The following is a 135920-nucleotide window of genomic DNA, read 5'->3' as shown; positions in this document are numbered from 1 at the left end:
ATAAATATATTAATTATGATTTTTAACTCTTTATTTCAAGCCTTTCTCAATTATATAAACTCTAACTACCCCCCTTTTCTCTGCGTCTACCCTCTTCATCTTCCTTTTAGTATTTTCTTTCTAACTTTTGAGCTCTTGTTACTACTTTACTATAGAATATAGATTGTCATCGTCTAGAATACGCGATCACAAGGGAGTTGTAGAGTTATGGAAGTCTTTCAATATTTGAAGCATACCTCCAATTTCTTCCGTAGAAGCAACATAATAAAGAAGAGGGTTACTAACTAACTTTCGCGAAATTAAATTTTTTCAATGAATAATAACATGTGATTTTCAATTAAACAATCTATTCATATTATCTATTAATGAATATCTAATTTATGTAATTACAAAATTTTGATAGATAATTACACAATTCAAAACTAAAAAAAAATAAAAAGTCAATTCACTATATTAAATATGTCAAGTTTTTTTTTTTTTAACTCGTTAGATATGTTAAGCTTAAAATATATTTTGCATGTTAAAATTTCTATACACGACTCTGTGTAAGGCTAAAGTATTTGCATGTTAAAGTGCAACAAACCTCATTTAAAACTCATTAAGTATCTAAAGGAACAAAATGAATCATACACAAAGTTTGAAAAAAGAAACTATGGTCTTTTGACCTTAGCCATTTTAGTTTGGCGCTTCAAATTATTTATTTGACCATTTGTTTGAAGTTTGTGGGAATCTTTAGAAATTAGAAGGTTTCCAACAAGAAAAAAGGGAATCAACAGGCAAACCAAACGCACTAGTCGCGACATCCAAATACTATTTTCAAGATCAACTTTAACCTTTAGCTCAGTGTGTTTTCTCCCTTTAATTTAATGAAGCAAATTATGGTATTTGACCGGTTTAATTTTAATCAAATTTGATTAGATTTTAATTTAATGTAAAAATTGGATTTTCTTTTCTTTAAAGACGCTAAAGAAAATCTAACAAAGATAATAAATATAACAAACATTATTCAAAATAGTATATATTTCATTAGTCATGACATATGTCAATTTCTACAGGTATGAAGGTTGATATAACCTTTCATAACTTTTTTGTTTAAGCCACTCTAATAGCCCCTTTCATTTTTGAATCACTGAAAATAAATTTATATAATGCTATAACTAATATTTTTAAAGGAGAAAAAAAATTATATACTAACAATATAAAATAATTTTACCTACTCATTTAATCACAACATCATCTATGATAAAATTTATAATTTAATATAAAAACTATCTAACATTGTTTTAACTTAAAATTAATTATGGTCCAAAAGTTAATTTTTTTATATGAAATTAAACATGTAAAAATTCACTTAAAAAAATTTAAATGAACTAATATTTTAACATGATTTTCAAGAATCTAACCTGAAACTAAAGACTCAGAAGTATCCAAAATAATTACTACATAAGAACCTGATAAGCTTATTTTCTTTTTAGAAAAAGATAAAAGTGGTCATAACTGTAATGACATTGACACAAAATAAAATTTAGTTGACCATCCTCATGATGTAGATCATCTGTACGATTTCTCTTTTTCAAGGAGAATTTATCAAATATTAATTCTATTAAAATTACTTAACCATATATAATACTGACTAAAATATATATGTTCTTCTCAAAGTATTAAAATATTTGAAATTCTGCAAATTATTTAGTATTTTTGTTCTCATAAAATCAATTTTTTTTTAAGTTTATGTATATGACTTTTTATATTAATTATATATATAATAAATATAAAAAAATATCGTATTTTACATTATAATTGATATAAAAAATTATTATCATAAATTCAAATTTATTTAATTTTATCTTCAAACTTAAAAAAATACATTTCAATTTTGAGAGTAAAAAGTATATTAAATTTTTTGAACGAATTTTAAATATTTTTATATTTATGAGCTATAGTATTATGAAAATGATAAACAATTATATCAACACTCATAAAATGAATAATAATTATCTTGTAAAATATATTCATGTGGATCTTATTTACTTGCCCAATTGAAATTCTTGTGAATTTGCTTAATGCAATAATCTTTGAACAGATTTGAATGCAGCAAAGCAACGCCAACAGGTTTGGAGGCGTAGAGGGAGGAAGGGTTGTATTGTATACTCTCAATCATTACTCTGTGATATTTTCTTTTTCAAAGCTTAACCACTAAGATTTCTCAGTGGCCTCACTTTTCTTTTTCCCTTCTTTTTGTCCCACCTCTTCAGTTTCAAGCGCCCCATGCTTTCGTGCAATACTAGATTATGCATGTTTGGATAAATTTTGTAAGGCTACATGATTATCTTGGTTTCTGAATTAGTAAATTGGTTATAATTTAATAATTTTTTAAAGAATTTGTAAGGGTAGATGATTATGCTTTGGGATGTAATAAAATGTGGATATATAAGTGTATTATGTATCATTGGTTACTTTTGTTTTACTTTTTTTTTAAAATTATTTTGAGATTTGTAATAAATTTAATTTTTTTACCATTGACATAATTTACACAAATTCGATTTAAACCAACCCCAAATTCGATCCAACTTGACTAATGAACATTCTCAATATATATATATATATATATATATATATATATATATATATATATATATATTAATTAAAATATACAACATTATGGCAAAAATTATTCTTCTAATTTATAGTTTATTTAAATAATTTATTGTAATCAATGTTTCAGTTTATTATTATTAAAATCAATAATATATAAATTATCAATATTTTCTTGGTGAGCTTATGAATGAAAATAAAATACATGAAAGGTAATTATATTAAAACAATATATTAAATAATTCATTACAAATTTTATTTTAATGTAAGTTTACATATTTCTCTTCCTGCTCAGTAATTAAAATTTTCAACTCTCCTAATAATATCAACTTTTTTTTAGAGGAAATAGTATCACTCTTGAGAATACAAAATATGTCAAAATACAAGTCATCTTATTAATTTTTTGGTTAATTAATATCATTTGAAAATTTGTATGTTTCATTGATCAATCAATTTTTTCAATATTATAATGACTGATATCATCAACAATATCGTATGTAAAAGTGAGCATTGGTTGATCTTTCTCTTAAAGATATTTTTTTTTATCTCACATTTGTTATTGAAATTTTTTAAGTATTCTATAAACAAACTGTTTAATCAAATTAATTTTTAAATTAAGTAGATATTAAATTATTTTTCTTATTAATGTTGAAATATGTTCTATTTAAATTTATGTAATAAAGTATTTATTTCACTTTATGATGCTATATTGATTTTCATGTGTTACTATTTTCTTATTGATTTATTTTTTTAGACAGTATAACCAATATCTCATAAAAAATACATTATAGCCATTATTGTCATATTATTTTTGGTGAACATCTAACAATTGTCTGAATGGCCTATCAAGAATTTTAAGTTTAAACTTTTTCTCCATTGGTCAAATTGAACCTACATCAGAATTATATGACAATCATGTATTCGTGCATAAACTAAACCACCTAGGAGAGCAATCCAGCCATTGTCACTCACAATGGAACAAAATTTTCAACATATAGCAATCAATTCAAGCAAACAATTTCCAACATATGCCTCTTTTCCCTTTCACAAGTCACAATGAAGAAGTTTCAGTCCTTAGATCATTTTGGGTGATTGATTAAAAAATCCACTTGTTGGGTTGGATTCACAACACATGGCCTCTTTTCTCATTAAAGCCCTGTTAAAGAAAAACGAGAGAAAGTTACTATTGGCACCGCCAAATTACTATTAAAACCCAAAAAGACATTGTTAATATTTATTTTGACAAAAATGTTTTCTTACAACGGAAAGATGCTTTTAGTATGTATCTAGGAGACATACTCAACGGAAACAATGTATTATCATTTTTCACCCGTGCTATATAATTGAAACTTGTTTTCAATATCATACAACACAAAATAAACAAGTTTATGTTGTGTATATAGTGCACATACACAATGAAAAATTGTTTCTGTTGTGTATTAATTAGGGTGGACACACACAACGGAAATAAGTTGTCATTGTGGAATTTGGAAAATATTTAATCGTGTGATTTGGTATTTTATTTTTTAAAAGTAGTTTAATAAAAAATACAATTTCTTAAATTACTTCTAAAAAATAACTTGATAAATATAGGTGATACAAGAATACAGAAGAAACCATACTAAAACTATGCATAGACACATAACGTGGCATTCAATAACAAAATATAGGCTAAATTAAGATTTCAATCCCCTTTTAATTTTTAATATATGATTTTGGTATCTATATTTTTTATGAGATTTTAGTCCTAATATTTTTAAAAAATTGTAATTATGGTCTAATCGCATTAAAGAATACTCAAAACATAAACATACATACTAACAAAAAAACCTTGTATGATGATTGAATAATGAAAGGAAAAATGTTTCCTTAGTGTAAAAACTGGATATGGCCTTAATTAATTATTCGAGGTAAACTAGAAAATAAAACTTTAATTCTCTCTTGCAAACTTAACTTATCAAAGAATTTATACCCATTTTTCTTATAATGAGGAGTATTTAATTAGCATATTATTGAGGACAAGCAAGCTATCATATCCTTGAATTGGGTGTCAAGTTCCTTTATTGCCGCAAGATATTTCGAGCTAAACCAAAGGTGCAAGAACCACTTGAGAATCTTCCATTTTTAATCAAAAGGTACGATTGCATTTGTAGGGGACCATTTTTAAACTCAACAAAGGGATAAGTGTGAATCAAGCTTCCTTCATTTTGGCTAATAAATAAATAAATTTCCAATCCATTGAATTAATATTTACACAGCAAATGGGTCCCCCATTGTCTGTCTAGCCTTTGAGCCAGATCATATTAGAGCCGTTAAGTCCTTTTTCCCCTCACACCGACCAAAACCATGCATGCTACAGCCTACAAACTATTACAATTGCCCCTTTTATTTTCTATTAACCACACCCCACACGGTCACTTTATTACTTAACGCGTTCAAACACTTTCATTTTTATATTATATATAATTATTTTAATTTTAAAAATCTTTTTTTTATATATATGACAAAAATGCATTGATTAATATAAGAAGATTTATGCAGTCAAGTAATACAAAATTATCTTTATGATATTTATGGTGATTATTATAAAAGTAAATAAATTTATTAGTTTCTAATCAGATAAAAATATATTTTAATTAAATTCTAAAACATATTCTCTTAAAATTAAAAAAGGACAGCAAAAGTTGTTCTACTTTTATTGAAAGAAAAAAGCATTTTCCGACACTGAAATAATGCTATCAATTGTTGTTTCAATATTATCTCATTCATTGTTTATTTAAATTACATTTTTGAAACGGATAGTTGCTTTCTGTGTTTTCTTTTCTTAAAAATGTTGTGTGGAAGGAGCGGTTGTTGGGTCCATTTTTTGAAAACGCACTTTTATTCATATGGCTTCTCCATCACTTCATCATGCCCTCTCCAATTCCTATAAAACCCTCATCCCTTTCCTTCCATTTTTTCTCATCAGGTTTTCTTGTTTCTGCGAGGCTTAAGAAACCTCGCAGAACCAAAGAAAACTCACTCTCACACACTTTGGTTCACAAAAACCTTTCACTTCTATTTTCAATCTTTCTAGTTCCTTCTCCCATATTATAGTACCCTTTTATCCCAAGTTACTTAAATTTAAAACCTTTATTACTGCTCATACTTGTTTTTCGCTTTGTTAAGTTTTAAGAAAAATGGAGGCACATTCTCCAGTTATAGCCAAGAAGCTATGGAATGTGTTGAGGATCACCTTCTTCATGATCAGGAAGGGCTTGGTGTCAAAGAGGAAGCTGATTATGGACATGAATTTGATGATGAAGAAAGGGAAATTGCTCAGAAAATCTATGAGCAATTTCATGTCATCTCATCACCATCATCATTATTCAAAGAGTTTGGCACGTGGTTATGGCATGCAGGAATATGAATTCTCATGCAGCAACAGTCCAAATCCTGTTTTTTTCCATGTGCCAAAGAGGAAGCATCATTTCAACTTCCCTTGCATGAACACCCCAGAGGTTGTTGAAGAGCCTAATAATAGGCCTGTGGTTTTGGTGCCTAATAATATGACACCTGAATACACTTTCAACCTTAGGTTTGATAATATTAATGCATCTGATTTTGCCCCTGGGGAGAGGAAGAGCCCCCTCCTCTCATCATCATCACCCTTCTCCGTGAGGATCTCCAACTACTCATCTGAGGATGAAGAAAATGAAGAACAAGAGGGTGGAAATGGAAATGGCCATGTTGATGATCAGGCTGAGGATTTCATCAGAAGGTTCTATGAACAGCTGAGAATGCAAAGCCGCATGCAGTTGCTGGAGTATCAAGAGATGTGATTGTAAAGAAAAAAATGACTTTTGTGCTTGTGCTCCTCAACTTGATGATGATCAACAAGTTTAGCTAGCCATTCCTGGGATTAATATTTAATTTGCTTTTGTTGATCTTTCAAGTTTCAACTTCATTGTTTTTTCCCAGGGAAATTTGGCTGTCCTGTTTGTGGTCCTTGAAATATATTTGATACATGCTGTAAGGATTTTGAGCAATGGATATACTTCCATTGTGATTCTATTGGTTTTCATAATATAAAATTCAATCTTTATGTTTTCCTAGTAACAGGTATGTGGTATAGTATATATAAATTTTTATCGGTAAATGTAAAGTTTTATAAAAATATGAAATCAAATTTGTGATTTTTTTTTCCTCTTAATCATTCAACCCACCTTACATCATCAATATAATATATTCTTGTGTGTGATAATAAAAAAATAGGATAATTAGAACGTTGGCCTGTACCTTTCTCCATTCTGCTTTGGTGTTACATCATTGTAGGTGTGGTGGTGGACCTGGTGATGGACCCTTTGGAATCATAATGCTTTTGCATTTTTGCCTTTTTGAGATATATATTAGTTTAGGTTTTCTGAACTCACCCACCAGCACCCACGTTCTCAACTACCATTAGCACTTTTATTATTTTGGGGTGTGTAAAACACTATTTTGCACTCTTAAACAATTTGACACCATAAGTACGTCCTCATTTATTCACCCCAATATTCAAATTAATATGCAATCCCTCTTCTTTTTAAAATTTTAGTTATATTCAGAGTTCAAAATCGGTTTATTATAGAGGATGATATGTATGTATGAGAAAAATATGCTGAATAATGTGAAAACTAGTTTACAATTTCAGAGTATGCGTTATATTGTCTGCCAGTTTGGCTTTATTTGGACGTCTCAGTAGAGGACAAATAAGTCACAGACTGATCGATAATTTAAAGTTTCAAAGATATTAATGGGCTCTGCATTGATCGATCTCTTGTTAAGCTTAGACCAAACCGTATAGTTTATCAATTCAACTCGAGATTTGAAAAAAACATCCAAATTTCAATGTTTCCCCAATGTTGATACAGAATAACAGCGATACTCATTTTAATATACAGAGAGGGACATGCTATGATACGGCAATGATATAAGAGAATATGGCAAATTGCAACTTATAAATTAATTTAAAATTAAGTTTAATCATCATGCACTCACAAGTTTAATGGTCAATCAATCATAAATCTTTATTAATATATAACTTTTAAGGTATAATCTATTTTCTCTTTAAAATTAATTTATTTCCTTTTTAAAAATAAATTAAAATAAAAGTTCAGATTAAAAGAGAATTCATATTCTAGAAATGAACATAAGTCAATATATACATAAAAATGTTAAAACTTATATAATTAGTATGAGATTCTAATTTATATTGGTATAAAAGTTAAAAAAGTAAAAGTAGAAAATTATGAAAATAACATAAAAGTATCCATACGGCACTTTTTGACAAAGATACATAAAAATATGATTACCACATGATATTTAAAAGTTTTTATCCACTTGATCTCATAGTTTGTTCTCTCTCTTCCTTTAATGTGTGTTTGGTAGTGGATAAATATGAGAAAAAAGAAGAATTTTTTTTAAAAAAATAGTATGAATTCCACATTTCTTTTGTTCTACTTTAATTTAAATATTTGTTTTAATTTTCTTTGGGTGCAACCAAACTCACCCTTAATTTTTTTTCTAATTTTTGTTGTTTGTCATCTACTTGGTTGGTACACGTCAAATTAGACCTAGACACAGTGGTCACTTCTATCAAGATAAGTGGAAAGATGAATTCTTAACTTCTGTGCTTCTACAGTTCTACTTTCAGTTACACACGTACTCTTTTTACATGAAAATCTAGTATGTGAGGACTATAAAAGACAAAACAAACTACCTTGCCTAACCCTTAGCTATGGAAATATGGAAGTGAGTCCTTTCCTTAGGTCAACACATGCACTGGACAGTGTTTTGAATGATTAATATATTAACCTAATTTATCCATGTGGATTCCAGGTAGATTTAAATTGTGGCTGCTACATGTCCACTCCATCCTCACTTTAGATAAGCAATTATGCTTTTCTGAGAATGACATTTTGTTTTTGGAGCTTCACATTTTAGACACATTCCATTCCTTGCATTCGAATGCTTTAATTCCTATTGTAGCAAAGCTAGAGAGCTTTGATCTAGGGAGCTATCTCTTTTATTTTGTTTAGGGAACGGTGAGCATTTTGCCTATGCCAAATACTATGGATAGGACAAACAGAAGAATGCCATTGATTTCTGTGAAGCAGTATCCTAAACATTGGTAAAGCAATTAATAAGCCAAACACATCATTAGACAAAGTGGGGGCAAGAACCATAAATTTGGCACCTAACAAGAGTTTCACAAAAGCATATATAGAGGTTATTCTTTGACAATATATCTTAGGCATACTGAATTACAATTTATTACCTCATCAAGTAGGGTTTAAAGATAAAACTCATGTAGTTCCTTAAATATTTTTCATGTTGTTTTTCAATTAGAATTAGAGTTTTTACATAATATATACTAATCTCTATTACAAACTTGTAGACTAAAGTGTTACTTTGATCTCTTTTTTCATTTGTTAGCTTTAGTTTGGTTTCCTAAATTTAAAAAGTTCTACTTTGATTCCTTTAAGTGTTTCTATTAGATCGAATTAGACAATTCATTAATTTATCACATTTATTTGGTCAATTAGTCACATGATAAATATTGTGAAAGATGATTAATTTTAAAAATATAAGAACTAAATTTAACTTTTTAAAACATTAAAAAATCAAATTAAATATAATAAAAAAAACATAAAACACTAAAAGTAATTTAGTCAATTAAACTAAGTTAAACTTATACTCAATTTGTTTGAGTCATGTTAGTCTGATTTAAAGCTTTAGTTACACTTTAAGGGAGGAGGGAGTGTTTATTTCACAAAATCTTAAACAAATCTTGAAAATATTATGAAAACAGGACTATGTTTTCTCATGTTTGTTATAAGTTTTTAAAAAGTATTTCTAGTTATTATTGATTCTTAGGAATGTTATAATTTCCTTTTATATCATGTTTTCTTATATTTATATTTTCATTAGGATGGATGAAGAAGTAATATTCCCATAGGAATGTGAAATAATACATAAGTAACTTTCTTTTTTATTTACATTATTTTAAATTTTTAAAATTATTTTCAGGAATATTAAAATATAACTAAATATATTTTTTTTAAAAAATACCCAGAATGATATTCTGATATTATATTCCCGAAAATAATATTTCTGAAAAAGTAAAAGATTCCGTAAAACTAGCCTGTCCTAAGTTCCTATGATCCCTTTCCTTCCTCTCAATATAATTCCTTCCATTTTTTTTTATTTATTTTTGGTCTTAGGAATCATTCTAAATTTTCAATGCCTTTCTTTTACTTGAAGTCCAAACTTAATTAGGAATCCCATATACATTAGGATCTTTTAGATTTTTGGTTCAACGTGAGCACCGACAAAAACTCATTTTTTTAGCTCCACTATTAAAACTCGTATGAATTGATCCAAAACCCTTAAAATTACCCCTGGAAATACAAAAGAAAATCATAAAACGCATAAAAAAGAGATAATAAATATTAAATACTAAAAATCCAAATAAAACTTATCCAAATTAAATGTTTCAAATAATTAAAATCTATAATCTGTTCAATTGGGCGACAAGTCATCAAGTGTACTAAAATTCAGAGACAGGTTGTCTTGTGTTTGAAACATTCTCTGAAGGTTCGCTTTCCTTTCCTTTCTTTCTTTTTTTTTTTTTTTTTTTCTAATTTGGAATGTGCTTTCTATTTATGGCGAAGATTGTACCAACTCAGCTCCAACCAAACAATTGTACCTCTGTTTGCTGTGTTTCTAGCCTGTGTAAGGTGATTGCTTTGGTGATCCTGAGTTTTGGATATTGATGCCTCTTTATTTAACCAATAAAATTATGGTAATGTAATATTTTATATTCTAAACACTTCAACAAAAGTGTGATGCCGTATGATATTTCTAAAAATTTAGCAGTACAAATTCTATTTTTCGTTGAACATAAAGTTGGATCAATATCATGTAAAAGAAAGGAAAAAAAATTATGCAAATAAGACAAGATAGGATTTTTTTTTCCTTTCAAATTTCAATTGTGCAAGTAAAAATTTACAATATGTATATACAATATACAACAATTTTTTTATCCTCTTTTTCCCAATAACATGATGCTAACAAAGCAAATAAATTTGAATTGTGGCGGTTTCATATCTCAGCTACTCCAATCATTAAAAAAATGGGAAATCAAGGGGTAAAAAATGATACCGTGGGACATTCCTATGACACTATCAACCACTATTAAGGGCTAGGAGGAACAACCGAACTAGTTTCAAGCAATTTCCCAGCATCTTCATCCATTGGGATCTTTCTCCAACCATTTCTCATGGACAAAATTCTTGCTCTCTCAAGCCCATTACCTCTGAATCCAGTCATTCTCGATGACATCATTGGCATCACAAGAACTGATGATGCATTGATGGTATCCTCCCCAAAACCAAGAGACAATGCACAAGTAGTCTGCAAAGAGATAGAAAGAAGCAAGCTTGAATTGTCAATTTATCATCATAACAAGTGGCACCATTTGCGACGAATGTTAATGCAACTAGTAATAATACCTTTGCCTTTACCAACAAATCTGTAATCTTTATTAGTATTGCTTTAACTAATGATCTCGTATCTTTGTTTTGTGCTTCTTCAGGAGACACTACCAGCCTATACAAGATAAACAGTATAGGCATCAGTGAAAGTCACCAACATTAACATGAGCATGTGTAACACGCATGAAGAAATAAAGGAAACCAAAAACAGGAAAATACAAACCATATATAATTCTGTCAACAAATTTTAAGAGAACTGTGGCTGGTTTAGAAGGTCAATGCAGAAGTTAAAATGTGATGATACAATGAACACAATGAACTAGTACTCATTTCAATTCCCTTCAGTGATGTTTCATATAGTTAACTATAGGGGCTACAAGTTCTTCACTTTATGTAAGTCATACAAAGGGTTCATACTGTACCTGTTAGCTTCTGTAGATATGGCAGAAGACACCATGGAATCCAAAGAACTATCTTTAGTCTCAGGACCTGAAACTTCTCAAAAGCAAAGTTTCGTATTATCCTCTGCAATGCATACCTTGAATTATATAAAACCATAAAATAATTATCAAATTATAGTACCTTTTGATTCATCAGGTGCCAGCAAAGAAATGCCAATAAACACACACATCATTCCAAGCATAAACATTGTTGTCCTTAATGCATCAAATACCTGCTTTCAGGAAGGTAAGTATTACATCACACCTAAACTCATTATCAAAACATATTCAGCATTCATCAATGTAATGATTCAAACATTCACCATACAAAAACAAACAAAACAAAAATACTAGAGATACAAGCATCAAAGCCTGACAAACATTTACTTCTAGATTCTAGAAGATGCTGGATGACTGTCTACTTGCCATAGACCAAAGATCAAATAAATTAGTGAAGGCAAGCAGCAATTATTAGCAGCATATCTCACCATTGGGTAGAAATTTTTGCAAGAAAATAGTCAAATTTATATTTACAATTTTTACCCCTATTCAATTAAAAAAAAGTAAAAATAATAAAAGCACCTGGTTCCAACATATTGAAAAGAAAAAAAAAAAAACTAGAAATGTTCCAATCAAAGTTGAATTTAAGGGAAAGGTAGGCGAGGAAAACCAAGGGAATCATTCAAACCAAATAACACCCTGAATCTGATGATAAAAGAATGAAACAATTTTGGATCCATCAGGCATGGTTCAGCAACAATCCATATTTTGCACTTGCCCAAAATTTTCAAAACTATGATCCTAGTTAATTCAATGATGTCAAGGGGACCAATCAATCTCTATATATGAAAGATAAGACTTTTCTTGAGAGTAGAGTCATTCCTTCCCAGCTATTCTCTTCTATCTAACATGCATCTCCTTCAGTTAGACACTTAGCACATTTTGAATTTTGAAATAAACATTTCTTTTGTCATTCTATGTAGTTCAGTTTCTATGAATTTTGTGATGCTCTGCAATATTTATATTTTCTGTTTGAACATTTTGTATTTTGTTCATATTGAACATTTTAAATCTATTGGATGGAGACAAATGGTCTTACAAGGAATTTCTAAATCTACAATGGCTTTGCTCTTTATATGGTCTATAAATTCCTTCATCTTGGACAAGAGAGTTACACTACTAAATTGACTGAGATCACAGGGCAAGTTCATAGGATTGCTGGGATCTTGTAACCTCAGCACACCTGAAGTCCATTGTTAGGTTTTTGACCAGCAGCCTGTTTTGCAACATGAAATATCCAGGTAGTTCTGAATCCTAAATTTGCAAAATTTACCCCCATTTTCAGCCATTTTAAAGCTGAAAGCACTGCTGCATGCTATCTTCTTCTCCTCCATTGTTCCTGTGATTTGTGGTCTTAACTCCCTTCCCAATCCTTAAGTAAAATCTCGATTTTAACTACCATGCAATATCTTCCTTATTAGTTTCTATTTTATTTAATTTGTTTAGATTTGCTTGCATTCTCTGCAGTAATATCAGAACTTAGAAGTTCATATTGTTCCCCAGCAGTAAGCAATGACCCATGGCTCAAAGCTCCACTGGTAAAAACAGAAGATTAATTTCTTGTTTGAGAAAATTTTATAACCAGAATGGGAAATTTCAGTAGGTCAAGACCTTGCAGAAAAAACAGTTGATAGATGTCACCAGAGAATGAACCTAACAAGCAGTTACACTATAATATACCACATCTTGGTAACTTGGCAAATGTACATAGAAGCAAGATTAAGTCATTTATCTGAGTTTGACTTACATTATCTAGGCTAGGTCTGGTTTTGTATGTTGAACCCATGCCCCATGGTGTTTCTAAATGATGTAACGGATTTGATTTTCTGAAATATATACTCAAGTGACTCCATTCCATCAAAGTAGTTGATATTTAATTAGTTTTCTTCAATAATATGATTAAATCTTCTTAGAGTGCCCATGAAAGGCAAAGGCTACCTGTGTGTATCAAGTTAAAGAGGAAGTACCTGATATTCTTGAAAATATATAAATCCTGTACATATTGAGAACAAAGTCCATGCTATCTGAAACATGGGAACAATAAGAATTGCATCAAACAATGACAGTCCTTCATTCAACCTGGTCATCTGCACAATTGGAAAAGGCTTCGTTAGCATTCACATTTGTCAAAAATTAACTTCAAAAAGTTACCTCATCAAAACATTAGCACAAATTGATAAAGCCCAACAAAGAATCTTTACCCAAGAAAAAGCCTTACCCAAAATCCAGCAGTACTAAGAAATAAAAGAAGCATGGAATACGTGAACCAGCTGTGCAACTGATAACCATTGGACAAAGCCAGTCGTAATAGGTTAGAACTGCCAAAAAGTTGACATTAGGCACAATGGCTATTGTATCATGAAGCATGGCAACATGTTGGAGTAGCTGACTTACAGTGATTTAGCAAACAACACTGAGCATGAACCTACAGCCCCTGAAACTACAGCATATGAGAAGGGCAGTAGCATGCTCCAATAGGGTCTGAGGTCATGTCCTGATACTCCAAGCAGAAGTTCTCCCCTCCTGCATATTCCACATGTTAATCATAAAGAAGAAAAATAGCTTGATTAGACTCAACAAATAATTAAATCCTACTAATTACTTGTAGATGGAGTGATGCAAGGCAACAATTGAGATCAAAGCTAGAAGGTATAGAAGGAATGAAATATTGGTATATTTCTCTGTCAACTGCTCTGGCGTATAAACTGAAACACAAGTAGTTAACCACATATAAGTTTGCATTGGCAACATTGAAATCAATGATTGAACTGTTTAACAGCAATGAATCATAATATTCAGTAAGCATAAAGAATATATTAAACAACAAATCAAATTAAGTTTACAGAAGAGGCAGTACAAAATGCTCCCTCCTATCTCTAACATATAAAAGCCTAGCATACTTAAGTTGTAGTTCACCAAATTAGCAGTTTAGTCATTTGATTGCAGACAATACTTGATACTGTATGCACATCTATCAGATTAATTAACATTGTTTTTGCAAGAAAGACTAGAAGCAAATTTAATTGAACTGGGCAAAATGTTACATACCAGGCGATTGGTGATTGCCAAAAGCAACTAGAAAAACATTCCCAAGAACAATGAAAGCTGTGGCAACCAGTACCCTGATCAAATGCCATCAATTAAGCTACAAGAATTACAGCTAGAACAGAGTTGTGAAAACAAACAAAAATGAAACGGTAATCTCAGTTCAAATTTAGCATACTTGACTGTCACCATTTTGTTCAAGACAAAGTAAGCGAAGGCAATGTTAGATACAAACTGAACAGATCCCAGCGCTGCAAGAAGTGACTGCACAGCACACAGAAGAATAAGTAATCAGAACAAATGAAAATACATCCATTAAATCAATCATAAGAAATCGCATATTTCACCGAATATATGCCAACCAAATAAAAAAATGCAAAACTACTACATACTATCATAATTTACAGTTTACACCATATATTATTGAACAAAAAATCCCAATTAAATAGGGGAAACATACCTGAGCAGCGTACCCAAAGGAAATGAAATTAAGGCAATTTCCAAGAAAGAAAAATACAATGCCTGCATATCAAGAATTATGCAATGAAAGCAAAAAATCAGGAATCATCCACCTAGATAATATGCACAAACCCATATATAAATGCAATTAGATTATACCAATTCTCCAACTCTGGAAATATATAATAGGCTTCAGATTCATCTTTCCATTTACCCCATCACTTCCAAGTAAATGTCTTTCTCTCTGCCAAAAAAAAACTAACTCAGTTTTCCCAAATAATTTGATACTAAAAGTTGCAACTTTCAAGAAATAGTAGCACATTGCAGGTTAATATTGACCCTCAAAGATGTAATATGCCATGAACCTAAATAAATCTGAAACTCAGAGTCAGATGTAATTAAGTGTAAGGAAGTTTCAGCACTTCACTTTAATAGCATAAGTCCCTAATCCAAAGCATCATGTAGACAATGCCTAATGCAATTATGTAAAAAAATACAGTTGTGTACAGAAACAGTACATTGACCCATTGATGAAGTCAAGATTTACCATGTCAGCTGAAATCTGAAAAAAATTATAACAGCAAAGCCAATTTCTGTACCACAACACAAAAAAGAGAGAAACATATATACAAAAATGTACTTTACAAATAGTTCCAACCAGAAAAAAGAATTTGGCCATACCTCATTATGCCCTAGTTTGAGAAGATTGGTCCCAAAGTTTATTGCAATACTACCAAAGAGGTTGATGAAAGCTCCAACAATCCACTCCCCCATTAATGAAATGATGTGGCACCACCAAGGAGACACCACATGCAGCAGAAAAAAAATCCGATGGCTCTGTCTATCAGAAGTTAGTTCTCAAACTCTAGTACACAATGCAAAACACGGATAGAAAGGAAAATAGCCCTTCTTCTGGACACCAAGTGTCAGAACAACAATACTCCTGTGTCACCACCAAACACAAATCAAACCATCAAATCAAAGTTCACAACTTCAACAATGTTATTACCTACTAAAACCTAGGAGATCTATGAGTAAAATAAATGAAGCTGATAAAGGGGGCTATAACAAGAAATAGAAAACATTCAATATGAAAACACAAACCCAATTGGCTCAATTTCGAACCAGAAAAAAGTAAGACTAATCAATTTGTGCACCAAAAATCATTTTTTTTTATAAAAAAAAATTAACAAGGGGACACAAAAAGTCTAATTAATTGATGGAATAAACAACACAATATAACTCTTTCAATCTTCTGATCTTTCAACATTTAATTAAGACAAAACAAAACAAAAAAAGAGGCAGGTTTCTAACCTTGAAGAACCCAGATCTGCTATGTTTGAAAGTAAATTGAACCCGCAAGACCGATCCAACTAAACCATTGCAAAAATAAAAAAATTTAGAAAAAGGAAATTAAAACCCAAAATGCATTGTGGTGAAATGGGAACAACCGTGCAAGCTTGAAAAAGGTACTCGATTACCTGAGAGACAATCAATCAATTCCCCTCTTCTATTGCTACAGAAAAAAAAAATTGAAATTGCGAGGTTGGACGCGTGCGTGGGTTGTATAAAGAAAGAAAGGTGGATTCAGAGGGAAGGGAAATATTATGAAAAAGGGTTTTAAGAAAAAAAAAACTATAAAAACAGAAATTGTGGATAAAAACCAAAAACGGTATAACAAAGTAGTATACATAAATAAATAAATAAATAAGAAAACCAAAAATTCCCCCCTAAAAAACAAGGATAATATGATAATTTTAAACAAAAACAATTAAACTTATATATCTGATTTTTTTTACTGGAATATCTCCGATTTAAATCATGGGGAGTTATCTTATAAATAATAATTTAGGTAACTTTTATCTAATCTAAAAAAAGGTAACTTTTATAAATAATGGCTAATCGACGTGGGTCATTAAATCAGAGATTTGAATATTTTTATTATTATTAAAAAAAAATAAGAAGGAGTGTGGGACTTTTCTTTTCTTGGTCCAAAATGAACGGAGGATTTGTCATAGATTCGAGAAGCAAAGAAAAGAGGAGAGAGAGGAGAAAAAAAAAAAGATTAGTCTTGTGTTTGGATGAAAGATTTGAAAATATTTAAAAAATTTAAATATATAATATTTTAATTGTCTTGATTTAAATTATTTTTATTTTATAAATATTTTGTTTGGATAAAATAATTCAATCTTTTGTATTTTAATTTTTTAGTTTGGATAAAGTAATTCAATTTTATGAAATTCAAAATTTCATTTTAAAATATTTATTTAAAAATTAAAATTTCAATATTAAATAAAAATAAATAATAGTCTTTTAAAATATTTAAATAATTAAAATAATTTTATTGAAAAGGGATGACTTTGCATTGGGGTATGAATTATAGCATTGCTTTTTCTTTTTGTTTCAAAGCAATAGTTGTACGTTGTGAGTTATGACATGTATGTGTTTGGCCGGATAAAGACGACAGTGGAAACATTTAGGTTGAGATGAGAGACCACTGGCCAGAAAAGGACCGGATCATCCTTTTACTCAACGAAAACTTTGAAATTTGATTTGATTTGACTTATATTTAGAGGTGTTGTTTATGGGGAGATATTTCTATGGTTTTCTCTCCTACCTCATCCATTCTCATTCCATCTGTTGTTCCTACGAGAGAGAGAGAGAGAGAGAGAGAGAGAATGTCGAAGGAAATGAGCCAGTAGAGGAAGGATTATGTAGACCCTCCATTAGCGCCCCTCATTGACTTGGCTAAGATTAAGCTCTAGTCCTTCTACAAAGCCCTCATTGTCGAGTTTGTCGTCACACTTCTCTTCCTCTACGGCACCATCGCCATCGTCATTGGTCACAAAAAAAAAACCGGACCATGTGACGGCATTGGCCTTCTCGGCATTGCACAGGCCTTCGATGGCATGATCTTTGTCCTTGTCTACTGCACTGCCAACATTTCTGGTAGCCCTCTGTTGCGACAACAACTAGAAGCGCCCCAACGTCACTGCTATCTTCATCTACGTCATCCTCACGGTCTTCACACCTGTGTCACGAGTTCTCGCCGCCGCAACATTCACTTCACCGCTTTGGATTTGGATCCTCGTTCATGCAATTACCTCCGGTGCGAAAGTGTATCTGATGACATTGCCCATGATTTTCGTGTGGAAGAGAGAGAGAACGAAGGTATGTGCATGAGAGGAGACAATTTGAAATTTTTACCAATTAAGTGAAATTTTAATTCCTACTGTTTTAGTTTATTAAAATTCTTTTAAAAATTGATGTAAATGTAAATTCTTTAAAATTTTGTATCCAAACAACTAAATTATGATAAAAGTATTTCAAATTCACTTAAAAAATGAATTACCTTATTTAAAATCCTTCATTCAAAGGCAAGATAAACAATTTGAAACTTGAGACTTGAAACTTGAGTAGCAACTATTACAGCTAATTTCTATTTTTAGTTTAGATGAGAGGATTAAAAGATTTCACTATACACTTGGCGTTGAAATTAACTTGTAAGTGTTAACATATTATTTTTCATTTGTGAAAAATAATTAATTTAGTTGATAATAATAAATTTATCTTATTTTTATCATTAATATGATTTTTTTTAATTATTTAATTATTGATACATTATTTATTTTTTAATAAAAAATATTTTTAATCTAAAAATAATTAATACAAATAATATTATAAATTATATCTTTTAAAAAACAACCAACACAATTTGAAAGTTGAGTGTTGTGAATAAAAGGGAGTGAATGTGATTTCGACGTTACTCACTAATTTCAACCAATGCTGGTTCATACTAGCTTCATACTATTGTTGCAGCAAACACATGATCTTGCAATTATTGCCTTGCCTGGCACCTTCCCTTCTCAACTGGATCTCTACGCCTTTGCCTAAGCTCATACAAATCCATACATATATACATACTTAATATATACTTTTACTTGGCAAATGGGTAGTGAAATTGATATGGCCGATGTCACAGTTAATGCAATAAGTTTTAGTTTTAGTTGGGCAGTGGACAGTGCCATAAGGAGCGATGAGAGTGAGACTGCATCAAATCTGGGAGCATCCCCTGCCCATAGTTTTGGTTCGGTACTGGACAGTGCAATTAGAAGTAGTAGTGCTAGTGATGAAGATTTGGGAACATCACCTTAGCGGGTTTTTACTTTCCTATCAAAGTCTTTTTTACATGTACAGCCAGCGAATGAAACTTCTGTCAGCATGATTATCAACTGTGCTGAACTTTGTTGGTGATGTAGGAACTGTTGCTGCACAATTATTCTCCCTGACTGAGCTTAAAGCGGCCACCGACAATTTCTCATTTCACAACAGGATTTTAAGGGCTGGAAGCATCGGTGATGTGTCTAGTGGCAAACCCATCGATGGTCGTGAGGTGGCTATCAAGAGGGTTGCATGAACCAACTGGTCAACCAGCGAGTCACATGGGAGAGGAGTTTCAAGAGGAAATTAAGTATTTATTGACCCTCTTGCCCCGCCTACACCACATGCACTTGGTTGGGCTAATTGGGGTATGCAGGAGTCTTGTTTGTATGAGTACATGAAGAATGGGGCGTTGTTTGATCATTTGCATGACAAGAAGAATGTGGACAAGGGTAGCCGTGTGTTGAATTATTGAAAAATTTTACACCATTAATTTGAGTCTAACTCAATCCCAAAAATTAGCTCAAGAAATAAGAATTGTTTCTTATTTTTCACGTCTAATACTTATGGGTTTGATGCATGGATAACATGATGGGTGATACTTTGAATGAATTTTTGATAGACTTTGATATGATCTTAAATTGTAAGTTTGGGTTTAACTTAATTTTAAAAGTAAGGTGAAAGGGTGAAGGTTATTCCTCACTTATATATTATATCTTAATTTTATCTTTGACCGATATTAGACTTGGGTTTTTTCTATAAAAAATGAGGATCAAAATTGCTTTGGATGCTTATCGGGGAATAGAATACCTTCATAATAATTATGTGGTTCCATCTATTATTCATAGAAATATCAAGTCTTCCAATATTCTTCTTGACGCTACTTGGACAGCAAAAGTACCTGATATTGAATCCTCGTCCATTAGTCTAGAAACTGATCGTGTTTACCATGATATGGTACGACTGGGAACCTTGGGATCCTTTGATCCTGGGTACTTGTGTACAAGTTTGTTCAAAGCAAAGAGTGATGTGTATGGTCTTGGAATTGTACTTGAAATTTTAACGGGAAAACCAACTATATTCAAGTATGGGAAACATGGAAGCACCAATATGGTGAACTTTGCACGACGTGCTATTTCGGCTGGAGAAATGTTGAAAATTCTGGATCCAAAGGGTTGGACCACTGGGTGTGAATGAAGCCAAGGCAGTAGAATTAGTGGCCCAAACTGCTATCCATTGTATCGATTTGAAAAGGAATGATAGACCCAACCATGGCTGACATTGTGGTCAATTTGGAGAGGGCTTTGGCTATTTGTGATAGTTAATTAGCCCATATAATAGTATTTTCAGTAAGTTGTTTTGAAAAAATTATTAGATGACACTGAAACACTACTTTTTTATGATCTTGATTAATTTTTATGTAATATATATTTGAGTTATTTAATTTATAAAAAAATTCATTACACAATTAATTACGTATCATGTAGAGATGGATCAAAATCATAATTAAATAATTGTCTCAAACTATCTAATAATTTTTGTATGTTAATTTTGTGTGTATGGTTGAAGTGAAGTCAATTCTAAAGCTTCCTTTCTACCTAACAAATAAAGTTAAAAAAAATAACAATAAATATGTACAAAATGAGATAATTTTATAGTCTTAAATTTTATTGAATAATATTTTTTGTACTTTATTCAATAACAGTGTTGCTTTGAAATATAAAAAAATGATAAAATGCAAAACTAAATACATATATATAAAAATATTCAACAATATCATACCGTGTGTGCGTGCAATTTTAATAGCACTAGCTGTTAGAAAACATTCTTGATGGCCAGTGATGGACACATTTGGCACATAGCTTCTAAATGAATTTTTTTTGACACAGTAATTTCTTCTCCGAGTCATATCAATTTCTTCTTCACTAATCTTTTTCCACTCAAAATATTGAATTAATAAGGCTGGAGTTAAGCCCATTGTGCGTTGTGCCAAGCTTCCTCCAGCGCAAGCCCTTCTCCCTAACCCAAATGAAAGTAGCTTGCTTGATTCACTTTCCTTCTCAAACCTCTCAGGCTTAAACTGTGTAGGGTCTCTCTAAAGTTTAGGATCTCTATGAATAGCACAAACATTCACTAATAAAATTGTATTTTTTGGGACGTTATATTTTCATATGGTGCAATCTTTTGAAGATGAACAAGGTACCAACAATGGAGCAGCAGGATGCAAACAAAGTGTCTCAAAGATACTATTTTGGAGATAATGGATTTTTGGAATGTCATGTTCATCTACTAGGAGATCCTGTCCTATATAAGTGTGTAATTTAACTTTTGCCTTCTTCAACATTTCGGGATGATTTAATAAATTAGGCATTGTCCATTATAAAGTCACTGTTGACGTGTCCGTTCCTGCAAGCAGTATAACCAAGTCTTAATAAATTGGAGGGTGAATAGTATACCAATTAAGTTTGGACAAAAGTTAGGGCAAGGCCCACAAATGCAGCATTGAATGCAATGATGGTCCAAGGGTTGCTGAAATAGGTATGATACCCTAGAGCCAACCAAGTCTTACCCTTATCACTGTAATGCTTCTCAATTTCACTTCTACATCAGCTTATTTTCCCATGTCAGGCACCAAGTCAGTGCTTATGGTATTGAAGAGGTTGGCCACTTTCTCATCACTACCTAACGAATTGAGCAAAATTTGTTCTGACCTCAATGCCTTCACGTCATCTGGGTGGTCAATGAGTGAGTCCAAGAAGGACACATAAGAGCAAATCCCATAGTCGTTCTCAAAATCAGGACACATCTCATATGCTATTAGGTTTAGCACAGTAGCAGCTGTTGTGTCATCCACAACGATCTCAGGAAGCTTCAATTTCGAACGGATTCAACCACAGGAGAATGATACGTCTCTTGGCCTACGTGTCTTGCTTGACTCCAATCCAATTCCTGCTTCTTTTAACTCCTTTAAGTTCCTGTACAATTGAGACATACAAATCATACTATTGATGAAAGATTAAGAATAATAATTTGTCAATGTTTTGTATATATTCATTCATAATAATCATTTTAAAGTATCTAATTTTTTTTTTAATTTGTCAATGCTTTGTATTCATTCATAATAATTATTTGTCAATGTTAGTTGGTAATGTATGAAGAGTAACTCACCTTTAATTAAATGAGAAAGAGTAACTATTTTAAGTTATTCTTGAAATAACTTAACGTTTCGTCTATATATATATATGAAAAATAATAAGTCTTGATAGAGTACTACACAGAAGAAGATCAAAATGTTCTGATATCATACCTGTATGTTGTCATGTCGTGGGATCGGAGTTTTCATTTGAATAATCCTTTCCTTTTAATTTTGATAGGCAAAGCCTACTACTATTAATAACAGTCCAACATTGGGTTTCCCTTCTTAGGTTCATAGAGGATGATAGAGCGTTGGAGATCAAGAAGATGAGTAGGTTCTGGGAACTCCGTTACTACGTTCACGTACCTTGTCTTCTTCTTTGGTGGCCCAATGATGACACCGAAGAAAATTTCTCATTTTTCCCATCAACACGCGTTCGGTGTCTCTCCACAGCAGCTGCAGCAACGGGAACGGAAGCTGGTTCTTCAACAAGAGCACGTCTCCCATCATCCAGCAAATCTTTTCTTCTATGGTTGCAACGCCTTGCTTCTGGTACCTGAAAAGACACCACCGCCCCAAGGGTAAGACAATCAAAGTTCAAATTTTCAACTTACCTTCCATGGCATGATTAGTATATAATCTTGTCGTCTAAACATGTGATTAAAGATTGAATCTTCCCCATGTATGAGAAAATATATGTTAAAATTTTTTAGAAGTTAACCTCTTAAATGAATTTTAAGTATCTAAAAACATTAATTAGTCTGCACTCCTGGCCAAAAGATATCCAAGTTCACCCAAAAACAAAATTAGACCTACTCATAAAAAAACATTTATTTTTTATTTTTATAAATAAAAAGTCATATATATCAAAATATATTAAGAAGTCTTTCGTCCAAGTGATATTAGATTGAGTTCCGTTAAGTAAAATTTAAAGAAAGACTTAATTAAAGATGATGAAATATTTTATACCAATAATATGATAATGAAAAAAAAAAAAACCATATAATCTCACTTACTCTTGGGCAGAGGCTGTTAAAAGGTCATCGTCAAACAAGTTGTTAAGGTTTCCAATATCCTTCAGAACCTTATTGTGTAGGTCTTGTGGGGTTTGTCCAGTGGTGTCGATGTACCTCGCTGCCCACCTTTGCTTGTACTGCTCTCCCAGCTGCAGTTTAGGAGCACCATGATGGATGGGACCCAAAATGATATCAGTTTCGGCTCGTAACGCTTGGTGAAATGCTTTCGGTCTCGGAGATGATGTGCTACACGTTGGATTTTGCATGGCCTTTTTGGGTGGTTGGGGTTGTGCTTCTTCTTTTGCTTTTTGCAGCTGCTCGAGCCTTTGTTCAATGGTGAAGTTTGAAGTCATTGTGAGATAATAATGCTTGAAGGAGGAGGGATTGGTGGGTTGGTGTTTGACTCTTCGGGTGTAGTTGGCAGAGGCCTGGTCAGTAATAAGGCTTTAATTTGCTCAAGTAAATGGATAAGATTTGTGTATTATATTGGCTTAGTTTTTGACTCTGAATAAACTTTACTTCCTCACGTACCATGATTAAATTGCAGGCAAGGAATAAAGATCCCTTCACTTTCACTGTTCTAATATTTTATATAATTAAAAGGTGAAGGCTTACTTAGCATGAACCAGTAACAAAGTAAGTGATTCATGATAGACCACTTTATTATTACAACCGTTTGATATATTAATTATTTAAGGTTAACCATGTAATTTAGTTTATATATATGTTGCAAAAAAATAGTTTTTATAAGTGAAAAATTATTAAATTAGAGTCATATGAAACAATACTATATTTAAGCATTTTTAATTTAGTATTTATACATATAACATATTTTTAATTTAATTCTCATATGTGCTATATATTCTTAATTTAATCTTTATAGGTGTAACACATTCTTAAATTAAATTAAAATATTAAGTATGCAATTATATTAAAAATGAAAAGTTTTATTTCTCATAATAATACTATCAGGACTTGAGCAAAATTATCACTCATAAATAATACATCTAGTTTATACGAAAAAAAAATAAGTAATCCAGATGAAAGATAAATGATCTGTTATAGAGTATTGTCTTCATGGAGACGGGACAAAACTTCACCAAACCCCCTTTCTTTGAATGTATGGACTTTTGAGAATGAAAGTAGCTTCACCTGTCCTACTGTCATATTACCCGTGGCTTCTTCCTAATTAACTCTGAGTCACACATTCAAATGCTTCCACAAAATAAACAACAAAGGCCAAAAGGGTCGTTCAACCAGTTGGCTATAAGTATGATCACCAAACTCTTAATTAACTATCACTTTCAAATCAATTTTTCTCCCTCTCTAGTTAATTGTTGCTCTTCATTCTTATTTCTTCTCATATAAATATTACGCATGCATAATAGCACTAAGGGCATAGATAGACTATAACCATCACCAAGAATGAAAATGGAAACCATGTTGAGGGCACTTTGCTGCATTGCATTCCTTGTCCTATTAGCATGTATCCCAAGAAGAAGTGCTCAAGATAGCTCTTGCTTGAACAAGCTTTCTCCTTGCCTAAACTACCTCAATGGCACTGAAGACCCACCTGATAGTTGCTGTGAACCACTTAAATCTGTTATTGAATCAGATGCAGAATGCCTGTGTAGCTTGGTAAGCAACAGAGGCACAAGGCGCTAAGCAGAACAAGCTGGCATTAATATCAATGAGGCTCAGCAATTTCCTGGTAGATGTGGCCAACATGTTAATCCATTGTCTTGCCTCACAAGTATGTTTCCCTTCTACTACTTTTGCATATTGTGAAAAATACTAATAATACATTTTTTACTATACTCTTTTAAATACACTTGATATTATTTGCCAAAATTCAATAAAAACCTACAAATTTGTATGAGTTCTCACTCAAAATTTCGTAAATTCTAATAAATTTTAACTGAAATTATCTTTTACCTATAATTATTGACATTTAAAATTAATGCATACAGATTAAGGAGTATTTTAAAAATGCTTGTAATCCTCTAGTGATCCTATGTTGTAATCCTCTAGACAAACTGACACTTCCAACATGTTATTAGCGTCCTTCGCGATTGTATTGGGATGTCACCCCATTCTATCACATTTATCAGAAAAACAAAAAAAATATATTCTTAATATATTAAGAAAGGATTTTCTAGTGAAATCAATGATGTCCGTATGTCTTATTTCAGGTTCACCTGGTCCGACGAACTCAGCAACCAAATTGGTGCACGTGTCTAGTGGAATTGACATGATGATCTTAGTTTCCTCAATTTTTGCACATTCGTGGCAGAGATCACCAATGGAGCAGATTGATTTTCTTTTCACCGTTTTTCTTTTTGTTATACCGAGTGTGGATTATAGATTGTTGATTGTTGAAATATACCTCTATTTATTTGTAGTGTTCTGAAATTTGGTACGAGACGAATGATTATGAATTCTTCAAGGATTTGGATTATCACATGTTAGTAACATGAGAGACAGAATGACACATAGTTGATGATGCCTACACAAATGATAAGGATTGGGTTCTTTGGCGTTGAATTTTCAACCGCAAGAAATCTTCACCATCAAAAACAATTTACATGCATTAAATAATGAAACAAAATGTAACTTGAAAATATGCACTTGTTGTTCTTGTTGAACTGTTGGTGATCTTGACTAATTAATTATAAGTCCTACTATGATTACATCCACCAACTACACATAATATATCATTCCAACTTCAATGAGACTGATGTGAGGAATGTTAAGAGCCACAGCTGGACCCCTGCCTCCATAGTTTGAGCTAAATCAAGAAGCTCTTGCTTAACTTCATGATCCAATACAGGATCATTAGGTACCCGAAAACTTATGTGGCGCCTTCTTGAATGTGGGTTTTCTTCGTTATAAGTGGAAAGGGGTCGTCGTACGGAGAAAGATCTACCACTAGCATTGTTCTTGTCCACACCAACATCTTCATTCTCAGACACTTTCCTACTTGAAACTGATTCTAAGCTTCTAACACTTATAATAGCCGTCCCTCCATCGAATGAGGAAGTTTCAGAAAATGAGAGTTGTAATTCCTGTGCCTCCATTTGGATAAACTCAGCTATACATCGTATGATATGGTTGTCAAAATCTCTATCATCCCTTCTAATATGCTTGTATCCATATCTGACAGTGCATCTATACATTTGACATGGTCTCGGACAAACTCGCCAAATTAGGTAACGTTCTTCGTGTGAGACATGTGGAACAGGAACTGTTTTCACACAAACAAAGAACAACACCATGTGAAATGCAGGGAGTTTAGTTACAAAGTGGGAAAATATTGCAGGTATTCCTGTTGCAAGTTCTGTGTAGATGAGGCTATAGGGCCCAAAGCCAGTAACCATTTCAATGAAACTTTGTTGCATAGGTCGTAATTGTACTTGATACAAGTGCCATAATGCCACACATACATTACAAGCATAAAGATGAAAGATAAGACAAGAGGAACCCATCCTCCTTGAAACACTTTTACCAATGCTGCAGATAGATATACACCCTCTATCACCCAAAAGAACAAAAGGAATATTATAGCTATCAGAATGCTTTTCTGCCAGACAAACATTATGACTAGTGCCATCAGAAATGTAGTCACAAACATAACCGTCATATAAGCAAGGCCTGTAAACCAAATATGAAAAAACAAAAACATTAACAAATAAGATAAATAGAACACTGTCGTTCTAATGCAAGTTAGAGAAACCCTCTATTTGTTGTTGCCTTTATTGAAACACAAATATATGTGCCACAGGCAATGTTACCAGCCCAGTACCATAGTTTTAAAAGATTCATATTCGTTCTCTCTAGTCTAAATTGGAAAATTCATAGATAAGAAGTCTGAGCACTTGTAAGTGTGCGCACATACCAATGCAAAACTAACATTCAAACTGCCATTTCTCAAAACCATTAACAGGAAAAGAAAAACATATTTTAAGTTGGATTTACCAAAACAGAAATCTCAGGTGTAATACATACTTGATTAAACGAAGTTTTCTTTTATGAACCATTAGTTTTCTTTATTTTTATCTGCCTACTTTCACACCCTCAAGCTAGTTCATGTACTTGAAAATCATTAAGCGTCTGTTTTGGCATTTGATTGATTTGAACTATTGATCAAATTACACAATTTAAGAGACTCAATGCACTCATTCAAATTAAAGTCCAAATTGTCTCCAAAATAGTACAAACCAATGCTACACACATACACATAAGCACGAACACACAGTTTGTTTCAAAAAATTAATAAATTACCATAAGCATTTCCAATTAAGGTTGTGTCCTGAAATCCAATGGTTACAGCAAGGGTCAAGATCATAAGTATCCAGTTGATTTCAGGGATGTAGGTTTGTCCAAACATATGCTTTGAGGTGTGTACGATTTTGACTAGTGAAAGCAACCAAGTACATGGCACTGCTTGATGATGGAGAAAGTGGCAGTAATAATAGCTTGACTTCCAACGATAGATGTAAGGGTGGCAATAACAAAAACCGGCCAAAGTATAGGTTCTGTTGGACAAGCAAAAACACTAACAAATTAAACCAAATTACTTAAGTTGAAAAACTATGATCAGTATGAAGACGTCAGAGACTCAGAAGAACTAACCAGTAGAGTCATAAAAACTATTATGAACAGAGTTAAGGTTTTTTGACAAAAAAGCTGCTTGGTCCATGTATTGCACTACCAAACAAGGGTATATAACAAAGGAAAATGCAAGCTGTGCATGGAAGAAAAATGTTATGAAATCCCATGTAAACACAATTGCAATAGTAGTACAATAATGATTATTATCTTCCTAGAAAATAATAATAATAGTTACCAAGACTAGGATAAATCTGATGCACAATTTAGTCAAGCTATAAGCTCACCCTTATTGACACTGTAGTAAAATGACCAATATCCGCAAACATAGCTTCAGTTCCTGGTGAGACACAACTGTCAGAATTATTCAACTTTGTATTTTGTAGTTAAAATCTCAACTTTTAGTTAGTCAAAGCTCAATTAAATTTATAAAATAGAAAATGGAGCATCCTAATCAACTTATAAGATAACTTCTGGTAGGTGCAGAGCTGACTTACCAGTAATGCACAGAAGCATCCCTCCAAGAGAAATCCAACCTTCTTTACCGGTCTTGATGAAGAACTTGATTAAGTAGTTCGGGGATATAGCACAGAATTTTTTTGGATTCCAACGTATTATATTGTAAAGTCCGATAGAAAAAATGGATACAAGCCATATGATTACTACAGGTGCAAAGACAAATACAACTTTGTGTGTGCCATAGCGTTGGAGAGCAAATAGGCCAACCAATATGACACATGCTATCAGGACAACTTCACCTGGAAACAACATGAAACTTCTTTGGTAATATAATATTAAGGCCCTTAGGATTGCACAAGCTATGAGTACTAAGAACTGCAGTATTTTTAACAAATGAAAATTGGCTCACCATCAGTGAATTTTGTTTTGGTAGTTCGTAGTCCTGATACTGATGCTAGAACTGCAGGGTAAGTGGCTAGGTAACAATTTCTTATTAGAAGCAAGGGAATTCTCTTTTAAAAAGTTCAAAAATTGATGATATTACTTGAGTTTTAATTTGGTTCAGCCCAGCAACAATAAACAAACCAAAGAAGTTGTGTATTATTCTACTAAAGAATATGGTGAAATATTCCAGCATGAGTGGAAAAATCCTAAATCAATTTACTATATTAGATTTTAGTTCTTTCACAAAATCAAAAGGTTGAGAGGTTAACTTCTTGCATGAATACCCAGGATCCAGACACACTCAAATTTCGAATATAATAATAGCAAACAATGCAAAAAAAAAAGATAATTAAAGGCTCTTCAATGAGATTATAACATGCATGAAAAATTCTAAATTTAATTTTTCTAGCTCAGCTTCTAACTCTTTCAACAAAACATAGAGGAGTATCGGTAAATTGCACAAAGTTATATTTGAATTGAACACTAGGATTACTCTAAAATGGCTTACTAAAAAGATCGACACACTCCTAATTTTCAATTACAAAAGTATGTTACTTGAAATTGCTGGAGAAAACACACCATCACCTATGACCATGCAAGCACCAAGCAACATCATAACAAGCAGGGCTGTTTTTAAACTTCTATGATTCTCCAAAAACCTCTTCAACGAAGATGATGCCGCAGCCTCCTATGAGGGACCATTTTTGTAGCATGACAGTTCCTCATCAGCTGCTTGTTGATTAGGGAGTAAGCTAAAGTTTGCGTGCCTACAGAGCAGCGAATAAAGAGCAAATGTCCCACCTAACAACAGTGTATAGTTTGATAACATTTCACTAGAAATTAAACAAATTAATATGTTGAAAGTTGAAAAATAGATGTTGTTGGAATGAATACCTTCACCATTATCATCAACATTTAATATGATGACTGCATATTTAAGCAACGGTATTAATGTGAGTGTCCAGAAAATCAACGAAAAAATCCCAAAGATAACTTCTTCATGACGGTGATTTTGTAACTTTCCAGATAATGTGCTTGTATAAACATAGAGAGGTGATGTGCTTAGATCTCCATACACTACACCAAAGCTTTGATATGCTAACAGTAAATATTTTGATAAGTTTACCCATGACAACTACAAGCATAAAAAAAATTAATGTAAGTCATTAAATCATCACTAATCAAGTCATTATTGTGGTTGTGTATAGATGAAAGTAAAACATTGAGAGAAAAGTGTAGCAAAAACTAATGTCAGAAAATCATTGACTATATCGCAATTCACAAAAAAGAAAATAGAAAAATGGTTTTAAAATAAAACTAGAAAAAAAAATCATAAACGCAATTGAAAGAACGTCATTTTGACCACCTTAGCGGGATTCTTCTGAGATGTTGAAACTCCAGATTCGAGTTCCATTTGAGACAGAGAGAAAGTGAATGAGAGAAAGCATATGCCTCTCTCTCTCTCTCTCTCATTCCATTCATTACCTTCGATCTCGCTGATCTCGTGCAGGATGCAGCACCACGTGTTGATTTCAGAAGGATGTTTGCGACTTACAATATCTGCATGCATGCATGGGTTGTTTGAGAACCCAAACAAAAGAAACAATATGATATAGGTAAAAGGAATATCGAGTTTTTTTTTTATTAGGTCTGTTGAACTTTTTTTTTTTAAAATAATCAGTCAATTATTTGGAAATTTTTATTTAGGTTTCTAAATTTTAAAAAAATGCAATTGGGTTATTCATATACTAAAATTTTTAATTAAAAAAATTAATCAGTCAATTTTTTTATATTGATAATACATAACTATTTAAAGTTTTTTATTTCTAATCCAAGTGGAGCATGCATTAGTTTGGGTTCTGAACTTGGTACCATATATAAATATTAGAAGAAAAAACACCAATATGATCCTTGAAGTTGACATAACTTATCAATTTAGTGATGTTTAGATTGCATTTAGAAGAGGTAAAACGTATTTTTATTTTGAAAGTAATAGTTTATTTCTTCTTCATTTTTGTGTAGTAAAAGTAAAAAAAAAAATAATTACATTAAAAAGAATTCTAACTTTTATCCAAATATAGCTGTAGTTATTTAAATTATAAAAATAATGGCTACTTTAAGAATTATTTTTCCATGATCTTTACTTCATCGAAATTAATCTTATGATAGTTTTTTCTCTTACATTGACAGTTCTATCTGCCTATCAGTATTTATTATATCACACCTTAATCCAGTCGATTTATACTCTCAATGAAAATACTAATTGTTAGAATTTAAATACAAGAAAAAAAGTTTAAATGTGACATTTTTATGGCCTATGTACTTCTTCTGAACTCAAAAAGAAAAGAAAAAACTCAAGGTGGACTAAAATATAAGAAAAATTATAAATTCAGATCTGATCACCATCACCAATATATATGAATAAGGGGAGTTTAGAAAATATAGTTCTTTTTTGAATGAAATCAATAAAATTAAATTAACTCAACTATTATTGTTAATCAGTATAAAATTTAAATTATCTTTACTTATATGAGTGTATAGAGAGAGTTTCAAGTCCAAAAAAGAGTGTGGCATGATTGGATGTTTGTAAGCAACAAGTGAGGCATGATTGCAAATAATCCGAATGGAGCAAATTGTTACGGAAAAGAAGTCAACATTGCAAAGAAAAAGGCCCGTAAGAGAGGGCCCCATTACAAGCCTCTACTCCCCAAAGCCCAAGAACACCTTCCTCAGAAAACACATAATAAGCACAAAGTCACACTCACAAAACACACAAATTAACCACGAAATTGCAGCATGCGAATTCCAAATCCGCAATGCACGTTCCCTCATTCTTAACTTCAGAAGAAAAAAGAAGAGCTTGCCAAATCAAAACCCTCATGGCCCGTTGAAACATTATCTGACACTGGTGGCATTGCGCTAAAGAGTGGACTATGCACCACGTAATCACCGGATCCAAATCCCGAATATGGGTAACCTGACCCGGTAGCATTAGCGCCGAAACTTGGATCCGAAAACCCGGCATCGTTTCCATAAAACCCATTACCCATTTCATAGCCCATGGAGCTTGTGATATCCGGTGGCAATGGTGGAAGCTCCGTTTCACCATCATCAAAGAGCTTAAAATGTGAACTCTCCATGCTGGTTCCTCCTTCAGTGTATCCATAATTATAGCTATAGCCACCGGATGGGGCAATTTCTTCGGTGGCAGAAAATGTAGGAGTGTTCGTGACACCCGAATACCCGCATAAGGAAAAATGCGGGTTTGGGTCGGGTTGTGCAAACGGGTTCGGATTGAATAGAGAGGAGAGCTCTTCTTGGGCCTGGTGGATTTGGGTTTGGGTTTGCTCGTCCGGAGAAAGGATGGAGGTGACGGAGGAACCCGGAGGAGTGTCCGGATAGACAAAGTTGGTTCGAGCACGTGAGCCCCGCATGGAGCGGGCCGCCCTATCGTATGCTAGGGCGGCCTCTTCTGCGGTATCAAACGTGCCTAACCAATGTCTTTCCTTGGTGGAAGGGTCACGGATTTCAGCTGCATACCTTCCCCATGGCCTCCTCCTCACCCCAAGGTACCTTCCTCCCCATGCTGTTTCATGATCTTGTTGTGTTGTTGTTTGCTTCTTTTTGGACCTGGAGGACGATGGTGATGATGTGTAGGGTTTCATGCTCAAGTTTTGGACGCGAATGAAAGTGAAACAATTTGTTGTGGTAAGTAAGATAGTAAGAAGATAGAGAGGAGTGGATAGAAGGGAAAGAAGTTAACAAAGAATGAAATTAGGACTTGGCATGCAAGGTTGGTTTTCTGTGACTCTCTTGATGTTTCTTTCTCCTATGGTTTCAGTTTTGTTTTGGTGTGAGGAATCAACGAGTGAGTACACGGTTTAAATAAGGTTTGTCTCTCCAAAACCCTCATTGTCCTTCTAACAATATTGTATTTTACATCTATGCCCTCCTTTGTTATGAATAAGTGCCAAGCAGCATGCCAGCACGTGCCCTTTTTTATTTTTTCTTTTTTCTTTTTCTCTTTGAAAGCTTTATCCATACATCTAAAAGCTCTTCTACGGTGGATTTGATGTTATATTATGTCACAATTGAGCAATCTAATCAATGAGAGATAAAAATAAACTAATAATAAGTTGGTAATGATCAAAGGATACCAATTAAGGGCAACAATTTCCATCACTTACTCTCTACGGGTCCTGGCATACTTCAAAACTCTGTTACAAATGAGTTTCAAATGATGGGAGGAAGACCAGAGCATGATTGATGAGAATTATATAATTAGTGGGTGATATAATTAGAAATCTAAATGGTCCATGATGAGCATGTTCTCATAGATACCCCATTTCATGATTATTCCCCAATTAAATTAGTTGTGCTTTTTGATCTGTTTTGAGTTTTGCAAAAGTTGAGTTTAATTTGATATATTGTATCCAATAACTCGAATAGCCTCCCTTGGGATAGTCCAAAGTTGCTGCATGTGACCTTTCTATCAAATCATGAGATTGTACATGAACAAGGAACTAATCATATTAGAGACCGTCCAAAGTCCTCATACAATCTAATATGATATATTTTTAGAGTCGCTATATAATTTTATTTCTAAGTTTCCTCGTTAATGATCGCATCAGCCCAAACTAGGGGAAGAAAAAGAAAGTCATGAGTTGCACAATTGCACATTTCTAATTATCATTGCAGGTGGGAGGAATTCCGTTTCCTTTTTGATGATTTTTAGGTCCCATTAGAAGTGCATCGAAGCTAAGATCGTTTCGAATAAACTACTTGGATTTATCATTAGTAATTATGTGCGGGCTATGATCAATATCTACTCATCCTACATTTGGCTGCATGTTTATAGGCAACATTCTTTGTCCTCCTGCTCAAATGATTTCATTTAATGGAGAGAAAAAAATCTCACCTTTTGTTTTAATGGAAATCATTTTTTGGTCATGCGTGTTTTGTTAATTTTGAATGCAAAATTAAGTTGAGTTAAAATAAATTTTAAAGTGACGTGATATATATATATATATAATGATTATTTTTATCATAAAATCAACTTAAAAGTAAAATTTAATATATTTTTTTTATCTAACCCAAAGTTATTTAAAATTATTTTAACATAGAATTATTTAGAACTCAGAATAAATTATGATTTTTTCTCCAATATAAAGTTAAACATATAAAAAGAAAAAAGTATTATACTTTTTAAGGTGAAATCAAACACGTACTTAAAATAAAACTGAACTTAGTTATTTCACCGGAATTAGATACTAAGTATTCGTGAATATATAATTACTTCTATTTTTCCATAGGTTTTTTTTTCATGAATATATAATAACTTTAACCTAAGAAAATTTAATTAGAATATGGTTATTAACGGTGATCTATAATTGGAATGGTATGTTTTTTTAGAGGAGTTGGAATGGAATGCTGAGGAGGTTAATTAATGAATTTCAAGCGGATTATTATATTATTACCGGATTCTAACTTATATGACGTTTTTATTTATATATAATTATAGGGTGTTTAAGAATATCATTGGTGAACCCATGTGCAACCAATTTGAGTCATAAACTCAATGATAAGTTCCACAGTCTTCCCTTCTTTTTATCTAGCACCAAAGTTAACTTTTCAAGTGTTCATATTTTATTGGTAATATTTTCTATGATAACTTTGTAAAGTTCGGAGATAGCATGCATATCCTATTTTATTCGTTTACGTTAACAAATAGAACGGAAACCAAATCAAAGGAAGTCATGTTGGGGAGCATGTGAGAAAGACACATAGGCATACCTTTTTGAGGAAAACAATGACTAGCCAATTTTTAATTAGCGACAACTAATTGCAAAACATGGTAGTGCAACTTTGACTAAATGTCCATCTCTGGCAATATTGCTCATGGATTAATTGGAACATTTTCTGGAAGTTAAAGAGGAGAAAGAAGAAGCTAATTAAGAGATTGAATTTTACAAATAGAATTTACAAGTTCGGAGATTGAATTTGCGATGAAATATTTTGCGAAAATGTGACTAAAGGATAATGTCAAAAAATTTCACATCACAAATAATGAAAATTAATTTGACAGATCATTTTAGCTTATAGTATAAGTTATTGAAATAGGTTATGAAAAATAATTTAATTTATAAGTTATTGATTTTATTTCTTCTCAATTTTATCTTTTTAACTAATTTATTTAAAAAATTTATCATTTTATTCAATGAAAAAACTCTTTTATCTAAATGTTGTTAATTTATTATGAAAAACTAGACACTAGATATTTATTTTCTTTCTTATTATGAAACTTGAAATTATTTTTTTAATTATTTTGTTTAAAGTCAAACATTTTATTCTAAATAATTTTTACCTTTTTTATTTTTATTTAAAATATTTGGTCACTAAATAAAAGCTGATAAAATAAAATAAAATTATTATTTGTATTTTAAAATAATATTATTAATAAATTACTTTAAAATTAATTTTTTATTATTTAAAAAAATATTATCTTATTAAACAATTTATTTCAAACAATATGAGTAAAATTACCAAATCTTTATCATTCTTTTATAATAAATTTTTTAAAATTATTGTCTTACTTTTTAAGATGATAAGTTATTAAATATAAATTCAAATAATAAAAAATTAAGTATGTCCTTAATCAGTTAACTTATTAGTTCATCTTCTCAAATGATTTCAATTAAATCAACTACATTATAAACTTATTAGTTCATCTTCTCAATAGTTTTTGTAGTCTTTAAATTATAACTTTTAAGTTTTTAACTAACTTATATTGTAAATTAATTTTGTTAAATATAGACTTGAGTAAGAAGGTTCAAGATAACTTTTGGTAGAGTTACTATCTTCAATAACTTTTTTTATAGATTAAATGTTATTAATCTAACTTTTGAATATTTTGATAATAACTTGATATGCATAAATACCAAATATTAGATAAATTGTACAATTATAATTATGTAATCTCACTGTCCATGTGCACTTATATTTATTAGTAAATAAATACATTATACATTAAATATAATTTATTTAGTGAAGTATCAATATTAAACATTTAAAATAATATAATTCAAAATTTAAAATTTTAAAAATAATTTTAAACAATGATTTTATTCAATTAAATTTTACTATTTTTCTTAAAAAAAAAATTTTATTTAAAACAATATAATTTTATTAAAAAAATTAAATTTAAACAATACGAGTAAAAATTATCAAATCTTTATCATTCTTTAATAATATAAAATTAATAAAAAAAAACATTGTCATACTTTTTAAAATGATAAAATTTTGTTGTTGCCATATTATTAATTGAGAGTATCCATCAATTTTATTGATAATTGATGTTTATCAGAAAATTTTATTAATCACTTCAATTATATTTTTTTCTTTCAGTTATATTTTTTTCATCTAACACTGACGCTAACCCTTCTTAATTAATGATTTGAAAAATATTACACCATATTTTTCAATAAAGAAGATTGCTATAAATGTTTAAAAAAAAAGTTTGTATAATTTTACAAAATATTAGAGGAATTTATTCTAAAAACAAAAACAGAAAAACAAAGAAGGTGTAGGAATTAGGATACTGAGGAAGTAAAGGATATCCAAGGTGACTGGCATATGGCTATGAAATTCTGATTTGTCCAAGATACATATAGGTCAAAGAATCTACAGAGCCTGAAGAGGAGACAAGTTAAGATAATCTATTCTACTTTTTGCGTAACCAAGTTGATGAAAAAAAGGGTAAGTGAATAAGTGATACTTACATGGGGATTTGGATTAATTGGGTCTGATTCTGTTCAACTCGCTATTTTAGGTATCCGAATGCAACAAGGTCAACTTTTGTTTTCTTCAATGGCTTGTAGTTTTGCGTGTCCTAAAGCATCTTAGTCACGCATCCACCAAATAAGAACGCCACTCAATCATTTTTAAGATATTAGTTTAAAAATACTTTTTTTTAAAAGCAAAATATTCCTAAAACTACCCTTTCAGGTGAAAAATCACTAAAGTAAGTTTTATTTCTTTCAATAAAATCTTTTTTATTTGCATGATAAAAAAATTGAAATTCTGACCAAATATTTAAAGAATTTAATCATTTATCAACTACATTGGATCTAATTAATAAAATAAATATCTTATTTTAGTTTTTCATAAAAGTTAACTATTGATAGTATTACTTTAGGTCAACATAAAAATATACTAAACCTATATAAGGGGTGTGCTTAAAAAAACATTTCAGAAAACAAGGATATATTACCTTTTTATCCTTAAATTTTTCAGAATTTTTATTTTAGTCTTTAAATTTTATCTATCTATTTTTAATCCTTTAATTTTTTTTTTGTCCTTATATATTTTTAGTTCAAAATTTAAAGACTAAAAACAAAAATTCTAAAAAAAAAAAGTAGAAACTAAAAAAACAATTAATCCATATTAAAATTATTAAGTTGTCACAGCAGTCCCCATGACAATAACAACGACTGCATAGTATTTTGATAATTTGCCTTTCTGTTAATATTTCTTTTCATTACATGCACGTTAGTGTTCTTTTAGCGGGTTCTGATTAATTGGATTGAGTTTAACATTTCTATTGAAAATCATGTTTACTCCGTATTATAATTTTTGTTTCTATTTAACATGTGCTTTATATCTGGTTAAGAGTGGAAGAAAAAGCAGGTCTAAAGTTGCTCTATCTGACAGGACTTACGAAGCCAACGCTAATCTAAAATAGAAAATATAGATTATCAATGATAACTATGCTAATTTATCGGAATGATCGATCATGAGATGAGTGAGCTGAGAATTAATCATGACTAAAACATAAAATTCTTCAAATTGTGAATAAAAAACTCTAACTATTATATCATCAATAGTTTTATATAAGATATGATTTTTTGTTAAACTGTTAACTTATAATTATATATTACCTTTATAATTTATATCAAATTTGAATGACCGTAAAAAAGTTTATCAAATTATTCATATATTTATATATTTTAAAATTACATATTACACCAGTTTTAATGTACATGCATGAATGAGATATTTAATATTTTTGGTCATCATAATTTTGAATTAATACTAGTTTTTAAAGATACAATCTCCTTTTTGGTTTTATATATGTCTTAAAATTCAAGAATGTGGATTAGAATTCCCAAAAAATGTAACTTATGTGCTAGTTTGTTTAAACTTAAAGGAAAGTTATATTTATAAGAGTGCTTGTTTCACGATATAATTTTACATTTTTTACAATCAATTCATACAACTTGTAAGTTATAAATATTTAACAGTTTGTAATAGATAATTATGCAAAAATTCTTTAAATTGTCAAGTCATACACTATTTATTCTCTTTTTTTTTTCAGGCATACACTACTTATTGTTATTTTATATTAATACAATGTGCAAACTAAAAAGGTTTGAGTTATATACTATACTTAGATAACTTTTCTATTATACAATATTAGACTCACTAAGCACTAAATACCGTGGCTAGCTATTTTTTTTTTTCAATTACGAAGGTATAAGAACACATAGTGAGGTAATTGCACAAGAAAAAAAAAACAATATTGTGTTCGATACTTCAATTCATAGATTAATGTAAACAAATTAAAGTGATGAATAGAGCTTAATATATCGAGGTGTAGTCATATATAATATTCTTCCTTGGAACCTAAGTATAACACAATATGGACAATCCTATTCATTCTCTTTTGTCCTTGAGTGGTTACATACTAAGAGGGAATGCTCACGGTTTTGTTTTCTGGGGAGACACACATCTCTTAGAACATGAATCTATGCTCGTGGAGTTGCTTTTTCTTCATGTGCGGCTATAGTGGGTAGTGGTGGGTACCATTTTATTGTTCAACAAAGAAACCCATTTGATTGATACTTGAAATATAAATTATTAATAATTTGCTTCTATCAAATCAGCAACAGTAAAACATGAAATAGAGAGATATTTATTTAAGTGATGATATAATTGATAAAGGTTGAAACAGTTAATTTTGATGTGCTCAACTTAATTAAGTGATCATCTCGAGGGAGGGGACCCTCCTATGTAGTATATAATTAAATTAAATAAATTATTATAACAAAACATGCGACCAAGCATGGCTCTCACTAGTCACTATTCTTCCAGGTGTTTACCGGAATATGTGAATCCTATGGGAATGATATTTCCTCTTATGAACATCATTCTTAACTATATAATATTTATTGCTTTTATGAAAGGTTATCATGCCATATGTCTTATGACATTGACCTCTCTGCTTGCAACTTGTGTATTGATGTATCCAATAAAAATAAATAGACGGTCCTTTTACCAGTTCAGAATGTAAAACGTAATATGTTAGAACTTAGAAACCTCTGATCTGATTCTCTCTTCTTTTTTTCTTCATTTTTAATCACTTTTTATACACAATAAGTTATAAAAAAAATTGTAGTTGATCGTCGTCACATATATTGTTCATTCTAGATTAATTCTGGTTGTCAAAGCTTACAATATATATCTACATATCACACAAATAAGAAAATCTCTTATTAGACTGCGAAATGAACCTAATCTGTTTTAAAAGTGAATAGATGTTTTCTTAGGTTAGTTTACCTTCAAATCTTTCTTTATATTGATGTCTCCCAATTTTGATTCTTGCATTCTTACTCTTTGCTCTTGATTTTTGTTATTCTCTCTCCTGTTATCTAATTAAATTGTGGTCAATTGATAATTACAAAACACGGTCCCTTTAAACATGATACTATTATATTACTTGACAATAATTATATTTTTTATTCACAAATGTTAACAATTAGTATGTTACATGAGATTTAAATTTATGATTTCATTATCAATTCAATCCTTTTGTCTCTTCTCCCATTACCAAATCACCTTATTATGCCCACTTGATAACAATCGTATACTTGCAGTTTTTCCTATCATTTGGTTAAAAACAACCAAAAGTAGTTGTATCCTTAAAAATACCACCGAATAAAAACTAAAAAATTGTAACTTTTGTGCTGGATTAAAAAGTTTATGCCAAAATTTATTACAAGCCTACTTTTAACATAAATCAGTTTACTTCAAGATCAATTTTTAGCCAAAACTCACTTTTACAAAATTAAAATTACCTTAAATTAAGTTTGCAAGTGTTCAAGCAAACTAACGGTGACAGTGTCATTACATTTTTTTTTCCAAAATGGAAGAAGTTACTGTGCCACATAAAGAAGCACACTGCAAGAGTAGTGTCAATAACCAAAATACATAGCTATCTCCTGGGAAGCATGGGCCAGGATATTGGTTCTTGATGGCATACCATGGTGTTTTGTAGTAGAGGTTCTTTTATAGTATTTGGATGACATATTTTGATTTTCTGACCCATCTGGCACTGAAATTGAAGCAGACTCAACATTATTTTCCTCATTCTTTAGTGTTCTGTCCTCTGCCATAACTCTTAAAAACACCTCCAATGCCTTGCACATCCAGTCATATCGGCTTAGTCTGAATGCCTCTTTTATGTTTACCTAAGAAGAAAAAATATCATGTTCATGTAAAATTCCAACATTCAAGTACATGTTGCATTGTACATATTTATATCTTGTACTTGGTACTTCTATAATGTCGTGAATTTGTGATTAATGTAATTCTTCTAAGAATTTATTCAGAACACATACCCATTGGCGATTATGGTCTTTCTGCTCTGGCCAAGTCTCAAGTTCTTCAGTCACCTCCAAGGCAAACATGTACCCTCTACACCATCCTTCCTGGCTACATGAATCATTACTGCTTTTGCTTCTGAACTCCCATCTTCCCAAGGGAATTTCCTGAAAATTAATGTCCACCATTTAGCTAGTGAAGATTTCTCAAATTTGATACCATATAGATCATATGAATAAGAAATAGCATTGTCTTAATCACAACAGGATGGGAAAATGGAAGAATCATCTCCAATTTTTCTCAATTATTTTTTAGTGACATGATAAAATGAGATAGTGGTAATATGTTGTTATCACAAATTTCACTCAGTTATATCAACAGGTAATGTTTTTTGGCATTGCAGCAGGTTTCGCTTTGTTGACTTTACCATATTTTTGCTGAACAGGAAAAAGGGTAGATTTAGCCATTTAGGGGAATAAACTTGGTGTACATTAATTTCTATCATAATGGAGTTTCTATTGAGTCCAATTCAAGACTAAATTCCAACTTTTTTCCCATACACAATGGAATTTCTCATGTCAAACCACTTCAAAGAGTTTGCCACCAGAATGGTATATTTTGAGAATTTGTTAACACTATCAATCGTATATGGTTATCATTTCAAAATTGAAGTTATTCAAATGCATATAGAAAAATTAATAATGGGACCTCACATATAAGGGGAGGTTTATTGACATGTTTTTCCAAAAGTGCTTGAATAATATCATGATTATGGACTATGAAATAATGTACATCAATCTATAACTATGAAATAAGGGGATGATGATTTACAATTGGTTGACAATGTGAACATTGTCAGTTCATGATTATTAAACTCATCGAATTGGTTGAACATTCAATGATGAACATCATAGCCTACCCTTATAATCCCTTTGACTCCAGCTTCCTCTAGAGCTTCACGGCAAGCAGCTTCTGTGACAGTCTCATCATCCTCCCATCCACCCTGGAAAGAGAACAAAATGATGATGCTTTGCAATACAATACAAACTACAAATTCATGCTGATGAAGTGAGTTGGTTCAGACAATACTACATCAAGTACCTTTGGAAACAAAAGGTCATCACGTTTTGGTGAAGAAATCATAAGTACTTCTATTATCTCCTCTGTATCTCCCATTTGATCTGCTTTTCCCTTTTTCCATCTATAGGGAATGCATCTGTTACAATGGATCAATAAGAAATTTTAATTATAATTGTTAACAAGATTCTGTTGCAGGTCTCATCAAATATTAGTCATCACCGCTTTCCTAGCAAATTATATATGCTTGAAAGGGCTTCAATTACTTATGTTAAAAATCTATTTCTATTTGAAAGTTGATACTTCCAAATAGAACTGTTGTGAGCTCTATCTGAATACTCATCTAGTGTCACCAGTATATGATTCATCTTTTCTTTGAACAGAGATTAACCCTGTTTGGGGTCTCTTGTAGCTTAGATTTTTAGTCCTTTAAAAATCACTGTTTTGAGAGCCTTTTCAACAAAAGGTTTCCTTTAGGCTACTCTTGCATAAATCCCTATACTAGAAGGTACTAAAGTTGTGCTCTTATGCTATTTTTCAATCAAATTCGTGACTAAAAAATTAACCAAAAAGAAATATTAAAACAAGCATGGAAAATGTATTTGTGCAATAAGTCAATAACAAATTAAATCTTGCAACACAACTAAATTGTACAGAGAAACTTACCATGACTAAACATCGCTCAATTAAATTATACACATTTTTCTTCTTACATGTTATCTTGAATGAGTAAAATGAGAATCTACAAATAGCAGACATTATTCTAATTTTATCATTTTATATAACTGCCAAAATTGATTTTATATATGTTCGGGTCAAACTGAATGATAAGGCCCACTATAAAATACAGTTAAATATTTTAATGTCGATCCACAAGATAAGAAAATTTATATAATAACACCATTTTTTTAAGTTGCCCTTCTCCTTTCATCATAATTCATTAATATATATATATATATATATATATATATATATATATATATATATATATATATATGTTCTTGATTTCGATTTCATTAACTTGCTCAGAAAAGGGAGGGGAAAATACGAAGTAACAGAGAAGATAAACTGAAACCACATTGAATAATTAAGAACTGAATTTTTTTCTGAATATATGATGATTTTTATTCTAATTTTTATTAAAAATTATTCATTCCTAATATATATTTTGCAATATAATCTAAGGATTTAAAACATGTTTAACCATATTATTTTGATAAATAAATGGCTAAAAAAGTTATAAGAACGAACTAAATTTAAAATGAGTTAATAATTTTTATAAATTGTAAGAGTGTGAAATTTTTACATTGAGAACTTATGGTGGTTATTGATTTTAAGGTAATTATTATAAAAATAAATAAATTTATCATATGTGATAATTAGATAAAAATAAAGTTTGTGTTTGAACAAGTGTGGACAAAATTGATAATATGAAAAAACTTTAGAAGTGTTAGTATAATTTACTTAATTGGTTTTGAAGTAGTATAATTTATGTTTTCATGTTTTTGATATAAAAATAACTTTGTAGTAAAAATTAGTATAATTTTTTTATTTAACACAAGTTAATATTGCTTGGATTCAATCAAGTTTAGACCTATAATTAATTCTTTAACCTAAAATTAAACATATGAAAATTTACTTAAAATCACGTAAACCAATATTTCAACATGATTATGGATTCGATCGATGTGAAATCAAATAGGCACAAACTTGTAAAAAAATCTTTACAATGTTAAAACTCAAAGGGTTTACTTATGAAAAATTGTAATGTCTTTTAGGACATATGATCAAGAGAAATCATGAGACCATGCATCCTATGTCAGTTTCAATCAAGCTCTATATAACACGTAAATGAATTTTATTAATTAAATCTTTTATGTAGTAAATTGAAGAACTTGAGTACTATTAGTAAACATTTGCCGAGACCATAAATAGTTATTTATCATGATCACATACCATAAGTGTCAAAAATTGGACATAGACATGATATTGTGGCAGAGAAACTGAAAACTAAGAACTAAGAAGGCATGGCATCAGACAGAAAGACTTACCCAGAAACGAGTCGCATGTTGTCTTCATAACGCTGTCGTTGTCGCCCAGTACGTGCTGCCACACACGACATGATTCTAGAACAACACAGAAAAGAAGAGTAACAATCAAGACCAAGATATATAGAGGAATGTCACAAAATAAAACATTAATTTTGAAGAGTGCAGTGGATGCATGTATCATATATAATACACAACCATGTGCAAACATACATACCCGAGGTAACGTTTTTCCTTGGTTTTAATGCCACAGCGAGAAACTTTCCTAGGCAAAAGAGCCAAAAAAAAAAAACAGCTTCTGAATATGTGACAAGAGAGAAATTACCACAAGAAGAAATGGTGATGATGTCAAAGATACATATTGCTTTGGGTTAAATAATTGCCTGAACGAAGGTTCTGAGTGTATGTTTTGCATGGAAACTCGATCATGCTAATGGTTTCATTTCATCAAAGATTTGGAATCTTCTATTGTATGTTTAGAAGAAAAAAACGAAGGAAAAAAAAACAGAAAGAAAGACGAAGACAGCTTTTCAGAGAGGGCATAGACTTTCCTGAAGTTGCATTTGTTTATATAGTAACCAAATTTCCAGTCTTCCAAATTCAGAGCGTTACGGTTGATTTTTTTGCGTTGACTTTTGATTAGACTAAATGTTTTCATATTTGTGATATGATATCATTGCTTTCATATCTTTGTTAGAATAAATAATAATAATTGTGTAATTGGATTTCTTTATGGCCAAATCCTTGTCATCAACTTTCTTATTAAGGTTTCTTTTTTTTCAATATTCAATTGCATTGTGTTGTAAAATGTTTAAAATATATATCCATGCTTTATTTTTAAATTTGAAAATTTTATGATAGATATTTAATTTAAGGTGTTTAAAATAACATAATTTATGAATGCCATATATTTTTATGCATAGTTTAAATGGATGTGCACAAATTGAATGGGGTGATCGTGATTAATGTTAGAAACCCTTCTGATTTTCTTCCTTAAATATGGTCCTGCCTACTGTAAAGAAGTTTTTCGTTCCTTCAAAGAAAGGGCAAGTTTTGATAAAACAAGAAATGGTAATTGTGAGATCCACAGGTTTCTATTAGGGCTACTGTAAATTCGGTCAGTTCAGCGTATTTGAACATGTTCATCATGAGCTAGCTAGTATATTTTTTGGTTGAGTCAATTTATGGTTTTACATCCAGAGAGAATGGATCGGTGCGTATCAAGTTGAAGCCATCAAGCAACCCAATGCTGCTTTTGCGTTAATTGCCCTCTTTTGACATGAGGCTAAAGCTTCCTTTACCCCCATAAAAATCAACAATACTTCTTTTATATTTTGGAAAGTCCAACTAGGATGTAATTCTACATTTTAGATTGGACAATTTAGAATATAAAAGATGTATTTAGTGGCTTTTATAGGAGACAAAAGAAATGCCATTGACATGAATTTGAGAGAATTTTTGTTATTCCAATATAATTTTTTATGGATCATAAGTAAAGTTATCAAGTAGGCTTAATGACCTACCAAATCAGGCCGAATTGGATTATAAAATTAATGACCAAAAAAAATGAATAAATTTGATTTAGGTCAAACAATTCAAGCTAAACGTGTAAATTCTTGGCTCAAATACTATTGAACTTATTTGGACTGCCATTTTTCTTTCTTTTAAAAGTAGTATAAATTTAAGAAGAAGAAAAAAAGTAAATGGGTCAATTTGGCAGCCGAAAGCATTAAGGCTTCAAAGACCATTACAACAATTGCGGTACAATAGAGTTGTAATTTACTACTGCTTTCCAAATCTGAAAAAAAAAAAACCCAAAGATTGTGTTGATTTGTAATCCTCAGAACCCTTCCCCTACATCCCATTCAATATTTTTTTGAAAAATCTCCTCTAAATCATTTAAAATAATCTAGGAATCAAACTGATAATTAAACCTAAAAATAATCAATAGAAGATGAGGGAAGGACTGACGTATCTTCTTCCACAGAAAGTGTTACCTAATACATGTGTTTGGGCCGTTTGGCAAATAAAGTTGACATTAAATATAATTATACATGTATTGTAGATTAATATTTTTATTTTATTTTATTTTATTTTCTCTAACGCTAAAACTCTCTTAACCTAATTGTTAAAATTTAGAATTAGTATTTTATCTTCTGAATTTTTATATTTGAATATTCAATTAATTTATAGAAATTTGATTTATTGTTTCGTTTTTTGGGGTTTTATCATATTCTATGATTATGAACTGAACAACAACTACAAGAACAGTGAAGGTTGGGATGAGGCAAATATAATAAACCTCACATAATAAATGTGATAATGACATTATGATTTAACAGCATAGTCGACGTGCATGCCGACATTGTTTATTTTTTAATTTCTTGTTCATGATCAGACTACATTGTTTCTATTTTCTTGTTCATACGTGCATAAATTAATAGCTTTGATAGCATGCTATGGACATACATTACATGTTCTGTATTTAATGTGGTAATAAATTATGGGACTCAAGTGATGAGAATCAAGTAGTTGACTATTTATATGCCTTCAGTGTTTGACCATTATAGGATATGATATGGTCAGATTTGCGAAATTAAGTTGGGGAAGAAACTTGGAAGTTGAGGTTCTGCGTTAACAGTGGTTGTGGTGGTTCAAAACACCCATCCATGCATGTGCTCGCTCTTTGTTTATTTAAATTCAACTGGCATAATTGATTCGCCTATACGAAGATAATGTTTTTGGAAAAAATATTTTTCAAGAAATCATTAGTCTGATTGGAATAGAGTTTGATCTTCTTAAATAAGATTGATTTATCACTTATAGATAGAAAAAATGAAGATAAAAATAGAGATATTATTAAAAGTAATCAGTCACATTCTAAGACATAGATTACTTATCAATAAAATTAATAAATATTTCACAATTATTTGGTTTATGTCTAGCAACCAACAAAGAAAAGTAAAAGAGAACGCGGACACAGTTTCAGCCTTTTTGCAGGCAGGCATGCAAACCACTTCCTGACCATAAGAGTGGGAGTATCTTCATAGATACTTACTCTTACATTTTCCTTTACAACGGAGAAGCTTCTTCACAAGGAACTCCAATCAGCAACTTAAAAGTTCTACTTCCAATCCTACAATAGTTAACTTTTATTTCATATAAAATTGTCTAAGTTATAGAAAGACTACAAAATCTTGGAACATTTTTTCGGGTAAACGTGAAAATTGCTCCATAACAAGGCTTGATAGGTCTAAAAGTTTAAAATTGTGGACTCTTCCAAGTTAAACCCAAATCAACCTAAGTGTTTAGAATTGTATTATGTCTATCAACTCAACTAGATTCCTTAATTTTTAAGCGACTCGTGCATCAAACATTATTTTGAATCCCCAAATAATTTAAACATCTCATTTAACATTTTAATTTGATTTGAGACTAAGTTAGAGAAATGACTTGACAACTTTTTGTTTTTTTTTTTTAAATCACAGGAGAATGATCAAGGAGGTACATGAGACAAGAACCTGACTTAAACTCTTTTAAACATACAATTCCAATCGAAACCTCAAGCTAGAATTTTACTCATGTATCAGATTTTAACTTTTTTAAGACCATGGACTAAAATTTATTTGTAGTGTTTTTTAAAGTGTATAACTTACTATTTAAAAATCGCATTTGGTCTTGAATAATTTAAAATTTTTCAATTGAACAAACATTCCCGTGCAAATTCTTATTTTTTCCACTAGAAAATGTAATCGATACAGTATGTCGGTATATAATTAACTATAAGTTTGAACAAGAAAATGGAAAACCGTAGTGAACTGCGTAATACTCAGAATTGAATAGATTCTCAAGAGTAATAATATACACGAAATTTATTTAAAATAAAAATGGCAGAAAAAATATTCGATAGCTTTCTTCTCCTTGTAAAAACCACAGCTCTGCTCCTCTAATACTGGTTTAGCCTAAATCTTAACACATACTATTTCAGAACCAACTATCGCACTAAATATGACATCCCAGAAGGAATAAAAGGTAAAAACTTTTTCATTTTTCCAAAAGAAAATGTCTTATGATTAATGTGGCAATGTGCATTTAAATGTAACAACAAAAAAAAGTGCATTTAAATGGTCAAATTGACACTGGCTGAGTTTCCGAGTCTCGTATATTTTTTGTCTACACTGGTGAAAGACAATATTTAAAAGATTTCCGTGTCAAAAATTACCACTTAAACAATGAAATGAAAATACTCCTAAAATTTTCGAGTCACAATTCTCAATAGCTTAATTCATCCAAATCTCAAATTTAATGCATTCAATACTATACCACACAATATTAGCTTATATCTTAAGGTTACAATTCTGAAAACCCCATACTCATTAGTAATTCCATTGCGGTATTTTTTAACTAAAACTCGTACAACCAATACAAAAGATAGTATATACTTAAGTAATTTTGGCACATCACTCATTTCCGTTCCAAATTTCTGTTTTACTCCAACCCATATTCTGTGGCAATTACATGAATTCGTAGATAACATGATTTTGAAACATTTTTAATGTTTAGTGGTTGAACCTCACCTAAGACCAAATAGCGAACTACCACCTGCTCTTAGTAAAATGCATTTATTCTAAAATGCAATTGATAAAAACATATTTGGTGTCTTGACTCTTGAGCCATATTCTGATTAGAAAACAAAACACCTAAACAGTTAACAAAAAACAATTTTGAAACAAAACAGAAAAACATAAGATCAAACAATTGGGATCCGTCTATTTCTTTAAAAAGTGATTTAAGTGCATAACCCAAACATTAATGACCTGAATCTGAACAACCCAATCACCCTCACCACCACCTAAGCAACAAGCCTTGTGGACAGAAATTTGCAATGATGTAGGGAAAACCCTCTCGCTTAAACTGCTAAAACTAAAGCAGGAAAGCAGCCAAGGAACCCTTTATTGAATTGATTTGCGCCTACGCACCTTAAAAAGAGTGCGCCACAAAGAATACCCTCTCTCGTGGAATACCACGCCACCCCTCACTAAAGAGAGAAGCGCTCGGCCTAAGGCGCACTAAAAAGCAAAAAAGTTAACAAAAACATGAAAAATCCAAAGGCAATCAATACTAAAGAAATCCAAGGAGTCCAACCAACCAGTAAGGAAATTATATTCCAACTGAATGAAAGGATACCAATAACAGACAGAGACTGAAACAAAGAAAACTAATATTCTGCAACTACTTAAATGTTGCATAGAATCAATAGGCACAGGATCTACACAACAAGCAGAAAGTTTCTTGGGAAAAGAAAGGCATCCTAACACACCAAACAAACAATTCCCAATAACAATTGCTGTTAGCCAAGATGATAGCAAAACTGATAGCGAACAATACCACAAAGCACGTAGAGTTATGGCCTATTTTGTGGAATGTATATTGCTGCTATCACAATTCACGTGTACATTATTAACACTAACACATCATCTGAGCATACAGAAACATGTACTGTAAAAATAACCATCAAACTAAACCATATCGATTTCAGTAAAATTAAATATCCAACAAAACCACATCCACTTCAATAAAGAGAAATTCAACATTGGCTACTATGCCTTGTGGAAGGCTGAGAGATATTGTCTTACAATTTAACAAAATTAATATACCATAACTGAAATTGATTCCATCTCAAAAACCTAACAACCGAAAATGTCAAATCATTGACAAAGAAAAGTCTGGTTAACAAACCATTCAATCTCCCTTCTTCCTAAATGAGCAACCTTCGGTTAACCTCGCCCGTCCCCCTGTTGGTTGGCACAAAACAGTCTGGCAGTTTCCGCACACCACAACAGTTTGAGAGTGGCTAAACACAGTTGTTCTGCATTCAAATTAAAAATTACCCAACCAAATTCACATCACTGATTAAAAAATCATCATAATTATAATCAAATTTTTATAAGAAGGAAATCTACTTACATGTTGAAGCATCCCTGGCACTTAACATCCTGCAACAAATAATCAAAACTTAAGAAAAGCTTCAAATAGGATTTTTATTATAAAAAAAATTGATATCAATAGTAGTGCACTGATATGATTTTCTATTTCAAATAATAAGATTTCATACCATGAAGAAAGAGTTTGGTGACTGAACAAGACGCTTGAGTTTGTGCTTTCTCTTCTCCAACTCAGCTGGAGGATTCAGCAAATCAATATCATTCTGAAGAACCTACACTCCCACAAAAAAAAAAACCGAATTTCATTCAGAAAACCTTAGTCACATAAATGATATCCCATCGTTCAATCTTCTAAACTATAGTAACAGAGAACGGTCGTCTCAAAAACTAAAATTGATATAAAAAAAAACTACGATACTTCTCTCTATCGTATTTTTGGTCATTTATAGGTGGAAAATTGCACACAGGACTAGAAGCATAGAAATAGTGAGTGAAAGATTGGAGAAACAATTTCAGATCTAATACGAGAATTAAGAGAGAGGGAGAGAGAGAGAGAGAGAGAGAGAGAGAGAGAGAGAGAGAGAGAGATGAAAGCCACCATTGTGAGAAAGAAGCGCTGAAAACCTCAAAAAAAGGCCCAACCCTAAGTTTTGCAACAGCAGCACAAAGCGGCGAGGAAGGAGATGAAGACGAGAATTAGTAGGTTTATAAAGCTCTTGTCACAAAAAAAAAGGGGAGGGGGGGTTTAGTAAATTTGTTATCTGGGCCGGCCCAGAGCAGACGACGAGGTTTGGTGGTCTTTTGGGCCAATAAATAGATTTCAACAAAAAATATATAAAGTTACATTGTTTTCATTCTTCAAAAAATGTTTATAATAAAAAATTATTCCAATTTTATAAACTTTGATCATCGTCTTGAATACAAGTTCTTTTAAAAGTTACATTACTTATTTTAATCTTATGCATTAAGTATCTCATTTTTTTTATCGTTTATTCCATTTAAAATAAATATTAATTATTTTTTAAACTTAATTTAATTAAAAATTTATATCCTAATATATTGCATCAAATTGAAGATTTTAAACTATTTCTAACTTGAAAAATGAAGCTACCAGTCTCTCTACTATCTCAATAGATATTTTCCCACGCTTTCTTTATAAATAGCCAAAAAATTCCTTTCTCTTACATCTGAAATTGGTAGAGGTGTTTGCATTGAGTCAATCGAGTATGAACATTTAAATTTATTTTGAGCTGTCTAAAATATTAGCATCAAAACTAAATTTGAAATAAGGATAGAGAAAAAGATCGTAGGAATTATCTTGAATTTGATTACTTTGACGTTGAACGTATGCAGTATTATATTCTCATTATTTATAAAATCACATTTTACTACTTTAGGAGACTCACAAATTGGATTCCATATACTAATAAATAGAGTTTGGCACTCTAGTGATTGTTTAACAATTCTCCTTAGTTTCAATAGAGTTATGTTTGTCTAGTAGGTCTAACACAGTTAAACATGATATACAAGTTTTTGTAAATCCTCTTATACTGTCTTTAATTCTTACATACTAAAAAAAAGTTATGATTTTATAACAGGTTAAAATAAGAAATTTTTCATCTTAAAAATTTTATTCCACCCCTTGCATCCCAAATTGTGGGAGAATAATTGAAGTAAACAATCAAATGGGATATAGTTGGGTCCATCCCCTTCCATTTTGATCTATTCGTATTCTTACAAAATAACCAATGAAACATTAAATATTAATTGGCATTAGTAAAGTAAACTATATGACATGTAGATTTAACAAGGAATTTTAACCGGTGATAGAGAAGATAACTATATCAAAATTACAGTCCAACCCACATTTGGTGGTAATTGCAAGAAATCACAGGCAATGGAATTTAGAAATATTTTATAATTTACATTTCTTTATAATTTATATTGGTTTGTTATAACAAATATACACAAGGAGCTTGGCTTTTGATAATCGCTTAACAAATATTCACGTGTTGTCTTAACCAAAAGCACCTAAACAATTATCAAATACAGACAGTTCAAATTTACAACCATAGCTTACAAGTTTAGAACAACACAATAACCATAAATCAAACTACAGTACCAGGTTTCTGTTTCTTCTAAAACATAACCATTCACCCTCACCATCTCAACTACACTTAAGCCCTCTTGGTTAGAAATTTAGAGCAACTGTGTAATGATGTAGGGAAAATCCCTTGTTTATAAACTGCTAAAACTAAAGCATGAATATGGCCAAGGAAGGAAGAGCCCGGCCTTAGGAGCCTTAAAAAGCAAATCCACTATGGTTACAAAAGCAAGAGAAAACCAATGAAATCATTATTGAAGGAGTCCAAGGAGTTAACCCAACCAATGCTCAAAACTACTCAGGAAATTTCATTCAAACAGAATGAAAAGACACAAAAATAAACTGTCACTGAAACAAAGAAAACTAATACTCAGTAACTGCATGCGTTTAATAATAGGCACATAGGATCTACATAACAAGCAGAAAATTTTCTATCAAAAACCAACACATCCCTAATACACCACAGTTCCCAATTACAATTGCTGCCTGCCAAGACTATGACTAAAAGATTGCAGACACAGAACAGAATTAAGAAGAATGTAGAATGACAACATATTTTGTGGAATGCATTCACACATACATCAACAACAACAAAAGTAGCCCATATCCACTCCAGTGAAGAAAATTGTTGCAAAAATAAATATCCATTATCCAACAAAACCACATCATCATCTTCACTAAAGAGAAACTCAAGATTGGGAGATACAGTCTCACAATTTAACAAAATTTTATATGTCATAACTAAAATTGATTTCATAACTAAAATTGATTCCATATCAAAAACCTAACAACCAAAACTCTTCAATCATGGACAAAGAAAAAGTCTGGTTACTACTATACTACACCATTCAATCTCCCTTCTTCCTAAAAGAGCACCCTTCGGTTAACCTCGCCCGTCCACCCGTTGGTTGGCACAACACAGTCTGGCAGTTACCACATACTACAACTGTCTGGGAGTGGCTAAACACAGTTGTTCTGCATCCAAATTAAAAAAAAAGGCACATAACCAAATTAACGTCACTTACATAAATTATCATTATAATCACATTAAAACAAATAAAAAGAAAGATCCTACTTACATGTTGAAGCAGCCCTGGCACTTGACATCCTACAACAAATAATTAAAACATACGAAATGCTTCAAATAAGAACTTCTATTTCAAATAATAACAATTAGAAGAACGTTTTTATACCATGAAGAACGAATTTGGTGATTGAACAAGACGCTTAAGCTTGTGCTTTCTCTTCTCCAATTCAGCAGGAGGATTCAGCAAATCAATATCGTTTTGAAGCACCTATTTCACACACAAAGCAGAAAAACGATCTTCATTCAGAAAACCATAGGCATGTAAATGGTACTCCATTGATAAATCTTATAAACTATAGTAACACTATAGTAACAGAGAACAATGATCTAAAAATATAAAAATTAAAAAAGAAGATTGAAGAAACGATTTCAGATCTAATGCGAGAAATAAAACTCACCATTGTGACAAAAAGCCGCTGAAAACCTCAGTAAAAAGGCTTAAGCGTAGCTTTTGCAGCAGCACAAGGAAAGAGTTGAGTGGAAGAATGAGCAAGATTATAAATATAAACCTGTTATTATCTGGGCCGGCCCAAGTGGGCCTAATCACGTTTTTTTTCTTCTTTTGACCAAAAAGTGAATTTCAACAAAAAAAAAACAATTAAAACTAAACAAAGTAAAAGAAAAACAATCTCATTATTATTTCATTGTTAAATAAAGAAACATATTTCTAATAAAAAAATATTTTAATTAATTTTCTTAATTCGAAAAACAATAAAGTTAAATCTTTAGGATGGATCTGGCTCTCTTATTTTAAAGGATAAAATAAAATATACAGTTTCAGTTTAATTGATTCTGTTTTTTTTTTTTTTTGAGGGACCGGTATTACTTGTTTTAGAGAAGCCAGATCCTGTCAATTTTAAGGTAACTTTTGACTTCTTTATTATTTTCAACACTTGTTATATTTTTTTTTATTAAACTTTAAAGAACCAACTAGTAACTTGTGCAATGTTAGGGATTCCCGAAGGCTACCATTCATATTTAGAAAATTAGGAATTGAATAACGAAGATTAAGGAAAAAATGATCCTTTAATAAAATATTAAATTAAAAATATAAATATAAAATTTGTTATAAGATTATCAAGTTTAAATGGTCTCTCTAAGCAGTGACTAATCAGGATTTCATATTTAAAGATTAATTAGGACTCAAATCTTAAACCACTTGATTGAACAATACAAGTCACTATCACTTATCTCGATTATTATTAATTATATAATTTGCATAATGTTTTGTGATTGTAATATACATGTATAATACACAACAATGAAATAATAACATTATTTTAATGCTAATTGTTGGAAATAAATTTGTATGTTCATGATTCACATCATCATGTAATCAATTCTAATTTTAATAATAAAATATTATTTTATTTTTATTGTCATATTTCTCTATTTGATTAAATAATTTTGATAATGTTCATGATTAAAATTAAATACTCATTATCATAATGAAGATTATGATAACGAGAAATAAATTCTTTTTTAACTTTAATTTAAATTATTTTTTATCATAAAATTATTATAAATAAGACATCAATAATTCAAATAAATTAATATAAGTGTAATAATATTTATTAGATAAATATTAATAAATCTCATTTATTAATTTATATATATAGATAAATCACATCTGTTATCTGTTTTAATATAATTTAGATGTAAACTAGATTATTTTTTATGCTGATGTTTGTGTTTTAAACACCATTTTTCCTTCAACGAGTGATAACAACTCAAAAAAAAATGTGATGGCATTATTTAATACTGTATAATTATAACCCAGTGATGCTATTATATAGGGTGGATGGATGGACTAGCTAGCAGGAGTGACACTATTGTGGAACAACACATGGTAAGCATTTTATCTTCTTACACAGTGATTCCCAGCGAGGCTACACCAAATTTGTTACCTGAGAGTGAGCAAATCAATGCTCCCACTCATTCACTTACCATCTACGTCTACAAGCCAAATTGTCCCAACAAAATTATCCCCATTCCCAACATGGTTGACACAATGAGAGACTCTCTTGCCAAGATCTTAGTTCACTATTACCCACTAACTGGCCGGCTACGCTTGACAAAAGGTTAAAGGTGACTTGTGATGTATGAATAATATTTAATCTTATGAAATGTAGTTTAGAGTGAGTAATTATTTAAAGTTTTTGAAGATTAGTTTTTTCTTCTTTATTTCTTACAATAAGTTTAATGTTATTAGGTCAATTATCCTTCGACACTTATTGGTATGTGACTTCAATTAACTAATCGACATATGAGTATCTAAAAAAAATTGTTATACGTGAGAAACCATGAATAAAAAAGATATTGTCAGTAATTAATAGAGAGAGATAAAATAAAAGTTGGCCAGAGAGTATAAAACGTGTATTTAAAATTTGGAATCTATTAATACCAACAACAACAACAAAAACATTGGAATCTATTTTAATGAGTATCTTTTACTCTTTATGATTGCCTTTTAGGTTTTATTTTTGAGTAATGATGGATTGGGATGGAAATAAGAAAAAAATAGAAAGAGGAAGTAATAAGATAGAAAAATGATAAAGTGTTTGATGTAAGAGTATGGGAAGTGGAGTGTAATGCAAAGGGCGTGCTATTGTTGGAAGCTGAATCCATAAGAGCACTTGATGACTACGGTGACTTTGAACCCAACGACACCATCAAAGACCTTATTCCCAAAGTTGACTACACCGAACCCATTGAGAATTCGCCATTGCTTCTGGTGCAATTAACAAGATTTTCCAGCAGCGGTGGCTTCTGTGTTGGCATTGCCATTTCCAATGTCATTGTTGATGGAATTTCCGATACTCACTTCATCAACTCATGGGCAACGCTGGCTCGAGGAGGCACCTTAGAGGAACACGACATGCCACTTCTGAGCAAAGTGGTTCTAAGTTCGGACACGAAACCATGTTTTGACCACAAAGAATTCAAGCTATTGCCACTTGTGCTAGGTCACGCTGACACCACTGAGGAGGGTAACAAGGAAACAACACTTGCAATGTTGAAACTAACAAGACAAATGGTCGACAAGCTGAAGAAGAAAGCCAATGAGGGCAACGAAGGTCGAGCTTATAGTATATACGAGACCATTTCAGCTCATATATGGCGATGTGTCGGTCAGTATTACAAAAACTAAACAAAAGTAATTTATTAGTGTTTATTAGTACTTTTGAATTAAAAGTAATTTTGGAAGGAATTCAAACTGCCATATAAACACAGGCTAACTCCTCGGTAACCAACTCCAATTAATTAACTGCGTCAACCTACTTATATCTATAAATAAAGAGTATTATCATTGAGTCATTAATTGGAGCATCTCTGACCCAAAAATTCAATTTGAATTCATAATATTTTTTGCGGATATCTTATTCAAATATTGCTTCTCTAGTTCTTTGGATCCATGCTCAAACAGGAATTAGTGTCTCCCACTACAGAACCTGATCTGTTTCTTCGATCAGCCTTAACTTCAACATCCCTTGCTAGGATCTTTCAAGTCCTGCATTCTTGGAATTCTACTGTAATCATGATCATTTCCTTCTTTTACATTTTATTTGGAAAATGGCAAAAGAAAAGGTGGTGTTGTGTACTTTGTGTCCATTCTTGACTATCTGACAATGAAGATTCCTGAACTGATTGGGAAGGATTAATGCAAGCAAAGATCTAAAGGTGAAGAGAATAACACCGAGGCATTTATATATAGCTGCCTATCAGGGGGAGATAGGAGCTGAACACCGTGATTAAAGGGACTATTGTTAAGGTGATATATCATTCCTCATATTTACAATTCCTTGATCATCAAAACCTTCACAAGGAGTGAGATGTTGCTTCTGATTTCAATGTGGTGGTTTACCAAAATTTTGTTGTATTTTCTCTCTGTGTCTGTGTAGAACCAAGATGCTAGTATTTTTTTATAGAGAAATATTAATTATTAGTTTATTAATTTTATTAATAACAAGATGAAATTTGTGATTTTTTTTTAATCATCCACTCAATCTTATATTTCCATGATAGTATGTAAATATTCTAATTCTAATATGATGCTTTTACTAGCTTAATTGATTTATCGTAGAGTTGTCTCGACGATAAACTTTTAGATAATACTTTTATATATAATTAATGATATTGTTTTTATTGACAATTTGATCCCTACCCATACTGAAGTACAGTCATCGGGGATATCTTAATAAGCAAATTATTAATCCAAATTACTACCTCCTTTAATACTCTTTTGAAAAATCTACTTGTCTCTTTTCATAAGACTATTTATCTTATATTAATTTATTTTTTTTACCAAAATATCTATAATTACTGTGTAACCTTTTGTATTTAATAAACAATAAATATTATAGATTAATAAAAAAAATTATTCTTTTTCTTACAAAGATTAGAAAGATGTTAGCAGTGATTCCCTTAAGTTTGAGATTAAGGGAAGTCTCCAAGAGTAATAAAGGAAATAACAAATTTAAGTCTGAATATTCTATATTTTATTTAGTGTTTCTTGATATTTAAAGGTCTATCAAATATGTATAATAACCGCAATCTCACCGCAATAACCGCTACAATAACCATCACAATAATAACAGATTGTCTAAATATTCTACATTTTATTTAGTGTTTCTTGATATTTAAAGACCTATCAAATATGTATAATAACCGCAATTCAACCGCAATAATCGCTACAATAACCACCACAATAACTTATTCTAGAATGATAACTACTCCTATGACAGATTTTCATGATAGAACATCTTCTTCCTAACAAAAGATGACTGGAACAATTAATTAATTAGGTAATAGATAATTAAATGGTAAGAGATAAATTAATGACAAGAATCTTAAAGAGTGATTTTGAAAAAATAGCACAAATTCTTAAAAAGTTTATAATGCTACTTACTGTATTAACTAATTTTCATAATTGATATAATTAATTCAAAAAGCCTTGTATCGAAGCTTTTAACTTCCAACCCCAAAATTCCCATAGAAGAGATTTGAATTCTCTAAAGTAATTAATTGATTTCTTTAAAAGGATAAAGTAAATATTCTGGTTGATGAAAAAAGAAACTGTCAATGTCATGTATTCATGCATAAGAAATATTCATTTATTTTTACACTGAAATATTCAGCAGTCTCCACAAACACCCTGCTCCAGACAAACAAAAGAGGGAATGGGAAGTCAAACAGATAGAAAAACCAATTGTTAGAGAATATGATTAGCAATCGGAGCCATTACATGTTACAAAATCGGATCCTAACTGTGTTTTTTAGCATACAACAAAATCTGCTCATGGATATGAAGCTTCATACATATTAGTTTAATGAAGCAGCATCCAGGACAAGCCAATTTCGTCCTCCAAGAATTGAGGTGATGTTATTTAACAATGACTGTAAACAATTGTCATAAAATCAATTAGGGACTTTATTCTTGTCATTAATATCTCAATGCAGAAACCATTCCTGTAGTTGCCAATGGTCAGCCATGTCAATTAGAGTAATTATCAAACGAAGCAGCAAAGTTCTTCAATCCAAATCCAAGCCCTTCTTCATATTCTCATAGACCAAATAAGTGATACTAGCAGATGGAACAACTTTTAGCAGGTTAGGAAATAGTCCTTTGTAGAATCCCCTAAACCCTTCATGTTTAAAAGTTATCCTGAATACATCAGCCATCCCCATATAAGCACGTTGAGCCTGCATTCTAAAATCAACAACCATGTCACTCTCTAATTTCTATAGAAATGAAATTAAGTTGTTAGATGTTAAGCTACAACTTAGACATTACACAGCCAAAAGCTTACCTTGTTCTAACAACCTGCAATGGGTAAACACAGGTTGCTCCAAGGGCACCTGATACCGTCCCACATCCTAATTGTACAAGAGGACCAGGTTCTACAGAAAACCTCAGAATTTCAACACACAACTATAGCACATCTGGTACAGAACATGACAAACAAATAAGTCCATTACCTTCATCAAGAAGAATATATTTCTTGGACATGTCTTTCAACGTTTCATATGCAGCTAGGTCTATGCCAGCATATGGGACAATCCCCAGAATAGAAGGAATCAAGCCCTTATAAAATGCGCGGGGTCCTTCCTTAACCCATATATCTTTTGAGAGAGTTCCAAGACTGGGAAGTCTTCCACCTTCACAAGCATAAGTTTGTATTCTAGTTTTAACAAGATCCAGAGGATATATTGCAGTCTGAGCTACAGCACCAGCCATACCACCCGCTAGAAGCCGCCCCATAGTACCAACATCAGCCTTTGCTCCTTCTCCTTTAGCATTCCCTATGAATGCCTTTAGCATCTCATAGGTGTAAAATCTAATAGCACTCTCTGGGGCCACCTTAAGAACATTTAAGCCATTGCCTCGAAAAAAACCTAAGCAACCACCTTCTTTCCATATATCTTTTATTGCAGGCATTACATGAGCTCGTGTTGTTTGGACTTGCAACACAACCTTTAATCGATCAAGGGGTGCGGTTGTTGTACGTGATGCAGCACCTGCTACTCCTCCAGCAATCAGATAGCTACTTGCATGGATGTGCTTGCTAATGCCTGCAGGAATAACAGTTTGTTCCCCAATATCAATCAAGCATACCCGCTCCAAGTAATGGTAAATATTTTCAATGGTTGCCTCATGAGGATACAGCAGCAGAAAATCCCTCCATTCTCCAAATGTTATAACCCCATTATGATCCTTGTCTACACGCTCAACAAATCGGGCAAGTTCCTCATCATCAATCTGAATCCCTACAAAAGAGAAACTAGTGTGGCTTATAGAATGAAATAACCACCAAAGTACATCACAATATCAAGAATTACCTAACTACACAGACAAGAATACACTAAATAAATTACACAATGACTTTTAGCTCTGACATTTGCAATCAGTATAGAAATAAAACTGTTTATAATGTACAATTTGGCAATCAGACAGACACTAGCTATTCTTGGGATTTATGATTTCCAAGCATGGAAAAAATTTACTTCTATCAAAAACCTCCCAAAAGGCATAAAGTCTTTAAATTTGGTTTGGGGCCTAACTTAACCTCAAAAGCTAACTCATTAGATAACATTATCCCCCACTTATACATACTATTTTGGTCATATCATTAGTGTGAGATCTCCACACCCTCTCCTCACACCGAGAATTATCGGGCGCGGAATTTGCAAGGCTGGACATCTATTGAGGGTGGAATAACAGTTGACCTAGTATGCCCAACAAACAACCACTACAATAGACTATGAAATTATCTTAGTTTTTGGGTTTAAGCGTAACTCAACTTCCAAAATCTGCTAATCTAGCTCATGAGGAGGGTTCTCCTCTACTTATATACCATCACTAGGCAATGTGAAATTTCCAACATCCCCTCAAGCTGAATTTTCGGCCGTCCAATAACTATCCATTATCCAATAACTGATGGCTTAATGTGCGTAACAACAATCACTACTAGGATAAGCTTTAATATCATTTTAAAATTTGGGTTTTTGTCATAACTGAACCTCAAACTAATTCATATAGTGAGAATTAACCCTACATATATACTATTTTAGTCATCATGTTACTAGTAAACAACGTGAGATTTCTATCACATAGAGATAAAAGGGTTAATACTGTGAATTTGTCAATTAACGAGTAAGTCACTCGTAAGAATCTTCCTATTAATTCCTGTTTAACATATTCCCATAAGTTTCACAATGAAACTAATCAAAATAAACTATAAGCTCTCATGTCATAAAAAGCGTATTTAATAAATAAATCCTTGTCATTATTCAAGAGGTTACTCATAAACGTTGACTTAAGCGGTTACTAAAAAGAGTCAAAATTATTTTAATAAACAAGCAAACCAGTGAAACGCGGGTCGTTGCTTGAACAGACGCAAAACGACAAGCCAAAAAATCAAGCCATAGCGTTAGCATTCAGCGAGTGTTCACCTGCTCTAACAAGCGCGTGCGAGAGCTCCTCGGGCGAAATACACCCACTGTGCTCAACATCAATCGCCTGAAAAATCCGATACAGCTCGAGCTCCTTATCATCCATGTACCTCTTGAACTCCTCGTAGTCCACGCGCCCGTCTTTGTTTGCATCGCACGCGCCGAACAGGTCCTGCGCGTAGTTGCAGCACTCCGAGTCCGAGGGCATTCGCAGCGCCGAGAGCCCGCTCTCGATCGCGGAGCAGTCCAAGAATCCGCAATTCTCCGCGTCGAAGAAGGCGAAGAGAGCGCGAATCCGCGTTTCCCTCTCTTCCGCGCTTTCTCCCGACGCTAGCAGCGCGTGATCCAGCGTCGTTGCCGGGTGGTCCTCGCTCTTCCTCCGGTTCGACCCCATGCGGTTACGCTACGTGGAGTGGTGGATCGGATTCGGAAAGGGGACAAGGAATGTGGTGGAAAAAGGAATAAGTGCGAGCATCAAATTGGGAAAAGAAAAAAAAAAGGAATGGAAGTGGTGGCGATTATTTTTTGGGGAAGGAATATTCTGACTTCTGAGAGAAAGACGCGAGGGTGGTGGTGGTGGCGGCGGCGATGAGGGGTGTTATGGTTATGGTTATGGTTATGGCCGGCGGGGATGAGGGGTCACCGGCGGCCACGCGAGAGTGGTCATTGGGAAGCAGCTTTTTGGATTGTGGCAAGTGGTGATTGGCTGAGACTTGAGATGAAAAACAGAAAATAGAATAGTAAGAAGAATAAAGGGGGGAAAAAAGAAGAAGGAATGTGATGGACTGGTGGCTGGAGTGTATCGGACACCGCAATCTGCAGCTAAAAAGTTTTAAGTTTAAACTTTTAACTGAATAGAGGGAATGGTCACTGGTCACCCTTTAAGTCAACCTATATAAATTCAATTAAAAAAAACCTTATCATATCGTTGGTATTTATTGATATGTTAATTTTTTTATATAAATTTAAAGTGTCATTAATATGTACCGACTATTCTTAAAATTTTGTGAAATTACATTAACTTTTCTTACTTTTATCTGCTATTACATTAATTTTCTTAATTATTTTTTTAAAAAAAAACATACACAAACCTTATATATTAAATTAATATTCTTTGTTTATGTTTTTCATTCACGCAAATAAAAGATTTAACGGGTGATCTTATATTTAAAAAATAAAATTATTTATTAATTATGTTACATCATAATCATAAAATAAATCAACGAAACAATTAACTAAATAATTTTATTAAAGTTAATTATCACGTTGTTATTATTATTATTATTATTATTATTATTATTATTATTATTATTATTATTATTATTATTATTATTATTATTATTATTATTATTGGAATATGATCTGTTTATATCTATAACATAACATTAAATAAAGGAAATATTTTTTTTTGTGTTCACTTTTACTTAATCGGTTTTCCGCCTAAATTAATCAAGAAATTACCACATTATTAAAGATATGTGGGTAACAACAATATAATCATGTCCTGACTACAATATTTATACCCACACACTTCATTATTTATATTGTTTCTTTTAGGTTAACATTTTGTCTATCTTTTCATCTCTCTCACTCAATCCTTTTCTTCACTTCATTTTTATTTTATTTTATTTCCATAACATCATCTGCAGTCATTCTAATTATTTTTTTTTTCAATTCATAAAGGTTTTTCATGCTAAATTCTAGAATAAAGATCCTATGTAACCATTATTATAGCCATGTCAATATCTCCCTAATTTTGCTACTCCTTTTCTTCCATAGTTCTATTGCATGTTATCAAGGTGCTTAACATTATCAAACTTTATATGAAAAACCCTCATGTTTGAATAAGGCATTCACATGAAGCTTATACCTTGACTTTTATATTCTCCTTTGTGTGTACATGGTATTTAAGTATGAAATCTGCAAACATAAAGCTTATACGTTCTACTATATTACATATTACACATTCATGTTCATCATTTTCAATTGAACTAAAGTTTTAGGGAGGGTTTATTTATTAAATATGATCTTTAGATTCACTGTTTATTTACGTTATTAGGTTTTCTATATCTTATTGCTTACTAATCTTTTATTTTGTTTATGTGAACTATCAAATTTTTCAGTTAAGTGTGTCGTTTCGTTTCCCCTTGACCTGACTCTCTATTTATAGCGGCTGAAGTGGACTTTAGGTTTTCGTAGACACGCTTAGCGCGACCTCCCTCGCTTAACACGTGTAGATCGCGCGCTTAGCGAGCTCCTCTCGCTTAGCGTGTGTTGCACGCTGAGCGCGAGTACCAACTCTCGTGCTTAATGCTTCACTTAGTGCTTGTGTCTCCTGTCTCGCTTAGTGCGAACTGTGCGCTTAGCAAGACACTAGACTAGACCTTGTTGCTGATTCTTCATTTCTGTATTATCAAAGTACAATTATTTAACAGTTATCATGCAATCTCAACATTTGCTCCACAAATGCGAACACCAAAATCATCGCGACACACGCACACTCATGAATAAACGGGCAAAAGAATAAGCTTACGTTAATAAATCATTGGAATGTGAGCACAATGAACATATATACTTAAAAACAGGCAACATAACAACAGTATATTTATCCATAATAGCAAATTTCATACAACAAGACATATGGCATCACATAGACATCATAAAAATTAAGTTGGTTTAGTTTGGGTAGCATTTTAAAAAAAAATCCGAACCAATCCAATCCAACATTAATTAATTGGTTTGAATTTCTAAACACCCAAAACCCTATTAAACTTATCAATTACACCACTATTTTTATTTTTATGTTATCTTAGAAGTTGAAAAAGAAAAAAAAAACAAAATAATACTCTTGTAATGTTATATTTTTTAAATATATTGCAGGAGAATGAAAAATATACTCATTATAAATTATTAATTACATGAATATGTATTTTTTTAAAACAAAATATTATCAATTGTCAATAAACCTTCTTCTAATATTTTTTTTATCATGTGTGAAAGACTACAAGTATTATTTAATCCATTAGTGATTAATTTTACTCGAGATATATCACTATTATTGGTACAAAATAATTTTTCATAATTGTTGTTTCCTATGCAATATGATCTTATACAAGTAAGGCAATCCTATTATTTTCTTTTAATATAGTATGATATAATAAATATAATTTTTTTGTATGATAATTAAAAATTTCATTTTAAAGTCATATCTGTAAAAATTTCATCGTACGATCGTTAATTTCCTCTCTTTCAGCTCACTCTCTCACTCTCAGCCACCGCCGCGACCACCTCGACCACGCCGCCGCCTGCGGCAGCTACTGTGAGCATTTTCCCCCTTTACGTTGTGGATGTGACCAAAATTTCATAAAAAAAGGGAATTTTCGGAGGATTTGATTGAATGGTTTTGCTGTTTCTTTTTTTTTTTTGGCGGGGTTTGATTAAATGGTTTTGCCGATTTCTGAGTTCGTTGGATTTTTGGTGTTGAGTTTCTGGAGGAAAGTTTTGAGTTGCATCACTTTAGTGAAATATATATATGGGTTTCGTAGATTTTTTTATTTTTCCTTTTAATTTTTTTTTCTAAATAGGAGGGTGAGTTTATAATTATGGTCTTGTATTTCTATTGTATTTGGCCAATTTAAGTAATTTTGATACCATTATGAGCTATGAGTAAGCTAATCAAATTTTCTAATACTGATTTCATATCCAATTTTGTATTCTTCTTCACATTTGTCTGTGCAGTTGGATTAAGCATCATTCTCACCCATTTTGTTTTGTGTGAAACTATGAATTGATTACATTCTCAGTGTTTATTTATTTATTAAAATTTAGGTCAGTTTTCACTTGTAATTTGTCAACTCAGCATAAACGGGGTGGGTTAGGATTTGCAACCATTGGAAGTTCCAACAATGGCAGGCATAGCTATACTGTTAGATCTATGGAGGAAAAATCAAAACTTGAGCTCTGGATTGCACTCTTCTCACGCCTTTCAGTCTTCCAGTGCCTTCTGTTCTGCCTCTGCTGCCACTGCCGCTGCAGCGTCTTTAGCTGCGGGAACCGGTTTTGCCTCAAGGGCATTGTTTGGGTATGCTCTGCCTCCATTTTTCTATACATGCATTGTTGTTAGTGTTTTAGGTTGTTGAAGGATTTTAATCTAGGCTAGGATATACAATTTGACAAAATATGATTGGTTTGGTTTGGAATATTTTGGTATGGCTGTGGATTACTATACATTCTACTTTTAAAGTTTATCTGGATGGTGAAAATTTGGGTTCTGTTTTTGGATAAATGGGTTGTTGATAGTTTTATTGTGTGCTGCTTATTAGGATTTAGGACATAATTTGGTTCGTTGGTATAAATTGGAATCCATTCAACACTTACGTTTATTTGTGAAATAGTTAAAAATTCTTTAATGTGGTAAAACAGTTTGTTATTTATTTATTTGTTTTGTGTGTGTGTGTGTGTAAGGGGATTTAGTATCATATTTGAAGGAGTTACCAACTTACCATTGACCACCCAATTGTAGCAATTTGGAGGAATGACAGAAGGAAAACCTATGAACATTTGTGATGTTTGTAGACGTGTTCTGAGTTGTAGTATATTGTCCTACTTTGGTTTAACCATGTGCAATGAGCATATATTTACTTTTTTTTGAAAGGCAGCATATATTTACTTTTAACTCTCACACTACTTTAATTTCAGGTCATCAGTTGCATATTGTGATGCTGGTGCAGTATTACCAGAAGACTACATTTCTAATATACAAAGTTCTTTTGAAAGGAATTATAAATATGATGCTGTAAGATATAGTACCAAGCAGTATAATGTGGAACTTAAGCCTCTCTTCTCTGCTTTTGAATTAAGGGCATTTGCGTTGACTTCCTTAAGGTCATTCTTGATGTTCTATTTGCCACTTTTGGAGCCCCGTGTGGAAATGGAAGATGATGAGAATTTCCAGGAGGAGGATCAAGAGCACCATGTTGATCTGGTTGTTCCCTTTAAAAAATCAGTCAAGCAAATCATGCGTGAGGTTAGATTTTATCTTATTCTATTCTTGGTTGAGTAAAATTTATATCCTGCAATATATTGACCATTTATGAAATTGCTTTGAGTGATTTGTTATTTAGTATCAGTGACAGTGCTGTTATGCTGCTATATGTATCTTGTATTTCAGGAAACCCTGTGTCTAATTCATAAATAGCTCCTCTTCATTTCAGACGCAGATAGATAGACATGTCAATTGAGGAGGACAGCTATTTCTATTTATTAAACCAAGCTTTTGTTTTGACATGTGGAATTTAATGAACCTACAACCTACTCTGCACTCAACAATAACAACTGTCATATTATTAGGTCATACTTAATGTAGGGTGATGGCCAATTGGCCATAGAAACAAAATTGTTTCTTTCAAGAAAAAATAGGGAGAGAAAATATTGGGCACGGTGATCTATGCATAAAGATGTCATGCCTTCTGGTTAACAGCCTGGTACCATTGAAGAATTGGTATATATAGAAAATTCTGAACACTCATGTACAGGCTACCAGCCATTAAACATCTTTATACAAGTTACTGTTATGGTTCATATCAACCTTGGTCTAACAACTAGGGAATATACAAGAAACTCCTAATATTTTAGAAAACAGAGTGCCGTTATTATAACTGTTAACCTCTTAATATATCGAATTTAAGTAAAAACCAATTCTAACCCAAAGAATTCACTTAATCCTAGCCGTCTAAAGTAATTTGAACAAAGAGAAAATAAGAGAAATAAAAATAACTTGCATTAAAGTTGCATGAATATTACTTTCACTATGTGAACATTGACAACAACAGAAGAAGCAACTCGACATTTAGTAGTCCTCCATCAATGCAGACCAGTCTAGCATGTTGCTATGTCCTTATTTCTAAACTACATTCAAATTGACGCTGATGAAGTTAATCTAATTAACCGAGCATTTAATAATATCTGGGAATAAAATTGACAGGATTAATGTGGTCAAATTGTTGTATGCTTCTAAGGTCCCTGCCGGTTATAATGCATCTGTTATGTGTAGGAATAATTTACATCTACTCATTATCAGGAGTACCCTTACCAAAAGCTACACAAAGTTCAACTGTGATAAAAGGATGAAATAATTTACTATTATATTTGTTATATTACACAATTGCACTTATCAATCTATCTTAACCCATGCTACCAATCTATTATTCTCCCAGATATTGGATGTTTGAGAGAGATGTATCTATATGCTGCTAGGAATTTGTTCAATTTTCAGAATTGACCATCTTCATATGAAATCTTCCTTCATATAAAGCTTTTACTTTTGATGCTCTATATTTCTGCCGAACCTTGTTTTTGTTGATTCAGTAATAAGCAAATTGGTACTATGCTTCCTTTCTGTGTTTCCTTTTATTTAGTAATTACCTAGTAAATTAGTTTGATTCCTTAACTTCTGCTCTATGATATGTGGATCAACATCATGCATATTTCATTGTGTTTCTCTGTATTCTTATGATGTTTAAAACTTATGTTAAATGTCTCATGGATGCCATCACAGACAACCGTTGTGACCACTAGAAGGATTTTAGAAAGAATTGTTGTGCATTATGTTTCACAAAGAATGGCATGGAAGCTTCTTAAAGGTATATTTTCTCTAAAATTGTTTTTGAATTCAGCAAAATTAATTAGATGCCCTTACTTACTTACATGAAGTAGTTATTATTTACCACTAGCAAAGTTAATTAAAATTTTACGAGATGGTTGTTTTATATTCTGAGCTCTCCTAGAGATCTTACAAATAGTTGGTTTTTTGGGATTTCTCGAACAGATATCCCTAGATCAGCAACTCGCAAGGCTGGAAGGAGCATGCCTACTTTGGTTTACGTCTACTGTGTGAGCAGAACAACATTCAGAGGTCAAAGCAATCCATGAATTATTTGTTCATTATGAGATTCCCTGAGGTTTTGACTTCATCAACTATCTTATGCTGACTTTCTTTTTGTTATGTATAGGACATATGCTTGGAGTTGCAGCATCATGGCTTGTCCAAGTAGGCATTGATTTATATCGATTCTTTTCCTCCACATTCCAGGGCCAGTACGAGGATAATGATGTTGATCAAACAAATCAAGTTGGAGTTCTTGGACAGAAGGTTGTCATTGCTACTGTTAGATGTACTTCATCTTTAATCTTTGCCTCCATAGGAGCAGGAATTGGTGCAACCTTTATTCGTCGTCCATGGCTCGGCCAGTGGGTTGGTAAGATTGTAAACAACACATTCAGAGAACTACAAGATTGTTGCATATTACTTGAATTTTGTGATTTTAAGGTATTGTGTGAATAAACTTTTTCATGAACTCTTAAAGAAAATAAAATAGAAAGGTAAAATGAAATAAACTTCTCTCATAAATTAAAATTAGCTTATACATGAGCTAATATACAGCTCTCTCATTTAGCTTCTTGCAAAACTGGTTTTAACTTATGCATCAGCCAATTTAACTTATGAGAGAAGTTTAATTTATATTACCTTTTTTATTTTCTTCTATAATTGTTTATTTAAAAGTTTATTTAAACAAAACCTTGAGCTGATTCTTGTTTGTTTCACTTCGATAGGCTTAATCGTTTTTTTTTTCTCTTCAGGGTGTGCTATTGGTGATTTGGGCGGTCCCATCATTGTAGCATTTTGTGCTGACAGATTTTGAAAGATTTGAAAGCAAGTTATATTTTCTGACAGATTTTTTACCCGCTTCAAATAACGGGGGTATATTATGAATTTTGCTGTTTTTGCTAGCCATATCTGATTGAGTCACCAGAAGTTGGTGGACCTTCTTTTAGCTGAAAGAATTCTAACATTTTTCTCCCATGATAGATAATTTGTTATTGTTTACCCTTTCCAAGCTATTATGATAGTATTTTCCCTTTGTAACAAAAAAAAAAAACAAACAATAACATGCATTGGTGTGACGCAAAAAAACCACATCCCAATGATAAAAAAACGTGGAAGCTACAAAGCAAAGCTTCAGGAGAGACATGGCTATTCACGTCAGAGTTGAGTAACCAAACACAGGATACCAATCATATAAACTCTCCCCCAGTAAATGAATATAAAAGAAAAAGTATATATCGTAGCATAAGAGGTAAGAGAGAAATTTGATATGGTAAAAAAAAATTGTCCACATGAATTGCAAAGTTCTCTCTCGAGTCTTGACCGTAAATAAGGGTAATTAATTCCAAGGAGTACCGTGTTCATGATTGGTACAATCACCTCAAGCTAGATAATAATGTTTGAAGACGAAATATAGACTTGACAGAACACTTAATTAATACTCTTATTATTTCTGGGCACAAAAGTTCTGTTTTTTCTTCATTACTAGAAGAGACATATCTGTTTTCCTATCTTGTGCTAAGAGAACTTGTAATGTAGTTGCAGACGCTTAAGCTAAGCTAGCCTTCTTCACAAATTTGGTTATAAAAATCTTCCATTGCCAATAGAACCATGCCTTGAAAGAATATGTCAGCCATATCTACAGCACTATATAATCTGTCTTAGTTATTTTTAATTCATTGAAGAAATAACAGCACTTGACTTTATATGGGTAGGGGAGATGCATGGCTCGATAATAGGAGTGCAGGGGACAATGGCGCAGGGTTTGAGAACCAATGCTTGGATATTTCATAATAGGTACTTCTTTTACCTATTAATGAAATTCGTTTGGCTTATAAGAAAAAACATAGGTGGATAAACCAGATAGTTCCTGGAAGTAGTTCCTATTGATTATGTTTGCATTATTCTGAAACTGGTGTTGGGGACACTCCTTATGCTATAACCTACTGGTTTAATATAAACAGGGGAGTGTATTTTTAAGAGGTTGTGGCAAATCAAAACTCCACATAAGGTGACCTTGTTGATTTGGAGAGTGATATTGGATAGGCTACATACTAAAGTGAAACTTCACAGGAGGCAAATCCAAATCCAACAAGGTGACCACTTGTGTGTATTTTGCAACGAGGTGGTTGAAGATGCATCACGTTTGTTCTTCTCTTGTAAACATGCACAGCAGATTTGGTGGCGATGGTATAATTTATTGGGAATTACTTCGGTACTACCTAATTCTGCTCCAGAGCATTTCTCTCAGAATTCGTCTGGACTACGTGTAATATGGTTTTGAGGGTATTGACTGTCATGCTAGTCTGCTGCCTTCATTCATGTAATTTTCTGCACTTGTGCCATTAACAAAAAAAAAGGAAGTGTATTTTTTGAAATAGGACATATTTGAAAAACAAATTAAAAAGGGAAGTGTCTAAGCAAAGAGGGAGAGTGAATATAGCAATTGCCCAAGATAATTGTATAAAAAAGCATATGTAATTTCACCCCCTTCCCTTCGGCCAGTAATTAGTTATATTCTTTTTTTTTCTTTTGATTTTTACCTTCATAAGGAAATTTTTTAAAACACTAATGATGGTTGATATGGTTAAAATTATGAGTTTTTCATGTTCCTCTGGTCCACATGATTCCATTTCATTAATGTCCTACATTTAGTAGTTGTATTTTACTGATGATCTCAAATTAAAACTACGTACCCTCTTCTTTAGTTTCTTACATTTTCTTCTTTCTGCATAAAACAATCATCAATTTTATCACTACTCTTTCTTTGGAGGGGAGGGTATATTTTTTTCTTGACAATATTAATGATCTTTGGTGGAAGTTGTGGACGGTGCAACTTCAACTTTAAGTCTTATATAAAGAACCAATCCCAATAAAAAAAAATTATGAATATCTTAAATTAACCTGTTTTTATTTTTAAGCAAAAGTGAAAATCCAAACAAGGATTATAATCTTGAATTGACATTTGAGTAAATTCACCTAAACAGTGATAGTGAGTATGGGAAAAATCATTGTCCAATTGACTACTTTGGATCCACCTAACTGCCACTACAATGAGGCAAACATCAAACAAGTTCTTCCAATGGGGTTTGCGGCAGATAAGCATCGAAAATAGTGGGCAACATGTCTCGGAATGGGATAACTTTCCTCTTTTTAAATTATACTAGTATTTAGATTCAATAATATACTCGTATAAATTAAAAGTAATATCGTCTTATATACAGAAGTTAATGGCAGTAAAATGTTTTTCAGGAACTTGCTTTTCAATAATTTGCAATGTATTAATTCATTTAGGTTTTCATTTTAAATATATTTTTTATAATGTAACAATCAAATTCAGGTACTCTCATTTTGAATAATTGATTATGCAAGTGTGGCAAAAACTTAGAAAGAAAAATTTTCTGCTTAATGTGTGATTTTAGATAATTATCTTGATTTTTATGAATAATTAAAAATTACATAGTTTTCCAAGCATCAAGTCAATAGTAATTAAGAAAAATGTACTTTTCTTCCATTTGACATAAAAATGAAGAAAAATAAATATAAAAAACACGTGTTTAAATACATTCTTAGACAACTATCTAAAGATATAAGTTGTCTTCAAAAGAAAAAGAAAAAAAAGCATGTCGAAGAAAATATAAGAATATAAATCATCCATATATATAAGTACAAATTTTCATACAAACATTTAATAAAAAATTCACTTTACTATCAAACATACCATATCAATAAATAAATGTTGAAAATGCGTGTTTAAACTTAGGTATTTGTCTAATATGATATATAGATATATGTTGTCTTCAAAAGAAAAAGAAACTTGTCTAAGTAGATATAAGGGGATAAATCATACATACATAAGTATAAATTTTTATACAAACATCTAATAAAAAAATCATTTTATACTGTTGGAAATTCCTCCATAATTAAGAATCGTTCATATTCAAGTAAACATGCAAATTTAAATACATGAAAAATTGAAAAATACATTCCAAGACATGCATAAGAAGTTGTGGAGCACTTTTCCATGATTTAAAATTGATTTCTTTGACCTTGAGACTTACACACTCCACTTTGAAAATTAGAGATTAGAGTTATAAGAAATTTTGTAAATGTAACTCATTTATTGACATTCACCACTCACTCTTAAAGGAAGTCACATTGTGCTCCAATAAATAAAGAAACTTGTAAAGAGTTGGAGTATCACATCTCATCCAGAGAGAAACAAAACCAGAGTAATAATGAAAAAAAAAGTTCTAATTTTCACTACTTGATAAGAGTTGAGAGAAATTATAAATCATTTTTATTAAGTGAAGTTGAAAGAAATTATAAATCATTCTTATTAGGTGAGATTTAGATATATCTTTTTGTATTGAGAAATTGTAATCCCAAACCCCTCCCAAAGGTAATTCTTATTTTTTTTTTTCACTCTTTCCGTCACAAACAAAAACGCTGCGTTTCACAGAGGACACTCCCCGCATCTCTCGCGAGTACAACCTCGCCGTTCACACCACCTCCTACACCGACATTCGCTCCAACATCGAAGCCCAACTCCACCATCTTAACCCCACCCGCGACCGTGTCCAAGAAGCCCTAGCCCTAACCCTAACCCCAATCCCCACGCGCCTCATGCGCCTCATTTCAACTTTCTTCGACCACACCGAAACCGCCTCCAACCTCTGCCTCCACTTCCACCACTGCCTCCTCCGCGCGCTTGACCTCCACGCTCCCCTCCTCGACTTCTTCCAAACCCTAAACCCTACCAACCCCACCCAAAACGACTGCGTTCGCGCCGTCCGCCTCTTCCATGCCCTCCAGAACCCCATCCCCGACTCCACACCTTCTCCGTCACCTGCTCCAACCCCTCCAACGTCAAAACGCAGCTCGATCGCCGCATCGCGAAATTGCTGTCGTGACTCTGCCTCTCTCGGCGCGTCGTCCGCGGCTCCACCATATCTCTCTCCGCCGTCGTAATTGCCGTGGTGGCAGCCACCGTCGTGGTCACCGTGTACGCTGTGGCCGCTCTAGCTGCTGCCGCTGGTGCCGTGTCGGTCTGTGCCTTTGAGAAGAAGGAACTTGCGGCATTGAGGCAGCTTGATGTTGCTGCGAAATGTGCCTATGTGTTGAGCAACGATCTCCCGATGATAAGGTGCTGGTGAGGCTTAGGCTGGAGAGGGGGAATGAGAGGTACCTTGTGGAGGAAGTTATCAAGCAGCTGTGAAAGAGTCATAAGGGGTTTTTGGAACAGGTTGAGGATCTTGAGGAGCATATATTCCTCTGCTTTTATAATATCATCAAGGCTAGATTTTTAGTCCTTCAAGAGATTACCAGTAATCCGGCTTAGTTCTTGTTACTAACAACTAGTCAAGTTTTTAAATTGCGATTACGGTTGCATCAGCATTGGCTGTTGTCATGGCCAATGAAGTCCGCATTGAGGTTTTACATTGTGGTGGCAGCCACGGTTGCAGTTTTGTTGTGATCTTTTGATATTGCAGAAAAGTATGGATAAATGTGATTGATGCGACAAATTGCAGTTGCAGAAACTTGCAGGCCGGTTTTTAAAACTTGGTATGCAGGGTTTAAATTGCAATCAACAGTTGCAATTGTGGCCGCATTTGTCCACAATATAAAGGTTTGAGGTTTTTGCACTGTGACTGTAATTTAAAACCTTGGTGATCATGACACACTTAGTCCTCGGTTTCGATCGTTACAGCTAATTATAATCACTACTAGTTCAAGGTGATGCTGTCTGTTTAGACTAGCTAGCTGCCTTACTGTTTGATTTAAGATCTTGACCAATTTTTGGGCATTGTCACCTTGTGTTCACTGTTCAATTCATTCATAGTAGAAAGCACCTTGCTACCTAGTAACCTTTTACTTGCCATGGAATTTTGTAAATTTGGTTGTTCAGGTGTTGATGTCTGAGACAGAAATTAGGGCTCTATTATATGACTAATGTTTGCATGTTAAATCATTAATTATTGTGGAATCATGATGCACTTCCTAATGTTAATGTAGACTTGTGATGTTATCAATTGTTATTTACTTTGTTTTGCCTAAAATTTATGCCTACCATGGTAGCTTTTTGAGTTCCTCTGAGTGATTATACTCATGAATCATGATATTATGCACTTTCTTATGCTGTTTTCTCATTTCAGAGTTTGTTTTGTCCAATGATCTTTGGAAAGGTGTAGATTCCAGTCATGATGCGATTTAATGTTGGGGTTACAGTTTTTATGATAATAAGGCTCATCTTGTACCAATACTGTTTTGAATATCCAAATCGAACCGTGTTTCAAATGTACATTACAGCCTGCATTCTTGGTTTTATATATATATATATATATATTATTTACAAGCAATTGGGGTTTGGGGTAAATCTTATTTCCCTACTGATAATGTCAATACATTATATTGATGAAAATAATGAATGAAATTGGCCTAGAGTGATGGACGATGCTTTATTCCTCAAATGATCATGGTTAAAGACCAGAGAGAAAAACTTTAGTATTTCTTTCAATCAATGGTCTTCTAACCTTGTGGAATATTTTTGTTAATATGGGCTGGGTATATTTATCCTATGTAGTGGGATTAATGTTGGGTATTTGTTTAAGTTGGAAGGCGACACACTAAGTGTCTTGTATTCATGTATACTTCACCAGTACCCCTGGTACTGCTATGATTCATATTAATAATATATATATTTTTGCCTTCCAAAAAAAAAATTGGCCTAGAATTTCAGGTGAAGGTTGTACAAACATTGCAAATATTTTAAAAAAGAATAAAAAATGAGACAGTGTGAGTCTGAAATTATGAGGCAGAATATTTCAGAACACCATTAAGGAGTGATGCTTCCCCCCTGTCTTGCCTTAAGGACAAGTTCTTCAGTGGTGGTGCCTATTATCTCATTAGCCCGTTTGAGCCCAACGCATTGATACCGCCCAATGATATCCTGAATTCCAATGAAAGCTTCCAGTCAATTAAACATTCTTAATCTTCAGAGCAACTTGTCTTAGCTAACAACAATGAAAATTATTTCCTACTTGTTGTATCAGCATATTTACTCAAGATAAACCTCACAGCAATGGAAAAAGATGTCTAAAGTTCTGATTATCATTTAATATACCCATGCAAATATAAAGAGTTTAATTTTTATGTACTTTTACTATTAGTAGTAATTAACATCCATTTAGCTGATTTTTAAAATAGTTACAGTAAAAGTTAACAAATTCATTATTCATGATAATCTGGGGATGATAGTGACAGTGCATTCTAATTAAATTTTGCACTAAAATATATAAAATGGACATAACTGATGCATGAGAGGAAATAAAATGATTCGTCCAATTGGTAAAAACAGGGCCTTCAAAAATCAACAATATATCCTCAACTGCTTTACAATCAAAGTTACCGAACTTAGTGACAACATAAAGTATTAAACAAGTCATGGAAAAATTGCGATATTACATATTTTTAACCAAACATAGTCACTTTAGAAGGGAATCTCACCTTTGTGACAATTCCGAACTTCTCTAATTTTTGAACTGCATCATCCACGTCAAAATTACAGCTCTCCCCAAACTCTTCTCTGATTAACTCCTCACACCATTGATCGAGCTCCTGATTCGCATTACCATATATAGCTTATATGAATGAGTAGATGTGACAAACGTTTCCTAACCATAAGTTAGAATTGCAAAATTATAAAGGAAACAATATTCCTCAATTGATATTGATGTACATACTTGTCTATTAGCTTTTCCCTGCTCCATCAGAATGAAAAATGATATTATTACCTCTTTAACCTGCACATTAAGAGTTTGGGTAGTGTGACTTTTAGATGTTTGGCTGGTGCATAGCTACATACAGCAAAATCTGGCCTAAAACTTAAAAGGGGTGGCAGCTGATCTTCCAACAATATATTCACATACTTTTCAATCTTGGAGGCTATACCTTGCTAGTACAATAGATCATTGCATATGAATAGCATAAAAGAAATGTTGATACATATATTAAGTTTTCAATTACATTTTGTAAAGTACAAATAAATTTGACAGTTCATTCCATTAGAACCGGCTAGCCCTATCTTGTTTTCATATAATGGCAAAACAAGTTAACAGAAATTATCACTATTGATTTATTGGAAAAAATTAAAAAACAAAACAAATGTAATGACACAAAGCACATCATGCTAGCACTTACTTCCTGTTGAATGACATCATCACATAAATGGAGAAGTGTACCCTTTCCACTGTCCAGTTGTTTGTCATACATTGACCGTGTAATCAAATTTTGGTATTGGACCAAGTTTTGTTGGAACCTATGAGAAGTTAAATATTAGTATCCACATTGGATACATAGATTCATTAAACACAAACTTGCGGAATGTTTAAAATTATATATAGGGATTAATTCTATTTGTTGATACCAGGGCCAAACTCAAAATATATATAAAATTCAGTATGCATGATCATTAGGATAATATAACATGATTCAAAAGGTTGACTGATAAAATTTAACTTCTGTAAAAAGTAATTAAAGGTGTTATTTTATCAAATTTGACATCTGATCTGACCAAGAATCTTTCAAGTTCCAAAAATACATGATCTGACTAACTTTCGATGTTAACCACCCTCTTTGAATGCCATTACAAAGAGGATCAAATTGTAGAGTTAGCTAATGAAATGCAGGTGAAAAACTCAAACTGATAAATGCAAAGTATATGTGCATGTTTGGTTTACAGTTGAAATTGTTGCGATGCGTGTTCCAATGCAGATTCAACGGATAAAAGCAAAAGCAAAGGTTCATGATCCTTTGACCGAATTACTTTTGTCTCAAAAGTCATTTCCAAGGAAAAGAGGTGCACTTGCACCCCCTCATTTTTAAAAATTTATCAAATTTGTAAATAAAATTTTATATTTTGGTATTTTATTTTATCTATATTTATATAATTGAATCCATTGATTTTATTTTTTTATAATTTGCCCCCACTAACTTAGGGTCTTGGATCCGCCACTGCTTACGTGAAGTATGTCTTGGCCAAGTATCCAAGTACTGTGGAGAGAACGGCACCAATGACCCTCAAATCAGCTGTATTCACATCAAGAGAACTAGCTACAGCAACCTGTGAAGTAAAACATATTCAATGCATTAATACATGATGGCAAAGAACAATAACATGGTAGAAAAACTCAACTTGTAATTGAAAAACTAACCAGCCCAACTATAGCAGATGCAAGAAACTTGACCCAATCCATTGGAGTCAATCCAGGATTTCTCTTTTCTGGCTGTCAAGTAAAAAGTTGTTACCAGGTCATCACTTATGGTCATTGGGGAAAAGGGTAATTACGTAATCACACGGACATTGGAATGTTTCCTAAATGAGGTAACTCACAAGAACTATTTCCATATCAGCCATTGGAATGTTCTTGAAATGCTTCACAAAAATTCCTCTTTCTTTTTTTGAATTGGAACTAGCTGGCCTGAAGAAAAAATTTCCAACTTAGACTTCAATAGAATAAAATTACTCATGGATTTTCCACAGCATACTTACATGAACCAAAACCCTCTGAAGATAGCTCAAATTCCTTATTTTTCATGACTTATATGAGATTTTTCAGAATAGCCTTTTAGTATTTCTTTGGAAGATAAACAAGTTTATAATTATCAGTCTTTTCTTAGATGGAAGAATTTTATTCTGACAAACTAGCATGCATAGAGATCAAATACAAGAAAAGATTGATAATTATATACCAAGAGATTTTTCAGAACGACCTTTTTAGTATTTCTTTAGAAGATAAACAAATAGGTTTATAATTATCAGTCTATTCTTTAATGAAAGAATTTTATTCTAACAAACTAGCACGGTAGATATTAGCCATACAATGGAGCACTACCTGTACACAACAATTATCCTATCAAATGTAGGTTCTTGGATTGTGTTCTTGTTCAGCAAACTACCGAAACTGGAAATTAGCAAACAATTTTTATGAGTGACAAGATAATCAAACATTCAAGATTTATACAGTTTACATGCATGAGCTCAGCAGTTTTGATGAGATAAAACAGCATGCATTTATCAGACAAATGATCAGTTGGATTTCTAGATGGAACATTGGGCTTTAATAAATAAGAATCATTTTCTGAATCTTCGCAAAAATCTATATTCAAACTTTCTACAGGTGGACTACTAGTTTGAGAATGTTCATTTGTAAAAATTTTCCAAGGCCATACTGCTGTAATTGTGATGATTCCAGAGTAAATAGTCTTTATTCCACATTAGTCAAATGGTGATAATTCAAATATTTGATTAAAGGGAAACTGCTGACATTCAGGATTTACATTAGACAGGTATTAGCAGAATGAGTCAAAGTGAGTGGTGAATGCTATTTCAAGAAGACGCAGCCATAAGCATACAAGGAAGAATGTTTACGTAAATGAAGTATGAAAAGTATCACTCCAGAAAGAAAAGAAAATAACAACAGCAGCTGAAGCTACAACAACACAACACGCAGACACACACACTGATTCAGCAAGACCTTATTGGCATCTTTTCAAGGCGTATCCGTTCATATAAATCATCCTGAAAATCTTCCAACTCTGAGTTAATTTCATCATCCTTCTTGGGATCCTTCCTATGATGCCTTTTTTCCCTTCTGGATAAAAACTTTTCCAACCTGCAATCACCATGTGTCAAAGTTTTCTATGAAACATGTTATGGCACATTCACAGGTAAGTAAGTAGCCATTATATAGATTCTTTGATAAGGCCTTTCACTGTGAAGACAGGAATGATGATACTGAATCATTCAAACATTTTAGATTGGCATTTTAAGGGAGTCAAAAGTTCCAACATTTACAGAAATCATGACTTGTCATGACGGATTCTTCATTAACATCAATTAAAAGAAATTCAATTCCCAGGGTGAGTGTTCCTTACCTGGTTATTCTTAACATATATGACCAAAAACGTGCTATGAGCATGTCCACTTTCTCCATGACAAAGTAATCGGTCGTTCGATCAATTCCAATGCCACGCCGAAAAATAATATACTAAAATAACAGGATGTGTTAGATTGCCACTTCACAAACAGATTAAAATCGAGTTTTAAAAAAAAAACATTGTGATTGTTGTCCCAATCTATGCAGGTCCATCCTGCATGTTTCAGTTAATTAAAAGTTGTTCTGGTCCAACAAAATAAAAATGCACAAGTCTCTAGTGTGTATGCATGCATGTGTGTTTGGTTTAACACATCTCATTCAACCTTCAATGCCAAACAAATTCAAGAACTTCCTAACACAAAATAATGAACACTACTGCATCATAAGTTCCTTGCTGGATAAGTACCCTTAGTACATAAATTAAAAGGTACCTTATCATAGAAATCTGGAAGGTTATCTTGAGGATGTGCTTCAAAATATTTTTTCAAAAGAACCTTGTCAAGCTACATTTGGTAAAACACAGAGATCAGCAACTGATAACAGCACAACCAAGCATCCAAAGTGACCTGTGCCATTAAAGGCACATATATTATGCATGTACATAATGAGTTACAAGACAGAAACATGGTTGCTAACCTTAGATTCATTTACTGTAATGGGAAGATTTAGAAGATACTGTCCAGAAAGTGCAATATCAATCTCTTCTTGAGTAGCAATCTTGAAGTTGCTTTTTTTCATGACCTGTATAAAGAATCAAATCATCTTAAGATACCATAAGAAACACAAAAACAGATATTTAAACTGTTGTAGTGCTATAGTGCTACTTCTTTCAATCAGTCCCTGAATATGTAATTCTAAATCTTATTCACCATTTACATCTAGGCTAATAAACATGGACACTTCTAAATAGTGGCTGTGTCGTGTCATAACCATGTCAGATATGAGATATGTATCCATGTCGAATACTGCATGGACAGTTCAAATGTTTGTAATTGTATTTTTACAATTTTTATACTTTTAATTTTTTAACTTTTGTACCAATAGTGATTACAATAATTAGATTTTTTTTTTTTGTATTTTAGTATGTTTATTATGACTTATGCTCATACTTGAAACATGAATTCTTTCTTGTAATTTAAAATTTTTATTTAAATTAAACTTTTTAGATTAATTTTATATATTTTATCATAGCCATGTGGTTTCTTATAAATTTTATGTTTTCTCCACAAACTAAAGCGTTTAATCACTTTACTTGTGTCACATAAAAGAGTAGCTAATTAACCTTATCATTCTAATAACAGAACACTGAAACTCAATGAAGCCGTAGTCCCAACCCCTATACTTCCTCACCCTTCAATTCTTAGACAAGGCTAAATTATTGTTCAATTAGTCTTTTATTTGAAGGAAGCTTAATTCTTTGAGGCAGAGTCAGAGGCGAGAAATGAAGCATTTTAAAAATGATTAAATTAAAACAGAAGTTTGGTTTTGGTAGCTTCCATTTGACTGTCATATCATGATATACACAATAAAGTTGTAAATCTATTGATAACACATTTTATCAACAACAATCATTATCAAGATAAATTATATAAAGTTGATTTAATTTCTCAATTAAATCATCATTGTTATAAGTTAATTAAAGTCTATAATAAATAAATGAAATGTCCCAATATAACTGTAGACAATGTAAATTCATGAAGTCTCCAAAATACCTCAAATAGGTAAGTCAAGAAATTCTGTTCAAGAACATCAATTTCTTCACGAGGTAACTTCTGGTGTTCCAACTTCTGCGTCCCGGATACAGGATCAAAGAGAGAATAGAGTTGCTTAAGGAACAAAAAAAGAAAAGAAAAAATCAGGCTCCAACCATATCACTAAGCTATTTGTATCACAAAATGGTGAAGAAAAAAGAATACCATCATGTCCTCAAACTGTAGAAGATACCAAGCTCGAATTGTATACTCTATTCTTTTGCAGAGCTTCAAAAATTCAACTCGGTCAGCACTATGTTCTGCACATAGTACCCAAACGACTCAAGTCTACAAAGAAAATAGTAGCTTTGGAAGAGGCAGTGGGGAGAAAGCTGTTTCTATGCTATATCATCTAAGTCAAAACTGCAAAATTCTATCACCATAACTGCGCCAAATCATTAATAAGGATTTAATTAGATTGCACCTAAAGATTTATATTGTTATCCAATGGATTGTCATCTTTGATACAGTTGTTAACTTTTGTAGTAATTCCTAGGTGCAGAATTGTACATCACATATGTATTAGATTTCATCTTAAAATCAATTGATATTAGTGAAGTTCAACATATATATTCCACTTGTTCTCGAATATTAGAAAAAAATTGATATTAGTGAAGTTCAACAGATATATTCCACTTGTTCTCGAATATTAGAAAAAAAAATGTTACGCTAACTAAGAAAATTATTTACGCAGAACAAACAAACTTACTAGAATAAGTTATTTAACAAGATGATCTATAGGTTCTGATATCACATTAAATTTCATCTTAAAATCTTAAAATCAGTTAACATTAAGTAAAGTGATCTAATAAATATATAACTTACACTCAAGAATCAAGACAAGCCATATGGGACTTTCCGATAACATTTTTACTTGAGAGAAACAAAAAGTTTCAGAAGAAACACATACTAATAAGGTTGGCCAATGTCATGATGAGCTGAGGCTTCAAAACTGGAATAACTGATTCACGCTCTACCCGAATCACTTCCTTCTTCTTCTGGTTGCCCATTTCTTCGAAACCCGAATGTGCCATTCAACCCACCAAACTAGTCCCAAAGATTGAAATACGAACCAAAGGGTGCTCAAAGGAACCTTAACTTATATGTGACACGTTCAAAAGGATATGTGAAAGACGAAACAAAGTGTTTCTTGGCAACACATTATGGAATTAGATTCATGCTTCGCAAACTAGGCATAAGATGCTTCACGTACGGTGCTGCAACAACCACACACAAACCAAAAATTAAAAAGAAAACCATTTAATAAATAGAAATAGAAATAAAAATGCAAGTTCTTGTTTAAGTGATGAAACTAATTAACCACCACAGGCGTGTTGGTCGGTCACATAACTAACGTTGTTTAGAAAACACACACAGATGTTCGGTTTCTTCGGAAGGGGAATTCACGTGCATGGCCAAGCGATTGTTCGTCGTTCAGAAAAGAGAAATTATTATGGTGCGTACGTGTGAAATTGATTCATTCAAACTTTCTCTTATATTCTCAAAATAGATTCATTGATGTTTTTCATAGTATTTTCCCCTTGTCCATATTTTTTATTTATTTAAATTTTCATTGTCTGAAAAGCACAATAGAGGCAGAGCACTATATCAAGTGAAAAAGGTGAAAAAGAAAAAAAGTACACGTGTTTGTTTCTCATTAAATTTCTCTCTAAATCGATAAATTTGTTGAGTGAAAAAGTATACGTCTAAATTTTCTTATTAAATTTCTCCCGTAAAATTATACATTTTTTGTTCTGAGAGAGAGAGAGTACCCATATAGAGAAGTTATGTTCATAAAAAGAATATAGATTAGCACTAAAAATTGTAGATTTATATTCTTTTGTTAGGAAGTTAGCTAAAGAATTACATATTCATTATCAAAAATTATTAGTAAGGAAGTCCAGTTGAATTAATTCATGTATAAGTGTTATAAATTCTATTGTGTTTGATTCTTAACATATAAAAAAATATGTTATAGACTCGTAATTTGTTATGACAACATTATTGTAAAAAAGAGATATAAAAGAACGAAAGTTAACCCATTCTTTGTTACTAAAGTTAAATATCATTCACATAAACGCTATCTGTTTTATTGGAGTATGCCAAGAAGAGGACTCCCGTCAATGTCAAGCAAGACAAAAGAAATGGATCATTTCTTTGGTACACGATAAATCAGGTTCACTAATTTGTTTCACATATTTCTCACTCCAAAACACGTTTTCATAAAAATTGGAAATCAAGATATATATTATTTAACCTTCTAAAACCTTTTTTTTTATGTAATCACCCAACATTTTACGAATTCTCTCAAACGACTACAAGGATAAATATATAAACAAAAGTCATGTGTCATTCCTTTCTTTGATTTTTTGTGACCCAAGACGGCAACACAATGGCATTTAACATTTGAATCCGTTACTAACCGCTAGACAAATTTAACAAACTTTCTGACACGATTTTAAGATTGTTAATTTAATTTAATTTACAGTTTTAATTAAGTTGTTTTAAGATTGACAATAATAACATTTTTCTTTTGTAAAACAACCGATTTGAATATCACACCCAATTATTGCCTTGTACCGTTGCACCTCCCACAAAACAAAATGTACAATTTTATTTTTTAAAAAATAGATGATAGTGTGAAAAGTTAATACATAAAACAAATGTATAACTTTTAACTGAAGGCCTAGATATATATTTTTTATCGACATTGATGTAGAATATCAATTAATTTTATAAATTTAATTTAATTGTTAAGGCCTAGATATATTTACTTCTCCTCGAGAGGTTTTTTTTTGTTAAGTTTAGTGGAAATATTTCTTAAATTAACGAGTTAAGTGCCTGTTTGTAACTACCTAACACTTAAGATTCACTCATCCAAAGATTGACTGTAATGAACTACGGAACAGTTATACTTTACACCAATAACATAATAACCCTTTTATTATTAAAAAAAAAAAAACCTATCATCACGAAGGGCAACCTCAAGGAATTCTGATTAGAGACTTCGGAGTCCTATTGACCCAGGAAACCCATCTATGCTTATCTCTAGATGTTAACAAAAAGGTTATGCTCGTGTACTATAACCTTATATTGAACAAAAAGGTTGCTACTATAACCAACGAGAAAAAACATTTTTTTAGCATTTGATATATTGACCAAAACTATGAAAAAGAACCCAGAATAAAGGTAACTCAAAATTCAAAAAGTGGCACCAGCCCCCAGCATTTCTTATCTTCCAAAATTATTAAAGAATGTCTCTCTAGAAGCAAAGGAAAAAAAATAATAAATATGTAATTTACCTAATAACCTGAAATTCTTGAAGTTTATCTTAATCACTTGGTTTCTTTCCTGCCATCTAATATCTAGATATGTACATGGTGTTGAGTTGGCCTCGGTATAGGTATGTACAGAAACCTATCTCTCTCGTCTCAGGGTATGTATACCCCAGCTTCTGTGGATCTTGTTTAAGTCAAAATTCTATCACATGGACAAATTTGCATTTCTTCTCACGGTCTTGCAGTCAAGATTACCTCGCTAATATTGGGTAAAACGTTCATTACCGGTTCCATGACCTTAAGTATGGCTTTCTGATTTGATCATGTAATGAAGAATTCTGATGTGGCGGCAAGCTCATCCATACCGTATCATCAGGCACCAGGCCACTAGGTGCTTCACGTCTGGTGAAGTAATCTAATGGATGAGAAGCCGGTGGTGCAACCGTGTTTACCCTTGGTGTACCTGCATCTGCTAATCCATAAGTTCTCGGTGCAAGAAACTGGTTAGTATTTCTAACTGAATCATAAGGGCTACCTGAATGCAATTGGTCACACTCTGACAGAATACTAAATAAACTCTGATCAGCGCTTGCTCCAGTGCCAAGACTTTGACTTGAAAGACCACCACCATCAGATCCATTCCAGCCACCACCACGAACTTGATGATCAGCAGGGAACCAATGATGATCAATAAAATCTCCAGTGTTCAAGTGAGATTGGGAAGGCCCTGCTATGCGAGCATTATTAGCAGCCCAATCAGTCATATTTACCGCAGTCAAAGGATCTTGCCTGGGGATCAAATACCTTCCTCCATCCGAATAAATATTCTCTGACATGTTTTCTGGCATGTAAACCTCAGTAGCTCTCCTTCGCCCCTGATCCAGTGTCAGCGAAGTTTGCAATGGCTCCTTTAAATGACTGGAAAATTGGCCACCCCCCATCATAACATTGTTTGAAGTTTGGAAATCTAACTCAGCTACTTTCTGATCATGATGATAAGGTAACAACCCCTCTCCTTTGAAGAGTGATTCAAGTAAGACACTTCGATCCTGGCTTTGGTATGAACTGAAGGTCCCATTATCTAATTGCCTACTTAACAACTCTTTGCCTGTCTCTTCTCGACGCAAATCAGCTTCAAGATCAATCATACGAGTTGGCTGCTCTTGACTGACTTGAGGATTAGCCAGTGATAACCCACTGGCTGCATACTCGTGGGTCACAGCAGAATCATAGTATGAATGTGGCATTTCAACTCCTTGCCAGACATCACCACTGGAAGTGAAAGGTGCTTCTTCATCAATAGAAACATCCCGAGTGTTCATATTCCTTGAATACTCATCTTTATTCAATGAAGTATTATTTGATTTTGATAAAAGAAGATTCTTTTCTGAATCCACATTCATTCGGTTGAACTCATGATCACCACTAATCGATGAAGTATTATTTGATTTTGATAAAAGAATATTCCTTTCTGAATCTACACTCATTCGGTTGAACTCATCATCACCACTAACATAAGAATTGTGCTGGGACTGGTTCTCGGGGGACCTAGAAAAAGAATCCTCATCTTCTTTCAAGTCAGACTGATCATTCAGACCTCCATCATTCACCTGATCCTGAAGCTCATCACCCGAGTTGACATTATCCTCACCCTGATCCTGAAGTTCGCTCCCTGAGGTCACATTATCCTCATTCTGCTCCTGAGGCTCACATTCTGAACTCATGTTATCCTCATTCTTATCCTTTAGCTTGTCCCCTGAGCCAAGGTTGTCCTCATCCTGATCCTGAAGTTCACTCCCTGAGTTCACCTCATCGTGATCCTGTAGTTCACTCCCTGAGTTCACACCATCCTGATCCTTAAGTTCACTCCCTGTGTCCACACCATCCTCTTCCTGAAGGACAAATTATAATTGGACATATCTTAAGTAACAGAGTATTGTGAAAAAATGCCCATGATACGGAACCAACTGATCAAGGGTCTTCTAGGAATTTGAGAAACTAAATCAAGATATGCAACTCAATACTAGGAAATTATAGAAGACCCTAACAAAGAAACACAACTACAAACCTCCATGAATGGATTTGATTTATCCTTCATCTCTGCAACCAATGAATTTCTCACAGCATGTCTCTGTATCCGTCTCTCTGTCCAATTTAGATATGCCGCAGGGAGGTCTTTGTTTACTAATAGCAACCTATGCAAATGAAATATTCAAATGAGAAATAATGAACAAAATTTTCAAAATGTATCTGTTCAATGACATATTGGCATAAAAGATAGCACTGTGAACATCTCACTAACCAATGCTCCTGCAACTTCTTCTGTTCTTCTTTGACAAATGTATTGTATGGTTGCACATGAATTTTTTCAAGGTTACCCAAAACACGGTTAAGGGACCTAGATTGGATGCTTTTACCAGCCTGCTTCATATTCTTAACAAGTTCATGCTGCTGCTTGCTAATCTGAAATGCATAAAGGAAACAATTAGCAAATGCCCTAACTCAAATATTCATGGCAAAGATGAAAATTTTTGCTGGGTTTCTTCACCTTAAAGGAAAAAATATCTTTAAAAATACCACTCTTATGTTATTATTAAATCCATATAACTATATTCAATAGAATTAGTAAAACCACACTAAAAGCTCTAACCACAACAAATTTTAAGGAAACTAAAAAAATAGCAGTTTGACTTCAAAGGAACAAATAAATCAGCTGAAGTTTAAATACTTACAAGTTAAAATGTGATAATTAATTTCACATAATTGAGCGACTACTATTATCCTTCTAATTATTGACACTAAAGAGATAACTGATCCAGCAACAATATTGTTTCTCTGCCAATTCAGTATCGCTCAAATAAATAAAATAAATAAAAAGTGGAGAGCCTAACCTTGATACATGACATGTATTTATCACTATCGCTAGAATGAATGCTATGCTTGGGCAGTTTGTCTCCTGTCTTGGGCTTTTCTCCCACGTTAGGCATATTGTCCAAAGAATCCATCAAATTTCTGGATTTACCTTTAACAATGCATTTTTCAAGCACCCTGCCAAACATTATTTCAAAAACGCTTACATTAAACATTAAAAAAGTAAAGGTATATTTGAATTGAGAAATAAAGAAAGCTTAAAACATGTGTAAACATACAGCAGGAGATATAAATCAAAGTAATGCCAAATAAAGGATACAATTAAAAGGAAAAAAAATACAAAACCAGAGAAAGAAATTTGCCCCCAAATAACCTGGTTTCATATTCCAGTTACTAGTCAGGTACTATCAGTTATATGATAACAACAAAACAGGTACTAAAACTTTGATGCAAGAAGTTGAATGAATTATTGATTGCATAGTAGATCATTGTACAATGGAAATATTTACTAATAATTCCTTAGTAATTTTCTAAAAAATCTAGGGTGATCTAAAGTAGGTGAACTTAAGTACAAAGTGAGATGCTTTATTCAATATTATCATCATTCATCAGCCCAACAAACATCAAAAAAGAATATGTAAAACTGGACTAGGAACTTTAGCGTTGTTGTCTGATGTTCCAAAATAACAAAACCAGTCCCCAAATTTCAAGACAAGCATGCCAATGGATTTTGTATCCAAAATGTCTTTTTTGCATCAAATTCCCACAAGCTAAATCGAAGGCTTGAGTATATAGATTAAGATTGATTCCAGAATAAGAATTGTTCATGGTTATTTTGTTTAACCCAACCTAATGAGACAAGGCTAGGATGTTTTTTTGTTACAACTGCACAGATGGTAAGAACCTAAATATAACTAACAAAAAAACAAAAGAATAAAAAAATCCACATCTTTAGGTACAGTACAATATAATATCAATAATGAAGGGGAACAAAAAGCAGGTCTAAAAAAAAAGAGAATATGTCAATGACAAAACAATAGTAATAACAACGACCATGAGCAATAAATAACTGATTAATGGTGATGATATTGAACTAATTATACAGATGGCATTAAACAGTAAAATGTGAAAAAGTTCTCTTCTGTTTGGATGGCATCAGTAATCAATCTTAAAATGTGGAAAATATATTCCGTAGGAAGTTCACTAATTCAAGAAGAAATTCTATTAATCCTATTAAGCAATCTTGACCCATATACAGATATCTTAAATTTCTATTTCACAGCTTTACCAGAAAGATCTTATACTCTGCTAAAGAGATGGCAAATGGAAGCATTCATAAAATATTTCAAATTCACCAAGTTAGTAATTCAATTTTGACAGATATTGCAGAGTTAAGAGACCTTGCAAGTACTAAATATTGCTGACTACAAATTAATTAGTTACCTTCTTTGAAGTTTATCGTCTTTTCTCAGTGAGGAAATTTGGTTGTCGCTACTACATGCTTTCTCCTCTGCATCCCAGGAGCATGACTCAGATGTCCCTGTAACATTCCCATTATGATCATAGCCTCTAGATTCAATCACTTTGGAGAGCATTCTTTTCTCTACATGCTTTGTCCTGCATAATCCAACAACTATATAATGATTATAACTAGAAAGTAGAAATTCCAAAACTAAAGGAGCAGAAACTCATAAAATTCAAGTTCAATAATCACTGAGTACCCAACAAAAGATCACATGTAGCTTGCATTGCTGCAACAGAAGTACTTACACATCAACAAAACTACAAACTAGCACTCATCATAATCACTATCTCAACCATAAATTAATATTTAAAATGGAGTACACATCAACAAGAGAAGTGAATCAATATTAACTACAAGTTGGTATTTAATAAGTAAGTCAACTATCGTCCATTTGGCATCCAAAAATAAAATTGGTCCAATCTGTTTCACCAACAGTTATCAAAGGATTTCATTTTGAGTACCAAATAAAAGTTTAATATCAAAATTGAAACAAAAACAGTGATGCTTAAATAATAAGACTTTCTATCAGTAGACATGCAAAACAGATAAATGCACATTAACAGACTCATCATCAACTGGTGAAGACAGTAGTGAAGCAGATAATATGAAGGGAAAGTCCCATTCGATCAGATACATCAGAGAAGATTTTCAGGATTTTACCATCTCTGATTTGAAGTAACATAACATCTTAAACTATTAAAAAATAATCATAGGAAAGATAATATGCATTCCAGATGCATTCACCCAGTTTGTGCAACAGTAAGCTATTGAAAACACAGAGCAAAGAAGGTATCCTTTTAATAATAGGAACTATGGAATATGTCCTGTCCTAATTTTGAATTTGGTCAGGTGTGCATTGTATGTAGACAGCAATACAAAGAAAGTAAGTGACAACCTCCATATCTTTTGCACAATCTCCTTTTCTGGATCTTTACAGCTTTGCCAGCTCTTCTTCAACTTTGATAGAAATCCTATCATACTGCCAAATAGAATAATTACAATACTGCATTAAATACTATGCCAAAAAGATACATGTTGAGGATGTACAATGCTTACTCATTGTGATAATTATGAATGTGTGAGTAGTATTCTCTCCTCTCTGTCTTAAGATGCTGTTCCTGGTCAACAATCATATCTGGATGAAGACTGCCTAAACATAGCGAAGCACCCCTGCAAATATATATTTTAAGACATTTGTGACTCTGAAAAAGAAGATCTTCATGAATGATTAGCAAACTAAACAAATACCTTCACATGTCTTAATGATATTTTGCTCACAAAATAGGCAAAACAGAAGGATCTTAATGAGATTGCAATATGATATTGCCATAACAAACAATATCGATAAACAATCACTACCCAAATGAGCATAGAGATGGTTGTTGTTAAATATATATTGTAGACAGCTGTATTGTGTAGACAGCTGTGTAGGTAAAAGGCTGTTTTGAGTGTGTGTGTGTGAGGTTGAGTGTGTATTAAGCTTTATGTGTTGTCATGTTGAGTGTGTGGGAAGCTGAGTGTCTAATCCTTATCCAAAGGCAGCTTTCCCCCTTCTGTCTCTCTCTTTCTCTGTACTATATATATGTGTTAATAAAAAGCTAAGAGCAGAGAGTGATAATTTTTCTCCAGTGTGTATCTCAAATCTTTCAGAAATGTAGTCCTATATTTTCAACAGTTGTCAAATGAACATAAACGAAAAAAATGTAAGCATAGGAACAATGAAGAACAAAACAGAATTTCAACCAAACAAAATCCCTTCAAGTTACAAAATTGAGAAAATTGTCTGCAGCAAAAGGAAGACCATAGAAAACTGGTCAATAGGCTGTAAGATATGATAAAATCTAGATTGAATTTCGAAGTAAGCACCAAACAGAATTTATAGCTGAAATATGCAATTGGTAATGCTGGTAAACTCAACTCAAAGGCCAATAATAAAACCAATTACACAACATTACATCAATAACTAATCCACTCATTCACTGAAATTTAAAAGTAAGAAATTGTCACATGCAGCATGTACTTATGAGCAAGAATAGATAAACTGCAAAATACAGCAGAGTGAGCAGATAATTTATCTACAGAGAAAAATACAAATAAAGAGATCTTACCATTTCGAGAAAGGATTTCCAAAGTTAAAGTTAATCCCACCAAGTAGTTCTTCCACAACTTGATGTGACTCAAAGCCACTAGGGAGAAAATTCATAAGAAGGTTTCTCTCATTTTCTGAAAGATGGGTCTTCCAAACCTGCCAATTGCCAAAAGTTCAACAGAAGATTCTTTAGGCATAATTCCTAAAAACTAACATACCCCCGTAGTGCCTGGAGGCTCCTCACAATGCAAAGGTATGGACGAGGGTCATTTGTACGCAACCTTACCCTTGCATATGCAAAGAGGTTGTTTCCGGATCCAAACAAATGACCATCCGGTCACCTAGGCACAACTTCCTATGTTATAGAAACATACCACAACATGATACTTACCTCATACGAAAGAACTTCACTTAAATTATCCAATTCAAAAATTTCTTGAGGCACTGCGAACACATCTGCCAAGATTTTGTGATCATTAGAAACCAAATTGATAAATGGTTTCATTTGTCTCCAACTGATGCCAATCTGTTCCCACTTAGCAACAACCTTTTTGTGATTACCATCCCACTCAACAGAGATGTGAGGCCTCATGTTCAAATCATTTTGAACTAATCCCAAATTCTTTCTTTTGATCCTGTGTTGCTCTCTAGAACCATAACCAGCAATGTTTGCACCATTTACTCGTTTTCTCCTCTGATCAGCAGCCATGGACACAGGGGAGTAATTCTTCAAAAAAACACTACCAATTTATAGCAAAATGCCACCTTGTTGACTTCTAATGAACATCTTTCATCCATAAGTGACCTGCCAAGAACCATTTGAAAACAATGTCAACTATATCATAATTTTCCGAGTTCAAGTTCAATATCCAGACAAGTTAAACATTATTTTCTCTATGCAAAATGTAAAACTGCTTCACTTAAAGGTTCAATCAAGTCAATCACTGTCCTTAACATATAAAATTTGAGCATTTTTAGTATGTAACACAGTCATTCTGTTATTACCACTATTCCATAAGAACAAGTATTGCTAAGTTCAGAAGGAAAGAAATATTTGTTTCCATGCTTCAAAATTATAGGCAGAAATTTCCATTCTGGTCAAGAGAGGTAAATGGCCATATTTTGTTGGCTAGAACAAATTAATGTTTGTTTTAGCGACTGTTTAGTTTAAAGTTTGGTTAAAATTGATTTTCAATCATTAGATGTGATCGCAAAGTGTGTCTAAATTAATGTGTGTTTTTCATTTGAAAGTTCAAAATAATTTTCTGAGTTCAAACAAACAGAACCTTAATTCCTCATTAATGCCCATTTTTGCCCTGGCTAGACCAAATTAGTGTTGTTTTATTTCATCACCCCTTATTAATTTTCATTTAGTCATAATTATGATTCAATTTTATATTGATTTTCTTTACCAAACAAAAAATGATAAAAGCAGAATGAAACATAAAAATATCATTCCATTCCAGAGCAAACCTAGTAATAGAACAGGAACAGTCATTCCTCTCCCATTCTAATTATGCAAAACCAAATCCACGCATCAAGCATGCCCTTCGAAGATACCATACAGAGGGAGAAGAGGTTATTCACAATGAATGTCTATGAGAAGCATAGCAATACAATCTACCATAGTATAAGCTTATACACTTGTTCATAGTTATACAAATATGTATCATAATTGATGCATGTTTAGATGAGCTTAGTTTAGAAAATGTTCACTTTTTTTTCGCAGCTTCCTGAAAGAGGTTTAGAAGAAAAGTGATAGTTTCCTGTTTAAAAAGTCCTTCCAAACACCCACTTCCACTTCTCACTAGGATGAATTTCCCATGAACAAATATTTACAATGGCTTTTCATAGGATTTCTAGTCTCCACAAAGAATGAATGCACATTGCCAGTTAGAATTTGGAATATCAATAACGCCACTATCACATATCATAATAATTCCATATTACAAAACATTACAACACATAAAGTGAAGTCCTCTCCAAATCTAGACAGAGCAAAGATGAAATCAGATAATGGTAAACCACAACAAATAGACAAAACCAGCAGTGCATCTTTGACTAGTTCAATCAAAGTGGCATCAAAAGGGAGCTTTACATGCAAGTATCTCTTGTCATGATAGAAGCAATAACAATACTGTTCAACAACTCACGTCTAAATGATAAAATCCAAAACTACCAACAGAATAACAAATTACATGCATACTGATGAAAAAAGAAAAAAAGACTGCATATCTATTGCTCAATGGAGAATCAAACAAATATTAAATATTCCTTTTACAAAAGACTTTAGTTTTCACAAATTTCCACAAGACTAACTACTATTTAACTAAATGATAAAAACCACAACATTGTTATCATTTCTTTCCAACAACTCACAAATCTATATGATAAAATCCAAAACTACCAGAAGAAAAAAAAAATCATGCACACTGATTAAAAAAATATTCCATATCTATTGCTCAATAAAGAATCAAGCAAAAAATAAACAAACATTCCTTTAACAAAAAAAAAATACTTTTCACAAGTCCCACACTTGTTGAGCGCAAGTACAACTATATTCAGATAAAAAAATAATAATAACCGACTAATTTAAACAGAATTAAAATCCATAATGCAACTCAAAACTCAAAACAGTGCTATTCAAACATTCAATTCGCCAAAATTAGTAAACCCCAGTCCTTCACACTCGCAACACCAACAATAATTAAAAAAAAATCAAAACCGCAATAACTCAACCACGAAAAAAACACAGTAAGAAAATTGACAATTAAAGAAACAAGCAAAACAGTGAATTCCACATCAAATTTCAAAACCCACATCGAAATCACATTCAAGTCGCATCCGAAGCATAGAAACCCTAAAAACCAAAAGAAAGAAGAAGAAAAACAACAGTCGTAAAAGAAATTACCAGTAAATAAATCATCTGCGGCTGTTCCAGCGGAAGAAGAAGACCTTGAAACTGCGCAATTAATTGAAGTTAATTAATAAAAACAGGGTTAATAAAAAATCGAGAGAGGGGGGGGATAGAATTCGCGATAACCTAAGAGCGAGGGCAGAGAGAAAGAGAGAGAGAGAGAGAGAGAGAGACAAAGAGTTATATAGAGAGAGAAAGAGAGTGATAGAAGGTTTCGTATTATTAAGAGAGAGCATCGAAGGAAAAGAGACACACACCCCACAATTGGCAGAGAGATAGAGAGAGAGAGAGAAACCGTTATTTTCCACATCGAATCCTAATACGGCTTCGCGCGCGTCCCGGCTCGGCTGGGCTCGGCTAACCGGCTCCCACACGTGCGATAATGAGATGCGGTTCGTGTTGTTTTTGTTTTGGGATATGTCAACGACAGAATATGAAGAAAGAGGGCGTGTGTTTTTTTCTTTCTTTCTTTTAGTAGTATTTTTTTATATCATTTGTTTATATGGGTGAATTTAATACGGCAATTCTATTGGATGGTGGCTACAATCATTAAAATTAAAAAAAAATTATGGGACATTGACTTTGATGTCAACGGAACCGAATCTAGGATGGTAGGTGTAGATATATACAATTCAAATAAATTTTATATATTTTGGGATAGGATACGTTGACGGACGCATCCAATTGTATTTTTGGTCTTTGGGGTTGTGGCGTGATTAAATTTTTGCTAAAGTGCCAAAAAGGTGGGGGAAATATTTTTAATATTGTTCAGTTATTATGTAATGATGAGTTGCCAAATAAATTAGTTTAGTGAAATTTTTTAAGTAGTCTTTGAATGGAAGTGGATAATATGTATATCACTTGATTAATAATGAAATATTTGAAAAATGTAAATTATGGTCTAAGATAAGTTAGAGATCTTTTTTTGCTTAAAATGAGGCCAACTTGAGAATACAGAATCTCAGTTAAAAGAGACTGATGTAAAAAAGACATTTTGTATCTAAATTTGAAAGTTATCTAGTTTAATGTAATTTATTTTTTAAAGATAAAACTGCTCTTGAAAGTTAGAGTAAATGTTGTAATAGTTTATAATCGTTATAGATTACTCAAAACTTAGCTTTTTTAAATGAGGAAAAAAATATCATTGCTTAAGAAGAAATAAATTACAAATATTTTGTTCATAAATGTTTTCGGTATAAATTTTTGTGTGAAATTAAAATTGCTCATGATAAATAGTGATCGGAGAGAAAGAATTAACATTTAAAATGTAAACTCAAATTAATTTATGAATACACTGAATTAACATTGATATTAACAAAACCTTAATTTCAATAAAATTAGGTTTTAACGTTAATTTAAATAGTTTTAGTTGCTTGATTCAAAAAGATTAGTTTAATTATTTTTTGCTGGTTATAATTACAAAAATTTTCGCTTTTAATCCTTATACTTAAAAACATTCAATTTTAGTTCTTACACATTCTATTTTTTAATTGTTTATAGTTCTCATCATAAGAACTAAAAAATGTTAAAATGCTATGCGTTGAAAATAAAATGAGTGTTTTTAAATATAGATATTAAAAGGGAAAGTTTTTTATAACTATAATAAAAACCAAATAAGAAATTAAATCATTTAAGCATTCATAATTTAAACTAATTGTAATTAAAGAAAATATATGAAATTTGGTCATGTAACATCCATGAAACATGCTCTCCTTTCTAATGAGAAATTGGAGCTAGGAGAGGTAAAGGAGTTATTCTTCTTTTTCACACTAAGGATGCGATTATTGAAGGAATTATTCTTTAAAGCCTTTGTAATTCGGTGAGTATAAATTGACGTCGTTCTATGTAATTGTTTATTTTATGCATGTTATGTGATGCAAGACTTGAAGTGACTAGTCTCGTAATCTGTCTTGAATTGCAAGTTTTGTGGATGGTCAATGAGCTCTTGGTTTCTTGCTTAAAAAATGTTGAACCAACATTCACAAATGATGAATGTGCTCATAGATTCTCTTGTATTAAATTTGGGATCCAAATCACAAAAGTCTCAAAATTGTATTTAACCAAACTATGTTATTTTGTGAATTGGCTAATTCATGTACGTGGATGGACTAGCAGTCAAGTAGCAGATCATTTTCTTATAGTTTTGGTTGGATGTATGTGTCTGTCGAGTCATTGAACCAATCCATAGATAACTCATTATTTCTTTTCCATTATTTCTTAAGAAAAAAAATCATTTATAAAACTGAGACCCGTAATCCTTTTTAATAACCATGGAAGTGAGAATAAAGAAAAAAACACGTGGTCCATTCACCTTCCTAAACAAGGATATTATTCTACTCAAGAGCATAATAGGTCATTGTGAAGATTAGGCCACATTATGAAGATACTTTTTTCATTATTTCAAATTTTCTTTCTTAACCTACATTGTGGAGATTTGATCACCCTAATTGGTTCTTATCATTTATACTAAACGGCAATAACTCAAAGGATGTTTTCGGTCTTCATTATGTAGGTTAACAAAGAAAATTAAAATAAACAAACAAATTAATATTTGAATTGATCAGTGAACTACAAATGCAACTAGTCAACCAAGGAATGTGACATGCTACTTAGATTGGTAGACCAACCATAAACACAAGTAAGTTTGTTTGTTTTTATTTTTTTTAGAATCAAGAATTTTATTAAGCCGACAACGCCAAAGGTATTACATCATCAGAAACAAATTCTTGCAGCTGGGGAGATATTCCTCAACCCAATACATGTTATTAACAGCAAAAGCTAAAAGTGATAAACAATCAGCAGCCTTGTTGGCATTTCTTCTTATCATAATGAGTTTGAAAAAGGATGGAAGGCGAGACCATTGTTCACAGTCACTTAGCAGCAAAGTAAAATATGTTTTGTTAGTCGAGGAATTTCCTTTCTAGGCTGTCAATTTCATACTTAACCCGAGAAAAGGAAAGGTGAGATACAGTCTCCATTGACCATTTGAAAGTCATAGCCTCCGCAATTTTCAGATCATAGCAATATGTGATCAGAACAACTGCACAAGCCAAGAACATCCCTTCACTATCGTGATACACCACCCCTAAGCCAGTGCCTCTATCAACATTGGGTGTTCACAGTTGCAGACCTATTTCGTTTCTTCTCTGGCTCTATATGGGGTATCGCAGCTCTTTGAAACACTTGCCACAATGGGATTACCTTATTTTGAAACACCCACTGATTCCTGGAATACCATATTAGCCACATAAGATTTAGAACCTGTTCCATCAAATCATTGTTTTTCAGCTCTAAGCACAAATAAATCCCATCAGCAAAACTTGTATTCTCATCAATATCCATACACCCCACAAGAGGAGAAGCAAACCAGACTTTGCTACATGATCAAAGCATGCGCAACCTCATCGAGGACAGATAGGGTCAACCTGGACCAATTATCTATCGTGGTCTCCGACTGCCTTAACTCCCATTAGCATTTCTATTTCTAGCTCATTTACTCTGGAACTCAGCACATTTTGACTAAATGAAACTTTGGTTTTATTGAGGATGAGAGAGCACCACTTACTTGGAAAGTCCATCGACCCCAAAATCTTCTCCAAGAAAACCCACTCCACCAGAAACACAAGTTAGTCAATCCATACATGTGAGTTACAATGGAAGAAGGGGGCTTGGAAGGATATAACAAAGGATCAATGGCTTTTTTCCAAGAGAGGGGGTGGTAGGTGGTGCCTAGTGGGGACTTTAAATTTTGTGTGAGGCAGAGAGGAAAGGATCAATGGCTTTTTTCCAAGAGGGAAGACATGCAAATGTTTGGGGATTTTGTGTTGGAGGAGGAGGTCAATGATTTACCTTTGTTTGGAAGAAAATACACAAATGCTTTCTGATGAAGTCCAGGTCTTGGCCTGGAGGCTCGAGAATGGCTTGGAGGTTGGGGTTTTGTTTGGTGGTTCGATTAGAGTGAAAAATTGATGAGGCATTGTTGCTAAGGAGAAGGTGAAATCAAACTCAGGAAGCAGCAGAAACCAAGCTACTACCGAAACTACAGGTTTGTGATTTATTAAACAAAGGGCTTTTTTATTAACTTTACCGAATTCTCCCTCTCTTCACCTGGCCACGATAGCCTCCTTCACCGGCGCAACCTGTGGTTTGGGATTTGGCAAAGAAGAGAAAAAAAACGAAACTTCAAGAGAGGGGAAGAAGAGGTGTGAGAAGAGTGAATGTAATGAAGACAAGAACAACTGAGGGAAGAAGAAACAAAGTTAAACATAATTCTCTCTCATCCCTTGTTTTAGTTTTGACGTTTAAAATGCAAAAGTCATGTTATCAAACTTACTACGTTTATTGACTCAATCGTGATATTCAGTTATTAGATTAGAGGTTGATGCAATGAGTCATTATTTAATCGACCTGATCTATATTAAAAAGAAATATAAATTATTTTATAGCAATTGGTATTATATATTTAAGATTTAAAGTTAAATAAAATTAATATATTTAGAAGTATAATTATGAATTTATTTAAGTTTTTAAACATACAACATTTTTTTTCAAAATTTAATATAAATAACCTTAATTTACAATTTAAAATATATATCATTACAAGACATAATTTAATACACACATAAATTAGACAAAAAAAATAGAAAATGATAATAATTTTATCAACTTAAATTTAAATATGCATTTATACTTGGAAAAAAAAGAAATAAATATATAAATAATACAAGGTATAAATTAAATTTAATGTTATTCAAATGTAAAAAAAAAAAAAAACTAAAAAATTCATGATGTGCTGAATTATTAGTTCTAGATCGAATCACACCAAATCACATGTATAATCGATTAGATGCCCCGTTCCCAGACCAATAGGTCCACCGGCTGGTTCGAGTGAGCCAATAACTATGTTCAAAAGTGAAAGGAAAGGTGCACGATTTAATTTTTTAATAAAGTTCCTGACTCCCAATGATCCAATATTAAATATATATTTATTGTATAGAATATAGATTACGAATATACTAATATTATTATAATATATATTTTAGTATATATTAAAAGAATGGAGACCCAATAATATACTATATTTATTATAATATGTATCAATATTAATATAATAATTATAAAAATAAAAAATTTATACAAACGGATATATAGTTGTATATGTATTATTAATAATATAAAAGTTTACAAGTTAAAATTATTTATAATTTTTTATTATAAACCAAGTCATGCATATCAATAATTAACTTAGCGAATCAATGTTTGATTCAGTGACTCAGTAGCCGTAACCAGTTTGATAACTATGCTATGTAAGGCCTTAAGATTCAGGTTGTTGTATAATGTCTGAAATCTAGCTCTGTTCCAGAATGGGGTATTGAATCCGAGGTTTGTAAGTCACTGCTTATGACTTGTTAGATATTATGTATATAATTATTTTCACCGGAAAAAAAACAATTTGTTGAATTGTTTGATAATTTTTGTTATAAACTTACAAGATTACAAATACAATTCCAGGAATTAATTGAAATAATAATAATTTAAACATCAATTAAAAAATGTTAAATAGTTAAAGACTTGCACGTTAATTCAACCTTACACCTAATCTTTTATTAGTTTGTTGCATTTAACGTGTAAGTTTTATAAGTTTGTAACTTCACTTATATTTTTTTCATAAAGAACAAGTATTCAAGAAGAGGGTAGATAAAATCAAGAGTTGACAGATTTCCTTTTGAGTGGAAACGCAGTCCCGAGATTATCCACAAAAATGTGCGATCATCATAATTTCTGGATTTTGCCCAAACTTGGCACCATTTTGGCTTCAATTTCAATACTCTGCCCCCTTCCCTCTCTCACCAAGCCAGCTAACAACATCATCGGACCTTAGCCGTTAGAGCAACACAACACAACCAATTCAAACCGTTAACCACATCGTTTCTGCTAAACCCACCCCCACAATGGTAGTAACTAGGGCATTGTTACCCCCTCCTCCTCATCCTCACCCCCTCTGCTCCCTTCCAATTCCCACCAAAACCAGAGCCTTTGCCTTTCACCAAGTAGACCCATTTTTGGGATTCAAATTGGAGCGACAACACAAAAGAAAATCAAAGAAACATGTGGCTCATGTGTCACTCCATGATGACCCTTTGGTTTCATACACCATCCAACAAAACCCCTATCACCTGGTCTTGTTGGCAGAGAGTGCGGGTTACTCTTTGGCCAGTTATTACACTTCTTTGGGTCTCTTTGTCATCTCTGTGCCAGGACTCTGGTCTCTCATCAAACGTTCTGTCAAATCCAAGGTGATTCTCATGTTGATTTTTTTTTTGTTTTTGTTTGAGAAATGCAGCACTCTTTGGCCCCACTTTATATTTCATGTTTTCCGCTCGATATTTTGTAACTTTAACTAATAATAAGAAGTGTGATAGAGATTGTGTTGCTAGCACTACTTGTTTTTGTTTTTGTTTTCATGGTGGCTTTTTTCTGTTTTGCTAGTTTTTGTTTGAGAAATGCGAGAAAAAAAAAACACATTCTTTGGACACATGCTCTTTGATTATTAATTGAAATTATTAGAAAAAAAATAATTTTGAAAAATTGATTTTTGTGGTGCTAACACAGAACCAAACATACACACCCAATTAAGTTTTAACTAATAGTGAAGAATGTGTTAGAGATGGTGTTGGTTGTTCTCCTTTTGTTGCTGGGTTTTTGTTTTGTTGTTGACTATTTTGGTGGATGGGGAAATAGATTGTGCAGAAGACGTTTATAGGTGAAGGTGAAAAGAAGGCGCCGAATCAAGCTGCTGGGGAGATTCTATCGTTCTTCACTCGTAACAATTTTACAGTGACTGACAGAGGAGAGACAATCACGTATGTTACTGTCTCATTCTTAAATTGTTATTATTCTTGCTTGCTTTAGATTTTTCTTGGTACCTTTCTTTCAATCCATAGTTAGGAAGAAAAACGTATCGTTTAACCGTTCATGAAAAGAAGGGGGGAGATGGACTTTGTGAACCAAAACCAAATCACATATGGAAATTGCTGTTTTTTTTTTTTTTTTATCAAAGCTTCTCACGTGAATTGTGAGTATGCTTATCAGTGTAATTTTTTAAAGTGAAGCCTCAAATGTGTATTAGAGAAACTTAAGCAGCCATGTTAGTTCCTAATAATAGAAAGAGTTTAATTTCTTGCACGGTAGAGATTTTTGTGTATATTGTTATTATAAACGTGAACAAATTTATCACACTAGTTGTGTGACAAATGTAATTGAGACAGTCTCAGTACATTTTAATATAATTCCAAGTAGTAATAGTTTAATCATCTTAACATAAGTTGTTGCAAAAAGCCACTGACAATTGTGGTAATTAGAAACTATGGTGAAATTTTGTCATTTTGAAGGATCAGTTATCAAATCTTTGTAAAGACAAATGTGGAGATACAGTTTTTCTCTATTTTTTTTCAGATTTCCCAACATTTTTTTGTATGAGAAATTGAGAATACTCACTGGGGTGCCAAGTACATGTCTTCTAACAAATGCTTCCTTGTGAGCAAGTTAAAACGTTAAACCTCTCTTCCCCTTTTTATGTTTTCATCACCTATTTAGTTGAAACTAATAGCTATTTTCCCTTGCAGGTTTGAAGGAATGATGGTTCCAAGCAGAGGTCAAGCAGCACTATTAACTTTTTGCACTTGCATCAGCTTGGCAAGTGTGGCACTTGTGCTTACCATAACCTTCCCAGATGTTGGCAACAACTGGTTTTGGATCACCATCTCGAGTCCATTGGCGTAAGTGATTACACTGAAAATTAACATTACACCACACTTTATTTTCCATTTCAATATGGTCATTGTGTTTTTGTTTTGAGAGTTACTATTTGTTGTCATGTTATGCTGATACTAAAATACATTGGGGGCTAATGCAGAGCCCTTTATTATTGGACTCGGGCATCGAGAAAGGAGCAGATTAAAGTGAAAATGATTGTTGGAAATGATGGAAACTTATCAGAGATCATTGTCCAAGGTGATGATCAACAGGTCGAGCAAATGAGGAAGGAACTCAAGTTAAGTGAAAAAGGCATGGTGTATGTTAAGGCGTCTTTGAAAGATGATCTATTGGCTATTTTCTTCAGGAGGTAGAATCGGAATGCTAAAGAATATTGAGATCAAATCTATTTTTGTAATTGAGAAATGACAATGACCAAAATCATATAAAAAAATAGATGACTTTATTTTATTATGCGCTTGGAAATACTTGTAGCCAAATTTGTTTTAGAGCAAAAAAGGAAATCAAAATTTTCATTCCACCAAATTCCCTGCAGCTGGATTTTTCACACATCCACTTAGTCATTGAAATGAAATTATGTGAAGATAGGACTAACTTATATCTCAATTTCAAAGTACACGCATTCAAAATCCGAGTCACGGATGTGTAAAAAATTCAACTACACTGATTCTGGCTCTGGTTCCCTTGGAAGAAGGTTCAAAGAACCCGTAAACTCCCAAGATACCAATTTGATAAGCAAAATTTGAAAATGTTTATACATGATGCACACTTCAATATTCTTGAAGCCATCACCAATATGCTAAGTAAACGTCAGGCGATTATTGGTATAAGCTCGCCGAATGGTAACAGTTACAATTTCGAAGCTACATAAACCACCTGCTAAACATACCCAACAAGAACTTGCAGGCAAAAGACGTCCAAAAAGTGCATTGTAACATTATCCAAATAAATTTAAATGAAAAATTGTAAACTCATCCCGCTTGTATGCAGAACCATTTTTATTTTCAACCAATCATCAACTTGTTTTCTTCCAAGAAGGTGTACGTAGGAACCTCCAGATTGTATGGTGCTGGCCCCTTCCTAATTCTGCCAGAAATATCATAATGTGATCCATGGCATGGGCAAAACCATCCACCAAAGTCACCAGCATTTGGCAATGGAATGCAACCCAAATGTGTGCAAACCCCAATAACAATGAGCCATTCTGGGTCCTTGACTCTATCTGCATCCGGCTGGGGATCGCGAAGAGATCCAACATCAACACTATTTGCAAGCTTGATATCGTCCTCAGTTCGGCGCCTGATGAACACAGGCTTTCCACGCCACTTAACAGTCACTGTAGTGCCAGGCTCAATGCTGGAGAGGTCAACCTCAAGTGAAGCCAGAGCAAGAACATCCTTACTGGCAGACATGCTTAGCACAAACTTGAGGACAAGGAGACGGACCACAGAGGCATAAGCAAACCTACCACCTGTAAGTACGAAGTAGGCAAATGCCCTCTTGCTTGGGTCACCTGGGGGAAATCTTTCATGGTTGTGATCATCATAGACAATCTTAGAAGTAGGGTTCTTAACAGCAGTAACAGTTGGCGGAATCTCAGGAGTAATGCTGTTTTCTTTTGTGTGGATCAGGGATTCAGTAGCATAACCTAGACAAAATCAAGTTACATCAATTACTAGAGTTCATTTGGTTGAAAAAATAATAATAAATCGATTACAAGAGAAAAAAGCATGCTTCATTCTAATTGAAGGAGCCATTTTCCAAAAGAGAAGTGCTAGCAATACATTCTCTAGCACACTTTGAACACATTCTCTAATATTAGTTAAAATTTATTGAAAGCTACAAAATTGCGAATTAAATAAGTATTGGAACCAAGGTTTCAAAAATCGGTTTGCAACTGCAATTTTAGCCGCGACATCAAGGTTTTTGGTGTGTCTACGACCGCAATCATGATCGCATTGGCCACATCTGTTTGCAATTTTCTAAAATATCAAGGAATGTGACAAAACCGTGACTGTGATTGCAATTTAAACACATTTGCATGAGTTCCACTATATACAATTGGGTGATTTCCAATAAATTTCAAGAAAATAATAGAAAAGACAAAACTTAGGTGTAGGTCTTTACATGCTTTAGGTGAAGTTTTCCAATAAAAATTGGGGATTCATCTTACTGTTTCAACACCAAATTTAAATGTTAACCTTTATTGGGGAAAACAAACTTCAATTTTGACACCTAAAGAAGTGCATCTAAATGATCCTAATAAAAAAGAGTGTATTAAGGATTTAATATCACTTGCATTTCTCTTTTCCAAAGACTAATAAGCACAATTCAAAAGCTACAAAACTAAACAACAAGAAACTATTATCTTATACATTTTTGTTGTATTCTATAGACAAGTTGAATATCCGTACCAAAAACATGTAAGGAACTGCACCTAGGTATTATCTTAATAAAAGTGACTATAAAAGAGCTCAATAAAGATTGTACAGTTAGCATTAATCTTTTACAAAGATTAGGCACAGGCACAATTAAAGACTATAAATGTAAAACCCTGAGAGTAAAATAACATGCAAATGCTATTTTATTATTTGTTGTTAGCATACTATAGATAACATAATTATTCATTCAACAAATGAAGTGTTTCTCCGTAGCTACTGACTAGTGACGAGAGGCAGCTTAAGATAGAAGCAGAAAAAGATATCACACATTAAGCTGTCTGAAATACTACTCATATTAAGCCCATTTAATACGTTTAGTCTTCCTCCAAATAAAATTATTAAATAATAAAAAAGAAACTTCATTCACTAACAGCTTATTGAAATCACCGCACCCATTGACAGAATCAAGAAGTTCATTCATCATTCTGATTCGAAGTTGAACGAAACTGTTCCTTGCCATGTATTTTCTTATTACATCAGCAAACTCTACATAATCAAAGCCTTTTGCACCTCTTTTCTTTCATTTTTTTTATTACACGCAGAAACTAGAAACTGCATACACAACACGACACATAGGTTGGCTTGGTAATTTAAGGGAAGAGGTCATGGGTTCGAATCCTCTCAATAACAAAAACTAATCAACTAACAAACTAACAACTAATTAAACTCCAGAAAAAAAAACTAACAACTAACCTTTGCCGATAAAAAAAAAAAAAAACAACACAAGACAAGACATAGCATGAAACCAAATTTCATAGCATGAGAGCTCAAGCCCCCAGTCCACAACCGATCTACAATTTCTTATTTAAGCAATCAAGCTACCAATAATTGGATTTAAAAGGAGGGGCAAATTGGTAAAAGTGTAACCTCTGAAGGGAAGAAGGGGATGGGAGGAAGGAGCAGATCTGCGGTCATCGACGACGACGTCGTTTCGAGAGAGAAAAGCGGAAGCGGCGTGATTGGGCCGCAACGGAGAAGAAGATGAGAGAGAAGAAGAGAGCCTTCTAGCTGCAACCCTCAACATGTTTTTTCAGAGAAAAGGAAACTGAGAAGGAATTGAAAACGGGATCTGGCTTGGTTAGGGTGGGAGACCCTATCAAGAGGCGCTTGGAATTCGGAGATCTTAGGCCTCAGCGTGGCTCTTCTTCCGATTAAAAGGGAAATGGAAAAGGAAAAGTTGCTACCATAACCATCTACTCACTCATCAACGTGGGCTTCTTATTTGCGTCTCTAATTTTGACACATGGGCCACCAAAATGGGTACTATATGATTCCTTTTTGGGCCTAAACCTGGGTGAAAAGTGACAAGGGAACATCAATTACTCACACATATAAATCATGTAAATTAGGTCGTTGCATTTTGTATTACAATTATTGTAATTGTATCACCGAAAAAAATTTTAATTTTTTTTTGGTTATATTTAATTAAATAAGAAAATTATACGTATTTAATGAACCTATGATAATAACTTGCTAAACCAAGAAAAGTCTATGAACCTACTGTAGTAACCTGCTAAACCAAGGAAACTCCTAATCTCAGACACTAACTTAGGACTCTCCCAAATCATCACCGCCTCTACCCTGGATATAACGTGTCTTAGGAAGCTCACCTCTTCTAGCCAAAACTCACACTTGGACAACTTAACATATAGTTTGTTGTCCTTAAGGGTTTGCAACACGACCCTCAGATGCTTCTCATGTTCCCCCCTAGTTTTGGAATACACCAAGATATCATCTATGAAGACCACTACAAAACTATCTAGGTATGGATGAAAAATCCTATTCATGTAGTTCATAAACACACTTGGGGCATTGGTCACACCAAAAGGCATAACCAAGTACTCATAATGGTCATAACGGGTCCTAAAGGCAGTCTTCGAAATATCCTCATACTTCACTCTAATCTGGTGGTAACCTGACCTGAGATCTATTTTACTAAACATGCAAGCCCCCACTAATTGGTCCATCAGGTCATCTATCCTAGGCAAAGGGTACCTATTCTTAATCGTCACCTTGTTCAGCCGACGATAGTCTACACATAATCTCATGGTCCCATCCTTCTTCTTAACTAACAACATCGTCGCTCCCCAAGGTGACACACTAGGCCTCACAAACTATTTCTTAAGCTTGCTCAGCTCTACAGGGGACATCCTGTAAGGTGCTATGGATATAGGTCTAGTACCGGGCCTAGGTCTACGGAGAACTCAACCTCTCTCTCAGGTGGTAATCCATACACATCCTCAAACACCTCCGGAAACACTTTTGCCAAGGGTATATCACTCACAGGGGTTTTGGTCTCAGCACTCATACTAGCTAAGATCATATATACATGTGCATCCTCCCTCAAAGATGCCTCAACTTGGTTAGCAGGCAAAAACATATCACCTTCACTCACACCAAACTCAGGAAAGACAACAAATTTCTCAAAACAGTTTAATAAGACATGGTTGAAAGATAACCAATCCATACCAAAAATAACATTGATCTGACTCAAAGGTAAAACAACAAAATCAATCAAAAACTGTCTATCAGAAAATATGTCAGGACATTGTAAGCAAACACCAGAAGTTAAAACAGACCCACTAGCAAGTGTATCCACAATTAAGTCAAATTTCAAAGAAGACATATGCAAAGCAAGCTTTTCAACACAAACACGAGAAATAAACAAATGTGTTGCACCTGAATTATACAATACAACCAAGGAAACTTGACTTATGAAACACATACCTTGGATGAGATCATCAGGCTGTGCAGCATCAACACCACTAAGAGCAAACACTTTCCGTGTGATCCTCGGTCATCCGCTTTGGTTATTCAGACTCCCACTAATTATGGTGAAATTTAGTCATTTTGAAAGATTATGGTTTTTGTTATCAAATCTCTGCTAAGACAAATGTGGAGATATATTTTTTCCCTCTCTTTTTTAATTTTGTATTTTTGAGATTTCCCAACATTTTTTATATAATGAGAAATTGAGAATACTCACTGGGGTGCCAAGAACATGTCTTCTAACAAATGCTTCCTTGTGAGCAAGTTAAAACGTTAAACCTCTCTTCCCCTTTTTATGTTTTCATCACCTATTTAGTTGAAGCTAATAGCTATTTTCCCTTGCAGGTTTGAAGGAATGATGGTTCCAAGAGGTCAAGCGGCACTATTAACTTTTTGCACTTGCATCAGCTTGGCAAGTGTGGCACTTGTGCTTACCATAACCTTCCCAGATGTTGGCAACTACTGGTTTTGGATCACCATCTCGAGTTCATTGGCGTAAGTGATCACACTGAAAATTAACATTACACCACACTTTATTTTTCATTTCAATATGGTCATTGTGTTTTTGTTTTGAGAGTTACTATTTGTTGTCATGTTATGCTGATACTAAAATACATTGGGGGCTAATGCAGAGCCCTTTATTATTGGACTCGGGCATCGAGAAAGGAGCAGATTAAAGTGAAAATGATTGTTGGAAATGATGGAAACTTATCAGAGATCATTGTCCAAGGTGATGATCAACAGGTCGAGCAAATGAGGAAGGAACTCAAGTTAAGTGAAAAAGGCATGGTGTATGTTAAGGCGTCTTTGAAAGATGATCTATTGGCTATTTTCTTCAGGAGGTAGAATCGGAATGCTAAAGAATATTGAGATCAAATCTATTTTTGTAATTGAGAAATGATAATGATCAAAATCATATAAAAAATAGATGGCTTTATTTTATTATGCGCTTGGAAATACTTGTAGCCAAATTTGTTTTAGAGCAAAAAAGGAAATCAAAATTTTCATTCCACCAAATTCCCTGCAGCTGGATTTTTCACACGTTCACTTAGTCTTTGAAATGAAATTATGTGAAGATAGGACTAACAACTACACTGATTCTGGTTCCCTTGGAAGAAGGTTCAAAGAACCCGTAAACTCCCAAGATACCAATTTGATAAGCAAAATTTGAAAATGTTTATACATGATGCACACTTCAATATTCTTGAAGCCGTCGCCAATATGCTGAGTAAACGTCAGGCGATTATTGGTATAAGCTCGACAAATGGTAACAGTTACAATTTCGAAGCTACATAAACCACCTGCTAAACATACCCAACAAGAACTTGCAGGCAAAAGACGTCCAAAAAGTGCATTGTAACATTATCCAAATAAATTTAAATGAAAAATTGTAAACTCATCCCGCTTGTATGCAGAACCACTTTTATTTTCAACCAATCATCAACTTGTTTTCTTCCAAGAAGGTGTACGTAGGAACCTCCAGATTGTATGGTGCTGGTCCCTTCCTAATTCTGCCAGAAATATCATAATGTGATCCATGGCATGGGCAAAACCATCCACCAAAGTCACCAGCATTTGGCAATGGAATGCAACCCAAATGTGTGCAAACCCCAATAACAATGAGCCATTCTGGGTCCTTGACTCTATCTGCATCCGGCTGGGGATCGCGAAGAGATCCAACATCAACACTATTTGCAAGCTTGATATCGTCCTCGGTTCGGCGCCTGATGAACACAGGCTTTCCACGCCATTTAACGGTCACCGTGGTGCCGGGCTCAATACTGGAGAGATCGACCTCAAGTGAAGCCAGAGCAAGAACATCCTTACTGGCAGACATGCTAAGTACAAACTTGAGGACAAGGAGACGAACCAGAGAGGCATAAGCAAACCTACCACCTGTAAGTACGAAGTAGGCAAATGCCCTCTTGCTTGGGTCACCTGGGGGAAATCTTTCATGGTTGTGATCATCATAGACAATCTTAGAAGTAGGGTTCTTAACAGCAGTAACAGTTGGCAGAATCTGGGGAATAATGCTGTTTTCTATTGGGTGGATCAGGGATTCAGTAGCAAAACCTAGACAAAATCAAGTTACATCAATTACTAGAGTTCCTTTGGTTGAAAAAATAATAATAAATTAATTACTAGAGAAAAAAGCATGCTTCAACCCAATTGAAGAAGCCATTTTCCAAAAGATAAGTGCTAGCAATACATTCTCTAACACACTTTGAACACATTCTCTAATATTAGTTAAAATTTATTGAAAGCTACAAAATTGTGAATTAAATAAATAAGTATTGGAACCAAGGTTTCAAAAATCAGTTTGCAACTGCAATTTTAGCCGCGACATCAAGGTTTTTGGTGTGTCTACGACTGCAATCATGATTGCATTGGCCACATCTGTTTGCAATTTTCTAAAATATCAAGGAATGTGACAAAACCGTGACTGTGATTGCAATTTAAACACATTTGCATGAGTTCCACTATATACAATTGGGTGATTTCCAATAAATTTCAAGAAAATAATAGAAAAGACAAAACTTAGGTGTAGTTCTTTACATGCTTTTGGTGAAGTTTTCCAATAAAAATTGGGGATTCATCTTACTATTTCAACACCAAATTTAAATGTTAACCTTTATTGGGGAAAACAAACTTCAATTTTGACACCTAAAGAAGTGCATCTAAATGGTCATAAGAAAAAAGAGTGTATTAAGGATTTAATATCACTTGCATTTCTCTTTTCCAAAGACTAATAGGCACAATTCAAAAGCTACAAAACTAAACAACAAGAAACTATTATCTCATACATTTTTGTTGTATTCTATAGACAAGTTGAATATCCGTACCAAAAACATGTAAGGAACTGCACCTAGGTATTATCTTAATAAAAGTGACTATAAAAAGCTCACTAAAGATTGTACAGTTAGCATTAATCTTTTACAAAGATTAGCCACAGGCACAATTAAAAACTACAAATGTAAAACCCTGAGAGTAAAATAACATGCAAATGCTATTTTATTATTTGTTGTTAGCATACTATAGATAACATAATTATTCATTCAACAAATGAAGTGTTTCTCCGTTGCTACTGACTAGTGACGAGAGGCAGCTTAAGATAGAAGCAGAAAAAGATATCATACATTAAGCTTTCCCAAATACTACTCATATTAAGCCCATTTAATACGTTTAGCCTTCCTCCAAATAAAATCATTAAATAATAAAAAAGAAACTTGATTCACTCACAGCTTATTAAAATCACAGCACCCATTGACATAATCAAGTAGTTCATTCATCATTCTGACTCGAAGTTGAACGAAACTGTTCCTTGCCATATATTTTTTTATTACATCTGCAAACTCTACATAATCAAAGCTTTTTGCTGCTCTTTTCTTTCATTTTTTTTTATTACACACAGAAACTAGAAACTGTATACACAACACGACACATAGCAGGAGTTATAAGGTTGGCTTGGTAATTTAAAGGAAGAGGTCATGGGTTCGAATCCTCCTAATAAGAAAAACTAACAAACTAACAACTAATTTAACTCCAGAGAAAGAAAAAAGAAAAAACAACAGAAGACAAGACATAGCATGAAAGCTCATGCCCCCCCCCACCCCAGTCCACAACCGATCTACAATTTCTTATTTAAGCAGTCAAGCTACCAATAATTGGATTTAAAAGGAGAGGCAAATTGGTAAAAGTGTAACCTCGGAAGGGAAGAAGGGGATGGGAGGAAGGAACAGATCTGTGGTCATCGACGACGACGTCGTTTCGAGAGAGAAAAGCGGAAGCGGCGTGATTGGGCCGCAACGGAGAAGAAGAGGAGAGAGAAGAGAGCCTCCTAGCTGCAACCCTCAACATCTTTTTTCAGAGAAAAGGAAACTGAGAAGGAATTGAAAATGGGAGACCCTATCAAGAGGCGCTTGGAATTCGGAGATCTTAGGCCTCAGCGTGGCTCTTCTTCCGATTAAAAGGGAAATGGACAAGGAAAAGTTACTACCATAACCAGCTACTCACTCATCAACGTGGGCTTCTTATTTGCTTCTCTAATTTTGACACATGGGCCACCAAAATGGGTACTATATGATTCCTTTTTGGGCCTAAACCTGGGTGAAAAGTGACAAGGGAACATCAATTATATTTAATTAAATAAGACAATTATACGTATTTAACGGGTGTAGCTCACTTGATAACATTTGCTGAGTTTGTGAAAGAGAATTTGAGCTCAATGTATGCATAAAAGAAAATGTGAAACCAATCTAGAGATAGTGACCAATGCACATCCACGTGTATCAAAAGCTACACATGGTCCCTAAAACTCAATAGAAAAGGCATTATCAACTCATTCTCAATAATATTGCTTTGCATTAGTGCAAGAGGGGACAGGGCATGTAACCTCATGAGGTGCACAAGGAATCCCTTGGATGTGGATGAATTAGTGTAAGAGCCACTTATGAAGCAGTTGGACCTCTCTTTGATCATTGTAGGATGTCTAGATGACCTACTCTAGCTTTAGTGAAGTGCATCAAAGATCATCCTCGTGGGCCCAAGCATACCCGTTCCCCTTAGAGATTTCCATCTACAAGCACAAGGTTCTTGTCTCAATGTATGACGACATCGACTTGTGATCGATAATAGGAATGTGTTCGAAACTATGAAACTAACATCACTAAGGTGGTCATATAGAAAGCATAAGGCACCACACCTTATCCATATCGATTGCATCTCCCAAGATCCTGGAATAGTAGTTAGGTATAAGACAGGCTTACACTAAGAGCTTTTCTTAGCAAATATCGTATGGTCAAAAAAATGGAGATAAGCTCGAGCTACGAGCACTGCCTCACCTTTATCCACACTTCGGTGGTACAATTCTCACAACAAACTCAGATGAACATTTGTGCCCTCATCTTTAGCCAAAAATGCTTCCTTGGGATCGACTCTAAGAAACAACAACAACAACAACAGGGTCAATAAGAAGTTACTTATCATAATGTGGTTACTCGCTCCTTCATAGTTGTTGAAGTTTTCTACCCACGTCGTCCCCCTTAGTGGTAACTCATCCTCATGATCTACCTATTGAGTGTGTGCTCTACTATTTAACAAAATAAAAAGTAAACAAAAAATTATTCAAAAAAAAAGTACATAGCAAAAACAAGTTTTTGTCGTGCACCTACAATCAGAAACATAAAAGGAAACAAGTTTTCATTGTGTACTCAAATGAAAAAAAAAGGATATGATCTCACTTTGTCGATGTTGAAAGAGAGAAAGAGGAAGCTTAGTGGACCTTACAAAACTTGGGGATCTTCACGAAAAAGGAGAGGTTGGAAGGGAGAGGTTGGGAGGGAGAGGGTTGGGGGAAGAAATATGGGGTGGGTGAGTTTAAGAGGAGGGGAATAGGTAATGGGAAGGAAAAAAGGTGGGGGAAAGAGGTAATTTCCGAGTGTGGGGGTGTCAATAGCAATATTAAGAGTGCTAATAACAACCCTCTTTGTTAAAAGAAAAATAGACTAAGCATGTGTACCCTTTAGAAATATATCCCCTTAGAGCTAATTTAGCTCATACTTTTTTCCAAGATGATGCTTTTAGTCTCTTTAATAATATTCATTCAAAAAAAAGTACCCTTTAGAAATATATCCCTTTTTAAAATCTGTGCGGTACACGTACACCCGGTTACTTCCAAATTCAAATATAGTATTTTTTATTTAATTATTTCAATGCTTTTTTTAATAAATTTAATATTTTAACATGTGCATTATACAAAATAGATATTTTACTTTTTATATAATTAAAATTAATGATTGAAATTTATTTTTTAACTACGAAAATTATATTTTAGATTTATAATAAATGATTTAAATTATGATATATAAGGTTATTTTTAAATTGAAACGAATACACGATTAAGAAAATAACAAATATGGATGAAGACAAGAAAAATGCTAGTATACAAACACTTTAACACATTTCTTTAGACATATTTTTTTATTAATTAAATTATAAGTAACGTTCATTAAATAAGAAGTAAGAGTAACAAAATTGTGATTTCTAATTCTTACAAGTCTCAACTAATAACTGAGAATGTGCTAAAGTGTGTTGCTAGTAGTTTGAAATGCTTGAAAGAGATTTTAGAATGTCTACTTGTGAGAGCGAAGAGAGTGATCAATGTGAGATTCTTAATTACTATTCAAGTTGATGGTTCTAATTTACATTAAGAAGAATTGATTCATCAAAATAATTGTTTTTAATTTATTCTAATAAATTTTGTAACCAAAGTCACGCCTTAGTGTCGCAGTCATCAACTTTGAGTTAGAAAGAATCATGTTCATTTGGACACACAAGCAATCATGACTCTATCCTTGTCTTTTTGGTACCAATGCTTGAGCTTCAAGGGTTCTGAAGGGGTTTTAGCTATCATACATACATCCCCATTTTCTGTATTTGCCATTTGGGTGTCCAATTATTGAGTTTCCTGGTTTGGTTGTTTTGTTTATGAGAAGGGTAGGCAACTGGTTCATGTGGGAGGGAATGTAAGTGAATCTTTGATTTTGTCCTTCAATGTGTCTTCAGTGAATGAACTAATGAAGCTCAGGCTTTCTCAGATCCTGCCTCATTAGATAGAGTCTGGAGATTTGGCAAAAAATGTTATGCATTTGTAATGCAAATTTGAAAATGTCATACATGACACAATATTCAATATTCGTCATCACCAATATGCTTAGTAAAATCCAGGCGATTACTGATCTAAGTCTTGCCGAAGGGTAACAGTTACAATTTCGAAGCTACATAAATCACTTGCTAAACATACCCAACAAGAACTTGAAGGCAGAATCTCAGGAATAATGTTGTTTTCTATTGGGTGGATCAGGGATTCAGTAGCAAAACCTAGACAAAATCAAGTTACATCAATTACTAGAGTTCCTTTAGTCGAACAAAAAGTAACAAATCAATTGCTAGAGAAAAATCATGCTTTAACCTAACTAAAGAACCCATTTCCCTAAGAAAATTACATTATCTATTGTATCAATTAAACTTTGTTGGCAACTACTCATTAAATAGAGGGACCTACACCATTGTGTGATTTCCAATAAATTTTAACTAATAATAAAGCAGACAAAACTTAAGGAGTAGAGATCCTCTTCATTTCTCATAGGAAATGAACATATCCATTTCTATGGTTTGAAGTATTATCAAGCCTAATTGTTTGAAGTAGCATATTTACTTTATACACACAACCCATGAAAATTGAGATGTCCATTTTTATGAGAAATGGAGAGGATCTCCACCCAAGTCCAAAACTTAGTGTGGTTCTTCAAGTGCTTTTGGTGTTGTTTTCTGATCAAAATTGGAGCTTCACCTTAGTATTAAATGCTAACTTAAAATTTTGACATTTATTGTGAGTTAGTGAGGTGAAATTCCAATATTAATTGGGAAATAAACTGTAATTTTGATTGGAGAACAGTGCCAATAACACCTAAGGAACTACATCTACATATTGTCTTAGTGTATCAGAGAGTGCATTGCTAGCATTTCTTTTTACAAAGACTAGGCATAGCCAACAACAGTTTTTTAATTAGCACACTATAGATAACAATATGTGTTGGATTGGAGTTATCCTAATTCAACAAATGAATTGTTTCACCATTGTTACTGATAGTAGCATTAAAAACCACACATTCAGCCGTCTCAAACACTACTCATATTGAGCCCCATCAAATAGAAAAAGGAAGAACAAGAACAACTTGATTCACAGCGTATTCAAGTCACAGAAAAAAGAACGTTATTCATCATTTTGATTCGAAGTTGAACGACGTCGTTCCTGGCCATGTTTTTTTTTTCTTTTTACATAATCACAGCTTTTTGCACCTCGTCTCTTTCATTATTTTTTATTTGTTTGACACAACACACAGAAACTGCATACACAACACAAGACATAGCCTGAAACCATATTTCATTAACTAGAAACTTCAACCCTAGACTAGTCCATAACCAATCTACAATTTCAGCAATCAAGCTACCAATAATGCGATTTCACAGGAAGGGCAAAATGGTTAAAGTGTAACCTCTGAAGGGAACAAGGGGGTGGGAGGAAGGAGCGGATCTGCGGTCCTCAACGACGGCGTTTCGAGAGACATAAGCCGAAGCCGCGTGGTTGTGCCACCACGGAGAGGAGAAGGAGAGAGAAGAGAGCCTTCTAGCTGCAACCCTCAACATCTTCTTCTTTCTTCCTCTTTTTCATTGCAGAGAGAAAAACGAAATGAGGTAAACAAACAGCGAATTATAAATGATGCGTCTTCTGGAGAGATAGAGAAGTGTTGTCTCTAATTTTCACAGGTTTGTTGCTGCATTGGCCACCAAAATGGGTATCATTGGTTTTTGGGCTTAAACCTGGGCATTATTGATTTCATATTCATTGTAGGCAGTTACTACTTCCACTCTCGCATCCTACTTGTACTCCTTTTCTCCCAAAACTACTCTCTTGAATACACTCCCCACATTTCCTACATGGCCACATTGGATGTTCATTGCGTCTCAACAACAGTGTTCCGTTAGCAGCAACACATGTTGGATCAGGCTGTAATCTAAAAGGGAGGGATTGAATAGATTCTTTCAAATTCTTTACAAGTTCGTTCTTACCATAGATTAAAAACACTCTTTTAAATCAATCAAAGTTTCTTTAAAAGATCATTACAAATCAGAAACTTCGGTGATTATAAATATTTAAAAAAATTGAATTTATTATGATGGCCCTTGAGATCAATTTCACTACCAAGATAAATTCAAGACTCAAGGTTAGAAAAAAAGAAAATCAAACAAGAGTTTATGCTGATTCAGTCCAATCCGTACCTACATGTAGTTGTTTTAAGTTCTCTTAGAACTTTCACTATATAAAGAAAACAAGTACAAACATTATGCACAGACAGTTCTCTAATAGAAATCAAATTTTTCTCTTGAACCCTACAAGAAAAGATGTGGAATTGAAACTTTATCAATTCTCTAACATTCTTGGTAACTTTAACCAAGAAACACAATCTAAAAGAATGAAAAATAAAGGATTGAATACACCTAAAATGTGTAGATCTTTAATCTTCAATTTTCTTCACAAGATGATCAATTCATGATGGTAGAATGAATTATTCTCTCATCAACTTCAATCTTCAAATTAAAGGCAGAGTTATTCTTTTAGAAGTTTCTCTTGAAATGTTTTTCTTTTAGACTAAACATATCAAGGATCTTTTATAAAGAAAACACATAAGGATATTTATAAATTTTGACTACTAAAACATATTTAATCGATTATAAAACCAGACAATTGATTAATTAATAAAAATCTCCTTTGATATGCATTTCGAGACATTAGTTAATCGATTATCAAATAGAGTAATCGATTAATTCGTTTTAATCTTAGTATTTTAGTTTCTTCTGTGTTGTCAAAGAGCTTCTCTTTGTTTCCAACTGCTAGATAATTGATTATCAAATGGGATAATTGATTATTCGACAAATCCTTTCTTCTTCTGAAACTGGCTTAGGCGTTTGATTATCAGGTTAGGCAATCGGTTAATTTGATGCTTTTAGTCAAATTTCAAGTAGAAGTAAATTCTTAAATAAACTTAGAGAACTAGAATACTTCATATTTGATCAATCATTAAGCATGAAACAAACTTAGACTATATCACATGCATGCCTAGTTTAAAACATCCTATATAAATTCTTCATCTAGTAAACATGTTAGGCACTGCATAATTATCAAACCAAAACTAAAAACTAAAAGGACTTCCAACCTTGATCTAACAACACACACCAACACAAACACTAACATAAACTCTCTACAGCCAATTTAAAACACGTTATTAATCTTATCAGTATCATCATATGAATCTTCTGCGTTGATCTGATTCGCACTACATTTGTCAACACACTGATACAATCTATCAGGAAAACTTCAAATCTTATGGTTCGTACAACAAAAATTCAAAAGGGTTTCCATCAATGAAAAGCCCCAATTTTGACCACGAGCATCTCCCAATCATCCTCGACTCAAAAAGCTCACCTCCACAACATGATGGTGAACAACTATGTTGTTAAGATAGACAGTGACGACATCCCCCCTTATGACATCTAGATTTGATGTGGAGTTTCTAACATCCCAATTTTTCGTAAATAAATTTAAAAAGCTTTTTAGTAAAATAAATAAATATAGAGCAAATAATAGGCTGAGTACCCTAGGTATAAATAGTTATGTTAAGTCCTCCTTTTGGCCTCATTTTCGTTTTTCCCCTTCTCCTCTCAAAACCCTTTCTTTTTCCCACAGCCCACCAAACCAGTCTCAAAAAAACGACGATCTCGAACCCGTTCACCGTTGGATCGTCGTAAAATTTGAGTATCATGTTCGCAACACAATTCCGAGCATTCTCACCGTTGGGAATTTTGATATCATGTCTGAACTGAGAGAAACACCCTTCGCATTGTAGCTTTTTTCTTTCCCGCAGAAACCGAGAGCTGTCTTGGTAAAACTACGATCCCGGTTTCGTTAACCGTTGGATTATTGTGAAATTTGGATATGTTGTTCGAAATTCAATTCCGCACGCTTCCACCGTTGGGATTTGCGAGATAATATTTGTGGAGGGAGAAAAAGGAATCGCATGAAGACAGTATAAGTGGAGGTTTCAATCTCTTCTCCGTCTCTCTGACGTTTGGGAATTTTATCGGAGCAGTCGGAGGAATAACTGAAAGAATTTCAGGGAACCGCTAGAGATGTTGCTATCCCTGGCTGAAGACACGTGAGTCCGCTCAGAGGTAAGGGATGAGTTATTCACAGTTGGGGATTAGTGAGAACATGTGTAGGGATCCTTAGAGGATTAAATTGGGGTTTTATTTTGAGATGTTTATTAAATTGCAATTTTTCCTTTATGATTATAAATAAAATATTGATGTCCTAATGAAAATTGCTTGATAAATTGTGCTCTTGATATTTGTATATTTCGACCTATGATTTTGATATAATTGTGTAATATTAGTTAAGGGGTTTTAGTCCTAATGTTGTGATAGTGTTTTATATAAATTGTTATAGTGAGGATATGAAATGATGATTCAAATTGTGAGTATGTGATGAATTGTAGAAGAATATGTTGCTTTGAGATTATAATATTGTTATTGAGATTGAGTATAAGTGTAAAGTTGAACATGTGTTAATTTGTGAGATACGTGTAAACATGTGATGGTGGATTATCACACTATGAGAAGTGAAATTGTGAATGAGTTCTAGTTGTGGATAAGTGTGTAGTTAACACTTGATGTGAAATTACTTGTGTTGTAAGCTATGAATTGTACAATAACCCGACCAGTGTTATCTTGAGAAAAGCGTTGATGCGCAGTGTTAAAGAGAAAATGTAGGTTTCCTATTTAGGAGCCAGTGTTCAATCATAGTGCGATTGTGTTGAACGTGTTTAAAACACGAGTGTAAGGTCGTGGGTATTGTATAATTCATGAGCAGTGTCTGCATGTAAAAATTATTTTAGGGGTTGGACCTGAATCAGGAGGGAGAGGCCCTGACGGACTCTTCGGAGTGTAGGCCTTGGGGGTCACCGGGTTTGAGTGCTCCTTTAAGCTTATGCTGATCTCATATGGTTGGAGCATTCTCGCAAAACATCGTGACCCTGACTGGTCTCCCTATGATCTTACTTAGTGAGAGTGACCGGACAAACTCATTGTGTGGTGTGTCTTGTTATGTACTCCTAAGCGCCCTAGGGTGGTTTTTCACTGACATGGTACCACATTGCATATAAGATTGAGTCTTAGCATAACTATTGCATATGCTTGCTAATTGATGTGTTATTATATCTTGATCGAAGTGTGGGATTCTTGTGTAATGTGATTGATAATTGAAAAGTGAATTTTGAATGATGAAGTGGTGAAGTTACGTGAGCTATGTTTAAGCAAGTGGTATCTCATTTATATAATATGTATATTTAATTGTCTTGTTTCTCTATTAGCTAGGAATGTGATAACTCACTCCCTGTGTGTTGTTGTGTTTGGATCCTGTGATGATCTTGAACTTGTGTTCGGGGGAGCAGATGAATAGGTGGATGACTATGAAGAACCTCATGCTAGAGGACACGGGAACACCACGCTCTGATAGGATGTGACATTAGGATATAGGTTCTATATTAATTGTATGAGACTTATATGATTTTCTTTGAGTCGAGATGACTTTATTATTTATTTGGACAAGTTTGAATATGATGTAGAAGAAAGTGAATGTGAGCCTTTTATCCATTTGAAAAGCTTGTATTTAAAAATGTTTTAAAAATACTTTTAATTAATATTTGAATTTTTATTCCTTTATTAATATATATGTGAGGGGTAGAGGGTGTCACAGAGTTCCAACTATTAATTTTGGCCTAATGACAGTGCATTAATTAGGGGGAGTGCGTTACACCTGATCGAAGGATTCATCGTTACACTTGATCTGAAGGTTCTTGCACAAGTAGAGGGGGAGTGCATTGTTTTTGGTAGTAAGGAAGGGGGGCAAAGGGGAAGTGTGTTTAAGAGGGTAGTTTAGGGAAAAAGAAGCACAGGGGAGTGTACAAGTAAAAAATGGGCATGAAAATAGCAATGTCTTAGTCCTGTATGGCGTAGTATCGTTTAAGGGCGAAAACCGACCGTAGATGATGAATAACTCGCACATAAACCATGCGATTTAGGTGGATGCTTTTTGTATTAATTATTGTAATTGTATCACCACAATTTTTTGAAATATTATTTTAAATTTAAATTTAATTAAATAATATGACTATATTTTTTTTTCCTTTCAAAATTTTCATTGTGGAATGTATTAAGTACTTTTTTCGGAATTAAATTTCTGCAAGAGTGTTAATACATTTCAGTAATGAGTATCAAAAAATATATAGAGTTTTTAGCTTTTTTTAAGAAAAGAAGTTTATTACAATGTATTAAAGAATATTTTAGAATTAAAATTTTTAAATTATCTGTAAAGAGCTATCGATGTTAGAAAAAGGTACTTTTAAAATCTATACTATCTAAAAATAATTTTTATAATTAAATTGTGAAATAAAGTTGTGAAGTCATTTGTAATAATTAATTTTGTATTTAAAATATTTAATTGTTGAAAATGATATGAAAAAAATAGCTACAAACTTAATTATTAACTTGAATCATAAGCTTCAAACTTCTACTTATAATCAAAAGGTTATTTTTTATTAGGAAATTAGTCTAAGGTTATCTTCAAAATTTCCAAATTAAGAACCAATGAGGATTGAGTATGGTGAAAGGGATTAATTTCTGAAAATGTTGCGGACCAATGTTCAAATCCTTGCTATAAAAACATTCACATGTCCAATAGAATCTCAAATATATTGCTTCAGAACGAGGATGTCTGAAAAAAAAAAACTTAAGAAAAAACAATAATCACAATGACTTTCTTGATTAAATAATTTTTTCCCCAGCACACGTAGTGGATATTGGTCTTTACATGATAAATTGGAACAATTATGAACTTATCGAATTGTGCTTAAGCCCAATGAAATCTACAAACAAGATTGGTGCATTTGAGTTATTCTTTCAATTTGGGGAAGCTGTGTCCTTTAGTTTCAAGCTTTGTACTAAATATTACTATTTTAAAAATTGGACCGATTATTCGATTATACTAGATTGATAAATTATTGCTTGAACTAGTGTGTTTGTAGTAACATGTTTAAAGTCATGTATATACAATATTTATGTCATAGTGTGAGTCCCAATTCATTTTAGGTTATATTTGTATTATAAATTTGATTTATATATTTTATATATACATGAGATATTTTAGTTATTATGTTATTTGTTGTATGATATAATAATATTCTTAGAATAAACAGAATTATTTGATTGATAATGTGAGATTTATTGAATAATAAAATGTGATTCTTAAAATATTTATATTCATGTATTATTGTTATTTATCACAACAATAATATATTGAGATTATTGTGTGAGTAACATAATGATGACATCTAATAGATCATGGATATCATATGTTAATTTTTCATTAAAAGTAATAATTATATTAGACTGATCAATTATGAGAAAACTTTAAAATAATTATGTAGGTGTCATAAACATTTTTTATGACAACCAAAATGTGATAGGAATTCTTTGACTTAAGTTATTACAATTCCTATAATGTAAGAGTTGAAAACTTGCATTCGGCTAATTGAACGAAAACTTCTATTAGTAATTAAACTTATAAATAGATATGATATATAATTTAAAATAGCTTGTTTTACATAACACATACACACAAAGCAAGTACGGCCCCTAACACATGGAGCACCAAGTACATTGTTGAATACTACACATAGGTCTAAAATTGGAATATTACAAAGTGCATAGGGAGTAATAAAATGGACAAACAAACAAATAATTAACTATTAGGAGTACTCTACAAATAAACTTTGAAAAAATTCAATAACAAATAAACACATAATCAACAATTAGAAATACAATACACAAAGGATATATTAAACTCACTCTGCTTCAAGAAACTTCTTTTCAACTATTAATTATGGTTCAGTAGTCATTTCTTAACTATTAATTATTATTCTAAAAAAACTATTAATTATTATTATTATTATTATTACATTTATCTTAACAATTTTTTGCTGTTAATATATATTGCAAAACAATAAGAAAAAGTTCTACTATTAATTTTCACGTTTTTTCCTACAAATATTAAATAAAATAGAACAATTTTAAAAGAGGTATACTGAAAATAAACACTATAATACATTTTTTGTTTTTTTTTCTTGCTTAAAAACAAAAGGTATTACTATTTCACCTATTTTATTCAAAACAAAATTTAACCTAGATATTATAGAGATTTTTCTCTAGGAACCATTATAATAGGTTTCTTTTTTATTTTCTTTTTATCCTAAAAAAAACTCACCTTTAATTTTGGATATCTATTATAATGGTTCTGACAATAGTTTTATAAGCACTATGAAAAGTATCCATACTTAGTCACACAACAGTTTGTCAAAGTAACCATTATAGTATGTTGATTATAAAAGGTCAATTTTAACGTGGTCACTCTTAACATTTTTTCCATGTTTGAAAAAAATGTGTTTAAAATATTAACTATGGAATCTTATTAATTTTAGGAGAGAGAGGAACTAATTAGTAATTAACTACGGAATATTAGAAAAGTACATAACATTTTTTACAAATTCAATATTATAAAATATTAATTATATTTCTTAATTTGTGTGGGATCAAAACCTTAAACATATAAAATGGAATACAGAAAATATCATGCTACAAAAGTCACCTCATTTTAATTAAATAAAAAATAGAACAGTACATAAATATAAAGCTGGTACATTTAACATCAACATTAATAAAAACTAAAAATATATATTGTGATAAATACTTTAAAAAAAATTATCATTTATAATAATTTTATTCAATTTAAATAAAATTATATCTTATAAAAAATACATATGATTTAAATAAAAAAATAAATATATCTTTTATTAGATTAATTATTAATTTATTAACTTTTTGTTAATATAAAAGATTAAAAATATAATCCTTTTATCTTTTATTTTTAACTATTCAATCAATCTTATATCAAACAGTCTTATATCACGATTACATTTAACATGCAATAATGAAATGAAAAGAAGAAGAAAAAGGATAAATAACTAATTTTGTCCTGACAAATAAGTCCTTGAAGGGTGAAAATAAAAAATTCAGTTCTCGAAAATATAAAAAATGCAACAAATATATCAAAATATTAATAGTAGATTGTGACTAATTATTATAATTAAAAAAAATTTATAATAATAACATCAATTTTTTTTAACAAACTTGTAAATTAAACTAAGTCTAAAAGAAAAAAGAATACTCGTTTTATAAAATATAAATAATTTTTTTACACTCTCATGCTTGATGAAAAATTCAAGTAAAAAAATGTTTATTGTATGTTGATGAAGCTTAAAAGTTATATATAACAGAAACAGACACTTACCGGTATGATATAGTTCTCTCAAAATTTTGTTACAATAATTATAAATTTTTTAAATTATAATAATTAGCCACAGTCTATTATTAACTTCCATATATATTTGTCGTATCTTTTACACTTTCATGAACTAAATTTCGCATTTTCATTTCTTAGGAACGCAATTGTCAACGGAGTTAAAAAAGAAAAAGTCAAAAAAATATTATATAACAAATATGTCCTATGTTGACAATTAGAAATGACCACGTTGACAATCATTTAAATGACAAATTTATTCATCTGTATCGCATAGATTATTTTATTAATAATAACAAACAAAAGTTAATAATGAGGTATATTTATCGTACTTTTTATATTTTTAGAAACAAAATTTTATATAAAGACATATTTATCAGTAAATTTCATAGAGAAAAATAACTATTTTAAAAAAAAATCGGTGGTACAACTTTATATTGGAGAAAAGGTGCATGAAACTAGACGAGACAGAGAGAGTAATAGGCGCAATGGTTGACGTATTGGATGACGCAGCCGAAAGCATATAATAATGATCATCTTCAACATTCAAGTGATTCACAATATATAGGCTATCGTGTTGTGTTATTTATTTATTTATGTATGACATCTCATGTCGCCTAATGGCATCTTATCCCAGGCACGCATATGGCAAGCTTCAAACTTTTTTCGGTGCTTCAACGTGCTACGAAGCTTCAATCTCCCCTTCAATCTCTCCTTGGTCGGCACCTATTTTTGTTTGTACTCACCTTAATTTCATTATTTCAAAACAAATTTGAATTCCTTCTCGTATTATATTTTTATTTTATTTCATAACATGTATTTTTTTACTGAAAATAATCTTGCTCAAATATGTATTTTTTTCTCCAAATATTTAACACACAATTATATATATACTTTAAGACTTGAATTGAAAATCATTAATTAAATTAAAATAATTTTATACTAATTGATTCATATGTTCTGTGATCTTCTTTTATATATTTTCTCATAATTAAGAGTACAAAGAAAATGTTATACCATTAACCACTCTATTAGGTCGTTCTAGTCATCTAGTATATATATGAAAAAACTATTTGGAACCAACAATATAATTATGGCATTTATTAAAAGTTCATTACAAAAGTCATTAAGTGTGTACATAATAAGAAATTCAAACCATTAACAGTCACTATAGAGGAACCAGCAATATTATAATTATGATTTTTTTTTTAAATGTACAGACAAAAGACTTTATCTTTGAAATTATAAATTTGTTTTATTATCTTTTTAATTATCTCAAAACTAAAGCGCAATTTTTTCATTCTGTATTTAACCGTAAACATTTTTTTTACCTCTTGTAACTAAAAAAAACGACAAAATCATAGTATATAGATAGATGTATTGATTAATATATATTGTTTTTGGAAAAGATAACTTGAAACTGAAAAGGATATAGAAAAAAGGGTTATTGTCATTTTTTTTTTTAATTTGTTTGGGTGAACGTCAATCTTGACTTTCAGTACATTTGACTATCAGAGTTTCTTCTCATTAATATATGATGTCGTTTTGTTTGCATAAATCTGGACCCAGTCATAAATTAGTCTTTAACGCAAATAAATATAAATATTATTAAAAAAGAGGAAGAATCGTGTAAGACTTTACACTATTCTATTATTTATAAATTTATATAATTTATAATTTTTAATAATTTAACTTTTAAATTATAATTACCTATTAGTTAAATATTTATGTTAAATATTATAAAAACATAATTGAATAATAAGAAAAGTATACTTCAATAATGAACATTTATTTATATTTCAAAGTATATGAAATATTTTTATTTTTTTGGGTATATGTAATCAAACTATTTCAAATCTTCTTAAATTTAAAATCCAGTATAATCAAAATATAACATTAACTCAAAATTAGTTTATTTTCTCTTTGAAACCCTAACTTTACATATTATACAAATTCATTCAAATATTAACAAAATTCTCTATCTGTGAACCTTTAAAATGTTTTTCTATCAAAATATATATTAAACTTCAATTGTTTGAATAGAAAATTAAGATATATGAAGGTTTTATGTAGACAAAAAGATATAGATATAGTTGATTGTAAGAAAATCAACTTAAAATACTAGGACACTAAATTAAAGTAAAATTCATTAAAAGGCTAAAATGGTAAATTTATCATAGTAAGGACCAATATATAATTAAATAAGTTTGTTAAATGTCTCGTGCCAATGTCAAGAGTGCATGTTTCATATAGCCAAAAAGAATGTTAATCTGGATTAATATTCAAATAATTAACTAAAGATAAGAGAGTTTAATTCAGAACAATATATATAATTTAATGTAAATTTTTTTAACCCAAATTCAATTCCTATGATTAAAAAAATGACTAAAAATATGTTGTTATTAATTTATCATATGATAGAAAGTATTAATAATTAAATTATTGACATTTGAGACAAAAGGTAACATTTTTTAGCTTGTCATAACTTTAACTAATTTTCAGTAAAAAAATTAAATATTTTTTTATTTGGACAGACAATCTTAATGTACATGATATTAAATGATAATGTAAGAACATTTATACTATTGTCAATGTATTTTCAATTAATTTTTTTTGTAATTTACTTTTGATTAATTGACATAATGATATAGTGTCTCATATATATATATATATATATATATATATATATATATATATATATATTATAAACACTACATGTCTCATGTATAATTGTATCAGTTTATCTTGAAAAGAAAATATAAGTGGTATTTGTGTATAGATAATTTCTTATATTTATTTTTAAACTTTTTTAATAATTAGTTTAAAGATATAAAGAAAGAAAAATTATATAAAATTAGATGAGTTATATAAAAAATATATTATAACAACGGAATAACTCTTGTGCATACCTAGTTGAAGATCCTTTTTATGCCATGCCAAAAAATACTTCATCGTGGAAAAAGATTTGTTAGGCGGTCATGTCCTCTCGATTATTGGTCTATGATAATTTGTTTGTTTAGCATACTAATATATTCTGCAATAATTAAACCCTAATTTCGGGAATGAAATTAAGCTTAAGACCTTGAGGGAGGCTCTAAGAGTAGTTATATTAACATATCAATAATTTTGATGCCTCTTTCTCGTTTTGAGTTTTTTTTTTTCTTTCTTTCTTAAAGTATAAGAGTAGGGATTACTATTGAAGGTTGGTCCACCTATTTTCTTTTCTTTTAATTTTTTAATCAGTAATTATTTGTGTAGGTTAAACCTTTGGTTGTTTATATTTGTTTCTTTAAATAAAAAATCTTGTATTTTTGTCGTCCCCTTTAAAAGGGAATTTTGATTTTCTTTTTTCAAGGATTGGTTGATATTATAATTTTTTACATAATTTTTTTATATTATTAGTACGATCTTTTTTCTCTAATTTTATATTAATGTTTGTTAAGACTTAAGAGACAACTTCTCTCTTTACCAATGTTGCTCGATCTATTCACATAAGTAGTAATCAAACTCCTATCATTCTTTCATACAAGTTAATTAAGGATTCTAACTACTAGTCACACGTTACAGGAGAGAATTTTTAATCTCTATTTTGAAAGATGACTTAATACACTCTTCAAATTACAACATTTTCCACGTTGATCTCTGTGTTAAAGACGTTTAGTCATTACAACTAATATTTCGTTACAATGAACACAACTTTAAATCTTAAAGAACTGTAAATAGTTTTTTTCCACCCTTTTTTTAAATGTTATATATGTACGTACTATCTTTTTTTACTTTATATGTGCAGACGAAATTTGTTAATAATGAATTTTCTCTCCATAAGAAAAACGATGACATTTTGGATGTGTAATGGCATGATATTTTGGGAATACATGAGGTTGCATGTGTTGTCGTATCGTTTGGTCTCAAACGTTAGGGTGAGCATGCTTTCAAAGATCACTTCATTAATTTACGTGTTTTCAGCCATTAATTCATACTCGAGCGATGCATCATGCCAATGTGGCAGGCTAGGCAATGATATTTTATTATATGAATGACGCCATTGCCTTAGGTCTCCTCCAAACTCTTAATTGATCAAGAATTTTTAAAAAGAATGAATTAAAAAAAAATATTATATCAATTTTAAAAGTTTTAGTAAACATTAATTTGATATCAGTAGTCATAAATTATTTTGTGAAACAAATATAATCAAAGAAATATTAAAAAAATCAATTAATATTTTATTAGAAATATTAAATTATATTTTAAAAAACTAATTCATTTTACATGCCTGTAATATTTACATAGTATTATTAATAATACTAATAATTGTTGTCATTTTCTAAAACAAATAATTTTCTTAAAATTAACTTGAGATAAATTATATTAGAAAATATTGGATAAATGAATTCATATTAAATGAAATATTTAAATTGCTTAATTATTAAATTTTAATTAACAATTTTTCAAATACAAAACTTTTCTAGAAACGACCCTGTAAACGAATTGACCAAAGAAAGACAACATCACACATATAATTGTCACGTTAGAAGTAATAATGATAAAATAAAATAAAATCACGATGAACCCAAAAATCAGGGTGTCCAAATTTCAGACGAAAATCGTGTCTTTATTTCTCAGCTTCGTTTTTATTTTTACCTAATAAAAGCATATCACATTATTAAAAAGTAAATTTTCTTTCAATTATTATATTCATTGATTTTTATACCTGTCATCCACTTAGTAAAGAAAATTGTATAAATATATGTTCGCTAATTAAAGTTTATATACTTTTCATGTTGTTTTTCTAATTAAAATTATAGTTTAGTTAGCTCCAATTAATAATTAATCTAATCAAAGTCACACATTGAATATTGGTATAAAGATTAATTACTATATAGAAATTTTCACTTTAATTAGAAGATAATTAACTCTAAAATTACTTACAGTATTCCACCTAAATTTTATCCGAAAAATATTATACCTATTAATCTGTTCACTTAAAAACTTCAAATCACATTAATTATATTCATTTTTTCAATTATATTCTTATATCACCTAATATCTCGATCTCAAGTAATAATGAATTACTATTACACCGTTAAAGAGAAATAAGAGTAAAATATATATAAAAAAAGTAGCATAACATAAAGCTTAAAATTAATTTTAAAAATATCAAATACATTTTCTAATCTATTTACTGCTAAATTAGTGGACAAGTAAAAACAAAATAGGATTGAGAAGAGAAACTCAACTAATTAAAAATAGTGAGTTAAATTTTTCGATAGATTGATAAAATTAATAAGCACTAACCAGTTTGCCTAAAAATATCAAAGAGTCAGATAAAAGAAGAAAGATGAGTATTATAGATTTTATACCTCAGGTGTTATTTTGTAATTGGAATAATAAAAACAAAAGAACATATAAGAGATGAGAGATTTGAACTTCCTTAATTGTTGTGGAAGCAACCTGCATGCAGTGCTCAAAATTCAGAGACATAAAACTACGACCCCCTCTTGTTCCCTTCATCAAAACCAGTACTCCCTCCTTGGCCCAAAAAATCAGAATATGACGATGTCATTGCAGAAGAAGAAGAAGAAGAGGACACAAAAAACGGCACTGGTGGTGGTTGTGATGAACCACAAATAAAATCCTCATTATTGTGATGCTGGTAGAGCCCCAATGCAACACGTTGAAAATCATCATCATCGCTACAACTCAGCAACCTTGCATACTCCTCAAGATTTGGAAACCCTTCTGCTGAAAGAGAACTATTATTATGTAGAGATTGTGGTGGTGGAAGAGAAGAAGATGATTGTGTAGTAGGAGCTGATGAAGAAGTGGAATTATTGTTATTTGTTTGTGGTGGTATTGGCATAACAACACGTTCAGGAAAATTGAGTTTGGCTTTGTTTCCTTTGAACCTCAATGCAGCAGCATCATAAGCCATAGCTGCAGCCTCTGCCGTGTCAAAGGTGCCAAGCCACACTCTAGCTGCTTTCTTAGGGTCTCTTATTTCTGCTGCCCATTTGCCCCATGGTCTCTGCCTAACTCCTCTATAGTGCTTTTTCCTAATATCATCAATGCCTTCAATTTCAAAAACATATATTAATGTTAATTTCTATAGTTAGTGTAGAACATTTTTAATTAGTTAATTAGTCTAACTTAATTGTAAATACAAACGACAAAATTTAGATACAATTACTTACGGTATATAGGTATTTTTGGTGTACGTTGTTCATCAGAATTGAAATTTCATCTCAATAATATGTTGCATGCAAATATTTGTTATTGCGTGAATTACTAAGTTGAAATTTTAATTTTGACTGAAGAATAACATTAAAAGCACCTGAAGAACTGTATGTAAGACTTGTTGGTTTTCAAAACTAGTGTGTAGAGATACAAGGGAAGTGGAAAAATGCAATGTGAAATTGATTGCCAGACATTTATTGCTGTATATGTATAGTCAAAGGTAGACCAAAGAAAAAAACTGAGATATGGTACATGAGAGCCATTAATGATAATATTGAGGGTAGATAATGGAAATGTGTCAATTTCAACTCTCGGGTTATTGGCAGATCGAGAATTCGAGATGGTTGTACATATATGCACCAACAGGTGAAGATCTTTTTTTTTTTTTAGGAAAACAACAAAGTATGGCAGAAACTAACTTTTTTGTTGCTTTTTTTTTCCTTTACTTTTGAGAGAGAAGAAGTATCACGTAAGTTGCACTCGGGTTATTGGTGTGATGAAAATATCTTTGAATATGTTAGAATTTAACACAGTGGGCTAACCTTTATCCCACCACCTCATAATAAGTAGACTATATTTGAATTTCTAAAATGAATAAAATTAAATTCAGGAGATGTGGATCCTGATTCATATAATTGAGAGGACCATATAATAGCATCGATGGCAATATATGAGCTATAAGAATAATATGATATATCATTAACCTGTAATAATATATAGTTTACCTTGATTTGTAGCCTGGGGCGGATTTTGGCTATTAACAAATTCAGAAGTGCTTATTTGGCCATGTGGGGTGGGGAAGAAGGTGTTGTTTTTGTTGTTACTCATGAGGAGTGAAAAGGGTGATGGTGAAGCTTGTTCCTTTCGATTTTGAGATGGTGTTGGATGAATAATAGGAAAGTTGAAAGCTTCTTTTTTCTCCTCATGAGGAGGGAGAGACCTCTTCCCTTGCCTTCGATCCACCTTGCTCACTAACTCTCCCTCTAATTGCTTCTTCTTCTTCTTCTACTCTTGTATTTATACACCGTCGTCTTTGCTTCTTCTTCTCCACCAAAACCTTGTGTTAAAAGCAGATCTAAGATTTCTATAAAAGGAGGACCAGTGATTTGATGATGAATATTGAAACCAAGATCAAAAGAGGGGATTCTGTTTGCTTGCTTCATCTTTTAAATAAGAAAGATAATTGCAAAAAAAAAAAAAAAAAACATAGTGGAGGAAAAGAACAAGATAACATGGGCTTGCTTGTAGGTTTTCCCATTGCTCCGTGATATAAAGTCATGTTTGTCCCTTGGAGATTTTTGGGGTGCCCCAAAAAAAAAGAACAGGAAATGAATTCTTTAATGTGAATTAAGTTTATAATATTTGGGCACAAGAGATGTAGCATATTTTAATAGGGGACAACACAGTTAGCGTATTTGTGCTGCGAGTAACTTGGTATTATATTTTGTTAGGATTGTATATTGTATAATTTACTTATTTCTTTTTTAGAGCGCAGAAAGAGGTGTGTGGGGTACAATATAACATATACATTGAATTTGGATCATTTAGTGTTTTCTGGATACTTCTACTTTTTGGCATCAATAGTTTTTGTTTCGTCCTTAGTTTGCATCTATTTATATATATTTAAAATATTTAATAATGTTTTAAATTGAATACTTAAATAACTTTTTAATTTAAAATATTTTGAAATAAATTTAATTAATAAAATATTATATTAAAAAAGATATGTAATTCATTATTCTTGATGTTGAGTGAAAATTTTGAATATTAATTATAACAAATGAAAAAATTAAAAATCCATTAATTTCATTTAATATTTAATCAAAGAAAAATAAATATTAATTAATTTAAAATAGAGGCTCATTATATATAATAATAAATATAAAAATCATTTTGTTTTCAAAAATAAAAAATTAAATCTATTATATAAAATAGAGTCACCAATTTAAGAATGTTTTTTAAGGTACTAATTCTTTAAGAATGTTATTTCTCCTCAAAATATCTTTTTAGAGGTTCAATTTTTTTAATAATGTTATTTCATTTCATTACAAAATGTGGCATAAATAGTAGATCACTTGTCTTGTCAATAATCTAAAACATGTGCCTCTGCCAAGAGAAAAAATGTGCAGACCACATATTCATTAAGAAATTGAATATCTTTTGTTTTAATACGTTCATTAATTATTTTTAATTTCAATGATTCATCACCCAATTAAGGCTTCAAAATAATAATTTGTGCATAAAGATACAACGTATTTTGCATATAAGTTACAGGTTATCATGATTTCCTCGATCGGAAGTGTTCAGCGTTTATTATAAATTATTAAAACCAACAATATACTATCTAAAACATAACTACAGAATAAAATTTCATAAGACCAAATATATTGCATACCAATTAATGACTAGAACAAATTTTATTCAAGGATGAATGGTATACACGGCAAACATGGATAGTAGACCAACATGTTCATATGAGTGAAATATAATTGATTGTATTTATTTTACGGATTAAAAGTTTATTTTCAGAAATATATATATATATATATATATATATATATATATATATATATATATATATATATATATATATATATATATATATATATATATATATATATATATATATATATATATATATATATATATATATATATATATAAATAAATAAAAGTGTAAAAATGTAACATTTTCATCTTATAAGTTTAAAATTATTTATTGATATTATTAATTTCTGAAAATTTTATTAATTTTTTTATTTTATTTTCCATACTTTTATTCTCATAAAGAGAGATGAAAATGTGATATTTTTATGAAAATATGGAAAGTTATTTTTTAATATCCATGTAGCTTTCATTTTTTTTATTTAAGTTAATTTGAATTTTAAAAAATAACCCTAGAAATATTAAAATACCAAACACTTTTTATAATTTATCCAAGAATAACATTTCTAGTCATATATGATTCATCATAATATAATTTCTAAGAATACACTATTATTTTGTGAAATAAATATTCTCTTAAAATAAGATCTTTGATTCGAATCTTGTGAGTCAACAAAATATAGTTAGAATTTGAGATCCTACTAAAAGTGTTAGCCAAGTTTTAAATCTTAATGGATACTAATTTTGTACTAATGTCATAATGATCCAAAAATATGAATAGTAGCTCTCACCACGGTCTAAAAATCTATTATATACTTTGTGTAGGGTATGTGTTAAGCAATACTTAATTATAAATTTTATTAATACTTTTATATACATGTAAATATATTTTTTTGGTTCAATCACCGTAATTAGAATATTTGAGTTTCCATAGGATCTCGAGATATTCCTATAAACTTTTATCTTTGGGTTGATTATAAAACTAATTAATCATCTATTTGATATTTATTTACATTTAAATCCCATCTCATTTCTTCCTAATATATATATATATATATATATATATATATATATATATATATATATATATATATATATATATGAAGATCAAAGTTAAGGCATTCTCAACAAATTTAATATGTTATCAATTAGATTATACTCATTATAAGTAGATATTTATGTATACTTATTAAACAATATAAATTTTTAAAAAATCAACAATTGTACTAATCAATAATCATTCAGAATACATCAATTAACTAACACCAGCAATGAAATCCACACGCTAATAAAAAATTTATTTTTTTGTGCTAATGAAATTATTATTTTGACATGGGCATATATAATAATCAAAAGAGATAATTCAAGGTTAAAGATGAAAAATCAAACCATCCATATGTATCAATATTATTCACTCCATTTTCTTCCAAAAGTTGAACTATATCCTTAGGAAATCATAACTTGCGACAATTCACAGGATCGTTTGATGATTTTTTTACGAACAATTTCTTTACTCACGTCCTCTATCAAGTCATGTAGTGTCATCTTACCATCCAAATAAATCTTTATGAGAGACTTTTCAACCAGTACTCCAATATAGTGTTTCATGCAAATTGCCATGATGAGCGTGAATTATATCTTCTACCTCAGCCAATTCATATTCTTTGAAGCAACATGCAATATCAAGAAAAATACTTTGCTCATCTTCTTCTAAAGCTTTATAGCTTATTTTAAGGATCTCTTGGACCTCTTTATTAGGAATTCTTTCATATCGATTTAAAGTTGATTCTCATTGTTTTATACTTTTTCCAAGCAAATTGAAACCTGTTAATTACTTCTAAAGCAAATGGAAGGCCCGAACGTAAGTTTTATACTTTGATGATTTAATTGTCTTAAAGCCCTCTATGTGTTGGGTTTTTAAGAATTATTGTTTAATAATAATATTTAAAAAAATATTTAACAGATATTTTTGGTTATTTTTTTTCTCTTTCAATCTATCTTTTTCATTGATACACAATGAAAAAAAAATAGATTTAAAGAGAAAAAAAATTAACAAAAATTAATAATTAATAATATTTGTTGCACAATCCATCATTTTCATCTTTGTTTTTAAGTTGAATTCAAATATTTTTTGAAAGAAAATATTAATAATTAAAAGTAAATTTATATAAAAATATAAATAACTTGTCATAATATTAAAATATAATTATATGTTCAAAATATTTGTTTGATAAGAATTTTAATTATAATATAATACTTTATATAATAATTTTTTTGTTATATAAAATAAGCATTTATTTTCTTCATGACACATGTTAATATATTATAAAATTAATAATTTCTAATTATATATGTGTGCACGCGTGTGTGTTTGTATAAATTTAAGTTTTAGTGAGTATCAATTTGATATTAGAAGTGTATACATTTTTTTCTAAATTAAGTTAGTAAGAGAATTACTAACAAAATAAATTAGTGTCCTAATAAAAGTATTAAACTATGTTAAAAAAAATTGTGCATGTAGTGCTCAAAGAATATTATTTTTAATTCTTGTAATTATTGTGATTGATTGTTAAAAATATTGATTTTATTTGAGAAAAACTGTTATAAAATAGTGATTAAATAAGTTATTAAAGAATAAAATTTTAAAATTGATTCATTGTTAAACTTTAGTTAACAAATAAAATTCACAAAATAGAAAAATAAAATAAAAAATGATGAATTATATTAAAATGAAACTCGAATAAAAGACTCATAAGACATTAACAACTTGTACATTGGTAATATCACCATTCAAGGTATCTAGCATATTGGACTCTACAATGCTAATTGACATAGCCATGCTTTAGCAACGGGGTTGCCCACAATGTCATACCTCATGTCCCTGTTAACCTTAAGTTTTTGCAATAAACATGTCTCATATCTTTTGCTCAATGTATACCCTTGTTAATTATTATGATTATGATTACATCATGCAATTTGATTAATGTGGCTCCATGTAGACTTTGTAGGCCTTTGGGATCTTTTTTATCAATGAAGTTTTTTGCTTCTTAAAGATCAATGACAGCAGAATGGAGAAGGAGGAAAAGTGATTGAAGACACCACTTCACGGAGAAGATGAGTCAAGAACAAACTCACTACCATAGAAAGTCATGAATAAGAGTTTGAAGGTAGGAGAAGATGAGTGGAAGAAGAAAAATGTTTGAACTTTAAAGTCTAATTTATCAAATGATCAAAGTTGCCAAATGCACATACAAAACATCTATTTATAGCCTAGGTGTCATACAAAATTGGAGGAAAATTTGAATTTTCACTTGAATTTGAATTTATGGAGCCAAATTTTCACTAATTATGATTAGTGAATTTCATCTATGGTTCAGCCCAATAATCCAATATTTTTCACTAAGTGTGCTTAGGTGTCATGAAACATGTAAAGTATAAAAAATATGCACAAGGTGTGACTATATGATGTGACAATGAGGTGTAACAAGCAAATGTTCACCTCCCCTTTAGGTTGGTTCGAAATTTAATTGGATTGGGTTTTTCCCAATTCAATTAAATTTCTCTCCCAACACACACCAAACAATACACCTAATGCATGTGAAACTACAAAACAACCCCTAATACAAAAATCTAGTTTAAGTGCCTTAAAATACGAAGACTAAAAAATCCTACATTAATAGGGTACCCTAAACTTGTGAGGGACCCTCCCTATACTAAGGAGCTCTAAATAAAAGGCCCAAAAAATAATGAAACTCTAATATAATACGTACAAAGATAAGTGAGTTCATACTTAGTTCCTGGACCCAGAATTTATCCCAAGACTCATGAGAATCTTAGGGTCTTCTCCTGCATCTCTGATTCAATTTTCCTTGAGTCTCCTAACCATGACTCTAGTGATGAGTCCTCTCCTTGGGAGGATTGCATCACCGATGGTGTAGACTCATCTGAGCTAGATGCAACTCTTGATGATGCCAATTTACAATAGTAACTTGATCGGACAGGTCATTAGCAATACATAGTGGGACTCCTAAGCCACCAGGAATTGCAATTAGCATGTATATTTATGGTCTCTGTATTGAAGACTTGAGATTTGATCTGTAAGAAAATAACTAGGTTTTTTTTTTCTTAATTAAGTTTTTTATATATTGAATATAACTCTTTTCAAAAAAAACTACCTAACATTTATTTTTTTCCCTTAGATACCTAGAAAATTTTTGCGTGCCTACTCACTAAACCTGTAACCTCAGGCAGGTCCATGTCACTAATTTTTGTTTTTTTAATTTAAGAAAAATGAAAGCCAAAAAAGGGAGTACCATCGTCCATGGTGGTGCGGGAAGAGGCGCCGCCAGCATTCATAATTTAGGAAAGGAAAAGTGGTTGTGGGCTGGTGGCCCCCCATCCATCAGACTGAAATTCAAAACCGAAAAGCCCATGTAATGAAGAAGTGAGTGAAGTAATTTGATTTTTGATTTCAATCGGAGAAGTGTCACTATTTCTGTTTCTTGGGTGTGGAGAAGAGAAGAATGGTTAGAGGTTCGTTAGCAGGGTTGTAAGAGCACCTTAAGTTAGCCCGTGACTCTCGCTCTTGAAGGCCTCTATGACACCTCCATCATCGTCTTCGATGGTGCACTTGCCCAGATCAACAAGTACCCTCTTCGACGGCGCACTTTCAGAAGAAACTGAAGTTGTAAAACAGCTAGATGCAAAGAGAAGGGCTTAAGACAACCCTATTAGAAGACACCCTTCTTCGCCTCTCATTTCGATCAAGTCATCATCGTCTTTCATTTTCCAGCCATTGGATGAGTACCCAACTTGATCCAGCTTCCTCATGAACGTCGACGGTGCCTCCTACTGCACCACCACGGACGGTGTTGCCTTTCTTTTTTTACTTTCATTGTTTTAAAATTAAAAAAATAATAATAATGATGGGGATGCACCTATGCATTCGTGTTCAGTGAGTACGCATAATGATGTGACATTTTATCCGTCGCATCATTACTTAACCAATACAAACTAACAATAGATATTAAGATGCAATGCAAAAAAATTTCAGATATATAAGAAGAAAAAAATGAATATTAAATAATTTTTTTAAAACAAATTATATTCTAGGTATGAAAATTTTAATTAAGTCTTTTTTTTTTTGTCAACATATTATTGATGCTAAATATTTGTTAATAACTTCCTCAAAAAATCTCACTGTCTACATGGACTTTGGTAGAGT

At 32.0% G+C, this 135920-nt stretch overlaps 19 protein-coding genes, 1 long non-coding RNA gene and 2 pseudogenes across 32 annotated transcripts; 6 read left to right on the top strand and 16 right to left on the bottom strand.

Moving 5' to 3' along the window:
* The first annotated feature begins 5455 nt into the window (after positions 1-5455).
* On the top strand, positions 5456-6693 carry LOC100780921 (uncharacterized). The gene has a single exon (XM_003518111.5). It carries the CDS (start codon positions 5775-5777, stop codon positions 6414-6416), a length of 642 nt encoding a protein of 213 aa, XP_003518159.1. The 5' UTR covers positions 5456-5774; the 3' UTR covers positions 6417-6693.
* Positions 6694-10766: 4073 nt separating this feature from the next.
* LOC100778788 (probable magnesium transporter NIPA8) lies at positions 10767-16754 on the bottom strand. Of its 2 annotated transcripts, none has more exons than XM_006574679.4 (15): positions 16597-16754; positions 16430-16488; positions 15797-16058; positions 15275-15359; positions 15117-15178; positions 14835-14920; positions 14660-14733; positions 14214-14316; positions 14006-14134; positions 13830-13929; positions 13579-13698; positions 11694-11784; positions 11534-11606; positions 11130-11226; positions 10767-11031 (listed from the first exon to the last, which is right to left on the bottom strand). In XM_006574679.4, exons 3-15 carry the CDS (start codon positions 15887-15889, stop codon positions 10813-10815), a joined length of 1332 nt encoding a protein of 443 aa, XP_006574742.1. In that variant the 5' UTR covers positions 15890-16058; positions 16430-16488; positions 16597-16754; the 3' UTR covers positions 10767-10812. The 2 variants fall into 2 exon arrangements, with proteins under 2 accessions (XP_006574742.1, XP_003518156.1); XM_003518108.5 differs by having other exon boundaries at positions 11534-11600.
* Positions 16755-21091: 4337 nt separating this feature from the next.
* LOC106797197 (cytochrome P450 81E8-like) lies at positions 21092-22619 on the bottom strand (annotated as a pseudogene).
* Positions 22620-22730: 111 nt separating this feature from the next.
* Positions 22731-25681, bottom strand: LOC100779332 (UPF0481 protein At3g47200-like; annotated as a pseudogene).
* Positions 25682-26020: 339 nt separating this feature from the next.
* Positions 26021-30367, bottom strand: LOC100778807 (potassium transporter 4). Its single transcript, XM_026124871.2, is given in 12 exon segments — positions 26021-26202; positions 26205-26783; positions 26786-27079; positions 27710-27847; positions 27850-27963; positions 28061-28172; positions 28324-28376; positions 28534-28794; positions 28905-28955; positions 29495-29740; positions 29834-30074; positions 30306-30367. Coding segments are annotated over 12 exon segments (2211 nt in total). The 5' UTR covers positions 30354-30367; the 3' UTR covers positions 26021-26128.
* A 1208-nt stretch (positions 30368-31575) lies between these two features.
* LOC100815668 (ethylene-responsive transcription factor LEP-like) lies at positions 31576-32794 on the bottom strand. The gene has a single exon (NM_001317470.2). It carries the CDS (start codon positions 32602-32604, stop codon positions 31780-31782), a length of 825 nt encoding a protein of 274 aa, NP_001304399.2. The 5' UTR covers positions 32605-32794; the 3' UTR covers positions 31576-31779.
* A 7257-nt stretch (positions 32795-40051) lies between these two features.
* LOC100814614 (nudix hydrolase 12, mitochondrial) lies at positions 40052-44262 on the bottom strand. The gene is made up of 6 exons (XM_041011286.1): positions 43940-44262; positions 43726-43800; positions 41699-41813; positions 41517-41600; positions 40615-40764; positions 40052-40464 (listed from the first exon to the last, which is right to left on the bottom strand). The coding sequence occupies exons 2-6, from the start codon at positions 43794-43796 to the stop codon at positions 40189-40191; spliced, it is 696 nt and encodes a 231-aa protein (XP_040867220.1). The 5' UTR covers positions 43797-43800; positions 43940-44262; the 3' UTR covers positions 40052-40188.
* Positions 44263-49230: 4968 nt separating this feature from the next.
* LOC100499804 (uncharacterized) lies at positions 49231-50401 on the bottom strand. 2 transcript variants are annotated; one of them, XM_014762913.3, is made up of 4 exons: positions 50266-50401; positions 49838-49939; positions 49690-49718; positions 49231-49591 (listed from the first exon to the last, which is right to left on the bottom strand). In XM_014762913.3, exons 1-4 carry the CDS (start codon positions 50266-50268, stop codon positions 49465-49467), a joined length of 261 nt encoding a protein of 86 aa, XP_014618399.1. In that variant the 5' UTR covers positions 50269-50401; the 3' UTR covers positions 49231-49464.
* Positions 50402-52354: 1953 nt separating this feature from the next.
* LOC106797809 (40S ribosomal protein S27-2) lies at positions 52355-53345 on the bottom strand. Its single transcript, XM_014772896.3, has 4 exons — positions 53257-53345; positions 52965-53066; positions 52851-52879; positions 52355-52746 (listed from the first exon to the last, which is right to left on the bottom strand). The coding sequence occupies exons 1-4, from the start codon at positions 53257-53259 to the stop codon at positions 52620-52622; spliced, it is 261 nt and encodes an 86-aa protein (XP_014628382.1). The 5' UTR covers positions 53260-53345; the 3' UTR covers positions 52355-52619.
* A 1314-nt stretch (positions 53346-54659) lies between these two features.
* On the top strand, positions 54660-56009 carry LOC100778266 (spermidine hydroxycinnamoyl transferase). The gene is made up of 2 exons (XM_026126949.1): positions 54660-54939; positions 55441-56009. The coding sequence occupies exons 1-2, from the start codon at positions 54660-54662 to the stop codon at positions 56007-56009; spliced, it is 849 nt and encodes a 282-aa protein (XP_025982734.1).
* Positions 56010-57924: 1915 nt separating this feature from the next.
* On the bottom strand, positions 57925-61721 carry LOC100777729 (calcium-dependent mitochondrial ATP-magnesium/phosphate carrier protein 2). Of its 2 annotated transcripts, none has more exons than XM_006574678.4 (4): positions 60812-61721; positions 58838-59626; positions 58669-58759; positions 57925-58561 (listed from the first exon to the last, which is right to left on the bottom strand). In XM_006574678.4, the coding sequence occupies exons 1-4, from the start codon at positions 61203-61205 to the stop codon at positions 58519-58521; spliced, it is 1317 nt and encodes a 438-aa protein (XP_006574741.1). In that variant the 5' UTR covers positions 61206-61721; the 3' UTR covers positions 57925-58518. The 2 variants fall into 2 exon arrangements, with proteins under 2 accessions (XP_006574741.1, XP_003519937.1); XM_003519889.5 differs by having other exon boundaries at positions 57925-58568; positions 60812-61718.
* Positions 61722-63917: 2196 nt separating this feature from the next.
* LOC100807129 (uncharacterized) lies at positions 63918-68696 on the top strand. Of its 3 annotated transcripts, none has more exons than NM_001415693.1 (7): positions 63918-64130; positions 64645-64892; positions 65510-65837; positions 67368-67452; positions 67638-67724; positions 67822-68067; positions 68450-68694. In NM_001415693.1, exons 2-7 carry the CDS (start codon positions 64717-64719, stop codon positions 68509-68511), a joined length of 984 nt encoding a protein of 327 aa, NP_001402622.1. In that variant the 5' UTR covers positions 63918-64130; positions 64645-64716; the 3' UTR covers positions 68512-68694. The 3 variants fall into 3 exon arrangements, with proteins under 3 accessions (NP_001402622.1, NP_001241429.1, XP_006574448.1); NM_001254500.3 differs by having other exon boundaries at positions 64640-64892; XM_006574385.4 differs by having other exon boundaries at positions 63986-64130; positions 64671-64892; positions 68450-68696.
* A 3402-nt stretch (positions 68697-72098) lies between these two features.
* LOC121173854 (uncharacterized) lies at positions 72099-73995 on the top strand. The gene is made up of 2 exons (XM_041011284.1): positions 72099-72939; positions 73850-73995. The coding sequence occupies exon 1, from the start codon at positions 72321-72323 to the stop codon at positions 72663-72665; it is 345 nt and encodes a 114-aa protein (XP_040867218.1). The 5' UTR covers positions 72099-72320; the 3' UTR covers positions 72666-72939; positions 73850-73995.
* Positions 73996-74342: 347 nt separating this feature from the next.
* On the bottom strand, positions 74343-81916 carry LOC100777206 (uncharacterized). 4 transcript variants are annotated; one of them, XM_041011279.1, is made up of 16 exons: positions 81707-81916; positions 81293-81599; positions 80548-80642; positions 80344-80457; positions 79268-79372; positions 79063-79134; positions 78630-78742; positions 78230-78367; positions 77588-77656; positions 77086-77173; positions 76907-76978; positions 76715-76815; positions 75894-76011; positions 75437-75496; positions 75201-75311; positions 74343-74643 (listed from the first exon to the last, which is right to left on the bottom strand). In XM_041011279.1, exons 2-16 carry the CDS (start codon positions 81414-81416, stop codon positions 74530-74532), a joined length of 1494 nt encoding a protein of 497 aa, XP_040867213.1. In that variant the 5' UTR covers positions 81417-81599; positions 81707-81916; the 3' UTR covers positions 74343-74529. The 4 variants fall into 4 exon arrangements, with proteins under 4 accessions (XP_040867213.1, XP_006574738.1, XP_025980647.1 ...); XM_006574675.4 differs by having other exon boundaries at positions 81738-81916; XM_026124862.2 differs by having other exon boundaries at positions 81756-81913.
* Positions 81917-83582: 1666 nt separating this feature from the next.
* LOC100776137 (intracellular protein transport protein USO1) lies at positions 83583-93307 on the bottom strand. 5 transcript variants are annotated; one of them, XM_041011276.1, is made up of 12 exons: positions 93189-93252; positions 93057-93107; positions 90537-90950; positions 90165-90301; positions 89113-89226; positions 88952-89035; positions 87975-88148; positions 86552-86708; positions 85963-86123; positions 85729-85855; positions 84196-85552; positions 83583-84123 (listed from the first exon to the last, which is right to left on the bottom strand). In XM_041011276.1, exons 3-12 carry the CDS (start codon positions 90852-90854, stop codon positions 83942-83944), a joined length of 2811 nt encoding a protein of 936 aa, XP_040867210.1. In that variant the 5' UTR covers positions 90855-90950; positions 93057-93107; positions 93189-93252; the 3' UTR covers positions 83583-83941. The 5 variants fall into 5 exon arrangements, with proteins under 5 accessions (XP_040867210.1, XP_006574736.1, XP_006574737.1 ...); XM_006574673.3 differs by having other exon boundaries at positions 83583-84129; positions 93057-93307; XM_006574674.3 differs by having other exon boundaries at positions 93057-93306.
* Positions 93308-98761: 5454 nt separating this feature from the next.
* On the top strand, positions 98762-101364 carry LOC100803392 (protein COFACTOR ASSEMBLY OF COMPLEX C SUBUNIT B CCB1, chloroplastic). The gene is made up of 4 exons (XM_003518091.5): positions 98762-99358; positions 99804-99925; positions 100688-100840; positions 100978-101364. Exons 1-4 carry the CDS (start codon positions 99014-99016, stop codon positions 101189-101191), a joined length of 834 nt encoding a protein of 277 aa, XP_003518139.2. The 5' UTR covers positions 98762-99013; the 3' UTR covers positions 101192-101364.
* A 206-nt stretch (positions 101365-101570) lies between these two features.
* On the bottom strand, positions 101571-104506 carry LOC100799135 (cytochrome b-c1 complex subunit Rieske-4, mitochondrial). Its single transcript, XM_003518090.5, has 2 exons — positions 104147-104506; positions 101571-102486 (listed from the first exon to the last, which is right to left on the bottom strand). The coding sequence occupies exons 1-2, from the start codon at positions 104301-104303 to the stop codon at positions 101843-101845; spliced, it is 801 nt and encodes a 266-aa protein (XP_003518138.1). The 5' UTR covers positions 104304-104506; the 3' UTR covers positions 101571-101842.
* A 934-nt stretch (positions 104507-105440) lies between these two features.
* Positions 105441-105905, bottom strand: LOC106797194 (uncharacterized). Its single transcript, XM_014771311.1, has one exon. The coding sequence runs from the start codon at positions 105903-105905 to the stop codon at positions 105441-105443; it is 465 nt and encodes a 154-aa protein (XP_014626797.1).
* Positions 105906-106011: 106 nt separating this feature from the next.
* On the top strand, positions 106012-106894 carry LOC106797193 (protein COFACTOR ASSEMBLY OF COMPLEX C SUBUNIT B CCB1, chloroplastic-like). Its single transcript, XM_014771308.1, has 3 exons — positions 106012-106088; positions 106394-106543; positions 106681-106894. The coding sequence occupies exons 1-3, from the start codon at positions 106012-106014 to the stop codon at positions 106892-106894; spliced, it is 441 nt and encodes a 146-aa protein (XP_014626794.1).
* Positions 106895-107214: 320 nt separating this feature from the next.
* Positions 107215-109929, bottom strand: LOC100798615 (cytochrome b-c1 complex subunit Rieske-2, mitochondrial-like). The gene is given in 2 exon segments (NM_001254118.2): positions 107215-108121; positions 109753-109929. Coding segments are annotated over 2 exon segments (798 nt in total). The 5' UTR covers positions 109907-109929; the 3' UTR covers positions 107215-107477.
* Positions 109930-112673: 2744 nt separating this feature from the next.
* LOC106795458 (uncharacterized) lies at positions 112674-114622 on the bottom strand. The gene is made up of 2 exons (XR_001384049.3): positions 114106-114622; positions 112674-112927 (listed from the first exon to the last, which is right to left on the bottom strand). It is a non-coding gene; the product is annotated as an uncharacterized lncRNA (long non-coding RNA).
* A 12781-nt stretch (positions 114623-127403) lies between these two features.
* On the bottom strand, positions 127404-129453 carry LOC100796480 (uncharacterized). Its single transcript, NM_001253059.2, is given in 2 exon segments — positions 127404-128147; positions 129038-129453. Coding segments are annotated over 2 exon segments (687 nt in total). The 5' UTR covers positions 129141-129453; the 3' UTR covers positions 127404-127563.
* Positions 129454-135920: the final 6467 nt, after the last annotated feature.

Source organism: Glycine max, chromosome 2 (assembly GCF_000004515.6).
Source record: "Glycine max cultivar Williams 82 chromosome 2, Glycine_max_v4.0, whole genome shotgun sequence".
Lineage (NCBI taxonomy): Eukaryota > Viridiplantae > Streptophyta > Magnoliopsida > Fabales > Fabaceae > Glycine > Glycine max.
The sequence above is the reverse complement of the archived record's forward strand: the minus strand, read 5'-3'. Positions and strand labels throughout refer to the sequence as shown.

Excerpts from the sequence above, each read along its gene's own strand:
- LOC100780921 (XM_003518111.5), top strand. The coding sequence starts at position 5,775 with ATGGAGGCACATTCTCCAGTTATAGCCAAGAAGCTATGGAATGTGTTG.
- LOC100778788 (XM_006574679.4), bottom strand. The coding sequence starts at position 15,889 with ATGGGGGAGTGGATTGTTGGAGCTTTCATCAACCTCTTTGGTAGTATT. Across the intron at positions 15,179-15,274 it reads TTTCCAGAGTTGGAGAATTG|GCATTGTATTTTTCTTTCTT; the intron begins GTATAATCTAAT and ends CTTGATATGCAG. Across the intron at positions 14,734-14,834 it reads AACAAAATGGTGACAGTCAA|GGTACTGGTTGCCACAGCTT; the intron begins GTATGCTAAATT and ends GCATTTGATCAG.
- LOC100815668 (NM_001317470.2), bottom strand. The coding sequence starts at position 32,604 with ATGAAACCCTACACATCATCACCATCGTCCTCCAGGTCCAAAAAGAAG.
- LOC100814614 (XM_041011286.1), bottom strand. The coding sequence starts at position 43,796 with ATGTCGTGTGTGGCAGCACGTACTGGGCGACAACGACAGCGTTATGAA. Across the intron at positions 40,765-41,516 it reads GAGTCAAAGGGATTATAAGG|GAAATTCCCTTGGGAAGATG; the intron begins GTAGGCTATGAT and ends ATTAATTTTCAG. Across the intron at positions 40,465-40,614 it reads AAGACCATAATCGCCAATGG|GTAAACATAAAAGAGGCATT; the intron begins GTATGTGTTCTG and ends TTTTCTTCTTAG.
- LOC100499804 (XM_014762913.3), bottom strand. Across the intron at positions 49,719-49,837 it reads CACCAAACTCTTTCTTCATG|GATGTTAAGTGCCAGGGATG; the intron begins GTATGAAATCTT and ends TATTTGTTGCAG. Across the intron at positions 49,592-49,689 it reads TGCCAGGGATGCTTCAACAT|AACAACTGTGTTTAGCCACT; the intron begins GTAAGTAGATTT and ends ATTTGAATGCAG.
- LOC106797809 (XM_014772896.3), bottom strand. Across the intron at positions 52,880-52,964 it reads CACCAAATTCGTTCTTCATG|GATGTCAAGTGCCAGGGCTG; the intron begins GTATAAAAACGT and ends TATTTGTTGTAG. Across the intron at positions 52,747-52,850 it reads TGCCAGGGCTGCTTCAACAT|AACAACTGTGTTTAGCCACT; the intron begins GTAAGTAGGATC and ends ATTTGGATGCAG.
- LOC100778266 (XM_026126949.1), top strand. The coding sequence starts at position 54,660 with ATGGATGGACTAGCTAGCAGGAGTGACACTATTGTGGAACAACACATG. Across the intron at positions 54,940-55,440 it reads CCGGCTACGCTTGACAAAAG|TGGAGTGTAATGCAAAGGGC; the intron begins GTTAAAGGTGAC and ends GAGTATGGGAAG.
- LOC100777729 (XM_003519889.5), bottom strand. The coding sequence starts at position 61,205 with ATGGGGTCGAACCGGAGGAAGAGCGAGGACCACCCGGCAACGACGCTG. Across the intron at positions 59,627-60,811 it reads GCACGCGCTTGTTAGAGCAG|GGATTCAGATTGATGATGAG; the intron begins GTGAACACTCGC and ends TCTCTTTTGTAG. Across the intron at positions 58,760-58,837 it reads ATATATTCTTCTTGATGAAG|AACCTGGTCCTCTTGTACAA; the intron begins GTAATGGACTTA and ends GGTTTTCTGTAG.
- LOC100807129 (XM_006574385.4), top strand. The coding sequence starts at position 64,717 with ATGGCAGGCATAGCTATACTGTTAGATCTATGGAGGAAAAATCAAAAC. Across the intron at positions 65,838-67,367 it reads TCAAGCAAATCATGCGTGAG|ACAACCGTTGTGACCACTAG; the intron begins GTTAGATTTTAT and ends ATGCCATCACAG. Across the intron at positions 67,725-67,821 it reads GAGCAGAACAACATTCAGAG|GACATATGCTTGGAGTTGCA; the intron begins GTCAAAGCAATC and ends TGTTATGTATAG.
- LOC121173854 (XM_041011284.1), top strand. The coding sequence starts at position 72,321 with ATGCGCCTCATTTCAACTTTCTTCGACCACACCGAAACCGCCTCCAAC.
- LOC100777206 (XM_041011279.1), bottom strand. The coding sequence starts at position 81,416 with ATGGCACATTCGGGTTTCGAAGAAATGGGCAACCAGAAGAAGAAGGAA. Across the intron at positions 80,458-80,547 it reads TACAGTTTGAGGACATGATG|CAACTCTATTCTCTCTTTGA; the intron begins GTATTCTTTTTT and ends TTGTTCCTTAAG. Across the intron at positions 77,174-77,587 it reads AGGATAATTGTTGTGTACAG|GCCAGCTAGTTCCAATTCAA; the intron begins GTAGTGCTCCAT and ends TTTTTTCTTCAG.
- LOC100776137 (XM_026124857.2), bottom strand. The coding sequence starts at position 90,854 with ATGGCTGCTGATCAGAGGAGAAAACGAGTAAATGGTGCAAACATTGCT. Across the intron at positions 90,302-90,536 it reads GTGAAGTTCTTTCGTATGAG|GTTTGGAAGACCCATCTTTC; the intron begins GTAAGTATCATG and ends GGCAATTGGCAG. Across the intron at positions 89,036-89,112 it reads ATTCATAATTATCACAATGA|TATGATAGGATTTCTATCAA; the intron begins GTAAGCATTGTA and ends TCTATTTGGCAG.
- LOC100803392 (XM_003518091.5), top strand. The coding sequence starts at position 99,014 with ATGGTAGTAACTAGGGCATTGTTACCCCCTCCTCCTCATCCTCACCCC. Across the intron at positions 99,926-100,687 it reads GACAGAGGAGAGACAATCAC|GTTTGAAGGAATGATGGTTC; the intron begins GTATGTTACTGT and ends TTTCCCTTGCAG. Across the intron at positions 100,841-100,977 it reads ACCATCTCGAGTCCATTGGC|AGCCCTTTATTATTGGACTC; the intron begins GTAAGTGATTAC and ends GGGCTAATGCAG.
- LOC100799135 (XM_003518090.5), bottom strand. The coding sequence starts at position 104,303 with ATGTTGAGGGTTGCAGCTAGAAGGCTCTCTTCTTCTCTCTCATCTTCT. Across the intron at positions 102,487-104,146 it reads TCCCCTTCTTCCCTTCAGAG|GTTATGCTACTGAATCCCTG; the intron begins GTTACACTTTTA and ends GATTTTGTCTAG.
- LOC106797194 (XM_014771311.1), bottom strand. The coding sequence starts at position 105,905 with ATGTCTTCTTTGAAATTTGACTTAATTGTGGATACACTTGCTAGTGGG.
- LOC106797193 (XM_014771308.1), top strand. The coding sequence starts at position 106,012 with ATGAGATCATCAGGCTGTGCAGCATCAACACCACTAAGAGCAAACACT. Across the intron at positions 106,089-106,393 it reads ATCCTCGGTCATCCGCTTTG|GTTTGAAGGAATGATGGTTC; the intron begins GTTATTCAGACT and ends TTTCCCTTGCAG. Across the intron at positions 106,544-106,680 it reads ACCATCTCGAGTTCATTGGC|AGCCCTTTATTATTGGACTC; the intron begins GTAAGTGATCAC and ends GGGCTAATGCAG.